At 41.2% G+C, this 144,179-nt stretch overlaps 1 protein-coding gene, 1 non-coding gene and 1 pseudogene across 3 annotated transcripts; 1 reads left to right on the top strand and 2 right to left on the bottom strand.

Moving 5' to 3' along the window:
- Positions 1-35,418: 35,418 nt before the first annotated feature.
- GPCPD1 (glycerophosphocholine phosphodiesterase 1) lies at positions 35,419-90,471 on the bottom strand. Of its 2 annotated transcripts, XR_008427044.2 has the most exons (21): positions 90,250-90,471; positions 84,692-84,765; positions 81,635-81,731; positions 78,727-78,811; positions 72,793-72,868; positions 70,414-70,455; positions 68,244-68,367; positions 62,246-62,477; positions 60,271-60,433; positions 59,828-59,960; positions 58,727-58,781; positions 56,001-56,093; positions 52,945-53,022; positions 52,198-52,237; positions 50,628-50,689; positions 47,059-47,124; positions 45,588-45,724; positions 44,967-45,102; positions 44,378-44,538; positions 41,952-42,008; positions 38,572-38,708 (listed from the first exon to the last, which is right to left on the bottom strand). XR_008427044.2 is itself a non-coding variant. In XM_053925935.2 (20 exons), the coding sequence occupies exons 2-20, from the start codon at positions 84,735-84,737 to the stop codon at positions 38,519-38,521; spliced, it is 2,016 nt and encodes a 671-aa protein (XP_053781910.1). In that variant the 5' UTR covers positions 84,738-84,765; positions 90,250-90,468; the 3' UTR covers positions 35,419-38,518. The 2 variants fall into 2 exon arrangements, 1 of the variants encoding a protein (XP_053781910.1); XM_053925935.2 differs by lacking the exon at positions 41,952-42,008 and having other exon boundaries at positions 35,419-38,708; positions 90,250-90,468.
- Positions 90,472-104,182: 13,711 nt separating this feature from the next.
- On the top strand, positions 104,183-104,302 carry LOC112304257 (small nucleolar RNA SNORA26). Its single transcript, XR_002974709.2, has one exon. It is a non-coding gene; the product is annotated as a small nucleolar RNA SNORA26 (small nucleolar RNA).
- Positions 104,303-109,456: 5,154 nt separating this feature from the next.
- On the bottom strand, positions 109,457-110,164 carry LOC112303588 (ADP-sugar pyrophosphatase-like; annotated as a pseudogene).
- Between the last annotated feature and the right edge of the window lie 34,015 nt (positions 110,165-144,179).

A 144,179-nucleotide genomic window follows, 5' to 3' on the forward strand; every position in this document is an offset into this window, starting at 1 on the left:
AAACCGTAAGCGGTCTTCCAGTATTAACCTAAAAACGCTGCAGCTTAGAGCAGCGGTGTGGCCGCAGGACAGCACTCACGGGGCGTGAGAAATGACAGATCTTGCAGAGTGTGGAAAAGCGAGAACCACAAACAACCTGACTCCCCTCGTTTTTCTTTCACCTAAAGGAGAGTTCCATAAATTTTAATAAAGTAAATCCAGTCAGCCACTCCAACTTAAAAAAGGTTGAGATGTATTTTATCAGGGGTTTTAACATAAAGAATATCTATTCCTAAGGAAACTGGCAATATATGTCAAAATTGTTATTTAATCTGCTATGAAATGTTATACATAGAAAACTGGGTCGTGTCAAAATGTAATCGCCAAATTGTTGCCAAAAAATATATATATATTGCCCGTGCGGTCCTCGCGCTTAGATCTAAGGGCTCGCAGAACGCAAGCCGGGCGGCCTGCGGCGAGAGGGTAGGAGACCCTTGTCACGGGGCTCGGAGAGAAGGCAGTGGTTTCTGAAGAGGCAGGCAGCAAGGAAAGGGGGACAGGCGGAGCTGTCGCTTTCTGAAATAGAGCTTTTTAGGGTTATTGGATGGTTGATTCATTGCTTCCACGTGAATGGAAATTTTTTTAATTGAGAAAAGACTCCTTCCTATTACTCAGTGACTGGGTCCGAGGAGGCTCAGACCCCAGCTGCCTATTCCACTCCAGAACAATCCCTCCAGAAAGTATTCTCATGCTGCCCAGAGCTCGAACTTCCCAGGACACTAGTAGGCGTTCCCCAGGCTGGCCCTGGCTTTGGACACTGGAGACGTAGGAACCGGTGGGCTCTCTCAGCCTGGCTTCCTTCTGCAGTCCCATCTCTGCACCTGAGTTCCCACGCCCGCCTCCTCCTGGGAGAGCGCGGATGTCTGCGGCCGGTGCCGCGTCCACACCGGCCTTCGTGCCAAGCCAGCAGGTCCCGTCCAGGGACTGAGTGTGGTGACTGCTTGCTGGCCTTGTTTCAAGGACTCCCTGCAGGTTCTGTGGAACTCTCCTTAGACTGAATCAGTTTAGGGGGCTCCCCCATCTCCCCGTCTTCACCACACCTTGGGGGTGAGACTCACCTGGCGGTGTGACAGCTCTCCCAGCCTTTCATAGCTCCCTCATGTTCTCTTCAAACAGACATGTTCTCTAATAAAATCCTTGCAACTGTAGTCTGTTCTTGGCATTTGCTCCTCAGAGGAGCTGGATCGCAGAGACCCCCCAGCCCCCTCTCCTCCCAGTCGCCGCAGCCCCAAGCCCTGGGGGTCCTGGACCAGAGAGCCGCCCCTCTCCGCTCCCTGGGGCCGCGCTCCCGCCTTCGACTCTACGTCTCCGGGTCCCTGATCATCACACCTGAGTGTCTGGACCCTGACTCTTGGTGACAAAGTTAAGTTGGGGGCAGAGGTGCACCAGCAGTAGAGCCCGGTTTTCCATCACCATGGCAACGCCAAGCACCCAGCACTGGGCAGTGTTGTAAAATGGCAGGTCAGCTGCTCCAGGGGCGAGACGGAGAGCGGACCGGGTAACCCCGGCCCCGACCCAGTACTTCTGCGCAGGCCTCCCGCAGGGCTGGTCTCCTCCGGCTGCCGCACTGCAGCAGGTCCAGGGGGCGGCCTGATTCTCTGACAGCTCAGGGCTCAAGGACTTGGGGGCTTCGACCGGACAGTGAGAAGTGAAAGAGAATATCACCCTTTCTGAGCCCCAGTTTTTTTCCTCCTGCGCATTTGGGACACATCCCGAGTGACGCCGCACAGATGGGGGTTGGACGGAGTGAGGGGGAGGTAAGAGAAGGGGCTCGGCTGGATGGGTCCCTCTGGGACAGGGAGTGGGGCAGGGACAGCTCTAGGGATAGTTCACAGGAAGGAATGGTAGAGGCTGGGCTGCAGGGACGTCACGGGGCCGCACTGTGACCCCTTCCCCTAGCGAAGCGGCCGACTGGTGGAGGGTTTGGTTGCCAGGAGACGGTGGGCGGGGGAGAGGGTGCTGCGAATCCTGCTGGTCCTCCCAGCCCCCTTCGTCCCGACCCTTCCCATCCTTCCCTAACAGGAACTTCGACTTCTTCCCCTCTCGGTCCCCTGGGTCTGGCTCCAGGCGGGCGCCCGAGGTTCCCTGCAGGCCCAGCAGACAAGTCGGTGTGTGTGTGTGGGGGGGGGGGCTGGCTTCCCCGTGCCAATGAGAGCTGCCAGAGGGGGGGACCCCGACGCAGGGACAGAGCGGAGATGGGGCTTCTCTACCCCGGCTCCGCCGAGGACGCGCAGCCGTCCCGCACCTCCGTGCTCTCTCACGCACTATGTCTGCAGGTGTTGCCCGCCGGCCTTCAGCTTCTCTCCTCGTTCTGGTCCTGCTGTTGGGTTTCTTTAAAACGCCCCCTGCCCCCAGGCTCCCCCTTCCACGTCCTGCTCATCAGCCCCTGAATGTCCGCATCTGCCTGAGGTTATCACGGCTGCTTCAAAGCCCAGATGAACACGTGGGGGGGTGGCACCTTGAGTTTCCTGGACCACAGTGCAGGTGAGAAATGCGTCCTTTCGGGACAAAAGGAATAAGCTCATCGCAATGTCATTTTGAAGATGGGCTCAGAGGACACCTGTCCCTTAAATCCACTTGATGAGGGACCCACAAAGACCATACTCTGAAAATTCTAGCAGGGAGGTTGCAGTGGTTTGGGGGAGAGGCCTGGAAAGTAGGGCCCCATCTCCTGGCACCAGCGATGCTGGGTTATGTACAAACAGCCTGCAAGGATTGCACCACCACTCAGACGGCTGAAGGGCAGGTTCATGGCCTCCTTCACAGGTGCCCACCTGGGGGGGGGGGAATCCCCAAGAACTGCTTTGCAAAGGTGCAATTTTTGTTTTAGTCTTCATTCGAGGATATGCTTGTTGATTTGAGAGAGAGAGAGGAAGGGAGGGAGGGAGAGAGAAACATCTGTTGCCTCCTGTACGTGCCTCGACCCAGAATCGAATCTGCAACCTAGGTATGTACCCTGACCAGAAATCGAACCCGCAACTCTTTGGTGTACAGGGCGATACTCCAACCAACTGAACCACCTGGCTGGGGCTGAAAAGGTGCAGTTTGATGACCACTCAGCGAGGACATTTTGTCCCCAACTGTACCTCTGAAATCATTCACTATTCAGACATATGTAAATCTTTCTTTGTGTGACTTCTCATGTGCCAGTTACTGGTGATGAAAAACAAAGGTAAGACTATTATTACTCCTTTTCTTCAGAAGGTCACTGTTCCTTGGATGAATCAGAAAAGAAAGCAATGGTCTCTAATCACAGACAGTGAGCACACAGGCTGGATTTCAGAGAAGAGGTACATCAAGACCATTGAAATCAGTGTAGTGATCCTGGGGAGGGATATCTGAGCTGAGCTTTGGGAGGCAAATGGGATTTTTAAAGGGGGCGTGGAGAAGAGTGAGCCAGGGATACTATGTGGCAATGGCCCTCTTCCTTGTTCCTTTTCCTCCCTGCTCACCTTTCTGCTCAGCACCACTACAGCGATTCCCCAAATAACGACTCGAAATGCTCAAATCATGTTCAGTGCCTCTGCTCCTTCTGACTCCCTTGTTTCTCATGTGTTATCCACATGCCCAACCCCCACACTCCCAAGACTGCACAGGAAAAATTGCATTTCTAAATCTCTTATTGATTTGAATAATTTGTGAGTCAATGTGGTGAACATACTTCTCAAAATTTGTTATGAGAGATTAAGAAAGGTTTAAAACAGACTCCGCCCCTTAAATTCACCCTCAAAGAGAAAGCAAGGGGACAGTCATCCAGGCTTTTGACTCCTGAGTTTGCATATGCACCCTTCAGCACACATTAGAACTTACATAAAACAGTGTAACGACTCTGTATTTCCCCCAAACAAAACATAGCTGCCTTCCTATATCTGAAGATGTTTTCGCGCTGTCTCCAAAACGAGACTCACAGTTCCAATGATCGTTGTATTCATTGCTGACTATATCATTATTCCTCAAAATTCATCCTGGTTTCACTGAATATTCTCTTACCTGAAGACTAAATTATAAAATTGAACTTCAAGGATTTATATATAAAATAATGGAAGGAGAGAAAAAGGTCAAAATGGTATGTATCAAAACACATATTACAAGCAAAGAGAAAGTATTCACAGCTACTATCGTACCTATTTCTGGAATTCGTTGTAAGGTCAAAATTGAAATCTGTGACACACTTCTGTTAGTCTCCGCTGCATATCTGAGCTGATACTGAAGTGACCCAAATCCCTACGTCCAAAAGAACTGAGTCCTCAAACATCCTGTCACGTTTTGGTTGCAGTGATTTTCTGTTTACCTCTACAATTCAGCCTGGAAGCACAAAGAGGCACCCATCAAACCTCCTGGGCTCCTAACACAGCCCCCCTTACCCACACTGGGCAGCAGCAACCCCAGGACCCTTTGGAAATCAGGATCATGCTAGACAGTAAAGCAATCCCTTTTTACCTGCTGGTTTAATGGAATAAGGAGTCTAAAATATTAAGGTAAAGTCTCATTTTCAGTTCAGTGGAATCATCGCTATTTCCCCTGATATTATCCCTTTGGAGACTAACCGTATAAATTAACAAAACTAAGTTGCTGGGGCAAGATGCAAAAATTCTGCAAGTGGTTTGTTAGCTGTAATTGTCAAAGGAGCCACACACAGTTCTATCCCTGATTCACAATATATTCTGGCTGTTGGAGAGACCACATTACCTGATGGTCTATGATTCAAAGCATATACTATATCAGATAGAACAGAACCCATTCTTATTGGGTATTCTCTTCCAACTGATGCCCCAACTGAAGCTGAGCCTTTCCACCTTTCAGTTAGGCCAGCCACTTCCAGGTGGTAAGAACAGTTAACACCATGGGCATGAGCCCATCACCGAACATCCTTTTCTGTGAAGTGAGCTCCTTGATTAGACACAATGATGAGTGGGTCGCTGACATTGGATAAGGCATCCTGCGAGGTCACAGAGGGTATTGCTGATGGAAGCATCACAGGCAAGGAAGGCAAATTTTTTCTGCTTCAGGACCACCCCTATAGTGCTGCAGCTGGTCGCTGTTGTGTGTTAGCAGTGTACAGACCCAGGTTCAAGTGTTTTCTTCAGTCTGGTGGTTATGAGGAGCACTTCCTGAGGCCATGGGTGTGGATTGAAGGAGAGGAGACAAAGCAACAGGAGTTCATATCAAAGGAGTCTGAACACCTGCTTGTGCAATCTACTTCCATCTTCTCGACTCATTCACACTTGAACTCTTAGATACCATCTCCATTTGATGATAATAAATACTTCTGCAGATGCCCAGCTTTGTGGCTAGTTCTGTTCACGATGGGGAGCTCAAGACACAAGACCACCTGATGTCCAAATGTTAGATTTTCAGTATCTTCAAAGGCCCCGTAGCAAGCCAGAAGCTACTCTCGAAAGAATAAGTTATCTTCAGAAGAGGATATGGATTTTTCTCAAAAATCCTAGAAGTCAAGTTGTCGTTCTGCCATTTGTGCTTGTGAGAAGCTCCATACACCAACTCTATTTGCCATGAACACTTTCAATATCACTGAACCAAGTTACAGAGCAGCTTGTACTACAGCCTGAGCTGACTACAGAGCCGCCTCTTTCTCTGGTCCCACCTGAAACTGGCATCCTCATGAGTGTCTCTGTAGATGGGTCAGCTGTGATGATATATGTTGCCTGCCAAATCCAAAAAGGCCTACCAAGAGTTATGTCCCTTTGTTCATAGTAGGTGGTACAAGACACAGAAACTGGTCTTTTGCCTTGGAGGATCTCTACATGCTACAGACTACTGAGCCCCCAGAAACTACACTCGGGGACAAACCCCTGGATTTTCATGGGCCATATCTCCCACAAGGGGTTCACATATGTCTTAGTAAAGGTAACTAAAGTACTTGCCACTTTCTGCTCCTCAAAATCAATCATGCTGTTGTCACCAATACAGTGGGCCAGTGGTATGTTTTGTGGACTGTCAAGAAATCCGCATTTGTATAGACTATATTACAGCAGAGAACAGAGTAGATCTAGCCCTGCGGCAATGCTGGTAGTAAAAGCCAACTTTTTATAGTTTGTGCAAGTTAATATGAAGAAAAGGGCATTAGCCTGATCAGAAGCTGTATACCAGGTTCCAGGGGTCATGTTAGTTTGCTCCAGTATTTAATGTGAGCCTACAATTGCGATTAGAGCCCTTATCTGATTAAATTAATGACAGCCCACTGTCGCTCTCCAAAATTCACCTGAGTCCTGTACAGGCCAGCCTGGTGAGTTAACACAGGGGGTGTCACCATGCCCGCTGCTTTCAAGACTCAGACTGCAGCATTCATCAGTATAATTTCCCGATTGATGCCGTTTGCATCTGGTTTGCTCATGGTAGGGAGGGAAAATTGCAGGGTCTTCCATCTGTCTGTCAAGCATACGCAAAAAAAAGAAAAGGCAAAGCATAGCTGATTTGTAAAGATACAAAAGCCACTTTGAGATTCAGCGGCTTTACTACGCAGACAGTGAAAGGAAGAATGAATAGTCAATGGTGCTAGCTCCCTGTATCCTTGTCACACACAAGCGAGACACTGAACTGAAAGGGGCCCGGTGCCTGTAATAGGCTAGGGGATTCCCACTGCTGACAGGCCAGTGCTAGGGAGCAGCTAAGCAGTTTTACAGTTGGCAACTCTGTTCTGAGGGGGAAAAGCCTCACACCTCATCAGAACCCAGGAAGCAATGATAGCCTCTCCAGAACATGGGGAGGTGAGTGGGAAACAGCCCTCAGAGCAGCTCCCATCCTCTTGTGTTCCAGGGGGACTGCAAGGTGTTCTGCCAAGAGTCAGATTGCCTGTAATTGAAGCCTTTGGCGGTGAGGCTGTGTGTATAAGTGCAAGGGTGCCAGGATGCCAAGATCAGGCCATTCTCCAGCATTCCCACCCACCCCTTTACCTTTCACATACCCAGTTAAAAGTTCTTGGTAACCTGGGCCATTCCATCACTTGCACTAAGGAATTGCACCGATGGGGACTTAGACCAAATCCATTGTTTATCTTGTGTGACACTGGGCAACAGAGCCCACACCCTGATTCTGATTACTGTGGTCAGCTTCCTACCTGATAGTGCACAGCCAGACTCCCCATCAGGGCCAAGTCAGTTAAATATGCCCTTAAGCCCAGTTCAGCGTGAGGAGGTGGCAACTGCGCACACCCCACAGCAGGAAGTCCAGGGTAACGTGATTGTCATTATCACTTGTGCTATATGATTTATAGAACAATGAGTAATTGGTGAAAAACATACAAAAAAGTCTAACAATAGCAGTGTCCACAAAATTAATCTTGTTCTGTCTTTCAAGTGGAGGCTATTCCCTTCTGGAGTCAGTCTGATGAAGATTCTGTGTTGAGCAGCAGTTGAGGGTGGCAGAGGCAGCCTGGGTCAGATTGGCCAGATGCTCTATTGACAAGAGCTTCAAGTGAGGTTAAGGTCCCTGTGTCCACCTCTGACATTTCAGGGTCTAAGGCAGGGGTGACAACACATTTTCACCAGGGGCCACATCAGCCTCATGGTGGCCTTCAAAGGGCTGGATGTAATTTTAGGGCTGTATAAATGTAACTACCCCTTAACTAGGGGCAAGGAGCTCTACATTTGGCCCTTTGAAGGCAACTGTGAGGCTGATGTGGCCCCTGGTGAAAATGAGTTTGACACCCCTGGTCTAAGGTGTTCTCTCCTCATCTGCTGGGCTTGTCGGTCTCCTTCCACAGCCAGGTCATCGGTATGAGTGATCCTTGCAGCAATCACTCCACCATATTTGTGATCCTTCTTGGATCCCACCTATACCGTGCACCCAGACTCTAACCCCCTCATATGTGGGTCACACCAGGACCACCTTAGGGGTTGTCATCCTCTGCTCCCAATGGTTATCATGTCCACAATTGCCTAAATTCAGCAAGCATAGCCAGACAGCAAAAGAAGCATCAGATTCGTCAGGTGCCACCACGCTCTCTTGCTTCCCTGAAATTCTAGGAGCCCAGTTTCCCAGAAGCAGGCATGGGAGGTACAGGAAGAAGGGTTAGTTACATGGTTTGGGAATTTTAAAACCAGTCTGGGGGTCCTCTGTCCCCCACCATGTTCCATTTCAGGGGATTGCTTCATTTAGAACCCAAAGTGCCTTAATGAAGAAGATGCTCCATGGGGAGCTGAGCCTCCATTGTCCGTTATCTTGGTCAGATTCTCCTTTCAAAGGGTCCCGTTCCATCCTTCAGTGGCGCCTATTCCCTAGCAGTGCAGGTCTGATCAGCTTGTGGACACCAGTGATGTTCAGCCTTGAAGGCCTTCCTCTTGGCATCCCCGTGCAGCACAAACGGGGTTTGTGTGTCCTGTGCAACATGCTGCCGCAGTGTGTGTCCCATAGAAGATGAGTTTTTTCATCCAGTTGTCCCACAGGGTGGAGATCGCCCAGGAGTCGGTGAAAGTATAACAAGGTTTCTGCGCCAAGCATCACAATCTTCACACTGAGCAGAGTTCCCTTTTCTGTGAATAGTTTTAAGCCCTTTTCTTTGTTTGTTTGTTCAGTAGACCCCATTGACCTTTAATGTAGCCGATCTACCTGTGATCCATGCCCAGGGATCTTCAGGAAAGTCGGTGGACTGAAGCCCCTAAGAAGCCAAGGGCTGGCAGAGATGCTGCATCTGAGACAGTCACGTTTGAAGGACGAGTGGGCACTTTTTCACGAAGCTGTGACATGTCACCGGTGCCCTGGTTTACTTTCCTGCGTAGATCACTCCCATCAGTAATGGGCGCTCGATGGGCAGCACACACTTTGTTGAGGTTCTTATTTCTGACCCAGCCCAGGATAGGGGTGTCAGGGCCTAACAACACCCACTGTTACTCCTGTAACTCCTCAGTATCCATCAGAACCCAATAACAAGCGGTGATTGTCTCTCAGGTGGAATATACTTGGTGACAAGTGTCAGGTACAAGGACAGCAACATGGCATTCTCAAATTGTTAAAAAAATAGTTCTCATACAAATAGATAGTAAGCATATGTTGAACTTTTATTAAATTCCTTCATGAAGGAAGCAAATAAATGATAATTTTTAATTTAATTATACAAGACACTGGATTTATATAACCAGAGGAAAAACTGCTAAATCTAATACATTGTTGTACCACAGAGCAATAAGACTGAAACTTTTGGGCTTATTATCTTTACCAAAATCAAAAGTCATCACAACTTAACAGTTTTCTACAAGTTCACTTCAACCTGTACTGAGTTATAAAACTTTATAAATTGTTAATAAGTCAATAAAGTTACATCCCTGACAGAGCTGGATGATCTCCAAGGGGCTTTAATGAAAAGGCCTTAGAATACCATTTAAAGGTCATGTGGTCATCTTTTTTGCTTTATTTCAGAGTTTTGGTCATTTTTCTATATAGTAATTTAATTGTAAGCAATTCTCACACACCTGCCCTAGGAGACACATCGAAGCATGTTCAAAACAGCATTGTTTGCATCAGCAAAACTAAGATGTCCATAAAGAGAGTCACGGAAAAGCAAACCACACATTCATTACAACGGAATACTACCTACCAGTTCAAATGAATAGGGCTCAGCTGCATGCTCTGAAATGGAATCATGTAACAAACGTGATCGCGTAATTGTGGTGGGCGGAGTTACAGCCTCCGACTGCGGTATTACTGACCTGCACCCTCCCCGAGGCCTCTCGAGGCAAGAGGGAAATTCCCCACCTCTGGATTTCAAGCAAAGCCATCTGACATGCTTTAGCCCTTAGGATGTTGATGATTGTGACATAAGCTAATGCCAAAAATATGCCTGCAGGGTGGGCTTGCTCTCTTGTGCTCCTGCATTTCGCCATGGGAAGAGAATGCCTCAGACAGACACGGGTCTTAGGAGATTGGAAGACACATGGGGCAGGTGTGGACCAAACCACGAACCAGCCGAACCTCGCTCAGTCAAACCCACCCGACTCGTAGATGCATGAATGAGGAGTAACTGCTACTGTTGTACGCTGCTAAATTTGGATTGTTAACTGTCATCATTGGGCAATCATTAGAACAGACACATTGTATAAATATTTAGAAATACTTTCAAGAACATGTAAAACTACTAATTTTTTAGGCGTAAAAACAATTGTTCGCTTTCTCGGTTCTCTTCCATTCTTCTTTTGGGCGCCTTTGCTGGTTGATCCCAGTGTCTCACAGAATAGCCGGGTTCCAGGGGCTCAGCTCCCCTGCCAGCTGACACTTGCCTCCTGCCACTCTTGTTTTCCTGAAATCTGCATCTTTGGAGGTGCCTGTGTTCCCTACTGGTTGGTCCTTTTTTCACAATGGATAATATCTCCCTTTTTTGTCTTTGGTGGCATTTTTGAGCTTCTTCTAAATCTGTTGTTGATCTTGCCGTGCATCACCACGGCAAAGGCACGGAGAGGTGAATGGCCTTGGCAACAGCATGCAACTGGCAGGTGGCCCAGCTGGCCTTTGAACCTGGCATCTGAAGGGCATTTTCTGATAAACTGTGGTTCTTTGCACTTCTTGGCCCCTGCTCTCTGCCCACTCTCTCCCTCTGCCTGGGCCTCACTGCTCAGGAGGAGGAAGAGCAGGCCAAGGCCTAGGAGCTCAGAATGGACCCAGCCCGACCAGCAGGGGCTGCGTGCAGGTTCCAGGTTTCTCTCTTGAGTCCAGGCCACTCCTGGAAGGAATGAGGACCAGGATGGCAGCCCAGAGAACCTTGCAGGTCAGAAGTTTCCAGTGGAATCCAGAAGGTACAGAATCTTCCTGAAGACTCCAAGTCCTGTCCTGTTCCAGGTGGGAGGTGGTGTGGGCACCCCATGGCCCCCCTCAGCATTGGAGCCTGAACCTGAGGCTACAGAAGGGTATAGGTCCCAGCTCTGGGAGGAGGGAGCCAGCCATGAGTCCCCCTCCTTTAGCTCCATCAGCATCCAAATCAAGCAACACCTGTGAATGGTAAAAAGAAGAGAGTAAAAGCCTGAGGGCTTCCATGATCCCTACTGACTCTGCTGGTGCTCTGGGTCTTGCTCTGCATTGCTCATTTCTGTTCCAAATGAGAGGCTAAGATGGACAGGGAGATGGTCATGAGAAAGCAGACATCAGGGCCAGCCCTGTTTCCTCCCCTCCCTGGGCAGAGTGGCCAATGCCACTGGCTTGGGCAGAGTTTCGTGGGTCCAGGAGCTCCTTGATGGTCCCTCTGGGAGTCTGAGCCCCTGATGGTGGCAGCACAGCTGGCACCAGCTGCAGCGGGATCTGCAAGGAGAACATGCTCAGCTCTGAGGCCTACCTGCTGGCGACTATATTTGCAATTCCTTCATTCTAGTCTCATAATTGGGTTTTTCAAACATATGGAGTTTATATAAAATACCACACCCAAAGGGTTATTAGAAGTTTCATTTTGTTTCCATGACTGGTGCCCTAAGGGGCAGTAAAGTAAGTGACCCTATTCCTGTTATCTAAACTGCAGGGTCCAGGCCAGGTGGGCTGGGGATGGCTGTGCCTCCTCAGGCAGCCTGGGATGGAAGAAACTGGGTATTGTACATGGGAAAACTGGTCCCTGGAGCTGAAGTGGCTAACTGTCTACAACATGGGGAGCCCACATGAGTGCTTCAGGCCTTAGGATCCGCTGCACAGCCCACTCCTCTGAGGGTCTTTAGTGCAAAGGTAATTTTTCATTCCTGTTATCTCTGAGCTGTGTGGTCCCAGGTCACATGTGTCAGGCTTTTCTTGTAATCATGGCCCCTGCAGCTGTTGTGGGGTTGGGCCTCTGTCCCTGTCTGTGCTGCGCTGGGACTTGTTGGGGGAGGAGGCTGGTCAACCACTCCAGTGGAACTTAATGCCACATTGGGCTGCAGGGAGGAGAGTAAGGTTTGTCTGACCGTGGGCGTGTCTCAGTGTCTCCCTTCTCCAGTGTCCCCCTGTGTTTGTGGGTCCTTGCTCTGCAAAACCTTCCCTTCGCCTGAGGGCCCAGGTGATTCTTCTGACCAGCTCAGGAGACTATTTTCACGGCCCCGTAAGGTTGTGGCCCTGGGCACTTCACCACTCTGCCCAGTGACTAAGGGGCCCCATGCCACCTGGTTGTGGCTGTGGTCCCTTCTTTCCCCACTCTGTCCAAAGTCACTTCAGTGCAGTCTTTGTGCACAGAGGACAGAGCCCAACAGCTTCACGTCCCGGGATGGCTCCCAGGTCAGCACTGCTCAGCATTTGTCTGCCCTGCTAATGGGACTCTCTGTGCTGCTTAGTTCATATCACCCTCTGACGTGTGTGTGGTGTCCCTAGAGGCCAGGCAGTGCTATTAGGTTAATCCACTCCAGATCCTGACTCATTCCCATTGGGAGATGCTATCCCCACGCCCACTTACAGGTGAGGAAGGGGAAACCCAGAGAGGTGTCATAGGCGCCCAAGGCCACAGATTCATAATGAGGCAGCTGGTGTTGGAACCCAGTCATCTGGCCCAGAGCTCACTTTCCAGCACCAGGGTCCTGTCCCATCTGTGTGGACCATTGGGGTCATTTCAACAGCAGGGTGAGCACCTTTACCACGATCAGTCCAAGGCTGGTGCGAGGGTTGGACAGAGGGGCATCTAGAACCAGAGCCAGGCCCGAGCCCTCATCTTATCTCCTTCCTGCACCTGCAGAGCCTCATCCCCTCCCAGACCCAGTTCTTAATTACCCCAGAGATTCTCAAACTCGGCCTCTCTGGCCACCTGGGCTCCTGGAGCTGCAGGGAGGCTTTTCCCCACCAAACACTCCCAGCCGGTAGGTTTCTTTCAAGTGAAAGGAATGATACAAGTGGTGACATTTTCTCTGGTAACTTAAAAAACAAAACACAACAGGGCATCTGGCTGACCCCCAGGAAAGGAACAGGAGGAAGCAGTGAGAACCTGTCTGAGTTTAGTCCCTCTCCAGTCACCCGGGGGGTGACAGTGCCTCAGGTTGTAAGAGAAGAGGTAGCATCTTCCTGGGGCCACTCCAGCCCTGGATGGGTCATCAGGAAGGGGCTGTTCTCCAGGGGCAGCTTCTAGAGCAGGAGGAGTGCCCATGATCACCCCATGGAGGGGCTGTCCCTGGCACTAAAATACAGGGAAACAGAGGCACAAGGGGGTGACATCACCCACAGAGGGTGGCTTTGTTGTCATGTCAGAACTGGGGTGTGGCCCAGTGTATCAAGGCCCCTGGAGCACAGCCTCCAAGGACAGGACCTGGAGGTCAGCAGGTGGGTGCACTGAAGTCCTGAAGAGCTGGGCACCGGGTCCCTCCCCTCTAGACTGCTGCTCCCAAGGCACCTTTGTCTGAGCCCCAGCGGGGACTGAGTAAAACCAGAATCCAGGTTCAGACCTTGGTCTCCAGCGTTGACTATGGCAGGTGCCCTTCTCCCTCCCCAGGGGACAGGGAGCCCCTCTCCACTTGACAGCTCAGATCCCGGGACCCTCTCCTAGTGTCTGTGCCCAGAGCTGCTCCTCCCTGCTCCCAGGTCCCCAGGCTGTCCCCAGTTTGCTCTGACAGAGGCCTGCCCTCAGGCCACGAGAGGCAGTGCAGCCCCTGGGGGACCACCTGAGCCAGGAGGGGTGCCCTGCTGTGTACTGTCACCTCTTACCAGGCAAATGGTGACCTTCTGCATCCTCCCAAGCTCCCCTCCCTGCCTGCCCATGAGCCACCAGGTGTTGGTCCTTCTCAGGGACCCTTGTGCAGGCTCACACTTTGTCCCTGTATGGCCTGACTTGCTGATGATGTGCCGCTTACCTGACTGGGAACTGTCCAGCAGCTTAATGCTGACTGACTGGACCTGGGTCAGCAGACAGCCCTGACTCACTGAGACCCCAAACTGTCTGGTGGAGACTTTGTCAGTTTAACTGAATCTGTCGCCAAGGAACCGCTGCCAATGATCCTGATTGGCTGAGAAGCAGGCCCCACCTGACCAACTGATGACCAACCAGATGGTCACCAGGCACCTGGGTGACAGACAGGACCTCAGAGCCAGGAGGTGGGGAGGTTGGGTGGGGACACCTAAGGGGCTTTCCTCACCCAGCCTGGGGACAATGCAGGGGGGCTCAACCATAGGCTCTTAGGGTCATTTCTAGCTTCTCACTTTTTTAAAAAAGATTTTATCAAGATATAAAACACATACAGCACCATTCACCCATTTACCATGCACACGGGTTTCCAGTATTCACAGAGTTGGGCATCCTTCATGACAACCTAATTCAAGAACCTTTTCAGACCCCCAGAGGAAAATGCTGTACCCACCAATGGTCATCCATTCCCCAGAGTCCCCAGTACTAATTAACTTTGTCTTTATAAATTTGTGAATTTGGACATTTCATATAAATGAAATTCATACAGCATGTGGTCTTTTGTGACTATATCCTTTCATATAGTATGTTTGCAAAGTTTGTAGCTGTTGAATCATGTATCAGAACAGTGTTTCTTTGTTGTTGAAAGATATCCCACTGTGTGCATAAACGTCATTCTGTTTACCCATCATCAGGGGACGGACATTTGGACCGTTTCCAGTACATACATGTCCCTAGGAACAAATTTGTTATGAACATGCATGTCAAATTTGGGGGTCAATATATGTTCTCATTTCTCTTGAGTATATACCTAAAGTTGGCATTTCTGAGTCAAGTGGAAATCTATGGTCAACATTTTAAGGAACTGTCAACCTGTTTTTCTTTTTAATTTTTTAAAATAGATTTTATTTATTTATTTAGAAGGAGGGGAAGGGAGGGAGAAACAGAGGGGGAAAACATCAGCGTGTGAGAGAAACATCGATCTGTTGCCTCTCACATGCCTACAACTGGGGACCTGGCCTGTAACTCCTACATGTGACCTGACCGAGAATCGAACCAGCCCCCTTTCAGTTTGCAGTTCAGGACTCAACACACTGAGCCACACCAGCCAGGGCCCAACCGGCTTTCCAAAGTGCCTGCATCATTTTGCATTCTCACCAGCAATATATGACCATTCCACCTCCCAGTGGGTGTGAATTTGTATCCCATTGCCGCTGTCATTCGCATTGCCCTAGTGATTAATGGTGTTGAGCATCTTTTTCCTCTGCTCATATGAAGTTGGGTTTTTGTCTTTTTGTTGAGTTGTAAGAGTCATTTATGGAATATTGATGAAAGTCTCTTATCAGATGTATAACTTGCAAATATTTACATTCATTCTGTGAGCTGTCCTTTCACTTTCTTAGTGGTGTTCTCGAAGCACAATACTTTAAATGTAGATGACATTCATTTTTTTCTTTAGTCACATGTGTTTTGGTATTTTAATAAAATATTGACTAATAATCCAAAGTCACAAAGATTTACTGTGTGTCTTCTAAAAGTTTTATAGTTTAGCTCTTACATTGAAGTCTTTGATCCATTTTGAATCGATTCTTGTAGAAGGTGTGAGATGGGGGTCCACCTTTGTTTTTCACCTGTGGCTGTGCAGCCGTTCCAGCTCCATTTGTTGAAGAGGCTGTCCTTTGCCTATGGAATTGGTTGGCTTCTTTCTTGAAAAGCAACTCACCATAAACATAAGGGCTTATCTCCGTACTTTCAATTCTACTCCACTGATCTATACGTCTTACTGCCAGTCCCAGAGCATGTCGATTACTGAAGGTTTGGGGTACATTTCGAGATCGGGAACTCTGTTCTTCTTTCCCAAGACTGTTTGGCCCATTCCGGGTCTCCTGCATTTCTGCATGAATTTTAGGATCCGCTTGTCAATTCTGTAAAGAAGCCAGCAGGAGTTTTGAAAGGTATGGTGTAGACCCTGTAGCTTGAAGGGGGTATTGTACTAGTCAGGATTCACCAGAAAAACAGAATAGGAATGTACATATATAGAAAGAGATTTAGTATAAAAGAAAATTGGCCCCCATGAGTCTTCAGTCTGGGCCAGCAGGCTCGAGGACAGGCGTGCATCTTGCAGCTGTAGCTTGAAGGCAGGCACACTGGAGACAGAGGGAGCTGATGGCCAGTTCCTGTCCCAAGTCCCTGGCTGGAGAGCGGGGGCAGGGGGTGGGGTGGTGGGTGGCGATGCTGCAGGTAAAGTCTGAAGGCTGCCTTTGCTCGGTGCTCCCTCCGGAGAAGTCCCTGAGCCTAAGGGGCAGTGCTGAGAAAGGAAAGCCTCACTTTACTCTGTGTCTGAAGCACCCAGGATGGTGGCAAATTCCCACCTCAGTTCCAGCCTGAGGCCCTTCATTCTGGACTGAGACGCTCCCTGCACCACTCCTCCGGGCAGCAGGGGCTGTGCACCTGTGTGCAGGCAGGTGGGAGCCTCGGTGCACCTGTGCCCGTGAGTGTCTCTGGACGTCCGCATGCACAGCACAGCTGATGCCAGCACATGCTCATGTCCCTGCGACCCCAGTTTACCTCTACAAACCTGCATGTCTGCACACGGAGGGGGAGCCTTAGACCCCAACACCTTCCTTCTCAAAGGTTCCATAGGACTTTGTCTGGCATACTGCCTGTGATCATTAATGTGCCAGGAGGGGTCAGGCGACAGGAGTTCTGCTATCAAGCAGGCCTTTGAAATCACAGATGCCCCACCCCAAGACTCCTGCCAGTTTCCAGGGTGGGGGCCCCACATAAGGGTCCCCCTAATGCTGGTACTGATGGGAGGGTCATTTCCTTGGGCCTCTGGGCTGGAATTTAAGGTCAGAGCCCACTGTAGCCATGCGGTTATTACCCTGGCTGCACCTGAGGCCCCCCTGGGAGCATTCCATAGTTACTGCCGAAAGGACCTTGCTTCCCCCACCCCTGAGACAATTGTTTTGTGGTGCTGAAAGAATATCAGGAGGTTTAAACCCCTCACCCCCGATTAAGGCTGGCCTGGGGTGAGGCAGACAAAAGCTGGGCCCCTTGTCTGGAGACAGGACGGACTCCAGAGTGCACCTCAAGATCAGGCGGAGGCTAGATTTCACCACACCCCCAAGTGGGCAAAACTCAGGCCCACTAACCTAGTTCCTCCTGGGAGCAGCCTCAGAGCCAGCGGTGTGCTCCTCAGCCTCGTACCCAGCTCTGCTTCTAGGATCCTAAACATAGACATTGGGGGGATCCTGTGTGTGTGTGCGTGTGTAGAGGAACTAAGGTGCTAAGACGGAGCTGTGGGGGCATGGTGCCAGGGAGGCCCAGGGCACAGAGGGGCCAGGAAGAACAGGGTAGTGGAGCTGGGGACTGTGTCCAGAAGTGCAGGGTCAAATGACAACAGGAGAGCTGGTCACCACTGCACGAAAGGCTGGGAATGACTGGGAGGTTCTGAGAGCAGATAGGATTGAGTTGTAGCTGTTTACAATCTGCTGTTGTCTCAAGAAATGTGCCTGTGAACGGAACAGGAGTAGAAATTGGGTAAAGAGGGATAAAGCAGGAGTGACCAAAAGTCGGTCCATGGATAGAAAAGAGTGTGCAAACAGAGAACTTCACCCATGCAGGAGAGAGGGAAACAGAACATCCTCCAGGCAACCCTGCAGGTTCCAGTTTTCCTTAATCCTCACACAGGGACAGGCTTATTGATTTTAGAGGGGGGGAGGGGGAAGGGAGGGACAGAGATATCCATGTGAGAGAGAGACACTGATCAGTTGCCTCTCGTGTGCACCCCGATCAGGGACTGAACCCACAACCCAGGTATGTGACCCGACCTGGAATTGAACTGGTGACCTTTCAGTTTTCCGGATGACACTCCAACCAAGCCGCACCAGCCAGGGCCTGCAGGTTCCTGTTTGATGCTGGCTCTCTTCACAAGCATTTGTGTCATTTTAAGGTTGGATGTATTTTAGTGTTTTTACCTTAGTTCTGATTTATTTCATGTTTTTTATTCATTCAAGGCTTTAACAAGTATGTATTGAGTACCTATGTGTCTTATGTGGTTCTAGACAACAAGGAACCGTTTTGAAAAGAGAGATGAAATCCCTGCCTCCTAGAACACACATTGCAAGAGAGAGAGAAAACCAGCAATAAAGAAATAGAGGGACAGTGGATCATGAAAATTGCTGTAACTAAAAACATTTTGAAGGAGGGAGGGGAGACTTATTCTTGTGAACAGCCTTATATTACCTGTCACTGTCGGCTGGGTGAAAAGCAAAGGATTAATGTTCATGCAAAATTTAATGTGTTTGCAAAGAAGCAGGACAGAACGGACTCACTTAAACTGAGATTGGCACAGCCACTTTTGAAAAGAGTTTGGCCTTATCCAGTGAAGGGGATTGTGCAACTTCGGCCCCGCCATTCCTCTGCTAGATAAAAGTTCGCACGCGTCCTGGAAGACCAGTAAATCTTGGTCAAGAAAGCAGAACTAAAACAATCAGCTGTACCTCTTCAGAAGAGTGAATAAAGGAACTGTGGTAGAGCCATCACAGTGGAGTACTTCACAGCAGTAAAAATGTGCAAACCACCCCCTATGCTCCAATATGCAAAGAAAGTACGAGCAAGGTTACAGAGCAATGGAGGGGGCCCTGAAACACAGTGTTATACAAACAGCTGTAATTAAACTACGAAGAAAGGCAGCTGAGGGAGAACATAAAATTCCAGATGGTGGTTTTCCAGGCTGTTACTGGGGGCATCATCACAGGGGTGTCTGTGGAGTGAGGAACAGCTGCAGGGGGAGGGGGTCTGAGATTGGTTCTCTTTCTGCTTCACATCGCAATTTATGTGGTCTTTTGTGTTGGTGACCGTGCTTCGTTTTTAAGATGGAGGAAAACACCCAAACACAAGAACCCTGGCTCCAACGAGATTTTCGAGAACCGGGGCCACAGCACTCCACCTGCTCCAGAGAAACTTCCTGCTAAAAACCTGTTTGGGAAAAATTTACCACATCCAAAAATAAGTAATAAAAAACTAGAGAGAGGCACAAAAACTCTACAAAAAGGAGAATGGAAAAGAAAAGGAAAGGAAAGTAAGACTTTGCTGAGAACACTCACCAGAAAGTCACGGCCTTAGAGCAAAGACCCAAATTGTTGCAACAAATTGCAACGCAGCAAGGGTGAGATATAACCGCTCACAGAACAGAAGGGAGACAGCAGGACACCTTGACCTGGAGCTGGCAGGTGGGGACATGGGGAGAGGGAGGGATTGTGAGAGAAGATATTTGCAGCTCAGCTCAAAGGGGAGAAAATGGTATTTTGAGGGGCAGACAAAGGGGACAGGCTAGGGTAGGAAGCTGCATTTCCTGAAATAAAACCTCTTAGAGGTTATTTGTTCAAACCATGTGGATAAATAAATTTAATTTAAAAAAATAGATACTAAAAGAAGGGAGCCTATTTCCTGGCCACCACCCAGTGTTGACCTACTAATGGTGCTCCTGCAAGTCTCAGGCCTCTGCTCACCCAGCTCCTGACCGGGAGAGCCACCTCCCCACCAGCCCAGGCCCTTCCAACATCTTCCATAGAGCCCTTCCTACCTGCCCCAGTGTGTCTTCCTCAGGCTGGTCCTAGTGCGGTCCACCAAGACCGACCCAGGAACAGCCCTCAGCTACACATCCTCCCATGGCCCCCAGGTTAACTGGCTGAGCCCCTGGTTTCCTGTCATCCAGGTCGCTGCCTCCCTGACTCCCCAGGTCCAGACACCCAGGCTGCAGTGCCTGCCTTTCATTCCCTGACTTCCCACAACTGGGCCACTCAGCTGGGGGCTCTGTCTCTGCATTTACTGCTTCTGCACACCTGGGCTCTCAACCTTTGGCAGGGTTACTGTCTGAACATCATTTATTTCTTTCAGGTGCAAACTGGGGATGTGTAATTGACTTCACTCTGGACATATAGGGCAGGGGCAGGGATAGAGGAACAGGAGCTGGAAGGAGGGAAGGATAGTCACTGGGTGAGCCTGGGAACTGGGCTGGGGCAGGTTGACAAGCAATTCTCAGAATCAAGTAACCAAGGGAGGGGCAGTGATGTCATAAGGGGCCCTTTGTGACACCCACTCACCCACCAATAGGGGAGCTAAGATTGTCCAGGAGGGCTCAGAAGGGAATAACACAAGGCCAGTTGCCCAGCAACTCTGTTCAGAAAGGGTAAAACTCACTAGGTTGGCAAACAGCCCCAGAATACATTAGACATGTTCCCCAAATTACCACTAGATGGCATCGCATGCACAGTATTTAAAGGTTCTTTTCCAGGAAAAAAACATTGCACTTAAATTGTCTTCCAGTAATTCTTCTACCAGCATTGAAAATCCTACACTTAAAGGTTCATGATGAAGTGTGTCTTTATGATAATGTGTAACAAACACATAAGGAATTTCTTGAAGTAGATTCAAAGCATGACTACCGATCGTGTAATTAGAATTCTTCACTTTTTAGTGTAGAATATGTATCTTGCACCTGAAGCCAAAAATCAATGATACTTAATTTAAAAGGATTTGTTCAGCACAGGTTTCCTGTTTGGGCTCATAGCTTTGGAGTGGCCATGCTGGACACTGCCTTCTCATTGCTGCTGTTCATTTTTATTGAGAATTTAACTCGATCTCTGCACATTAGCAATGCCTTACATGTATGACGCATTGAACTTTATTGCAACTGCTGGAGTAGCAATTATTATTCTTACCATAAAGGCAGGAAAAGTAAGATTGGTAATGGCACGGAACTAGTAAACTCAAGAACACACTCGCCTGCTTGCCACCCAACACTCCCCTAGTACATGATGGTTCCTCTAGGTGGCGCTCATGTGTAGGCTTTGTGATGGCGAAAGAATAGGACTAATACTGTAGGGACTCAGCGATTTTCAACCGGTGTGCTGCAAGAATTTTTAAAGGATGCAATACCTGACTAGTTAGTCAGGGGCAGTGACCTCTTTTCCCTTAGCTTGTCAGAGAAAATAATGACAACAGCCATCACAATAGCCAGAGGGTTTGAGTGCCCCCTGCCTTGAACCATAAACATATAGGTCATAGAATAGAGTTGCATCTTATTGGTCACAGACGCATAATAAGATTGCGTCTGATTGGTTAATCCTGGGTACCCGAATTCCCTATATACAAGTATAGGCACCTAATTATTTCCTTAATTTTTTTATTTATTGGTTTTAGAGAGAGAGAGAAGGAAGGGAGGAGAGAAAGGAAAACCTCATCAATTTGTTTTTCCACTTATTTATGCATTAATTGGTTGATTCCTGTATGTGTCCTGGAGGAGGGGGGTGGGGGGGTGGACCCTGCAACCTTGGTGTATTCCCAGGATGCTCTAACTGGCTGATCTACCCTGCCAGGGCTAGGCACCTGATTTTTTAAAAAGTCACTTTGGAACAAAAAGAGTAGGTAATTAATATTACTATATTTTTTGTGAATCAATCGAAACTATATCTATTTTTTGTCAGATCGGCAAAAAATGTATTTTTTGGTATGGCACAGAATTGCAGTAATTACTTTTCGTGCGCCATGAGATGGAGAAGGTTGTAAGCTGCTGCTCTACCTGAAGGCGGTCTTCTTTCTCTTCGATCCGGAATATTTTGTAATGTTGTCTCGTTAACAAGAGGTACCACAGGGAGTGAGAGGACACTGGGATGCATGAGAGAGTGTTGATACTGGACAGGACAGGTCGGGGAAGGCCATGGGAATGACGGGCTGAGGAGATAAGACCGTTGGTGAAGAACTGAGAGGCCAGTGTGTCGAAAACATTATTTACAATGATACTGATGTTACCAAGGATCGTGAAGGGTGGAGAGGGCGTATTGTGGATTTCCTATGGCCGTCCCCCTGGGGGCATATCACAGCTCCTGGATACTTCCCGTGGTGCTCACCTGATCCCTCCCTTATAAAGCTCCCATCAACTTTCACTTGTGATTCTAGCATCTCGTGATGGCCATTGCCTGAGTTTATTGTTTCATGAATGCTTGCAAGATGGTAATGTTTTTTAATCCTCACCCAAGAACATGCTCATTGATTTAAAGAGAATAAAGGGAGGGAGACAGAGAGAGGGAAAGAAACATCCACGTGAGAGAAGCATTGATTGGTTGCCTCTCGTTTGCGCCTCAACCACACGGAACCGCAACCCAGGCGCCGAATTTTGCTGTGTATGATGCACACACTTTTGCCCAGATTTTAGAGAGAAAATTAAGGATGTGCATTATACATGGGTAATACTAATTTTGTATCTATATAAATGTTTTTAATTATTTTATTTATGCTTATACATTAAAAGTGTAACTCTGGAAAGCAATAATGATATCTGTATGCAAAATGATACCCTGGAATATGATCGTTGGTTTTATTTCTAAATATAAATAAATAAAAATTGAATTAAAAATTAAAACGAAAGATTTTCTTTTCTGAAAGTTTGGGCCAAAAACATGGGTGCACAATATACATGACAAAATATGCCAAGTGCCCTGCCCTGGAACCAAACCTACCAGCTTTCGGGTTACGGGACAACACTACAACCAACTGAGCCACACCAGCCGCAGGGCAAGATGGTAAATTTCTAAGTTCTATCATTCCTTTTGCTTCTACTAGCTGGAATTCTACAAAGAAAAACGTTTCCTTATAAAGAAAAGGGTATGATAAATGCTTGATTCTGTCCCTTTATTTACCAATTGCCAAGAGAACATGTTGTGCCCTGTCAACATCTAGTGGTGACAGACACAAGGGGTCATTGTTTCTCTTCGATCCTGTGTCATTGTGATTGTTTCAGTCCACTACCTGGTTCGGTGCTAACGCTGTTCGACCTCAGGTGGATGAAAGTCCCTGCAGATCGGCTCGTGTGTTCTTTTTGGTCATTCCACTAGTGTTTGACACCTGCCCGGCTTTTGGCATAGTAAGATGGCCCATGCACATCTCTGCACAAAGACTGTTGTTGAAATCTATTTTCTGCCGGTCCAGGGGCACTTGGATGACATTCTGGGCTTCTCCCAATACTGCCCGTTCCGTAGGAGTTGTCTGGCTTTTCCTGTAGCTTACAGTTGTGGTCATTAGAAACTGATCTTAGTCAGCTCTTTGCTCAACAAGACACCTGGAAACTTTCATTGTGAGTTCACATAGCCCCTTTCTTTTAAGGCTTCGGAAGCACTCTGTGTGCTCAGATCTCATGCTTCATTTTTTGTTTTGTTCTTCCTCTTAACGTGGCTACTTTGTAACCACATAGGAAAGGGGAAGAATGCAGAACATTCTGGAGGACAGGAGACAGATCTGAAAGGTTATACACTTAGGTCTCTTCTATTGATTCATCTGAGTATCGACTGGGGCCTAGTGAGTGCCCAGCTCTGAACTAAGGGCTGGGGTTAAGCTCTGTCCTGGAGAGGAGAAGGGTGGTAAGGACTGAATTGTGTCCACCCACCCAGTCCACATGTTGAAATCCTAACCCCCGATGCGATAATATTAGGAGATGGGCTCTTTGGGGTGATCAGGTTTAGATGAGGTCATGAAGGTGGGCCCTCACAATGGGATTAATGTCCATGGAAGAAGAGGAAGAGAGAAAGATGGCTCTCCTCCCATGTGTACACACCGAGGAAGGGCCATGGGAGGACACAGTGAGAAGGAGACCATCTGCAAGCCAGGAGGAGGGCCTTCCCCAGGAACCGATCATGCAGCTCCCTGATCTCAGACTTCCCAGCCTCCAGAAATGGGAGAAGTCAATTTCTATTGTTTAAGCCATCAGGTTGCTGGTGTCTTGTTATAGCAGCCTAAGACAAAGACAGACTAAGACAAAGGGCACATAAAGCAAAATCACAAAGCAATGTGCTAAGTGCTATAGGCAGAGTGATGATACCAGAAAGTTCTAGATAAATCCCTACTCTTGTTCAGGCTGCCTGGTGCCTTGGGGCAGGGACAAAAGCGGCCTGGAAGGGCAGGCCACAGGGTTCAGGAAGGCTGCCCAGGACCTGGGCAGGGATTCAGGGGGAGAGGGAGGGAGCTCTGTGTGTGGGGCTCTGACCGCTCTGGGCACCAGATACTCTCATCAGCCCAGATGCGGTCTGGCCTGACAAAGACGGTGCTTTGGCTTAAGGAGACTTGTCTGGGTGATTTAAGGGTGAGACTAACCTGAAGCTGTTACTCAGGGAGCCCCCTGCTCTTTCCCAGGGCATGCTGGCCCCAGGTACAACCCGGTACCAGCAGATACAGCGGCTGGAGCCTGAGCAGCACCATGGCCTTGTGTTCCCCTTGGGGTTCGCTCTGGCAGGGCATTGGGAGGGGTCCATGGGAGCCTCCTGGGTCTCAGCCCTGAACACATCCCACCAGCAGGTAACACAATAATGTCTTATGACCAGACACCCAGCTAGCGCTAGACTACATGCTACCCACATATCTGTAACCCACACCATACTCTGCCAGTTTGGGACTATTACCCATTTTCCAGATGAGGAGACTGAGGCTCAGACAGGCACATTCACACAGGTGGAGCCAGGATGCCAACGCATTTGATGCTGTTGATGTGAAGCCTCATGAGGGGCAACTGCGTCCTCACTGCTGAGACTCTGGAGCCCAGCACAGCACCATCAGTGCCTTGGTCAAACTCAGGGTATCCCGTGGGTGTCTCTGGACTATGTAAAATCACAAGCAGTCCTTGCACCCCAAATAGTGCCCCACAGGGAAGATGAGGACTCAGCAACAGAAACCACAGTCTTGAGTCTTGCCCATACTGACCGGTCCCATCCCAGGACACACGACAAGGAACACAGCAGAGGGGTCACTGCTTCTACATTTTTAACATCACCAGCCACCAACTTCCTTGTTTCCTAATGTCTCCCAAATTAAAAAATAATTGCAAGAGGTGCAAACATTTTGGAGACTTCTCCTGAGCCAAAGGCGTCACCACATGAACTTTATCAAGGTGCCAATAAAATGGCTGGATCCAGCTCCGGACACTTTTGTGACCCATGAAATGCCTTTGGAGAGGAAGATGGTGCCTGTGGACCCTGGAGTTCACCCCTCCCAACAGGCTCATCCTTGCAATTGGTAAGTGGGTCCTTGAAGATTTCCCCAGGGCGGGAGAGGGATGCTCCATTCCTGCACTTCTGGTAGAGCCCTTAAAACATACCTGGAGCCTGGGCTCTTCCCCCTCCACCATCCCCATGGCCTCCATTCCTCCCAACACCAAGCCTGGAATACCTTCATCACACTCACGCCCCAAACCTTGGCCCTTCTGTCTCAGAACAGCCTTCCTGAGAGTCAGTGGAGTCAGACACTTATCTCAGATGGTGATACTCGTTGACACAAGAAACTGTATAAGCTGAAGGTCACTTATAAATTGATTCCTGAACTTGAATACCACTTACCCATTGGGCATGTTCTACAAGGCATGGAGAGTTCCAGACTAGCCCCCCACATTTGTACACTGCTGAACTTCAGGGCACATACTATCAGTCTGGGCCAGAGGGGAGAGGAAGACCAGAGACTGGCCTCTCTCCTGGTTCAGGGCCACGCTAGGCTAAGGGCTGTTTAGTTTCTCTCTTTGGCACCGTCTTCCATCTTCCTTTACATCCTCGATCTGTCCCCATCCCCACCCCCACCCCCGGCTCTTGTCCCCCAGGCTGACTTGTGCTCCCATATTCTGGAGGTCAGTACAAGGCCCTAATATCCTGTGCTCCAAAATGATCTGCTGCCTTCCTTGCCGTTCAGAACCTCCACGCCAACACCTGCATGTGGAAATTAATCCACACTGACATGTAAATGACTGATGGGATTGAAATCTTCCTACAGCTGCATTTCCCAGAAAAAGAGGACGTAGACACATGATTTTTAACGTTAAACATGTTTCTTTACTGCTGATTTCCCAGAGTTTCTGACATGCTGTCAGTCAAAATTTCTGCAGGTGGGGGGTGGGAACGTATCCCTAGCCTTTCACCTATAGACTTTACATCATCCAGTTGGCTCCAGAATTCCACGTCACCCACAACGAAAACCTTGTCATGGAGTTTTACCCTTTTAAAAAGAGGCCAATGACTCTACTAAATGGCCAACTGTTGGAATTTCCGTGCAGCAAAGTCTCCTGGCTCGTGTGTGTGAACGTGTGTGCAGCAGGGAAAGTGACAGGCAGATCGACATGCTGATGACCCTGAATTCTCTACCCGGACACCCTGCTCCTTTCCAGACAAATATATCCAGCTGCCAATGGGACTTCCCCCTGGGCGTCCCCAGACACCTAAAGGCAGACAGCCCCCAGGGGGGAAACCACTATATTCTCCGGGTCAGCTCAAGGCAATGCCATCCTCCCAATGCCTAAGCCAGGAACCTAGGAGTCCCTTCCCTCACCTCGTGTGCCCACCTCGGCCCTGCAGATTCTCCTGCTCAGTATCTCAGATCTGAGCCTCCCCCTGTCCCCATCACTCCTGCCATGCTGGTGTTGAGGACATCATTCCTTCTCTCCTGAGGACCAGCAGTCTCTTCTCAGGCCAGTGGGAGTGATAGGGCCTGCCTCGCTGGGTGGCTGAGAGGAATAAAATGCTTACTAAACACAAAGCAACAATTTCCTCTCTCCTCTATTAAATATACACCCATTCGATAAATATTCCATGTGTGCATTACTTCCAGATCAGTGCTAATGTCACAGAGTAGCTATTTTGTGTGCACTCGGAGGGTTTATGGGCTTGCCCTGGCTGGTGTGGCTCAGCAAACTGAGTGCTGGCCTGCAGACCAAAGGGTTGCCAGTTTGATTCCCAGTCAGGGAACATGCCTGGGTTGTAGGCCCGGCCCCCAGTTGGCGTCATGTGAGAGGCAGCAGGTCAATGTATCTCTTGCACATCGATGATTCTCTCCCTCTCTTTTTCCCTCCTTTCCCCTCTCTCTAAAAATGAATAAAATCTAAAAAAAAAAAAACCCAAAAAAACAAAAACAAAGAAACGAGGGCTTGTGGTCTAACAGAGGGAACACATGAAAATTGAGATAAAGGCCCCAGCTGCTGAGGTATATAAATCTATACGGGAACCTTGGGCAGGAGACACAGAGGAGGAAGCAAATGGCCCTTTCAGTCCAAGGGAATTGGAAAGACATTGTGGAAGAGAGATGGGGACCCAATGGATCATAGTCGTGAAGCGGTCACCAGATCGGTCCTGCACATGGAAGTCCATTCAATGCAGCCCACACCTCCTCCAGCGAAGGAGTCGGAAGCTGAGTGTCAGCCACAGGTCAGTTTGCTGCTTCTGCCATCGCTGCCTCCCGGGTTTCACCTCCTCCAGGTCCGACTAGGAGAGTAAGCCTACTGCCTGGAGTCCTTGGGGTTCCAGACGTGCTGTTTGACATTTCTGCTGACTCATGGTGGCTCGCTTGTTTGTTTGGCAACTTTTTACTGTGTACCAATATTTGGCTTACGTTCCAAGGACTTTTCAGGGGCCTGGGGGGAGAATGACTCCTCCAAGTGGAATCTGCATTTGCTTCTGCTAGGCACCCCAGGCTGCGACCGTCCAGGAGGCACTAGAAAGTTAGTTCTCAATCTGGGGTTTTTCTGATCACGTGGTAGTGCAAATTCAAACCTGGAACCTGTGTGAGGTTAGACCTATGATTTGAAATTTTAGGGAGACTTTCCTACCCCTTAACCCTGTGCCAAGACAGATGGTGACTTGTTGGTAGCTACAATTTTTTTTTTTTCCTAGATCACCTTTTCACTGAAACTGCAACCTTTTGGTTGTTTGTAGGGTCTCCGTTCCATTCTCCCACCTGGTATGAGCCGAAGACATTATCTCCAGTCCCTCCACATGGCTTTGGAAATCTGGTCTCTAGTTTTCTGGAAGAGCAGACTCTTCAGGGCAGCTGTGGCCTCAATTGTGGCTCTGCCTTTTGTGGATTTTTCTTGTTTTCTTTGAGTTTTAAGTAAGTGTTTTGTGGTGGGAAGCTGTTTTGAGTATATCTTATCTGCTATATTGCTGAAAGTGGGCTTCCCTTTCAGAAGTAAACAAAAGAAAACCTTGATTTTGGGCTTCTAGTCTCCGGAACTGTGAGTAAATAAATTTGTTTACACCATGCAGTATTGTTATGATAGTCCTAACAAAAAAAATACAGTGCCCATCAGCCAGCATCAACAATTACTAACTTCCTGCCATTCTTGTTTCATATTGCCCCCTCCCTAACATTCACTTCTTAATTTTTGGCTGACTTATTTTAAAGCAAATCCATAATATCACTTTCGTGGTAATTACATCACTATCTATTTCTAGCAGGCAAGAACTTTTTAAACACAACCACAGTATCCACGAGGCCTCTGACTGAGAATTCCATTTCCCTGGGGTGATTGTGGGTACACCTGCTCATGAGCTCCCCTTTGCCCTTGGGGAGGGAATGGCATCCTTGGCGGGGCTTGTTGATGAGGTCCCTGCCATTACTGGTCGCTTTTAATAGGCCAGGCTTCTGCTGCTCCCAGGACCTTGCTATCCCGACAAGTCAGCAGCTATCGATTGAAGCCTCTGCCTTCACCAAATCCCCTGGACTGGAAACGTGTGGTCTGCTCACCGCCATTTCCCTGTGACCGATTTATTCTGTAACTGGAAGTCTGTCCCTGTCAATCCCCTTCACCTTTGTCACCTGCTAAAAGTCAGTTAATGGATTTGAAGACTCAACCCAAGTACTCTATGTATGCTACGTATGCTATAAACGAGGGATTCCGAGGGGAATTGGGAAAAGGGTCAGATTGGTGACCCCAGATCCAGGCTCTATTGACTGAGGATGTACAGGTCCTTGGTCTCTTTAATATGAAACTCCCAAGAAATTTCTGACAGTTTAAGAACTAGAACTGTAGTGGGGTGTTGAGCTAGAGGTCCCCATAAATGGAGAACCCCCCCACAGGTGTAGTTTGGGGATGGGGGAAGCAGAGCAGGGCCATTGCAAGTTACTTTGCACGTCTGAAGAACCTGGCCAGTGTTTTAGTAATGTTGAAGAGCTGAGCCTGCTCGGAGCCAGGGAGATGGGGGTGACTGTAACCTGTGACGCACCCTAGCTGGTGGGGCTTGCTGCACCAGTGCCAGAGCAGGAAGGTGGCGAGGGTTAGCTCTGCATCATGGGGCTGGGGCTACGCGCTTGCCTGGACTAACAATGCCAAGTGAGGAAGGCAGAACAAACCAGAGCACTGGCAGGTGTAACACAGTGTGGAGGGAGTTGGAAATGGGGTTACAAAGGAAAATCCATACCGGGTTTTAAACTCAGGTGTGGGACAGCCAGTCTCTCTCTCAGCCACGCAGGAGCTCTGGACCACATGGGAAGGAGTAGGAGAACCATGGGAGGCACACACTTGCATTCTCTCTCTCTCTCTCTCTGAACCATGAGGCTTGGGAGCAGAGAAGGGATCTTGGCCATGTGGTTTGAAAGGATGCAGGAGGCTGCCCCACCAGCCCACCATGAGGATGCAGTTTTGAATTAAGAGCAGAAGCCTAGCTAGCCGAACATGGACGACTGAAGAAGCCGGAATACAGACGGGAGTCTGCCCAGCTGAGCTACAGACTTCTCTTTCTTTTCCTGAAAGACAGCACCTCTGACTGGCCTGCTTTGGCAAGGGGAGGCAGGACTGTGTTTTTGTTTCTAAAAAGCATGGGATTTAATGGCAGAATTCTGCAATTTTTCTAAAGCTCTGTAACTTTTGAATAAATAGTTCCTCTCCTTTTCACAAGACACTGACACTGAAGTCACGGTTCTTATTGGCGGGCAATAGAATTGAGTAACAGAACCCAGTGGTTCTGCTACAAGACCAGCTATGGAAAAAAGTGGCCACTGGCTGTCACCCATTGGCTAATCCAGGGTAGATGATGCAGTCCCCTCCAAATTATAGCCAGTGGCAGGGCAGCAAAGATTCCCAGTGCCAGGGAGAGGTGGGAAGACAAGAAAGAGTGGCACAGACCATGGGAGGGGTTCCATGCCCTGAGGGAAGAAGTGAGAGAGATGCTGGGAAGAAAGGTACCCACTGCAAGTTTCCAGAAGCAGGAGGAAGCAGAGTCAAATTCCTTTTGAGGCAGCGGGTTTCTGCATTGTCTGGTGCAGGGTGCTAGGTTACGACATAAATTTCCTGTGGGACGGTGGGACCTGCTGACTTACTGTGTCAAACAGCATAAAGACATCATCAGCACTCAAAGGGCAGAAGGCAAGTGTCTGTGTGTCAAGCACTGAAACAAGCCTGACATGCCATCAATGTCTCCTTGTCCTTTATATCCTGGACTCAAGACACGTAAGTAACTAGGCAAGCAACTGTCAGGTCAGTGACATTCAGCTAATCTGGGAATTCGGGGAGGGGGCCGGAAGGAAGGGCACACCACCCTGTAGGCTGGGGTATTCACAAAAGTCTTCAGGTCACTGAGCTGCTCTTGCAGAAAGGAGAGGTAAAATAATAGAAATAAAATGATGCAAACAAAGATACTGAGACTGGGCTTCTACCAACTTGAATTACTTAATAAATGCTTCTTGATGCTAAATACACGTGTGAGGAAAATGCAAGCTGTTGGAATGTAAGCGTGGCATATAAAAATTCTACTTCCAAGTTTACATGCTTATCGATGCACATACATCTGTAAGGGTACGTGTTCTATCAGTCAAGTTTTCCTGGGTGTAAGCAACAGAACTGCCTCTAATAGTAGAACATAGGGGATCTAACAGAATTGGACGGAAGGCCAAAGAGGCAGGGAAGAAAGAACAGGGGTCAGGAAGATCCTGTGGGCTTCGCTGCAGAACCCACTGAAGTTGCCCTGTATTGTAAACAGTCTACACCTGCTCTGTCCTCTGGTTGCTCTGATTAATGTGTAACAATCCAGGAGAGTCCAGTTGGTTTGGCTTTGTTCACGTGCCCAACTCGTGGCTGGGGGAAGAGTATACTTTATCTTACATTCTCCAAAGACTACCCAAAGGGGAGACAGAATTCTCAACAAATGCTCCGCCCAATAGTAGGCGGTGGGGTGCTGGGCAGCTGAAGAAGCACAAACCACCACCACGCACACCACATTAACTCTGGGCCCCTTTGGGGAGGAGGAACCTACAACACTCTTCTGGGATGGTGGGATTTTTAACACTGCATCATGATTTGGTGAGCCTGCTAAAAACAACAAAAATAAACACACATCTTTGCTCCTCAGGAAAAATGAGCAGAACACAGAAAGAGAAAACCACATATATTCAATGTGTGTTGAGATATATATATATGTATGCATAGATACAACTACATATACATGTAGATGTATGTGTATATATACAACTATATACGCACATATATACATCTATATGTGTATGTACACACATAAACATAATCTCTTTAAACCAGAAACCAAAATCGAAACCATCTGGTGACTCTGGGGTAGGGTGCAATATCCCCAGTGTCCTGATGGGCATTAATTACCAGGTCAATCAGGTAAAACCATATACCTGAATTTAGCTTGAGGTCCTGAAGCTCTAAGGGAAGCAACCACAAGACCATCAGAGAGGCTGAAAGAGGGAAGAAACAAAAACATAACCTTGCATAGCAAAGCTCCAACATACACGAGGAAACTCAATGTCAAGACTGCCAATTAAACCAACAAAATCAGAACGGGAATGCATTCCGCAAGATCCTAAACAGGGTACAGTAAATTAGAATGGGAATGTTTGAAGACATAATGAAAGTTACACTTCCATTAAAAAAGAACTGTAAATTATGTAATAAAAAGAAATAAAATCAGTTGGACACAATCAATTAGAAATCATGGAAATGAAAAGATAGTTTAATATTTAAAGTGCAATAAACAGAGTAAGGTAGATATAGTAGAACGAGTAAGTGAATTAGAAGACAATACTGAGAAAAATCACCCAAAATGCTACACAAACCCCTCCACTTACATGTCTAATAGGCATTTCAAATACTTTTAGCTAAGGAACCCTATCTTCAAATCACATCTGTTAGAATAAACAAAACAGGTCAAAGCACAGCCATTTCAGTTCAGGTGGAGACGGCTGGACTGATCTGTGTTGCTAAGTGAGCACTGAGGTCTAACTTGGTAATTCTTCTACTGCTCTCTTAAGACAACTGCTACAATCTTGCATTTTTAAAAACAAATATTACGCCAACTAAATAATAAACATGCTGAAGACAGAAGCTGCTTTATTCTATCCAAGCCCTCAACATGTATTTGATTTTGGTTATGCTTTAATGAATTACAATATAAAGAAATTCAGTGCAATCAGACTAGCTAGAAACTAATGTTTCAACAGTACACTCCAAGGTCAATTCGATTTCACTGCTACAGAACCAGAATTGTATTTAACAATGAGGTAGGTTCAACTCAAGCAGCAAGAAAAGGCACAGAATAATCCAAATTAGGTAGAATTCTAAAAAACTGTAAGAGTAGAAATTAATTGAATAGTAAACACGTTGCTCAATACTCCCAGAGCCTGGTTTTTAAACATTAAGTATCTTTGGCAATCTAATCAAGAATGCAGTTCCTCTCCCAAAGGAAATATTAAGAACAATAAAGGGGTCATACCTAGGGAAGATTTTATGCACTCTCACTCAATACAACACGTAGTTTTATATACCTACTTTTTTAAATCCAGAAAAACTGGAATGATTTTCCCAAGGAAATGTAAATTTAATGAAAAAGTAGGAACATAAACAGACTAAAACTAAAGAAGAAACTGTAAGGACAGTAAAAAATACTTGAAAATATACAAATAGTTTTCTAGGAGTTTATCGAACCTTCAATGCACAGATGATCCTCACATTATATAAACTGGACCACTAGGCAGAAAAAAAACTGAAAAGCTTATTTTTGTATAAGACTACTCTAAAGGTCTCTAAAACTAGATATAATTGCATAAAAACTATGCTGTCTCATTCATGGGTATAGATAACAAATTCTAAACAAATCAGCAAATAAATGTTACAAGATATTCATAAATAGGTTTTATACCAGTTATTGAAGGCTAATTCAACATTACAAAATATATTAGCCTCATTCACTGCATTAATATTAATAAATGAGAAACTATGATTATTTTCCAAATCTTCAAAAACTCGTTGGATAAATTCAAAACCTACCCCTTGGGGGTAGGGGGAGAGGAAGAGATCCTTTAGCTAAGAAAAGGAAATTTCCATAATTTAATAAAGGCTATCTACTAGGAAATCCAGCAGTCATCACACTTATTTCCCACGGCACTCAGGAAAGAAACAAGGATGCCTACATGAAGTAAGACAAGATCCATTATTAAAAATGAGAAAAATGCATTTTCGGATAAAATAATCACCTAGAAAATCCCAAAAATAAATTAAAAAACTATTTTAATTGAATTCAACAAAGTCGTTAGAGAGAAAATAAACGAAAATTAACTGCTCATTATTGATGAAGAATGTATAAGGAAATGTAATAGGAATTTTATAAAAAACAATTCATAAGAGAAGTAGTTTTTTAAAACTAAAGGAATAAACTCTTTTTTTTTATCCTCACCTGAGGACATGCTTATTGATTTTAAAGAGAGGGGAAGAGGAGGGAGGAGAGAAACATCCATCTGCTGCCTCTTGCATGTGCCTCAACCAGGACTGCACCTGCGAGCCAGACAGGTCCCCTGACTGGGCATCCAACCAGCTCCAACAGGGCCACACCAAACAGGGCTAAAGGAATAAACCTTAAAAAGCACACAACACCTAAACGGAAAAATCTCATTTTACCAAAGGACATAAAAATTCTGTCCTTCAACAGAATAAATGGAGACACTGTGTTCTGGATAGAAAAACTTCGTATTTTAAAAATATTAATCCTTCCCACATGTTAACCCTGAAAATCAATGTAACGCCGATCAAAATCCCAAGGGAACTTTCTGGTACTTGGTAAGGTGAATCTTACATTATTAAACAAAAAAAAAAAATGTGGAAAAAAATGTTTTCAATTGAAAGAACAAATGCACAATTGACCTATCACATATCATGATATAAAGTTCCACTAAATACAAGTTTTCGGTAAGAGAAAATCATGGACAACTCCTAGATACTGTTACTGAGCCATAGGACACTGGAGGAGGTGGGGTGGGAACAGTGGATGGAGGATGAGCTTAGTCGAGGTCCATTAAATGTGAGACACCCATTACACCTGTAAGTGGAGATGGACCGACAGCTGGATGTGTGCATCTGGAGCTTGAGGAGTGGTCTGGGCTACAGAGATACATTTAAAACCATGCGATTCCACAGAACTTTTACTAGGCTTTCAGTTTTCTTCCTGTGAAATTATGTAGTTTGTATTTCCAAGTACATTTCAGAAGTTTACCCATTCCACCCACATTTGTTTTCTAAGGAAAAAGGCAGAGGTATGTTTGGATCAATTTGGTAGAGGATTAGATAATTTAACTTCTGTACTTTTATTCCTGTACTAATACTTGCTTCACTATTTTTAAAATTTTTTTCTTTATTTTATTTATTTTTAGAGGGGAAGGAAAGGAGACAGAGAGGGATAGAAGCATCAATGTGTGGTTGCCTCTCATGTGCCTCTCCAGTGGGGACCTGGCCAGCAACCGAGGCATGTGCCCTAGACTGGGAATCGAACCAGCAACCCTCTGACTCACAGGCCTGTGCTCAATCCACTGAACTATGCCAGCCAGGGCTTAAAATACATCTTTATTTTAATGTCATTTTCCTTTAAAATCATTAATGTACTTTTACCTCTTAAAAGAATGCAAAGCCTCTGACATTCAAATATCCTCATTGTTGGGATGGCTTCACTTTCCCTCAAATGCCACCCTGGCCTCTAAGGTGACAAAGGCCAGATCCCAAAATAGCTTCACAACATCTCTGACCTCTACCCGACTCTGTGAGAACTTGAGAGGTTCATGAAGTTCCAGCCCAGGATCTCTCCTCACCTCCAACACATTCCCATGGTCTTCATCATATGCTCTTGCATTTTAAACACTTAAATCTACTTCTCAAACTGTATAAACCCACCTGCGAGTTTATACTTGAATCAATTTCCACTCATGAACCCCCAAATAATGTGGTATTTCTAATATACTTTGTTTTCTACACCAAAAGTACATGATCAAACCTCAACTGCAAGGGTAAATCAGTTCTATTCAAATTAGCAGGACTCACTCCACTGTCAACCTTGAGTACCAAACCCGGAAAAATGGGAAAGTCAGAATGCAATCTGGCTGTGAAGAGAAAGCACCAAGGCACACAGGGCATCCATCAGAACTAATGCGGCAGGTGCCCCACAGGTCACACAAGTCCTACCCAAGGCAGCACTTTCTCCACTGCCAGGCCACCAGCTGTAGGGTTGAGGTGTACTGTCTCCTTGAGGGTCAGCCAGGCCTGGGGGGGAAGCTGTGCCTTATTTCCATAGTTGCCCTCACTCAACATGAAGTAGAAAATTGGTGTATAGTAACCCATCAAATATGGGACCTCAACCAACCACAGCAGAGTGAAAACTCCACATGTAAACGTGCAAAAACACATAAACACACACAAGCACACATTAGCACATACACACTCCAGACAATATGGCCTGGCATGCCACCCAAAATTGTATGTACACTATCAAACAATCTGAATTAAGAAACTAGGATCGTTACCACCACCATTTATTTATCTAGTGCATAACTAAGTATAGAACACTGCAGCAGTGCCAGAAATGCAGAGAAGTCCCTGCCCTTACAGGGCTTACAATCTTACTAGGGAAATGGAACAGGCACATAGTAAGTTGCTCTATAAGGAAGCATATGCTAACAAATGCCACAAGAATTCAGAAGGCAGCGCAGTTTAAGAACACAGCGTCGTCACAAAACCCAGTCCCAACACGGCCAGTTAACATCTCTGGGTTTATTACCTCAGCTGCAAAATGAAGTAGTGAGATTTCGAGGTTGTCTGCATTTGTTTGCATCATGATTCTGATTAGAAGCTGAGGAAGGTTTGGTGGTGTAGGTGGCACCTGAGCTGGACACCGAAAGAAGAGAGAGAAGGCATTGCAGACAAGGACAGCGGGGCTGAGGTAGGTGTAAGCGTGGGGTTTGGAGGGGAGAAGACGAGCATCATGGGAATAACGGGAGTGAGGTAAAGGGGCAGCGGTGGCAGCCCTCAGGCACTACCGACACAGACATGAGCTGTATTCCTCACACTTACACCCAGTCGGTTACAGTACATAATTCCAGAGAGGAGGAAATACAAAGAATGGCGGCATTTTATCAAACATTTCACTCAATTTCCAGAAAATCACATTATACCTCTGACATCAATAAATTGTTCCAATTGTCCAAATGTAAACGAATTCAAAGTTTACATTCTTAGTAAACATAACTAACTCTCTTAATTCAAAAGGACATTTGATATAAAGTATATCATCACGATAATTCCAACATACATTTTCTACTAAGTTTCATTTACTGTGAAAGTGAAAGAGTAGGACGAGGTCTCTGCCCTTGAAGGGTCCACATCCTGGCAGGTGAGGCAAAGTCAGCTATGCCCACCTAGACACACTGTGATGCACAGCATGATCAAGGTATGGCCCTCTGTGGAGTCAAAAGATGGATTTGTCCCTTCTGAAGGAGTTTTGCAAAGGCTTGAGGGAGAGAGGCCAATGGCTCAAGGAGAAATGAATTTGGCAAGAAGGAAGTGCAGAGGGCATGTGGCTACAGACAGGGAGCACGACATGGTCAGGGTCTAGCACGGGTACAGTGTGGCTGGAGCAGAGTGTGAAGGCAAAAACAAGTGCTCTGGAAGCCTGGACTTAGTCCTATACAATGGGGAGATACTGCTTGCTTTAATCCTCTACTAAACCTGGTTTATAAGGTCAGGAAGAGACAGGAAAGTGAGCAGGGAGGCTGTAGGCTCTTCTCAGCATATGACACTGTTCAGGAAACCCACACCCACCACCTCCTTTCCTCCTCTTTCACCCTTCTTTCCCTTTATCATCTGCAAGTTTTCAAAATGGAGCTGGAACTTCACAGGCATAGAGAGGGGCCAACAAACAGAACTAGAAGTGCATACATTTGGCTAATCAAGTTACCATAAGGTAATGTAATTGTATTGCACAGATCAGCAGATGAAGAAAACTAATTCTTTTTCAGGAGTTTTCTACAAATACCTAATGTACAAAAGTGTTGGAAAATCTCATTCAATGAAGAAAAAAAAAAATAACCCTGGCAGAATAGTCCATTTCCAAATCTATTTTTGACTAAATATCAGTGTTACAAACACAATACCATAGATCTTCAAAGCCTATCTTCCCACAATCAAGATCTGAACAAAATTGCATTGCTTGGCTTAAAAAAATAAAGATACAATGTGTTACTTCCAAGTCTTAGGTTCTCAGCTACTACCAAAATGTCAATACATGAATAAACTGTCTAATGAAGAACATACAGTGAAAGGTAGATGGAAATAAGCCATCCCTTTAGGATAGACGGTAAATTCCAATTTCTCATAATATTATAGAACCAATTCTACAAAAGTAACACCTTCCTGCAATTTCATTTTATCATGAAGACACTAAATCTGTGCATTTTATTTAACATTCATTCTTAAATTACAGTTATGCCAAACAACCTGCTTCTAATGAAAGAAATCTTAGCATAACCCTCAGAACGTGTATACAGTCAGATCTTCTACATTTGTAAATAAATTACGTGCATGATATACATTAACCAATAAAGAATACCAATATGAGAATTCAGGACATTTATTTTTCTGCATGGAGATCAAACTACTATACAACACACACACACACACACACACACAACAAAACCATAAAGCAATGGTGTGTAATAGGTAGTGGGAGACTTAAAATGCCTACAAACAGGCTTTTTTTTTCTTGTTAGGCAACAAAATATTTTCAGTCCTTGACACCTTCTCACACTCACCTAGCACCACAGATGCAAGGACCTCGAGTAAACGCATACAATCTCATGCTTAAAACCTGAAGCATGCATTCAATAGAATTTATACATAATGATCTATTCTACTAAGTATGCAATACATACTTCTAATATTTTATACATTAAATTACCCTGCAGCATTTTGAAATTTTAACATTTATGCAAAACAACTTTGAAACAAGTTTTCAAGGATCACCTCCAGGCTTTTTACACAGGCATTGGGTTGGTTAAATGGGAAAACGGCAGCAGCCTCGGGTTCATACTAAATGAAAATGGTCTATGTGCATGTCAATCCATGTAAAAAATACATATATACACAGATGGCACAAAGATTTGTGCAGTTGGAATCACCAGTGCAAATGCATGCATTTGAGGTACTCATCTTTTCTATGGTCAGGTATAATTATGCATAGTCATGTTCCTCCAGTGCTAAATATTTCAGACCTGATTGAATGAAAACTCTAAGAAGAGTAAATATGAGATATTTATACAGTTAATTTCAAAGTGCTATGCTTTTAATGGACGTTTAATGTTATCCATATACATATTTAGTTTAAAATATTTATCAACCAATAAATTTTCTCATTGTAAAGAGGCTGACTGGTAATTATACCTGGCCAAAAGATTTAAATAGCATACTTGAAATTCTAGCAAGAACTGTAGTGAAACAGTAGAATACTTCATTATTGCTTCATTGGACTGAGAAACCTAAAAGGCATAGAAAGACAATGCTCGATGAAAAGTGAATACCCAGAACAGCGGTGCATGCCCCGTATGGCCTCTGTCCAATAAAAACTAAGCACTGTCCACATTATCAATGCTGTTGGCACCCACGTGGATACCAGGCTCCCCACACAAAGATGCGGGAACAAAGCGGCTAGCAGTGGGACACAAACAGCTCTTAAGCTCTGGCAATTCTTGCTTCAGGCGTTCCAACTGCTCCACTTGGAATATATTTGGCTGTTCAGGCATCCAATCATATATCCTATGATGAAACAAACACAAAACATATAAAATAGGGTAATTTTATGGCTTATTCAGACCAGTCTGACTTAACCTCTTAGAAGAATTTGTTTACTGAATGCCTAGAACATCCACCTATTTTTTTAAGATGTAAGTATTGGTGCTATATAAAAATATTTTTCTCCCAGTCTTGTTCCCTGATGCAAAGAGCTGATTAGAAAGCAACTAAAACAGAAAATGACACCTGTAGTTTACTCACAATGTTTCAAATACCTTCTCTCCAAGTCAATCAATTAGCAATGTCCTATTTTACAAACAGGAAGCCATTTAGAGGCAGAGTTGGAATTAATACCCAGTTCTGTCTTCAAAGCACAAAGGCCAAGATGAGAACTTCTCACCCGTGTGAGAACTATGCTGACGCTGTGCAGTGGTGGCAGATGTGCCCAGAGTCAAAAGCACAGAAAAAGCCCCATGTAACAATGGCAGCACTGTCACTGCACATCATCAGAGAGAAGATGACCTTTTATGCCGAAACGTGAAAGCCAGGCAACTTGTATGAGGCGCTACAAGAGCAGCTTTATGACGTCACAGTGGGGAAACATTTCATTAACAAGATTAAAATATGTACTGACTGTATTAAATATTTGACTATTATAAAACAAAGACATCTGTTAATTAGAGACATATATACAAGAATGAAAAATGACCTTTGGGTCATGGTATCAGACTGAACAGAAGTATCTAACTTCACTTTCCCCCATATCCTGTTAAAAATAAAGCAAAGGGATACACACACACACACACACACATTTGCCCTGATTGGTGTGGCTTTGTGGGTTGGGCATCTTCCCACAACCCAAAAGGTCACCAGGGTCACCAGTTGATTCCCGGTCAGGGCACATGCCTGGGTTGCAGGCCAGGTCCCCAGGAGGAGGCGTGTGATAGGCAACCAATCATCATTTCTCTCGCACACCAATATTTCTCTCCCTCTCTTCCTCCCTCCCTTCCCCTCTCTCTAAAAAAAAAAAAAAAAAAAGGTAAATAAAATCTTTAACAAAAAAAAACCCATGCGTACGGGAAAAACCAGACACAGAAACAAACTTTTGGAAGCTGGAAAATAGACAGATAAGTACAATGTTTCAGTTAGCAGAATAGAAAAGGCCAAATCACAAGCCAGAAGTGGAAAAAATGAAAAGTTAAAAAATAAAAATAAGTTTGGTGCTGAGTTAACAGCAGCACCAGATTCCTCCAGAACTGGGAGCGAAAGGGAAAGGGGCTGAAACAGGGCTGGCAGGTGAAGGCTTTGAGCAGCAGTAAGTTAACTCCCTTCCTCCTAACTCCCTGTCCTGGAGGCTGCCCACCACCCCATTAAGGTTATCTCAAGAATTAAACAGGAAATCTCTTCAAATGGAGGACAAGACCAGGTGAGGGTTTGGACATTTTACAGAACCTCCACCAGCACCAGGGTAATTGGAGACGGTACAAACATGTAACAAATGCTACACACAGATACAAGCTCTCCCTTCCCCAGCTCTCTCCCCTCACTTGGCTCCAAGAACCCTGGCAGCCAGACCTGGATCGGGGTATCCAACCATGGCCTGCGGGCCGCATGCAGCCCAGGACGGCTGTGAATGTGGCCCAACACAAAATCATAAATTTACTTAAAACATCATGAGATTTGTCATTACGTGTCACAATGTATTTAATGTGTAGCCCAAGACAACTCTTCTTCCAGTGTTGTGCAGAGACACCAAAAGGTTGGACACCCCTGCAAGCAGTTTATGTAGATTCTTCTATGAGCAATCTGATCAGCCAAAAAGTAAAGTTCGAAATCTAGTGACGTCAGGGGTATGACCCAACAGGCCACCCAGATCACACAGTGAAATCCAAGTTAATAAACTCCAAACTTCCAACAAGTGTTTTAGATTTCAAAACATATGAGGAAAACAGGGAAGGTAGGGATCAAAAGAGAAGAAAATTCCCAAAGAACAAACAAGAAGTCCTTCATACGTTCAGAGAGAAAGTGTCAAATGAAAACATGTTACAGACACAGAAAGAAGAGAGTTAAGGGGGGGAAAAGACAGTTCTTGGAAATTAAAAACTCAATAGGTGTGAAAACTTCAACAGAATGGGTAGAAATTTGAAGAAATCTTTCAAAATGGAGCAAAAAGATAGAAAATTAAAAAAAAAAGATAAGAATTAGAAGTCTGGGCCACAAGTGTATAATATGCAAACAAAAGGATTTCTAAGGGAAAAAAATAAAACTTAGAAAAATGGAAGGGACAAAAATCAAAGAAATAATTCATGTAATTTTTCACATTTTCAAGGACATGTATCAATAGGCTAAAAGGCTACCAAATGCCCAGCACAATGGGTGAAGAAACCAGACCTGTAAGACTCATCTCTGGAATTTTTGAAAACTGGTGACAAAAAGACGACTCTACAAGCTTCCCGACAGGAAACAAAAAAGCACATGTGAGGGAACAGGAATCAATGTGGTTTATGCTCCTTAACAGCAACACTGGAATTCTTACCGTAGCAGAGAAATACTTTGAAAATTCTACAGGAAATGATTCTAACGTGGAATTTTATGCCTGGCCCCAATGCTTGTAGATGCATTTGTCTGTGTGTGTACTGGGTTGCAATGTAAATTCATTTCTAACTGGGTTGGGGTCAAAAAGGTTTGAAAGCCCAAGAGAAACTTTACACGTACATTCTAGGAATCCTGGTCAACACTATCTACAGCAAATGTTGTTATAGCAAAAACTGTGCAACCACCAAAATGTTCTCCAACAGTAGGATGAATTATAGTAGACACATACAACCATGAATATTATACAGCCACGAAGATGAACAGATTATAGCTACATGCAACAAAAGTACAAATAAAGATTAAAGCCATGCAAAACTCAATGGTATATTTAGTAACAGAAATAGAATTAGGAGAAATTTTAAAGAGAATAGTAATTTGATAGGCACGTACATCTAAGGCAGGAGATAAGGGAATAGAGTTAGAAAGAGGAACATAGGGGACTTCAAAATGCAATAATGTCCTTTAGATGTGGGTGTCTGTACAGTATTTTTCAAAATTATCTGAGCAGGCATATTAATTTCTTATAAAAAGAGGAGACACTGGCCAATTTACTCTATGAAGCAAGTATTATTTCCACACCAAAATCAAACCACTTGGAGAAAGGCAAATTAAAGACCATCTCAGTCATTATCATAAATGCAAAAATTCCAACTATCAGCAAATGAAACGTACCGGTTTATAAAATATGTCACAAAACCAGGATGAAATGGAAATCTACTGTGTTAAAGCCTTTGTAAAAGAAGAGAACAAATTAGTTTCTGATAAACTAAAACACCCATCCTCATCACAATTCTCCTTGATGTAAAATGAATGAAAGGCTCTGTATCACTAATCATTCAAAACCTTCTACAGAATGTCTAAATGTGATCATAAAAAATTATAGCATAAACATATTAAGTACTAGAAGGAATAGCTAAAATTAGGGCACAAAACCTCAGCTAGAGACAAAAAAAGGGATATGTGTAGAGAATGCCATTTTTTATTCTTAAGCTTTAAGTCTTACAGAACTACTTAAGTTTTTTAACTACATATGTAATTTTAAAGCCATATATGTATACATAAATACACACATATGCACATATACAGTTACATATACATATATATGCAACTTACTTGATTAAAATTAAAAAAACACTTTCAAGGGTAAGAAGCAACTCTAACACAATCCACCTCCCTGTCAGCAGACCCTAGCAGGGGCCAGTGCTGGGTGTCTCCTCAAAATCCTCCACACCTTCAACACAGACACGCCCCGATTCGTGCTCTAGCCTCCGCCTAAAATGCAAATCCTGTCAAAGCACACTTCACCACACCCCAAAATCCACTTCAATACTTCGTATTTAACATTATTCTCATTGGCCCCAGGTCAGGAAGGACTCATTTTCTTTAGGGCCCTTTGTATCACAGAGCATCTTCCTGTTCTCCATTACACGTCAACCAGTATTTGGCTCCAACTGAGACCCTTGAGACAAAGAGGCTGTCTAAAATGTGTATACCCTACCAAGTCACGGTATAACCTCACATTTTCTTGCCTGAAAATATTTGCAATCATTTCTTTTTCTTCAACGAAATAAAGAAATATTCTTCAAAATTTTGCTAAAGCCAAGACTTCCTTAAAATGGTTGTTTTAAAATTTTAATTTTCCTTTAATTAGTTGGAAATGTCTATTAAAAGGAGCTAGGAAACACGTTGCTTAAAGCAAAATTATAGCTAAGAAGAAAGGCAGGTATTATCTGGGCTGCAATTTTAAAACCAGACTCATTCAAACAAAATAGTAGAAAAAAAGTTTTATTAAGAAAGTGACATAACTTTATAAGACAAGTAGTAATATGAACTAAATCCAAGGGGAGTATTTTTTTAAAGGAAGCCTGGTAAGATTCCATCACTTACTCTTTGCATAATGCTGCTCAAGTATTAGCAAGCAGAGTAAATGACACGCTTCCTACCCCACATTCTTTATACTAAACAACCCTTCCCAGTTCTCAGATTAGTGACTCTTAGACTTACAGCATGGACACCCAGGGAGCTTATTAAAAAGGAAATACTTGTTCCACAACTATTTTAACTCCTACTCTGTATCACACATTGTTCCAACCTCTGGATATACATACAGCAATGAACAAAACAGGCAAAGACTCTTGCCCTTATGGAGCTTATGTTTGTATGGGAGTATGGGGGGGCTGGGGAGGAAAGTAAAATATTATATGGCAGATGGTAGTAAATGCTATGGAGAAAAGTTAGAAGTGCACTGTGAGTAGAGGTTGTTATCGGAATTAGGATATTCAGTAAAGGCTTTACTGAGATGTTGACAGGGGTTGGGGGGGGGGGGGGTTGGTAAGGACCTGGAATTTTACTCTAGTTGACAGAAAATGGTGGGAGAATTTTAAGCAGTAACATGGCCTGATTTGGACTTTAACAGGCTCCCTCTGGCCGCAGTGCTGAGAACAGAGCAGGTGAGGTATGGGCAGAGGCAGTGGTCAGTGAGCAGGCTCCTTTTAATTACTCACATGAGAAATGAGGTAGCTTAAGGGAGAGTGACAAATGTAAACGTGGTGAGTAGACAGATTCAGGATATATTTAAAGACAGAATCAACTAGATTTTGTTGGAGTGGATTTGGGATATTAGATAAAGACCAGAGTCATGCAGTACTCCAAGGATTTGGCCAGAGAAACTGGAAAGGCAGAGTTGTCATTTATACTGAAATCAGGAAGTCTACAGGAAGAACATGTATTGAGAGCTGGATATAAAAATTTAGCAGTCAGGGGAAAGGTCTGAGTAGGAGATAAAAAATTTACGAATATATAAAGGTATGAAAAGCTACAGCATTGGATAAGATCAGCAAAAAACTTGGTGTAGACAGAGAAGACGTCTGGGGCAGCCAGCCACCCCCATGCCTAAGGGGACTTCGGGCCCAGTCACCTGAACAAACTTCCCAAGTGACTGTGGTGTATTCCAAAGTTTGAAAAATTCCACTGACAAATGTTAAGAAAACCACAGGTTGAACTGCACAATTTTTACTAAGTTGAACTTTATAATTTTATAAGATGAAAGCTACTTTTTCCTTAACAGTTCATGAAAATTTTTCATGAAAAACAAGTACCTATCATAAATTAGACCATTAACTCCCAACTCCTTCAGTTTCCTCCTGTTTTCGGGATCGTTGGTATCATCACCCCAGCAGAATATGACTAGTCCCTTAGCTTTTGCCTCTTGAATGTAGGATGGGTTTCTGAGCAGGTCTTCAGTATGTGCATTTATCCCCTAATGGAAGAAAAATAAGTTACTCATTAAAGTAACTTTGTAACTGCAAATGCTAAATGGTCATACTCTAGATCAGTTCTCTCCATAGTAGAGTGGACAGGGAAAGAAAATGTTACAATTTTTTCTTAACTTATTTTATCAAGCAAGCTTACATTCTAGCCATTTTAGACAATTCATAAAATCCACTCAACTACAAAACCAAACTATAAAATTACTTAACCTAGGTCTGGAAGAAAGTATGGTATTTTTGTTCCTATTAGTGTTTTTGATTCTGAGATCCAACACCCTCATTTTTAAGTAGGTCTGTTTGTTATACATAGGTCAAAACTAACCAATCAGATGTGTAGTGTAACTTAAAACTTTATTTACTACTGCTCTAAAACACATTTTTCTAAAAACAAAAATTAAGAAATTCAAACATAACTTACCAGTAGATTTTCAAACTGTGCAAAGCTCATTGCAATAGCAGTTGTTCGAGATCTGAGGTCCATGAGTTCAGGGTAAATATCAGACTTTCCTTGAGTCAAAAATAATATGGGGTATTTGTTCTGCTTGTGCCGAACCCTAAAAAGGGACAATTTAAAAAATACTTTTCATCAGGGACTATAATTATAATATATTGTGTTAATACTTCAGAAAATACTAAATATATAAAGAAAACAAACCCCCCAAAGCATAATCTCATTACTGAGATATAACCACCATTAACATGTATATATACTGCCTTTCAGCCAAAAAATTTAAACTACACGAGAGCTAAAATATTCTCAGAAGTGGGCAACAAGAAAGCCCTTAAGGGCTACAATTTAAAGGAAGATGTCATATGCAACACAGGATGTGAGGCATTGGGACCCAGTGGGTGTGGAGTTCACAGGAGCAGAGGGCATCCCAGCAGGCAGCCCTCAAGGGAAGTGAGAGTATACACAGCTTGACTTAAGAGGACGGATCAAGGGTGAGGTCTGGGCACTTCCCCACCTCCAACCATAATCTTTGTAGCCTAAGTCCTAGCTATAGTATGGGGGGGGGGGAGAAACATGATTATTACTCACATTGTGCAAATATCTGCATCAAATGAAGAAAACACTATTCTCCTCTTCCCAGAATTTTCTAACACAGTTTTTAAAATTATATCCAAAAACAGATTCATGTCAAAATATGCTGATAAGTTACCATCCCACATTCCATCCTATGTAGGAAAAAAATAAACAAACACAATCCATTAAATATCCCGGAATCACAGTGCTAGAGAAAATCCTGAGAACATCTAGTCTGACTCTTATTTTAAGGATGAGAAAAGCAAAGGCCTGAAAAGATGAAGTGACTTGCCGATGACCACATGGCTACTTAGCAACAGTGAAACTACTGTAATTCGGTTATAGGGACCCTTATACACAAAGGAATTATACCATCAATAGACTTTAGTTTTAATAAGTTAACAAAAGAAAAACTAAAACCCTGGAAATCTGCTACTTACTAAGACTTTAAAAATATTTGTATATATTTTTCATAAACTTTGGGACAAAAAGACTCCATTTCATTTGCTAACTCATTACCAAAAACCCCCTGGTAATTCTGAATTACTAGCACATTCTTTGGCTCTTAGGCATATCAAGTACCCTGAAATACAGCCGAGATGCCAAGAGTCCTGTTGACATTCAAATACTAAATATTTTAATTAGAATATTCATTAAAATAAAATGAATTTATTCAGTAAAACAAATCTAGAAGCTCAGAAAACTAAAATTACCTTATCCTAAATGGTTTACTTAGAAGGCATGATTGGAGAGCAGTTGTGATTATTCTGACCAAAACAAATTCCAGGTTCTGCTTGCCCAATCATGATACCTCAATTAACTACCTCTAATGCCCCCATCCCAACTAGTCCTCTTACCATGCAGCCCATCCTTTTACACATCTCCCCATCTGATACAGTCAACAGTTGTTCTCCTCGACTAGAATATAAGTTCCAGGAAGGCAAGACTTTATTCTGTTTTGTCCAATACCCAGAAAATGTGTGATACATAGTAGCTTTTCAATATAACTACTGAACAAAAGAATGACTGAATCTGGGAGTGATTTAAAACACATGAGCAGAAATTTCTTTTCCTGGTTAATTGTTACTAGCTACTTAACAAAAAACTGCTTAGGAGATTACTTAAAGTATGTTTTTAGATGGGAGGATACACCAAACACTAATCAGAGCTATAGAACTCCGTCCAGGGCACTCTCATCGCTCACCCTGTAAGTGTGCCTAGAAACCACCCCTAAAATGTGCACATGAGACACGTGTAAGTGGAAATTTCTACTTTAATGCATTCACCACTACTTTTAAGTACCCACTTAAGTATCTTAGTGTAAAACATACTTTATTAAAAAGGTCTAAAAGCACTGTGCTTACTGGAAGAAGCCACAATACGTTTTCAGTTTCACTTACTCCATTAAAACAAAGTGACAGGAATAAATGCATTTAAAGAAACGGGGGGACAGGGAAAGAACATGTTACACAGAGAATATACTCACCCTTTGTTGGCAGATCCACTTTATTTCTATGTTAAACCCCACATCTTCTGGCAAAGACTCTAAAACCTAGAGTTTTGTTTGTTGGTGGTGAATTTTGTTTTATTTTTGGTGAGATGAATGGTAGAATAAAAGGGGGGGGAAGGAAACAGTATTAGTACAAAAAGCAATCTGTAAGAACACATATCACTAGTGAGGGTAAAATGTTTTGTGCCATCAGCATAAACCAGTATCTTTCCTCATACTCAAACTGACACCCCGTTGATTAAGAGTCAAATGAAATTAAACAGCAAAAGTAATAGTCTAAAGCAGTATCTGTGATAAGTGATCACTACTACCACAAAGACGGATCCCTAACCTAAAATCCTTTTCACCATTACTACTGGATATTGAAAGTGAGCTGTAATGATTTAGGTGACCTCAAGGATTTAAGAAGACATTTATCACATTTTCTGAATTTCATTCAAGTATGTCGATCTACTATACTGAGATATGGTTGAAAACCCATAGTTCTGTTAGGTAGAACATATAGTAAACCAATGCAGGGAGGAGGAGGGAGACATACCTCACCCACTACCTCAGCAGTCTTGAGCCTGGTCCAGTAATACTGCCAGGTGTTCCGAACATCACAAGGAACACCATGCTAACACAGGATGAGGAGAGAGCCCTTGAAATTCTGTATGTATCTCCACTATCTGGGAAACAAGCCTTTGAAACTGTGTATTCACCCAAAGGCCTAGAAGGGGAAGTGGAGGGGGACCACAGTGCCCAAAGCAGCCCATAAACAGCTGTGGTTAATTGCCTATGGGTGGCCACTGTTTTATGAGGGAGTCCCTAATGCTTACAGAAAGAGCCCATACATAACTTTAGGTAACTGCCTCAACTTCAAGTAACTGCCTCCTGTCACAGCAAGGTGAACAAATGTAGTCTGGACCAAGATAAGAATTCGGGCTAGCAGACCCCCTCCCCCATACCTACTTTTGGGTAGTCACACACCCCCTGGAAAAGCTGGCACCACTTTTACCCACTAATCAATATGTAATTCCCTCACCCCCATCCCACCACCTATATAAGTCCTCAGAATAAAAGACCTGATGCTCTTGCTACCCTTGCCTTGCTTTGCCCTGAACCTATGCCTTTCTCACCCACCTCAGCAAGGCCCTTTCTCTTCCACAAGAACGTATCCCTCATAAACCCCGCTTGCCCACTAATAGACTTGCTGGCCTGTAATTCTTTACTGCATCAGCAAGAACTGAGTTTCTCCTGTAACAGTTCCTAGGTTGTTTTGAGGGTGACGATGCATAACAATACCATACTGGTAACTCCCAGAAAAGATGTTACGGCTAAATGAAAGATTGTGCCAAGGCTCATAAATAAGGCTATGAGTATATAAATGGACAAATAATAATAATAATAAGGTGTCAACTTATTTAAACTAAGTTATCTAAACACTTTGCAATAAAACCCTTTTGGCAGCGTAACTAGCAAATCAAATTGAAAATATGAAGCCTAGTTACTAACCTACAAAGAGCTGACTTGGTTAGTCTTCAAACATGAAGGCTAAACAAATACATAAGCATGCTCAGGGCAAAGTGAATTTGAAACAGCTTGTTTTTAACTTCAATTTACTTCAAAAGTTTAGAAATCATTTAACATTTACGGTTTTTATGATATCTGATTTTATAACAGCAAATACACACACTAACAGAACAATGCAACAGTAAGAACATTCCGTGGGACTCTGGGGACCTGGGTCTGTAACTAACAAGCTGCATGAAAAGGACGGACCTAAAAGGGTTTGTACTCAGTTTCGTGTAGGGCTTTTTTACCTTCTTCTCTGATCTCTTCAACCATATTTATTTAACATACCTGCCACATTTTTACTGGACTCACACAAAATTAGAAAAATAAGGACAATGTTATATATTAGTGTTGAGATTGCTAAACATCAAATTTGTAGAAAGATGCTCCTTTATACTGATTATATTTGGCCTTTTTTTAGTTTTAAAGTTGCTCTGTGATGCAATTATAGAGATGGCACAGTGAGTGAATAAATGAGTGTGTGTGTTTAACTTATTTGGTTAAAAAAGTGTTGTCAAATCTTTCACAACCAATTTTTTAAAAAACTGTCCATTCTTTAAAATCACAAGTCTAGAAATCATGAAATTTATAAAAACCAAAAATGATTTTAGAATTTTGGACTAGAAAAAAATGACTTTACTTTGCTGGCCTTCATAAATATCTGACAAATTATTCAAATCACTTTTTAAATGCACTAGGACAAGGCCTATTTTATTTTTTTCATAGTTCTGTTTATTTCTTACAAAACTCAACTCATTGCTGTAGTTCCTTACTCCTCTCACTTAACACAACAGTCTACAGACTCTCCTTTAGCATGACTTTATGATAAACATGCACTGTGTTTTGCTGTGTGTAATGCACAGTTTTTTGCCCAAATTTTTGAGAGAAAATAAGGATGCACATTATACATGTGTAGTACTAACTCCATATCTATATAAATGTTCTTAATTCTTTTACTTAACGCTTATGCGTTAAAAGTGTAACTCCTTTAAAATTCTCTTATAATACAAAAAAATTCTAAAATTCCTTTATAATACAAAACAAGTATCTAAATATAAATAAATAAAAGATTAAATTTAAAAATTAAAACACAAGGTTTTTTTCTTAAAGTCTGGGCCAAAAACGTAGATGTGAATTATATAAGGGAGCACATGACACACGGCAAACTACAGTATTTTATTTATTTTTATTAATTTTTTATCTTTTAACTTTATTTTTATTGTTGACACTAGACAATGCCCATATTATGAGGTCTCTTGTAATATCCTTTTTGTAGGGTAAATAATTGTGATAAATTGAATTGACCTGTTTTTTGCCAAAGAAACGTATTACAGGTGGCACCACCAAGAAAAAGACTATGGAGAAGAGCAGAAGTTAGGAAATGAAGCCGGCACAGGAAGAAGCAGACCCAGCCATGGCTAAGGAGAGTGTCTGGTGTCCATGCAGGCTTGCCTGATGCTGTCAAATGGATTCCTGCGTGAATTGTGTTTAGTTTTTAAATCTTCATGCTTGTTTCTGTTATACTTTTCAGAGTAAAGGCTTTCAATCTTTGCCTCATTTTCAGTAACCAGGGCACTATTTTCTTTGGAGAATCTCAATTCTCTCCAACAGCTAAGGAACAGTTAAAAATATTTTAAAAACGCATCCCTTACCATTAAATCTCCCTCCCACCCTTTACTTGTCCCATGCCCTCCTCTCCTCCTTCCTGCTTATAATACAGAAATTTAGGAATTTCCTATTCTTATCAAATTGACCAATTGAGGTGAGATTTTTTATTCATTTGGGCAGATGAGTTACTCTTTTTAAAAAAAGGTAGCATAAGTACACCACGTAAGACTGTATCTTCTGTAAAAAGTATAAGTGATGACAAGTTTCTATTAATATTGCCTTTGACACAACCTTTTTGGTGCTCATTTAAGAGACAAAATTAATTATTCAGACATAACAAAATTAATGAAATAGGCTTGCTTCAGTTTTCCTAAGGAACTTACCATCTTAAGAGAAGGAAAAGGCTGATTTTCAGAAAAAGAATTTTCTTCTGCAACCACAGATTCTGAAATTTTAAATTACAAAAGCTCAGTAGATAAAATATTACTTTATCACTAAGATCTTTCCCTAAATTCTTAAGGCAAAAAAAGACATGCTAAAATTATGAAATCCTTTCATATATAGGTTTGAAGGCTTTTGTATTTATTTATTATTTGTAACCATTAAACCCCTAATTTTTGACATAAGCATCTGTTTTAAAGACTAGTTCGCAACATTTAATAGAAATACCATAGTTTGTAGCCCGAACAGTGATTCTTTTCTTATAAAAATTATAACATTACTTTTTAAAAATTCATCACAAGCAGTGATTTATTACTTCTCATTGTAATTAAGAACTATGTTATCTTGCTAAGACTATTTTAAATATCAAAATCAGCTCAAAAATTAGAAATTAAGGGAATCTATAGCTACTAATGTGATTTGGTTACCATTACATTTAATCCAAAACAGATTTGATCTTGAGACACACAAGATTTTTTTCCCAAAAGAGAAAAAAAAAATTAATACCAAGCTTTGCTCTTTAAAAAAAAAAAAGCCCACATAATACAAATTAGAAGAAAATCACGTAAAATTTCCCAGTTGAATAAATTAAAGGTAAAATTCATTTTACTATGGACAGTTCTGAAATATCTATAAGCCTGTAAGTCATTTTTGTGCTCTGGGGATATAATCTTTGGAGTCTTTAGGCCCTTTACAATTTTTTTCATAAAGTCATCCTAAGTATTCTGCTATCACAGCTGCAGATAAACACCTAATGAGTACCTTACTATACGCAGAATACTATAAATGGCTCGGAGAATGTATAAAAACATCTTCCCTTGGGACTGTAATAGAACAACAATAAAAAATAAAAACACTTTCCAGTGCTTTGAGAGGTTTACATTCTAGCTGAAAAGACAGGACATATACAAAAATAAAGGATACACTAAGCCCCAAATGAATGGCACAGGCTATTAAGTTCCATTGAAGTAGAAAGTAAAGTAGAATTACAAAGGGATTTTGTAAGAAGGACAAGCTTTGAGGAACCTGAGGCACCGAGTAGTTGAGTAAACTGCCCAAGGTCACAATTGGTAAATATTGTGACCTTGGGCAGATAAAGCTGGATTCAAACTCTGGGCTATGGAGCAAGATTCTATGATTGATATATTTTCTACTTTGTAATGTGAAGAATGTTGGAAAGACTGAAGGGTTCAAAATTATAGACAAGCTAAGAAAAATCCTAAAAGTAAAAAACCACGGTTATTATATATGACATATATATAGTATTTCTCTGATGACACATATATATGTAATATATATAGTATTTGTCTTATGACATATATATGTCACATATATATGACATATATATATGCATTTAAAGATTAATATATGAAAAGCTTTCATGTTTATAAAATTACATTTGGATAGCCCAGTATTATATTCATTAAAATGACTAAGAGTGCTAAAATGGGTAAGGAAACAGCATGTGTATGCTAATTATGAAATGAAAAGTGTTTCCATATATGTACGTACCTTTTAGATCCTTAGATTTTAGTGCAGTCACATGAGCAAGCTAAAAAAAAAAAACACACACAAAAATGCAATCATTAAAAAAGCCTTAGCTTATGAAGACATGTAATTTATGAAGAACTGTAACTTGAAGAGCTAGCATTTTAAACTATCAAACGGAGAATAATAAGTTAACAAAAATAAGGACTAATCACTGAATATATTTTATGTTTATACATACACATAAGATCATAGTCAAATACACAAGTAAGGAAGAAGAATATAAAAATTCTTAAGTTAGGAAACTGTTTATACTCAACCATTTATTTAGGTATCTACTAATGAGAACAGAAAGAGGGATCATATAAAATTACACGGTAAAACAAAATATACAAAGACCTTAGATAGTAACATTAAGTATAAAACCAACAACAGCACAAAAGGCCAATTGTAAAATAGTGAGTTACATAAAGAATGGCTAAAGCAGTCCAGAGGCAACCTATGATTATGGATGAGAAGGGCTAGCCCCTGTGGCCTCCAAAGGCAATAGCCTAGCCCCTTCAGGCATGCAAAAACCAATGAGGTCCACGAAAACACAGAAGACGGGTGAATTAACAGAAACCCATTCTTCTTAATAGAACAGAAAACCAAAGCATAAGTTCTCTGCATGTTGAATATATCATCTCCATGTGCAAAGAAAGTATTATCATATACAGACAGGTACAGTCTTAAAATTAAAAGATAATTCACATTTTATGCTATTATTACTACCTTTAACAACTGGAGTTGGTCAAATGTTAACTCCTTTACTGGGATTTCAAATAATTCCACTGGATCAGCATCAAATTTCTAAATAAAGAGAAAAGTGGGCCTCAAATTATTAACAAGTTTACCCTAGACAAGCCTAGTATCTTAGTTTACTGACTGATGCGAACAGTTTGGTGACTACAGTGAGCCCATGTAGAAGACCCCTTCCTTACTTAACACCAACCCCCCAGCTCTCAATTCTAGCTTTTGTTTTTAATATAAGTGGTAGTGCCGGGAAGAAAAAAGGAGTTGGGAGCAAGCTATGGCACTGAATACAAACTGAAACCAAAGCCAGAATACAGTGATTTCCTCTATTTCACGTCATCCTGTGTGTATTTTACCTGCCATCTACCATGCCACATGACTAGGAAATCAGCAGGCAACTACTACATGAGAACTAATTTCTGTCAGTAAGTTTCTAACCTTTTCCAAACCTTTTAAACTTAAGTTTGGTTAAAAATAGCCACAAAAGTCAATTATTACTAAAAATATGTTTAGCTATAAGCAGTAATACTTAACAGGCATTCTATCATAAATATTTTCCCTATGAGCAAATATGTTTTATTAGACTTTAAACAGTATCAAATGTTACACTGTTTAGGCACCTCTATCTTAATGAAATAAGTTGATATTCCACCAACAATCATCAATCCAACAAATACAGGGGTGGGCAAAAGTAGGTTTATAGTGGTAATACAAATAAATACAATGATAAACAATAATACAAGAATAAACTGTTTTGTGTACTCACAACTGAAAACCTACTTTTGCACACCCCCGTATACTAAAATCCATTACTTAAAAAAATAAAATCCTCACCCCAAAGATGCTTTTATTGATTTGAGAGAGAGAATGGGGGATGGGGGGAGAGAGAAAGAGAAGGAAACATTGATCGGTTGTTTCCTGTATGCACCCCAATGGGGGACTGAACTTGCAACCTGGGTTATGTGCCCCGATCAAAAATCAAACCTAGCCCTGGCTGGTGTGGCTCAGTGGATTGAGTGCAGTCTGCAAAGCAAGGGGTCGCTGGTTCAATTCCCAGTCAGAGCACATGCCTGGGTTTCGGGCCTGGTCCCCAGTAGGGGGAGTGTGAGAGGCAACCACACATTGATTGATATTTCTCTCCCTCCCTTCCCCCTCTAAAAATAAATAAGTAAAATCTTAAAAAAAAAAAAGAAATCAAACCTACAACCTTTTGGTGTACAGGACAATGCTTCAACCAACTGAGCCACCTAGCTAGGGCTAAAATCTATTACTTTTATACTCATTCATGTACATATGATATGGACATAAAAGTTTTTCTGGGAGAATACATAAGAAACTATTAAGAGTAAGGGAGTACAGCCAAGGGGAGAGGAAACTTTGTATTTATTTGATAATCTTATTAACTATTGAAAAATATCAGCTTAAAAATTAAAACTAAAAATACATACAATTCATTACTTTCATTCCACAAATAACTCACCCAATTTCAACTTAAGAGCAAGACAAAGAAGAAAACACATTTTTAAAAAAGGAAAAAAAGAGCAGGATAGAGTCTGGTGAAAAGGGAGTATCAATAATACTCTTCATTTAACTCTAATAGATTTTTAGAAAATAAAACTAGATTCATCAACCTCCACCTTGGTCAGTAAGATCCTTTCCACTTCTCTCCATCCTTCTTGTTTCACTGTGCACTAATGTTTCCCCACAGCAAGAACAACCTGCTCCATTTTCATTCAGCTACTCTTCTTCTTCTACTTCTGTCATCTAAAGGTGCATCTCCTTGCCTCCCTCTCCTAATACCATTTCACAGAAACAGAAGAGTCCATCTCTATACATCATAGTAACTCAAACCCATATGCCTGATAAGAATCCACTAGCAGGCAGAGCCAGATGCCTTGTCACCTACTAATACAACATGCAGTATCTGGTACCATGTTATACATGTTAGCAATTTAGCCTTAATTTAAATGAACTCCATGGAAAATAACACCTAGTACCTCATAACACTTGGTTAATTTATATACTAAGTTTAGGCACTATATAACTATCACAATTATGTTTGTACAACAATTACAATTTTTAAAAATAATCCTCACCCAAAGACACATTTTCATCACTGCTTTGAGAGAGGGAAGAAGGGAGAGATAGAAACATCGATTTGAGAGAGAAGCACCAATCAGTTGCCTCCCATAAGTACCCAGACCAGGGATTCCACGTACCCAAACTGGGGATCATATGCACCTGGAGAGGGGAATCAAACCCACAACCCAGGTGTGTGCCCTGACTGGGAATCAAGCCCACAACCTTCAGCTACGGGAACACTCCAACCAACTGAGCCACACTAGCCAGGGCACGATAATTACAACTTTTAAGAAATTATATGCATTTTCAAATCTCCTCTGGACTTGCTCTTCTATCATGCCCTCCTCTCCACTTTCACTGTCTCCATTCCAGTTCAGGCTTACCTTACACATTACTGTTCCCTTGCTTCTACTCTCTGTCCTCTTAAATTCCTCTTATTATCAGGTATCAAATTATTAACCTGGAAGTTTAGTTCTGAACATTTCTCTTCTTGGTTCTAAAGTCCTTCATATCTCCCTAGCTCCTACGTCTAAACCCCTTCACGGAGGCCCTGTTCCAACAGATATCTGCTCCAAAGCACTTTTCCAATTATTTTTCACTGTGGCTCTTCCCACTTTAGCCAAATCATACTAGTCTATTGTGAGGAAAAGCTTGAAGCAGAAATAGAAGGCAGCCTAGAAAACAAACACTCTGATAGCTTCTTCTCCTGACTCAATATAGAGACAGTTGCACACTGTAAAGAAGCCACCTAGAATGTCCTTGTTAGGTCCTATCAAAAAGCCAATTCAGCAATACAGCGACCCTCCTACTCTAGGACATTAACCTTCCTGTCTCAATGTTATAGGAACTTGAGAGAAACAAGGATTGACAGTAACTCACCAAAAAAATGAATTGGTCAGCTTTATTTAATAACCATCTATATATCTATTTTAAATGAAAGAATTTCAACATACCTTTTTCATAGTCAAACAACAGGTGAGGTCATGATATACCACAGGCACAAAGTCTTTTGAAAGATGTACATCAAATTCTACAAAGGCTGCACCCTGACAGAAATAAAGGAAACAAGTATTTGGAAACTGTCATCTGGCTCACAATACATTTGAAACTACAAGGACGTGAGAAATGTATTGTTCACTATAAAATCACAGACTTGTATACAAAAACATAAAACTTCTTTGTGATTCAATGCTACACTTCAAGCTTTATCCTAAAAAGTAATTTCTTCTCTTATATAAGTATATTCCTTTTTGCAAGAGCAGAGCAATTTTTCCTGACAAAAATGGGCACTGATCACTTGAACATGCCCTGGGGCCCCTCTGCAGTGGCTGACAGCCTTCACAGGCGTGTCACCTCTGCTACTGCTCTTGGCAGAAATGGAGCTGAGCAGGAGCCTGGAGCACAGGGCTACCTCATACCTCGTTGCCACTGCAGACCTTAGCTGGACAGCGTATCTTAAAGAGGAGGTGGGAAAAAGAATAAGCTGTGGTCTCTTAGTTCTGCTCCTTGATACATTTGAACAGAACACCACAGCCTTTTATAGAAAAACCTCTGTAACCAGATTACAGAGGAAACTACCACTGCTGCTGAAAAGACAGAGAAAGCAGAAATGGGCAACAAAATGATGCACATGGCAAATTTCCTGATAGAAGCCTAAACAGAAGGAAGGAGGGCAAAAATTAGAGTTAATGGGGTGGGGTGGAGGGATGGGGAGAAAATGCAGACAACTGTAATTGAATAACAATAAAATTTTTTTTAAAAAGACAAAAAAAATTAGAGTTAGGGATATATATTTTTTAAAGTCAGACCCATCTGATATATGAATTAGTTCAAATAAAGGCTGAGAATATGACCTGACACACAAATTTGTGTTCATTGCAAGAAAGCCAGCTGGGATCTAAGGAAACAAGGTCTGAGCTTTCTGTGACGTTTTATGGCCCAGAGAAGTACTGAGTAAGAATGGGTGGATACATTTCCAAACCTTGCCCAGCTAATGAGTAACATGGATAAGAGACTCAAAATGCAGAAGCCAAGTTCTCTGATGACTTCTAAAGCAGGAAATAAGCTTAGCTCCTTCTAGTATACAAACAAGACGGTAACACAAACCATTTCTACCAAAAAAACCAAACTACATCACCTCCAAATAGATGTAATGACTAAACGTATTGAATTATAGCTTTCTAGTTTAAATGTTTAATTTGACATGATCATCATCCTTTATGAAGATAATTTTACTAAGAGATAAAATCTGATCCCCAAATTCATGTGTGAATTTAGGAAACAAGGCAATAACAGACCCGAACCTCTTCAAAGATGTTTTTAACATTAAAACAAACCAATCATTAATAACATAAGATATTCTACATGAGTTACAAAGGAATTTATTAGAATACAAAATGAAAAGGCCACTGAAAACCTCTCTAAAAAGCAGAGACTCTGCAAGTTCTTTAACAGGAATCTTCATATGTTTACAGCTAATAAAACAATGTTTAGATTAGTTAGCTGCAATGATTAAAACTGGTTCCAAATAATAAACTAGAGGCCAACACATATTTAATATCATCTTTTCAACAAAAGTCAGAACTATCCATTATTAGTATTTATAAATATTGAAATAAATAATTATGATAAAATGTATCATTATTGTATGTACCACTAAGAGGGAAAAAGTACCACTGCCAGTCAAACCATGATAAAAAGCTAAGAAAGCTGTAAAACCCATCCCGATTTTAGAGATGTTACAATGTGAAAAAAGGCCCTGGCTGGGATGGCTCAGTGGATTGAGTGCCAGCCAGCCTTGGAACCAAGGGGGTCACTGGTTTGATTCCGGGTTGGTGCATGTGCCTGGGTTGTGGGCCGGATCCCTGATGGGGGGACACGTTGGCAGCAGCCACACACTGGATGTTTCTTTACCTCTCTTTCTCCCTCCCTTCCCCCCTCTCTAAAAATAATAAAATCTAAAAAAATATATGAAAAAAGTGTGTCTTACAATAGATGTTTGCTCATTTAAAGTGATAAAGTTAAACATCTGATGATTGAAGTTTACTTACTAAACTATTTTTAAAAAGGCAAAGTTTAGAAAGGCATGTAGAGGACATTGTGGTAAAAGTGGAAATAAAAGAATGAAATGTTCCCTCACTTGTCCCCTGGTTTAACTCTGGAACATGAGACTTTTTAACCAGGTACAGAGAGGAATGGGAGGTAGGAGGGGAATCTCAAGTTCTTAATTTAAAAAGTCAACTTGCAGCTGCTGATAAAAACTAAAAGCTAAAAAGACTCTAACCCTTTAGAACTGGATGAAAGGAGTTAAAATTTTAACATTAGCATTATTCCCAAAGCAAGTATCTGAATGAGCACATTATTTGGTTGATGAAAACACGTGCTTAATGGGGAACATTTTTCTTGCCCAACCACTCAAAAATATAAATTTTTTATTTCAAAAAAATAAAGGATGCCTCTAATTCCATTGTTTTTATCTCAACTGCACCATGAATCTAAACACAAATGTCTAGATACTTCAACTTCCCTTAGAAACATGTTCAGACAAAGCATAAATACTCATTCCCCTTTTTAACCTATTAATGCAGACTGGAGAAGACTCCCCAGACTGACCCATATTTCTCTACTTTTCTACCTTTGGACCAACAGTCCAAAGTTATAAAAAGAGAGATTCACTTACATGACTAGCAGCATTTCTTAAAGAAGCAATAGTATTTTCCTGAACTTTAGCAAGTCTGAAAGAGAAATGTATAGAAATGTAGTTATCATATACTATAGAGAAGATAAAGAAAATGTAATAAAGAAGCCAGCTACATTTCCAACCATGGAAACAGCATGTATTCTCTATTTTGAGACTAATTTTGCCATTCCCAAAGTAAGACTCACCGTCACTTGGTTGGTGTGTGCATTTATTCCCAAATTATAAGTATTTACAAGCTAAATATACACATATCCTATGCTAACACAGCCTCCCCAGGTGAGGTGACCAATAAAGAAGAGAACCTTTGCAATGCCTGGAAGTAGTAGAAATACTGAAACTTGCTCCTTGCGATGAAGCCTCGGATGACTTAATACTGGCAGACTGGAGGAATGGGAAAAGGCTGACACTCCAATAGGGTGGAAGTATGGAAACTATACTGAGAACAGGTGAGGAAGCTGAGACCCAGAGAAGGCAACATGCTAAACGTCAGGACCACAATGCAGGCACACTTATGTCATCAGGCTGACTCTTTTGGCATTAAGCTTTTTGTCCTGGCTTTCTAGTTTGTTTTTTTCAAAAAAGATGTATTTAATGAAGTATAGTTGGCATACATTAGATTAGTTTCAGGTGTACAACACAGTGATTCAACATTCACATACCTTGTGATACGATCACCACAATTAGTCTAGCAACCGTCTGTCAAAGTTATTACAGTATTATTGGCTATGTTCTCTGTGCTGTAAACTACATCTCCATGGCTTATTTATTTTACAGCTGGAAGCTTGTACCTCTTACTCCCCCTTCACCTCTTTCACCCATTCCTCCACTCTCCTCCTCTCTGGGGCCTGGCTTTCTAGTTTTAATGTCTCTCTTACCAATTCATTAGAATATTAGAAACACTAATGAGAATCTTAGAGAGTCAGTTTCTAATTAATTTGAATTGGGAAACCCAATCACCAAATTAAATTTAAATTGCAGGGTAATAATAAAAGAATCATTTGACCTTTTTTCAGTCAAACCAATTTAACATTATCAAGTTTGAGCTACCAAATGCTAACACTGCTCAAACATTCAACCTACTGAGCAGTTGTTGTAGAATTCCCTGCACCTCGATGTCCAACATCCAGTGGTGTTCTTGGCTTCCAGTACTTGGAAAATGAAGATTTCATGTCACAACTGTATCCTGGTAATGGCTTAATAATTATATAGTCAACTTTTGTAGGGAAAAAAAGGGAGGGGAGACAAAAATAAAGACAATTAAAAAGGCCATGATGAGCTCAATTACATTTAAATACCACTCAAACTAGCTTTATCAATCTCTACCAAATAGGAAAAAAAATCAACAAGTCAAAACTGATTGAAAGCTTCCAGAAAGTTCAACAGATATGTCCTTGTTATTATAGTTAGTATTCTAAAACAAATCACTAATTTGATCTTTAAAATTCTCAAGAGCCCAATTTGAATCTAATAAAAATTTTAACTCTGCTTATTTGTAAAGGACCACCCTGCTTCTCCAAGCTTACCTCTCACTCTGCCTATTGTTTTTCTGGAATTTCTGCTCATGATAGGAAGAGTAAGGATGCCAGCACTCTTCCCACTCTCAGCAATGGTGGATGATAAGAGGCAGGCCGTACCCACATGTCCAGGAAGAGCATCACCCTGAACTACATGTTCACTGAGATCTTCCTGAAAAAATGAGGTTTAGAATAATCCAAATTCTTATACTTCAATATTTTCCATTTAAAGATCAAAACACTCTATGGAGGAAGATCAATAAGAAATATAATCAAATTTATATCCACGTGATTTAGAGAGCATTTTTTGGTAATAACTAATACTTTTTTGTACATATTAAGACTTAAGACTTTCTGTGTTACTTCATTAATCATAACTCTGCTGACTGGCACTTCTGATCCTCTAATATGTATCAGGTGAATTTAAAGCCCTGACTGAAAGTTACTAAGTACTGTATATTCAAAGACTAAGATACACTTGTAGCAAGCTTTTTAATGTATATTATATTCTCTAAAAATGCACCCACACAGGTGATATAGGGGGGATGGCAACTCTCCAAGAAATCGGATACTTTGACAAAAAGGGTATTTTATCAGTCTAGTTTATAAATAAAATAGTATTTCCAAAACTACTAACCAAATGAAAGGGAAGTAAGCTGTTCAAGAGATTATAAGTAGGTCCTTAAAGAACAAGGAAACATTACAACCAGAACTTCCTATTTTTATAATAAAATCCCACAGATCTTATTACTTAGGTAAGATCTAATTATATTTTCTTAAAGTGTTTTTAGTTTTTTGAAGGGAAAAAAAACAACTTTGAATTTCATCTAATGCAAAGTAGCTAAAAAGCCACTCACAAAGGTTATGCCTAGCCCTGGCTGGTGTGGCTCAGTAGATTAAGTGCCACCCTGCAAACTGAAGGGTCACTGTGACCCTTCGCTGTCAGGGCACATTCCTGGATTGTGGCAGGTCCCCAGTTGGGGTTTTGGGGACATGTGTGAGAGGCAACCAAATGTTCTCTCTAACACACTGATGTTTCTCTCCCTCTTGTTCTCCCTCCCTTCCTCTCTCTCTAAAAGTAAATAAAATCTTAAAAAAAAAAAAGGTTATGGCTAAAGGAATGATCAAATTAAACAATTCAAAGATTATCATTTTAACTATGTGCAACAAATATTACTCAGTGGGTTTAAAACCATTCTGAATTCTGCCATTTTCAAGAAAACTGTGGCTAGCTGCTACTGCTAGCCAAGGTGTATTCCCCATACCCTCAAAGATTTAAACTTTAATCTCCTGGAAATGGGAATGGAAGTGCCAAAACAGTCTAAGGAAGTGGTGCATATAACTACTGAGCACAACAGAGCAAGAACCTCAGGGGAGGGCTGAGGATTATCTGAGGGAAGCATCTGAGCAGCCAATAAGCTAGAAAGCTTTAGTGTAAGTGTAACAAGTAGCTATAAAGTTGGCAGCACAGATTCTGAACATTCTGGCACAATTTTTATAGCATCTCTTTTTAATTACATATTTACAATGTCAAGTAAAGTTGTAAAAATGAGCCTACTGGTACAATGAATCCTTATAATAAAATGCCTCAATAAACCAGACTTCAGTCATGAAGAGGACTCAATCATGTTAGTTACACCACGTTGCCTACCAAGAGTTACACAGCCTGCCCATCCCTCTATTTATCCTTGGGGGTTCCTTTAGACGTAATTCATCTATATTTAGAACAAACACAGACATCAGGATATCTAGTCTTAATTTGAAACTAATTCTGCTGAAGTTCTCTTCATTATATTCTTAATAGTACCTGAGTCTGTCAACTCTAAGTTTTTTGAACCTGCTAAAATGTATAGAGGATTAAACATCTAAAATGTACAAGTCATGGGTTTACACAAATTAGAGTACAATAAAAATCAAAACATATGTAAAAATAATCTCATGCCTGCATTCTTTCTCAACCCCCTCAAGTCAAAGAACTACTCACCTCAAAAAAATCAAATATTAATTCCAGGTTATCTGGTTCCATTGTCTGTATGCTATACTCTGTCCAACGATCAGGCTGTAAGCCATACCCACATTCTGGCTGCGAATGCCTGCACTTGAACTCATTGTCACTTATTAAGGATATCTCCAGGCTATTGGACATTTTGTGAAGGACAGTGGGAGACACCCTATCATCATCATCTTCCTCCAGACCCTCTATTGTCAGCTTTACCCTAAACGAGAGGAAAAAAATAATGAAATGCAAAAAAGTAAAATAGAAGGAAAACTCATACAAATGTTACCTAAGTACTAAAATTCAGAAGTTTTCCCTGAATATTCAAAATCTTCAAGAAATAAAAGTAATACAGGGTAGGGCAAAAGTGGGCTTACCATTGTCAGTATGCAAAAGTTTATTCTTATATTATTAAATTATTGTATTACTATCCATAAAAATAACTAAGTCTACTTTTGCCCCACCCTGTGTATTAAACAAAGATTACACTTGCTACAGGTTAAGGCATTAGGTATATTTCATAAAATACTGATGTTTTAATCTACATATATTTCTTTTTTTAAATATCTTTATTGATTATACTATTACAGTTGTCCCATTTCCCCCCCCCCCACTCTCCCCCTATAGTTCATGTCCATGGGTCATACATATAAGTTCTTTGGCTTCTACATTTCCTATACTATTCTTACCCTCCCCCTGTCTATTTTCTACCTACCATTTATGCTACTTATTCTCTGTACCTTTCCCCCTTCTCCCCCTCCCACTCTCCTGTTGATAACCCTCCATGGGATCTCCATTTCTGTGGTTCTCTTCCTGTTCTACTTGTTGGCTTAGTTTGCTTTTGATTTTGTTTTAGGTGTGGTTGTTAATAACTGAGTTTGCTGTCATTTTTACTGTTCATCTTTTTTATCTTCTTTTTCTTAGATAAATCCCTTTAACGTTTCATAGAATAAGGGCTTGGTGATGATAAACTCCTTTAACTTGACCTTATCTGGGAAGCACTTTATCTGCCCTTCCATTCTAAATGATAGCTTTGCTGGATAGAGTAATCTTGGATGTAGGTCCTTGCCTTTCATGACTTCAAGTACTTCTTTCCAGCCCCTTCTTGCCTGTAAGGTCTCTTTGGAGAAATCAGCCAACAGTCTTATGGGAACACCTTTGTAGGTAACTGTGTCCTTTTCTCTTGCTGCTTCTAAGATTCTCTCCTTCTGTTTCATCTTGGGGAATGTAATTATGATGTGCCTTGGTGTGTTCCTCCTTGGGTCCAGCTTCTTTGGGACTCTCTGGGCTTCCTGGAAGTCTATTTCTTTTGCCAGATTAGGGAAGTTCTCCTTCATTATTTGTTCATGTAAGTTTTCAATTTTTTGTTCTTCCTCTTCTCCTTCTGGTACCCCTATAATTTGGATGTTGGAATGTTTAAAGAAGTCCTGGAGGTTCCTAAGCCTCTCCTCATTTTTTTTTGAATTCTTGTTTCTTCATTCTTTTCTGGTTGGATGTTTCTTCCTTCTGGTCCACACCGTTGACTTAAGTCCCAGTTTCCTTCGCATCACTATTGGTTCCCTGTACATTTTCCTTTGTTTCTCTTAGCATAGCCTTCATTTTTTCATCTAGTTTTCGACCAAATTCAACCAATTCTGTGAGCTTCCTGATTACCAGTGTTTTGAACTGTGCATCTGATAGGTTGGCTATCTCTTCATTGCTTAGTTGTATTTTTTCTGGAGCTTTGATCTGTTCTTTCATTTGGACCATTTTTTTTTTTTTTGTCTTGGCGCACCTGTTATGTAAAGGGGCAGAGCCTTAGGTGTTCCCGGGGGCGGGGTGGGGTAACGCTGGTTGCTGCGCTGTGACACTGTACATGGGGGAGGGGCTGAGAGGGAGTAATGGCGCTTGCTCCACTCTCCAGCAGACTTCAGTCACTCCCTCCAACACCCACAATCAATGGGGCCCCTCTAGTGCTGATTCCCGAGTGGGTGGGTTTGTACATGCTCTAGGCCCCTGTGGGTCTCTCTGACGACCTCTCCTGTGAGGCCGGGAGTTTCTCCTGCTGCTGCCCCAACCCCCACGGATATTTTCAATCAGAGGTTTGAGGCTTTATGTCCCCACGTGGGAGCCCTGGGTTGCGCAGTCTGTTTTGCTCCTGCCCTGTTCCTCCCGGTTTATCTATGTGCCAACGTGGGGCTGCAGGGTCTGCCAGCCACCACCTCTTGGGGTCTGCTAGCTGCAGCCTGGCCTGTCCCGTTCCACAATCCACCACCTAGCTGGGTCTGCCAGCCGCCACCTTGCCGGGCATCCTGTCTGCCCCGGCTGCCCGTCTCCACCCCTCCTACCCCTCTGGATGAATGTTTCTTATCTCCTTGGTTGTCGGATTTCCACGCGGTTCGATTTTCTGTCAGTTCTGGTTGTATTTTGTTTTTAAATTGTTGTCCTTCTTTTGGTTGTGCGAGGAGGCACAGTGTGTCTACCTACGCCTCCATCTTGCTGGAAGCCGTACATATATTTCTTTAAAGTATCAAAATAGACAAATGCTCATTATGCCTAAGGTTGTTTTCATTAATTTTTAAAAATGAATCTAAAAGGTATTCACTGTTCTCCAATTTATAACTGGCTATCTCCATTTCTTTTGAGAAGTTTAACAAATGCATATACATAAAACAAATGCAAAATTGAACCAGATTCTGTTAATGTGCACTAAAATTATTAGACTGGGAGGTTGTAAACTAAAAATGTCCCCCTTTCTTCTACCTTACCACAGTGAATTGAGGTACTTTGTGAAAAGTATATGTATATTTTTTCATGCTGTATTATGTTTTATTTCTTTTAATCATCTTTTATTAATATTCAAATACAGTTGTCTCTGTTTTCCCACCACCACTTCACCCCCCACCCTCAATCCTACCCCCCTTTGGCTTTGTCCATGGGTCCTTTATACACATTCTTTGACAACCCTTTCCCTTCTTTCCCCAATTATTTCCCTCCCCCCTCCCCTCTGGTTACTGTCAGTTTGTTCTTTATTTCTATGTCTCTGGCTATATTTTGCTTGTTTGTTTGTTTGTTTTGTTAATTAGGTTCCACTTATAGGTGAGATCATATGGTATTTGTCTTTTTAAAAGTATATTATTAAATAAAAACACTGAATTAAGTATATTTGAATGTATGCCATCTTTTTATGTGTTTGTATATATTTACATACATGTGCTTTTTAAAAATGAAACAAATGAACCAAAACATAAACCAAGAGTCTAAAACTCTTACAGGCCTCACAGCAATGAAAACAAAGACCAATTACCCATGTCACAGGGCCACAGACTAGTCTCCTCCTTATGAAAGGCAATTACTTGCACAGAGCGCTTGTAATGCCAAAAAGTACTCAACTCTAGATATTACTTGCACCAATTGAAATGTACTTAAACACTTCTAATACTATTTATGTAGGAAGCAATGTTAGTGCATAGAGCATCAGTTTTCGACCTTTTTCATCTCATGGCACACATAAACTACTTACTAAAATTCTGTAGCACCAAAAAATGTATTTACTGCCAATCTGACCCCAAAAATAGATGTAATTTTGATTCCCTTCACATAGGATGGCTATTGTGTCGGCTGCTGTCATTTTTTTATTTGACAATTTAAGGGAAAAGAGGTCAGTGCTCCTAAATAAATAGGTAAAACATACAGGTTCTGTATGTTTTAAAAATTCTTGCAGCACACCAGATGAAAATTGCTGGTATAGAATAACAACTGAGCTACAAAAACTTTTCATTTTAGATTTAAATGGGATCTGACTGATAATACAAATAATGGAATTGTATTAGTGGAGCCTGCTCTCTCTGCATGGCCTCCTGCCTCCAACCACTGCTGAGCCTTGTCTCTCAGCCACATAATTCTGAGGTCTCCCAGAGTGGACATCTATATAGATTATTTAATTAGTAATACTGTTCTGTAATCATACTATAAAATCAAAAGTAGCACTTCAACAATCCAAACAAAAATCATCATCTCTTCTCATAAACTGAGCTCTCAGGAATAGTTCTAGACAACCGATTCTATTGGTGAACCTGAAGGAAGAAACATTCTCTACCAGGATACATAAAGAGAACACAAATGAACAGTATTTAACAGGCAAGAAAGACATGGAAGATAAAAAGGCTATTCTGTCAAAAGCAATGTGCATCTACAAAAAAAAAAAGGAAAAAATCACATTTAAAAGGATCTATGAAAGAATTTGTTAAAGGTTTTCTTCAAGTAGCTACATAAATATTATAGCCTACCATTGCTTTTCACTTACTGAAGTCAACTGAAAGAGAAACTTGTGTTTAAAATTTGATGGTAGTAAGATAAAACAGCATGTCTAGTTTATTTAACGTGCATAAGCTGCCCTGGCTGGGTGGCTCAGCTGGTTAGAGTGTTGTCCCAATACACCAAGGTTGCAGGTTTGATCCCTGGTCAGGGCACATACAAGAAACAACCAATGAATGCATATGTAAGTGCAATAACAACCTGATGTCTGTCTGTCTATTTCTCTTTCCCTCTCCCTCTAAAATCAATCAATAAAAATAAAATAAAATGTGTAAGCTGTTGCTTAATTTTTAAAGTCCTTATATCCTTTCAGGTAAGTTTATTTCCTACCCCGTGAAATTTTGGTCTATCACTAATGCAAATTTGGGCGTGGGGGGAGATGGTCAGAACAAACACTGGTTTTTAATTATGCATGATTACTTCAATAACAACCTATTACTAATCTGTAGAGTCCAATGAAGTATGGTTGTACAAAAATATTCTAATTTAAGCCAAGGCGACAATGTAATATTACATACACTAACACTCCAAATAATTTCTTTAAACAAGAACAGGATAGGACTCAGCATACATTTACAAACCAATCAGAACCCCAACCACTAACATCTATTAATTTCTTAATTACGGTCAAGGAAAATAATCCTAATAAGCCCAACCAACCAAGGCTTTATCTTCTACTGCTAGTTTAGTTCAAGGTCTTATGCTAATTAGACAGTTTATAGCTATTATACAATTTATTTGCTTCTTTTAACATGTAGGTAGAATATTCAATTATATGACTAACTGGTTAGAGAATCTTTGCAGTCAAATGGATCCTGCAGATCAACCATTTGGTCCAACAGCCTCGGTTTTTCTGAAGCAAAGCAGAGGCCTAGAAATGCACAGAGACAAGGTACACCCAAAAGCCTTTACAAACTCTCAGAGCAGCCAAGGCAAATAACTATGAAGGGTTACGCACCCTTTCCCTTATGTATTTTATGATTGGGATAAGTATTATAATATTTAAGCAGTTATGGTAAAACATTTAAGGATTTTCAAACTGCAGTATTATGAATTATATCCCAATGACAGAGCGGCCTGGGTTACTAAGAAGCCAGTTCACTCAAAGGTGTATATAATGACATTATAGTAAAATAAAGTTACTATTTATTTAGCTATTCACACAAAGCTTGACATCTACTTCTTAAAATTAATATAGGATTAAAAAGAAACTAATATGGAACTGCTATGATAATGGCTATCTTTCTTCATGGAAAGATTTTCATTTTTAAGCCATAGGAAAGTTGAGGACACTGAAGGATATTTCCAACAATCATTTTTCTGTTTATGCCATTCTGCCCTCATTTAGCACAAAATCATTTCCTTATATCAATCTTAAACTAGCGATTTATTGCTACACTAAGAAATTATAAATGGAATAAACTACACAGATGCATAAGCTTGGGAATCATTTACATAAAAAACAGATTACACTAGCTTCAAATTTAGAGATTAAGACTAACGTAAGTACATGTAACTGCAGCAATCTGAGGCAGGGCAGCAGGTCACTATTACCAGACCCTACGGTTATTAGAAAATGAGACATTATAACTCTGCTCTTTTCTCAGTTTATACACTTTAAGGCTAACACCAGAAACCTATAGCATTAGCGATAATAAATGGCCTAAGTAACAAACACACATGGTCCTACCTAAATCTAGACTTTTTAAATTTCTTCTTGGTTATTGAGACAGGAGGCTTTTCAGAATAATGCAAACGTAATCTTATTTCAGTCTGACATGTCAGCCATCCCGAATCCAAAGTCTCAACACCATCTGGTAAGTAATAGAAAGAACAATAATTACTATACATATTTTTTAAAATAATCCAGGAAGTACAATACATGCTGACGATTCTAGTTCACATTCAGATTTTAATACACTAAAGTTATATGTCACTGGTATATATATGTCACTATAATTGTCCAAGGAGGAGCCAATCTATATGTAGTCTTAAATTTGTCATTGAAAAAGAACTTTTATATGATAAAAGGGGGAAAATGTGAAATGAATGTTAACAGTAGTCATAACTGAACAACTTAAGTAAATAAAAATATTGTTACAATCCATTCTAAATCCATTAGCGAAGTAATACAAATCTATTTCAGAAAGAATACATGTTCCAAGATGGTTTGTAACCTACAATTGTTCCATTAGAGATTACTACCAAGCTTCCAAAGTTTCCCAGACATGAGATATATATCCATGAGATATTTATTCAGCTGAAACTAGTTATACCAATAGTGCTGGGGACTGAGATATGAGAGGGTAAGAATAAAACTGAGTCAATCCTGTAGGCTCACATTTATATATTGTACCACAAACTGCACAACTATGATAACACTGTGTTAGCCCGGTTTAATCAGAATTTCCTACTAAAACAGGTAATACATTTTTTATAATACTATAGAGTTGCCAACTGTTTTGGACCTAAGTTTTTCAAGAGGACTTTAAAAAAAAAAGTCAAGAAACATTTTTTCTTAAATATAACTTTAAAATGTTTAATAATAATTAGCAAATTTTAAAAATAAAGAGAAGTCACTATCATCTCTTAAACTGTTTTCAGAAATATAAGAAGTTGGAGATATGGCTTTCCATCCAAAAAGCTAACTAAAGCAGAATTTAGAAAAACAAAATTTCCATGCATTTTAAAAGAGGTAGCTAGATGGAGGTGGGCAAAGGGGGGGAAAATGGGGATGGGAGGAGACTTTGCCTGGGGCTACGGGAGAACTGTGCAGTATGCAGATGATGTTTTATTCAGTTGTACACTTGAAACCTGCATAGTTTTGTGAACCAATGTCATACCAATAAATTCAATTAATTAAAAAAATAACAGATATATAATGTCATGCGTTACAGTTGAAGAAATGAGAAAACTATTCCTCCATAAAGCTCTCCGAAACATGTATTACAAATATCATCTTTTGTAAATAAAAAGGACAAGACTACAAAATACTAAACATTGACGCTATTTAAGTATTTTAGATTACCTTATGATGTAATACAAATAACCCCAAATAAAATCCAAATTCCTATCCAAACACTGCCAAAGCATGTACATTTCTAAAAATATGTGTCCCTAGTAAAACCACAACCAAAACATTCAGATCTGTTCCTTCCTGTTCTGGACAGGAAAGCAAACTGGTTATCAGCAATCTATCTCTGGTTCAGTCAGCACAAGCAGACATTCTGCCCACCCCTTTACAGTTACAGGGTTTGATTCCTATAGTAAAGTATTTAAAATGAAAATGCAGTTTGGCATAATGCTGATACATTGTGAGAATTCAAGTCATTGAAAACCTGAATTCTCAAGATAAAGTGTTTACTGAAGCAGAAGTATGCAAATGCGTAACATTTTCAGTGTATTCAGAGGTAAAAGGATTTTCTAATATACTGTAAATTAAAAGTTAAAAGACTATGCCAGAATTACTAGAAGATTCTGCTTAATCTGGATTTTACTGTAAATGAACACGAACATACAAAACACATAAATTTAGCTTAAGAATAACATTTCACACCTTAAATGTTTAGAACTGTTCATATCATTTTCAAACATAATAGTGTTAAAAAGTGATGGTATTAACATTAACTCAAATACCTGAAATCACCAATCAAATAAAAACCAAAATGATAAAATTTTAAAGCATAAGAATTATACATCCTGGAAACTATTATTTAAGAGAATGTTATTTGTTTCTTGGATTCAGCCTCTATTTTCAATATCCAACTCTGTCACATTCCCCTATGCTATTTGCTTCTAATGAATGTTGCATAGCATCTCAACCATATCAGTAAAAAATTTGAAAACTCAGTCTCACTTACTGTGGATTCCAAATTGTCCATCGTCAATAATAATTTCATTTTCTAGAATTGAAGGAAAATAGAAAAGCTAGTTAAAATTCACGATGTATATAGAATAAACAATTGAGAAATTACCTACCTTAAGCATTTTTTTAAAATATAAAATTTTAAATTTTAAAGCAGCCCAAAGTGAATAAGCATATTTATTGTAGCCCTCAATATAGAATTCCCTTTGAAGAAGGCTATTAAACAATAACAGTTCTTACATACTTGGTGATCATTCACGATGTTACAAGGAAGAGAAAGCAAACTCCTCAGACAGGTGCTCTAGAGGCACCGGAACAAACCTCCACACCCACCAATGTGTGACTGACAGATTGCTGGACAACAATATCTCCTGGTTTATTTTTTAAACCAAAGGTCTTGGCACAATTAAAATGCTTATTCTTATGTAATGCATATTCTGAACTTATCTAAAATGTAATTCTCCTCATCTGTCTTGTACAGCCAGCTAAAAGCTTTACAAACAGCGTAAACTTACCTGTATACTCAGAGCTGTGAGGAACTACCAAAACAGTAAGTTCTAGCACATACAGCCCTCCTAAACAGAAAGTTCAACTGAACGAGACAGGCCATCAAGCCCCACCCGCTGAGTAACATAGTAATTCCCTGCTCTTTCCTCTCCTAGTTTACTTTAAATATGTCTAAAATATTTGTCAAAATAAGTGTTATAGTTCCCAATGAAGATTCTCTGATAGTTTTCACACAGCTCTTAAGTTTAGAAATTCTATTTTAACAAAAGTATAAATATCTTTTTAAAACACCAGGAAGAAAATCATCCCACTTCTCACAATAATACATATATTTAGCTGCAAGATGATTCAAAATGCAAATTATTTTTAAATATTCAGTATCTAATAATTTTCAACCTCAATATAGAACTATAATAATTCTAAAGCACGCTATCAGAAAAATTCTAAATATACTATAAAAAAGGATTATAACATAGAAAAAGAAAATCCAATAAAGAGGATGGAATGAGATATCTGTTTAAACAAGATGTTTCTACTACAGGGTAAAGCAGCATCTCCCACTGCTTTCTAAGCTCGTAATTAGAAAGCCACTTTATCTTCTTTACATTCTAATATTCTCTAGAAACTGAAGGATACATTTCTCAGCATTGAGTCAATTTACAGATGAATCCAAGTGAATAATTTAATGCATGTGAAATAAACTTCAGATTTTAATCTTAGTATGACAAAGGAAATTTAAAAACATTTATATGAAGAGAAATGCCATTTTTAGGCATAAGGAAACTTGAATAATTTCAGTTTAAAAAAAAAGAAGAAACTGCCCTGGCTGGTGTAGCTCAGTGGATTGCGCATCAGCCAGCGAACCGAAAGGCTGCAGGTTTGATTCCCATCCAGGGCACATGCCTACGTCATGGGCCAGGTCCCCACTTGGGGACATGTGAGAGGCAACCGATCAATGTATCTCTCACACATTGATGTTCCTCTCCCACTCCTTCTCCCTCTCTTCCCCTCTCTCTAAAAGTAAATAAATAGAATCTATGTATTTTAAAAAAGGCTGCAGGAAATTCAGCCATTAAAAAATAAACTATCTGAATATCAATTTTAACACAGCCAGCAAGGTATTTAAGTAAGTTATGAGGAAAATATGTCTGCTACAACCAAGAAATTTGAGTTTATTTATACAAGTTTATACAAGTATTTACTGGTCTTAAAAAACACACAGGATGAGTAGAATAACTTGTTCTATTCTTACTATTTAAACTTAAAAATTTAAGAATCTTCGTTTTTGCCCTGGCTAAGTAGCTCAGTGGTTTAAAGCATTATCCCAACACACCAAGATTGTGTGTTTGATCCCCAGTCAGGGCACATACAAAAATCAACCAATGAATACATAAATAAGTGGAACAACAAATCCATGTTTCTCTCTCACTCTCGTTACCCTCTTTCCTCTGTCCATCTAAAATCCATAAATAAAAAAATTTTTAAATAATTTTTCTTTAAAGTGAATCTTCGTTTTGAATTCTTTCCTCAAAAGTTCTCTAAGTTCTCTGAGCAAGTAATCAAATAAAGCCATGGATGCTCAGCAAAGACAGTTGCTTTATAAGCTTTGTAACCATCCAAATGAAAATAAATATTCTACAATAAATTAACCTAACCCAAGAAAATAAAAATAACTAGGCAAGCATTTCCAATAAAGTTTATAAAAAAAGCAATTAAGAACTACTCAGTTTTGAAAGATTCATGATATGCTAAGTGAAAACTGTCCTTAAATTTTAGAATAAAAACTTATTAAATCCCACTAAGCCATTGTGCAGCATATTAGTAACTTTATGCATATGCCTCAAACAGATGCAGTTAATGCCCATACCTAAAGGGGTTATTGATCGTGGTTGTAGATGAGTCTCCCACTTGTGAACTATGACTTGACATGGACCACCGATAGTCTGCAATTTAAAAGTTAAATGTCTGCAATAATTTCTTATATCTTATTTTCTACCCATGACTCCATGAGATGCTGTGGTCTAAGTTTATACTAAATATGAAACCAAGTGATTAATCTTTTTAATTATCAATATAATACGCCCCCAATCAGGAAAGTACCAGGTCACAAAACTTGATGAGTGCTGGAAAAAAATGAGGATGAGACAGTAAACAAAGAAAAATGAGATGAACTGGCACATAAAACCATTTCAAATCCATTCTTAAATCTACCTATGATACTCAATCTTCTCTCAATGAAATTTTAGTCTTTAACTGATTATTCTGTCCTTAATTAAAGTTAACTGAAAATATACTTTATGTTTGGTAAGTCAGCAGTCAATGGGGTGTATAACTGGATAAAGTATCTCATCGTCAGTAACTCTCAAAGTGTTTGGAAAAACCCTGAACTCTATGATCATAGGAATAGTAGGAACAAGTACTCCAATTATCATAAGGTCCTCAAGAAACTTGAGGGCATAATAAAGTTTGTTACTATATACATTTAAGAATAGTAAGTAGATAACAGGAAGAACATCAGATTTCTCTTATCACAGTAACCAGTGTTTCTAAAGGGCACAGGAAACCCTAAAAAAAAAAGACACACGCATGGGTAAATTTGAAGAACAAATCTGATAAAAGGGGGACTAACATCCAGTTTTACTCTTTATGACTTTGAGTTTATAAATTCATATAGTGTGATAACTCCTAATATTGTCCCATTATCAAGTTCTCTTACTGAAAGAGAAAATAAAGCTTTATATGGTGTCGATAACATCTACACCAATTTAAAAACAACAATAAACCTACCAACAGATTCACTGCATATACCTAAGAGACTGATGTATTAAATGCTTCCTAATTTTAATTATTTTAAAAAAATGACTAAACTTATATGCCAAAATAAAACATTTCAATACATATTTTAAAAGCAAATTTTCAACTGTAACCTTTTAAGTTACTTTAATTTTTTGATCTTTATATGTCTTCTGAATAATGTAGTAAAATACAGGGAAGCAAAAAGAAAAAACAAAGTCACCCATTATCACACCACTTAGGGTTAATCACTATCAATATTTTCCTCATAATACATACATAATCCTCAAGTCCTTTTCTACACGTATACTAAATATACTCTGAAAAAGCCTGAAACATATAAGCTTCTAAGAATATTGTATATCTTTAGATGACACTAAATATTCGCCTATAACATGTTGTAGGATTTCAATATTGATTATATTTAATAGTTGTGTTACATGATAACAAAAAAGTAGGGAACAAATTAGGCACACTATTAGGTTATTAAACATGAGATAATTCTACCACTTAAAATAACCAAAGGTTAAAATCTTTTTAAAAATTGTTAAGTTTCAAAATTTGAAAACTACATTCTCATTCAAATCACTTATCCTGGGATAATACAGGAAATGCTCCTTTTCTCTAGACAAAAATGTCCTTGTTGAAAAGGTTTACTTATGAATTGGTAGAGTAGGCAGACATTTTAAAAAATGTAAATGTGAAACTGTTCCTATTAAAATATGGTAAATTTAATTTTCACTACAACTAAAAGAAAAAGATGCATATAATCCTACATTGCCTGGATGTTTTTTTACTACAACTTTTTCCTGTCAGTTTTCTGAGTTTGTTTTTTTTAAACACCAAGCGTTCCAATCCTCAAGAGATGCAAATGTATACATTAAAAATAGAATGATGTTCCTTAGCAATAATAAACAGCCAGAAAAAACTAAACTACTCCCTTCCTCCATTCCTCCCATGCTTCCCACATCCCTTACCAAAAAACTAAATAAGTAAAATCCTCTTATTCTTATGGAAGTTACTAATCAAAGGTGATTCAAAAGGGTGCCATGAATATAATGTTAACTATCAGCAAGGATAAAAAGTGGATAGAGGAAAAAAAGAGAATTTGCTTTGTTTTTGTTTTAATTCAGATGTCAGGGGAACTTTACAATGTGTTCACTATAGTATCTACAGTTAATCATGTTAAGAATAGCCCTGTGGATTAAATATTTGATAGGGAATATATTTTAGTAGTAATTTCAATTAACTCTGCCCTCATATGTTTTAGTTGCAAAGCCACGAGTCACAGCATAAAACAATTTGGGCCTGAACAGAATGGGTACGTGAGGAGCAGTCCAAAGGACTGATCGAAGAGATGACTTACAATTATGTCTACGAGCGTGCACACTACAAATCCATGTTGTTTGGTAGGCAAAGCGTTATAATACTGGGAGGGCGGGGGATGTACCAAGTTTTAACATACGGTGAGATTTCCTAAATTGTTTTGATTACTTTTATTAAGCTTTAAAAGGTAATCTTAAATTTGAGCTTACTCAAGTTCTTTAAAAAAATTGTTAAGGCCAGAGCAGTGATATATTAAAAATCTCAGTAATGACTCCAAAACATTAAATCTTTTTTAAAGCTCTATCCCATGAAAAACATCTTCAAGATCTTAGACAAAAAGAACAGTTCCATTCTGTAAAAGGCTGTCACGATTTTAAGCATTTTGGAGTCAGGTGGAAAGTGACCGTGGGGGTGGGGAGCGGTACAGCACGACAGTATCAGTCCAAGACAACATTCTATTTGCAGTACTAGTAGAATCATAGTATTTCACAGATTAGCATATTTTAATTCAGAGGACTGCTGGGATGTTCTCAAACATGTATGCTAACAAAAATGAAAACACATCTATGTTTCCACACACAACAAGAAATCTTAATGGTTGCTTTTTTCAACAGTATGGACAATCACTCGGCTACATCAAACACTGAGAGAAATAAACAAGATTATTTTCCAACATTTAAATTGGAGTTCTTGTTTCATTTTAACAAACCACCAAGCAAATACTCATGTAATATCACTGCTTTTAAATATCATAAAAAAAAATACATGTGAACTTGTAGAATTTTACTGTTTTCCACAAGTTTGGAAAAAACATGCATGGAGAAGGTTCTCTGAAGAAACCTTATTTATGCTGTCACAGGCCAGACCATAGTTATTTATAAAAAAAAAATCACTGTTTTTAATAAGACCATTAAGAAAAAATGGTTGCCTAGGAATAAGCCAAGTAAAGAAAGCTAGGTGGACCGATATCTACGAGGCAGTTCAGATTGGAAGTTAACAGCTGAGGGTATTTAGCATTTAGAAGATTTTTATATTAAGAAACCATTCTATAAAATAACACTCTAGGCTATTCTAAAAATAAACCATCATCTATCTGTCTATCACAGATGAGTGATGCTTTTGTTAAAAGATTTAAATAAAAATCAACGGAGATTAAGAATAAAGTAGAAGAGTTTTTAATGAATCTAATTATGAGTGAATGTTAACACCTGTAAAAATTAGAAACAGATATGTTACTGAAAAATAAAGAGCTATTTATACTGAGATGAAGGAAATATTTCAAAGACAATATAATTAAAAATTGACCAACATTTCTCTAAAGGCAACTACCCTAATTCTAGCCATATGAGGGGTAGACATGGATTTTAAAAATGTTTAAATTGCATGTTAAATCAAAAATTACTTTAGCGAAGATGTGAAATTAATGGACTAGCTGCAGGCTCACTGCAGTGCTTTCATTCCAGGAACATCTACTACCTTTGTTTCCCATGTTGATGTAAGTTAATACTTTGATATGTCACCTATAAATTTATCTTAAATTCAACAAATTAATACCTTATTCTAACTCTAAAAAGTATAAGAGAACATGTAGCTATGAAGAATTAAGAGAAAAAGGACTGCAAGGTTCAACTTCTAGACTAAAAGGAAGATGCCAGAAGGAGCAAAATATAAAAGAGAATATGAATAATAAAATTTTACATTATTTATAATAAAATATTAGTAATGGAAGGGACCTAAGAAATTTATAGTTCAACCCTTCATTTGAAAGACGAGGAAGCTGAAGTCTGAAAGTCAAGTGACGAGATCACAAGATTTTTAGCTTAGGTACTACAACTGCTTGGGTAGACTACCTCTGAAAACTTGACCCAGTAGAATTAGTTTTATTACCCATTTCAGCTTTTCAATGCTTTCACAATTACTTTGCTTTCCTATTATTCTTTATATTAATATTCCAATAATTTACAACATTTCATGATTTAAGATTCCTTGTACATTTGTTCTATCATTTGACAATAGAAAATTGAGACAAAGTTTCATAAGTATTTCTATTAAAAATTAAGTTTCATTTAAAAAGCGCCACCAACTTTAAAAAAAAGTGTCACTTTAAGCTGGCATATGGGGGGAAAAGGCCTCTAGCCATATGCATGGGATTTTATGTAGCTATTTACTCTATTCCATGAAAAACATACTTACCATGGCAGCCCCTGCATCACACGGTACATGTGTACACGATACAGAGCACCTACTTAAAGAAACACACTCACCAACACATACTGTAAACTTTTGCAAGTATTACAAGGGGAAAAACTTGATTCTTACTGTAAGTAGACTTCTTGCCAATCTTTTTAAAAAGGCATTTTAGACTGATTTGCTGCGTTTGGTTACATTTTCAATGAAGTGGGGACATAATGTATAGGTTGGCTTAATTTAACCTGTGTTGACAATAGTCTTACTTTAAAAATATATGCCCAAAGGACTCATTATGATTTTTCTTGATCAAATGCCCCTTTAAGTAAAATTTAGTTGATTTCACATGTTACAAATTTCACATACCAGGACCCACAAATAAGCTTTCAATGTATCTGTGCACAATCGCTCAATTTATACTGAAGAACAATGCCATGATGCATAACCCCTACACTAAATAGATGATCTTTTCCTAAGTCATAAAGTGAGACTATTGTCAAGATAAGCCAACACAATGATCAACCATAATGTAATTTAAGTTTAATTACTGAGTATTTACAATATATTCTTGGAATAAGAAACGTAATAGGTGCAAAAGACAGCTGAAGTGGGTTTGTCAGTTTTTTCTTTTTTTATAATGGTGGCTAAAAGAATGAGCTAACAGTGGCTGCTTGCATTTTTCACATTTAACAAGTATTCAATGACCACAAAGGGAAATAAAATCTTTTAAGAGTGCTAATCTATGTTTTGTTCCTAGACTCCTGCCTAAACCCTTGTTCACATGCAGCCCAAGTGTGCTCAAAGGCAAAACTCTGAAGGAAAAGAATCCTTTCAGCAAATAAGTATCTTCCAAATAAGAGGAAAAGAATCAACTTTTTTTTCTAAATATGAAAACAATCCCAAAATAATAAATCATTGTGAGCAAGCAGATTTAGATTTAATAGCTACTCCAAAGGCCTTCAGGAGAGATCCTGGTCTATCAACACCATTGTTGAAAAAAATCCAAGAGAAATGACATCAGTTTTGATAGAAGTTACAATGCAGCCATTAAGAGACAGCTGCCGTGAAATAATTTTTAAAAGTAATTACTCACTTAAAGGTGGCTATATACGCCTCTAAATGTATTCATACCACACAAGGATCAAAAAACAGAAAGAAAAACCCTTGCAACTGGTTACTAATTAGTTTACAAAAGTTAAGAGAAAATGTATACCTACCCATCAAGAACATTTACATATCATTAAAACCTATTTCATGATGACAATATTGCAACATACTTACTATTAGTCTTTTAAAAATTCCATTACACACATCGTCTGCATCTGAAGTGGTTACTTCCTTGCTTTTTTGGTACTAAAATGTTATTAATCTAAAGTTCTGTTTTCCTTATTTGATCAAAACAAGTTCATTTTACTTTTAATGTTTCAAAATATAAATCAGTTGCTTTTGAAAGAAGTCTGCTAAAGAAACTGGAAACTAGATGAAGAAAACATACCTTTGGTTCTAAAAAGCACCCTTTGAAGTAGCGATACTGAACTGATACTCCTCTACTGAGAACAATGGTTGCTTTCCATAACATGCTGTGTGGGAAAAAAAATTAAAGCAGCAGCATCAATATCAAAGTAAAATGCATAAAGACTATATATAATTCACAAAACCATTCAAGAAAGGTCTATGACCCATACCACTTATCTATTCCTACACAAAATTTTATTTTAGGTTTAATCTGTACCAGGTGCTGGGAACACATTGATGAATGAGGCACAGCGAGCCCCATCTTCAAGGAGATTGCTTTCTTGTGTGGGTAGACAAACAAATAACCGAGCAACATACATAACAAGGGCTATTTGACCTTTCTGATGTGACAGGAAATTTTGGAGGAGGCTTTTGAATAGGAGGCCTCAGTGAGGAAGAATTGCCTGAGCTGAGACCTAAATGATGAGAAGGAACAAGACATACAACAGCTAGAAGTATTCCAAACAGAAAAAGAAAGTAGAGCAGAAGTGGAAGCCAGAGTCAGACATCACTATTGGCCAGACAGTGTCTGCATCACTATTCCAAAACTTTAACTCAACAGTGAGAAAATTCACTACAATTCATGATTAGAACTGATTTTTAGCTTCAAATCATAGACCAGTAGAACCATCGGTATAACCTGGGAGCGTGATAGAAATGCAAAGTCTCAGGCCACACCTAGGCCTATTTAATTAGAAACTTGGGTGGGGCCCAACAACCTGTAATTTAACAAGTGACTCCATGACAAAGACTTAAGTTTGAGAATCTCCGTCACAGACCATTACTCAAACATTAATTCTGCATGAACAGTTCAGTGAATACATGACAGCTCCAAATGTTCTTCCGTGACACCAGATGGCTAGCACTGCTCCCCACCTGGATCTGCCAAGACAGGCTTTAGAGCATTATCCTCACGCTGCCTCAACTGTGGTTCCTAAGAAATATCCACAACCAGCTGTCATCCATGGTCCTACCTTTAGTAATCAGATTAATCTGGTGGTAACAAAATACACATACCTTGCCTCCACCCCGGGGCGGGGGGACTCTTAATTTCATAGGTCTGGGGTGGAGACTGGTCATATGGAGTTTTATAAAACTTCCTACGCATTGGATGTATATGATTGGTTTTGAATCACTGATGTAACACAGGGATAGCAAATGCTTGGCCTATGTGCCCCTACTAGTTCTCCTTCAGAGGCCTCAGAATCATTTTCAACACAGGAGTTCAGGCAAACTCTACCAAGTATAAGGTGAAATGTATTTCCCATCTCTGCTACAGTACACTGAAATGCCAAAGAAACTCATTTCTAAAACACAAAGCTGGTGTCCAAAGGCAAATGATGCTTGCCTTTTATATCATCTACTTCCTTTCTGCTTGTGCATTATCTGCCATATATTAATCAATGTACATCAGCAATGTGAAAGTGGCTGGTCCCATTAAGTTGTTAAGTGTTACCTCGTTCTGCCCACATCACTTTGACGAAGCTGGATGAAACGGACTCAACAGAGGTGACAGGGCAGCTCAAAAGTTCAGAGCAGAGGGGTTTTAGGAACAAGTTCAGAAAGATAAGAGATTTCACTTCATAGGAGTGGCTGATCCAAAAATCAAGGAAAAAATAGCCACTTAAAAGGAATAAACATCTCATTCCTCTGTGATTCTAGTATCATTATCAACAGACCTTTACTGTGGCTGAAAAAATGTGCCACATTAATGACAAACAGCGAAAAGGGTGTTCTATATATATTTTTGTTTTCTTTTTCTTAGTTTATTTCCTTGTTATTTTCCTTTGCTTTGCCATTACTGCTTCTCAAACTATCTGCTGCAAGGGTCCACCCGTTTTTCGTTTGTTTTACCCAACCAGTATTGGTTTCCTGCAACCAAGATGTCTGGTCTCCATCCTCAGTTCAACGGGATGAGTCCATGGTGACATGCAAGGATGCCCTAGCATGTCAAACTGCTATAAGTATTTCTAAATTCCTTCTCTCAATGTCTGTGTTTCTCATATTATGCACTAATTAAAGAAAAAAAAAAAGCTTTGTCCAGCATGGTCCACAGTCCACATTTTTAGTATCACTGCTCCATAGGAAAACAGAATTAGAGCTTCATAATCACCAAATTTAGTATATCTCCCAAGGGGTATTGCATGCATCTATATTACTATTTAAGACCTCCTCATCTCTCCTCACCCTGCCCCCATACCTAGATCCTGACAACCCACAACACTCTCAAGTATCCCCAAGCGGAGAAGCACCCTCTTTGTTGACATTCACTGATTCTACCTTAACCTCATTACTGTGTAGACCAGGTAGCCGAGGCCTAGAGATATTAGATCTGCCTAAGATCACAGGTAAATGCAGAACTGAAACCAGCACCCAGATCCACCTTCCCCCAGCCCAATGCGCCAATACACCCATGCTAAGTTTAATGTTGTATTTAATCTCCATACTGAGTTCATTTCATTACATTAGCTATCTAAATAAGTATGTGTTCCACTCTCGGCTTTTAGTTAATACTATACACACCTGAAAAAAAATTTTATAGGCTAAAGCAAAAATTAAATCTTTTATCAAGAAGATGTATTGAGAAAAAGATACTGCCTTAAAAAGGTTTTTTTAAAAAAAGGAATAGCAATATAAGCCTATTATTCAGAAATACCAGAAGAACCAACTAAGGGTTGAAAATGGTTGTCTGAGAGAGAGAAACTGAGGAACAGGTTAACTCTTTCCTCACCACAAATTTTGTGAAAGTATCACTCTTCATTTATGCACATGTGATAACTTTGATAAAATTAAAATTAAAAGAAAAATATACCAAGCTATCTCAGAAGTCCCCAAGTTTATAATCTGAATGTCACAATTACTCTGTAACCTACCATCTCCATGCTTACCTTTCACCTGTCTCATTCTCTGGAAGAAGAGCCACAGCATTTTGAGGATTCCAGTTTCCCAAAGCATCACAGTTTCCACAAATTGCAAAAACTTCTCCTAAAGGAACAGAACACCAGTTACAGTGGCATAAATAGGAGAGTTTCAAGTTTTAGTTTCAGACAGCAAGAAACGAGCAGTCAGTGCATTCGTTCTACTGGATGCAGAGTCCCCTCACTGGAAACATAGGGTTGGACCCAGGTACCATACTAGCACCTACCTTATTAACTTGACCCACCTCTACAGAATCAAAGCCAGAGACAAAGAGGGAGGTGGAAGGATGAACTTTTCTTCATTTGATCAACTACATATTGAACCAATAAACAAGGACCAAGAAGACAAAGTGATCAGACCACAGTCCCCACCTTCAAGGCAGCTTCCAATTTAAAGGGGCAATTGCTAAATGCATGCAAGTATTCTAAAGAAACAGTAATTGATCATTTCCAGGACAGGAGCAATGTAACAACAAAATCCTCAAAAATTACACTGAAAAATCTAGTACAACTTATAAAAATAATGACTATTGTTTCATCAGAACACTTCTCATCTAAATGCAGACAACTGTAATTGAACAATAAATAATTAAAAATCTATAAAAAATAGAACAATGCTATAAGAGAAAAAAAAAGACTACTTCTTATCAACAAACTAACACAGAGTTATCTAAATTTTCTAAACTTATATATATTTAGCAGAAGTCCACACCTTCATGGATATAAACATGCAGAAGTCTTTAACTTCTATCAACACATACTGAATTAAAATAATTAAAATTCATAATGAGAAAGATAATGAACTGGGCCCGAATGATAAACCTTAAGACAAATTCCTCCACTTTCTGAGACTAGCGTGGTTTCCAGCCTTAGGAACTGCTTTGGTAAGACATGAATTACAGGTGGTTTAGCTGCCTGCACAAGCATTTTGTAAGCTTGGACTGTAAAACTTAAGAAATATTCTAGGTATGAGAGTCATTCAGGAGTTTTCAGAGTTCTAAATACATGTGCATAAAGCACAAGGTGATTGTCTATGAAGATTTTATATCAAAATATTTCAAATACATAAGTCCTTTAAAGTAATCAGTTACCATTAACTTAGGTTATCATACCTTCTGGGTTGTTGTTTTTTTTTTTAAAGGATAAACACTATTGCTAAATACAAGGCACAAATATTCATTCCCAAGAACGTATATGTTGCTATGCATACAATAGCATACACTGTGGCTCCTAGCTCAAAATACAGATTACCATAAAATCACTGATTCAGGCCCATTATACCTCCTTTGGAAAGGAGAGTCCATTCAAACTTTTTCATGGAGCCAGTTATTCCTTAGCCCCACACAAAACAGCAGCTACTCTTTGCTCTGGAAAGAACATACACCCCAAATGGAGAAGTAAAACGTAGGCGATCAGTTGGTGGTTCACTCTTCCCTCCTATAAGTGCTCCAGCATTTTACCAGCTCCTCCGCATTGTTACTGTACTTTGTCTTTCTGCTGACTGCCTTTCATATGGCTTCTATGAGGGAAAAGGGGGAAACTTTACTAGAACAGAGAGATCTCTTTCTTTAATTAGCTTTCATTTATAAAGGATTATAAAGACTTTAATTTGCAAATAGCACCCCCGCATATTCTTTTTACTTGTTCCCTCTAACCTCACCCCTCCCTACTTGCTCAACACTCAGCAGAGAACACTTCCTCCTCCTTTGGAGAAGAAATCAAGGTGATGGGAGAGACCTGGGGATTGTGAGGGTCTCCCCAACATCCCCTCCCTGTCCTTCTATGTCCTCTCCTTCCCACCCACATATTCATCTGCATCCATATCCACCATTATCTTCCCTCTAGTCCTTGAGGATGAGAGTTCCCTCTTGCCAAAATGATCCTTTTATGGCTAATTGTGTGGTCAGTCTATTTGCCTGACATAGCCAGCTCCTTCTAGCTAAACTGCCTTTGTACAGCTCCCTAAATGGGAATGATACAGTTTTGTAGTCTTCTCCCACAGAGGCGGCTGCAGAGAGGGCTGGAGGTGAGCACTCAACCCAAGGGAGCCAACCCATCAGCTAACTAGTAATCTTCAATCTGTGGAATCTTGCCCAGAGATGAGCTGCATCAGATCATCTTGGCTAAGAATTTACACTTAGACACACGACTATGTCAACTGCTGTCATAGCTCCTAAAACAAAGATGCTAAATATACAGAGTGAATCAATCATTCATTCATTCTTTGAACACACACTTACCCCCGCGGTGAGCCAGGCATTGTGAGAGGTGCAGGAATTCAGCATGAACAAGACAAAGTCACATTTTTTCATAGAGCTTATAACCTATCCACCAAAAAAATTACTCAGATAATTCCATAAAATCTGTAAAAGGTGTTCAAGTCCTGGAACCCTGATTTCACAGGGACCTTAGTTGAAAGTGGGAGATTGCAGGAAAGAGAATTAAGGAGGGCGCATAGATCTGGGCAGAAGAAATAATTTGAGAAAGTCCCAATGATTCTAGAGAAGGAATGCAACAGCTTTAAGGACCGGCAAGTATAGCCAGAGTATGTTAAACAAGGAGGCATATAACCCAGGTGTGATACTGTTTTGACACGTTATTTCACATTAAAATAATTTCACACTAAAAACAATAAAAGTTTTAAAAACTTAAAATTAAAATTATTTCACCCTGCTTAAGTAGACAACAGCAAATGCAATAAAGCTAAATATAAAAATTTGTAAGTAGGGGACAATGTTAGCCAAATATTTTGCCAACTTCTCGCTCTCACAAAATTTCCCTTATTTTCATGCTACTTAAAAATCATAGCTTAATTATCTTTGTCATGTGCAAAGTTAAATAAAATCACAGCTGTCTTGGAAAATGGGGGTGTTTTGTTTTGTTTTCTTCCTTGAGTTTACTATGTTCCAAGCACTTTTCTGGTATCAGGCAAGTCATAAAGATATTTTCACCTAAAAATCAGGCCCACTCTAATAACAACTCCATATTTAAGATAAGCCAGACAAGAAAAATGCTCATTTACAATACCTGGTAACAGAGTTCCTCTTATTTCAAAGGTAACCTGAGGTGTCATTCTGACGGATTTATTTTAGGATGTTGTGCTAGAAAGAAAAAGAGAAGATGCCATTTGTAATATATGAAAATACCAGTTCTAGATAGCTATACAAAAACAAAAATGAATTTTTTTTTTTAATTTTAGAGAGAGGAAGGGGAAAGGGGAGAGAGAGGGAGAAACACTGACTTGTTGTTCCACTTATTTACGCATTCATTGGTCGATGCTTGTATGAGCCCTGACTGTGGACCAAACCAGCAACCTTGGCGTATCGGGACAATGCTCTCTAACCAACTGAGCTACCTGGCCAGGGCCCCAAAATGAATCTTAACTGTGAGCAAAAGATTTCTGAGATCCTACATAGACAGACTTAGTTACTTAGGTAGTACCTAGCCAAGTTTTAGGGCCTGTAATGCTACAAAACTGTTCCATAAGAGTATATGGACCATAAACACTGCAAAACAAGTGTGCCCCCCCCCAATTATTTTAAGGATGCAAGATTCTTTTGTCATATACTTTCTCTTCTGATAAGCAGCTGTTCTGAACTTGACCTATATTTCCTGACCAGGCGGATGTTATGGTGGAAGTAAAAAAGCTATAGATAGAAAAGGCTTGGGTCAAAAGAGGATTTCTACTTTAGGTTTCAACTTTAATAAGAAAGAAAGCGCCAAAGAACAAAGTATCATCCATTGAGACAAACCGGTCATGGTGTGCAACAAGTTTGAGAATGTGCTTCTTAGTAACTAATGACAAACAAACAAAAACCTTCCCCCACAAATCACTCTTTTCATACTTTCTCTTTAGTACCCTTAAAACCATCAAGTCCAGTTCTGCAAACTTGAATTTAGAGTCTCAACTTTCCAATCTATTAGCAAACCCTGTTGATTCTACTTGACCTCACATAGATGCTTGTCTTTCTGAAGTTTGGACTTCATTCAAAATCCTAATTCTCCTCCCTGTGTTATGGCTTCTAAACCTCTTCCCAGTAATACATTTTATGTCATTTAGAATATTCTTCCTCCATATTCTTGAAATCACTTCAATTACTTATAGAAATCTAAATTCCTAAGCCTTTGATATCTTTTATCCACCTTTTTGTGTCTGAATTTTCACTTGTTTCCCCAGCCAAACCAGTCTGTTTACCATCCCCTAATTTAAGTACCTAAGGGAAGATAAAAATAGATTATCCTTTTAAAATATATAATGTCGATTCTCAAGATGGTTATATAATTTAAATATAGAAAGAACATATATGCCACACAAGGATACATCATAGCTACATTAACTTCTTCAGTACTCCCTCAAAATTTCTGCACCCCAATCTACCAATGTTCCTTAAAAAATTCCAATAATGTTGTTATTCGGTATCACTTCTACTAACTTACTAAAGTGTTCATTTGCATTTATTTTATACATTATTTTGTATTTAAAAGCCCTACAGAAGCTTCCACAGTTTATTCTTCTATTTCCCCTTTGTTCTCCCTTGGCTCCCTGTGAACACACACACTACTATGCAATGGTCACTTAATGAAGACCGGAACCCACAGTTAACCACACCTTTAAGTCAAGGTAGAAGACCTACAGTAGTGGTTCCCAATGGAGGCACTTTTTAAAAAAAGTTTTATGAAGTGAACATACAGTTTACTATTTTCTAATTTTTAAAAAATTTTTTATTAGCACTAACGTTCAATATTATATTCACTTCAGGTGTATAGCCTAATCGACAGACATTGTCATACTTTATGAGTAAGTCTAGTACCTGCCTGGTACCATATACAGTTATTACAATATCATTGACTATATTCCCTATGCTGTGCTTTCCACCCCTGTATTTTGTGACTACCCATTTGTACTTCTTAATCCCTTCACCTTTTTCACCCAACTCCCCAATCCCCCTCCCTTCTGGCAACCACCAGTCTCTTCTCCCTGGAGGGAATGTTGCCTTCCAAGAGTATCTGGTAGTATCAGGAGACAGTTTTTTGGTTACCACAATCGGGGGTGATGCCCCTGCCATCTAGTGGGTGGAGGCCATGCTGCTAAACACCGCAGAATGCAGAGAACAGTTCTCCACACCTAATGGTCCAGCTCCAAATTTCAATAGGGCTGAGATTGAGAAACCTGATCTCTAATATCTATTCATATGGGGCTGCTATGCGGATCAACAGTCCAGGCTCAGTGTTAGTTATAAACTATGTATCATTCCACTTGTATCAATTATAAATGTGAAGGTTGAATATATATAAACAAGACCATCAGTCAATGTGGTTTCTTGTCACTCGGATAAAGACTTCCCTATTTGGCAACTCTACCATTTCAGCTAGAAAATCCAAGATTCTGCATTGGAAAAAAATCTGTCCTTGATCAAAATCATTTCTAAGATACCTTAATCTGCTTTCTAAGAGTAAACATGACCTATGTAAAGCACATACATCCAGTTCAAGCACCACCAAAGAATGTCCTAAATCTAAAACTACCTAGATTGTTAACCTCCCCCGAAAATAACCCATTATTATCCAAATGTCTTAACAGTTCTCTTTTAACATGACATCGGATATAACTGAGTACAAGTATTTCCTTTTCAAATAAATAAAATGGCTCACTGAAGCACTGCAATCTTCCATTTAAATTTATATCATATCAAGAAGAAACCTTAAGACTAGCAAAAAAGCTCAACTTAAGTTATTGAAGTAATTTTGAGACACACTAAAAAGCCCCATCACCCAGGAAAACTGCTGAATAACCAACCTCAATCTCCACCTGCCTGTACTTTCACCCAGTGTTTACTACCACAGTTGACAACTAAGGGCAATCTTGTCTACATAATCCCACAGTACTCAACTCTTAGATGACTGATTTTAAATATTTTAACCAGTTTTAGGGATATCAGATGTAATTACTCTTATGCATTAAATTCAACAAATGATACAAAATTTTCTCCACATTTCCACTGCATTAAATGAGAAAATTACCTAAATTCAATTTAATAAAAGGGAAATCAATTGATTATTAAAACTGAGCCTTTTATTCTTAAGTTGCTTGTAAGAGTGGCTACAGTAACTTGGCTGGACACAGCTGTAGTAAATGTACTATACAGAGCTATAAAAGGACAAGGATATCCCCACAAACACTCCCCAAATGTCAACAAAGCGCCACCTTCCACTTGGACTGCCAAAAGTCATATAATTTTGATTAATTTCCACCCTACTCCCTTAATTTACTGCCATACCAAATAAAAGCCAGGAGGAGCTGCTGCTTCAGCGGTTTACTTGATCGTGGACAGAGGCCAAAATTCTGGTGCAGGACTGAAGCACCCAGCTATCACCAAAACAGTGGTGACTAAGTAAAATACTGTACTGTGGAGGAACGCAGAATTTACAGACCCAATAACACTCCCTCTTCATCCAAACAAGCAAAACATCAAAGCAAAAAACACTTGCTGGGGAGGTCTTCCAAATATACATAAAACAAGATGAAAAATGCAGCGTACGTGAGCGGACTGTATACGTAATTTAACCAACTCACCTATTACCTCACGTACAGACTATGCTTCCTAAGACAGGATTTTGGTTTGCTTTTGTTTTTAAATACAACCTCCACTTTGTGCTTCTTGAAGATAAATATTAAACAGCATTGCCATCTGAGATCTTCAGTAGCATTTAACACTATTTTAATGTTTTCTGAATACTCAAGCAATTAGCAAAATGACATTGTTATTTACATTTTTAAATACCTCTGATTTTATACTACCTGGCACAATAAATTTTACTCTCTTCTGTTTGTCAAAGAAACTATTCCCATACATGACCTTACTAGTTTACCAGCAGCGTAGGGGACAAAAGGGAGATTTAAGCCAAATATGGTACAGGGACATTTAGTTTAGAGCTAAATCTAAGTCATAGATATTTTTAGCTAAAACGTGTTTCTCTGGCTAAAAAGAACATCTCTCACTGTTTCCCCTCATTTTTTTTTCAAAGAAAAAGCTGTTTCCAATCCTCCTTGCTCTTTCCTAGACTCTAATAGCTGTGAGTCTCCTAACTGGCTGTAAGAAAGGAATGTATGTACATTTTCCTGAGTTAATTTCTGTTCATTCCGGTGGAGGATCGTTACCACCTTACCAGACTGATCCCAGTGTACTTTGAGCCAATATTTTAATCAAATATATGCAGACATGAATGGATTTTTATTAAGAAAGCATTTCTGGATTTCATTAAGCCAAGTTAATTCCTTAATCACTTTCCAAACATTGCGGTAAAGTTTTTCCAAGTATTTTCCATGTTATAGTATTGTGATATTATTTGCATATAGATTTCATGTAATTTTCCTGGTTAAGTAACACACACAGATTTGGCTCACCGATCTAGTTTTTGCACATACAAACTGTATTCACTCTGCCACTGCAGGACTTCTTTTGTGGTCATTATTTCTCTGAGTCCAACTTTCCTAAGCCTTATTTTGTCTAGAAGATTGGGTCTCCCTAGTTCTTAAACCAAGAACAGATAGGGCCATGTGCAGTTTTACTTAATGTTTATTTTGTGTTATTTGTAGCCAAAACAGTAGGAGTTGGAAAAGGTACTGATAGCCTGTATTGACTTTTTAGCCAAAGCACAACGATCAGAAATGCAGCAAGACGGAGAGGCACGAAGGGGAAGAGCAGTGGGTAGGAGCTGCGGAGACCCGGGGAAGGTGACGGGAGTCCCGACAACATCGGTTCCCCTGCGCTGGTTCCTCCACATCAGCCGCAACAGCTGCCTCAAGGTGACAGAATCCTCTGCGGCTCGGCCCTGAAAACAGGGCGGCCCTCCTCGATCACGGGGCAGGGGCTGCGGGCGCACCCGCCCGACCGAGGCCGTCTCCCAGGGCTCAGCGAGGCAGGCGGCAGAGCTTCAGGAAAAGCAGAGCTTGGAAGAGCAGAGAGCTGCTGTGCGGGAACTGCATCGAGGGCACAGAGGTCTATTCCTGGAACCTTCCCCTAGGAGAGTAAGGCCCCTCGGTTTCCTGGAGGGACCGAATCATCCACGCAAGCCCCGGACGACGCGGGCAGGCAATTTCGGAACCTCAGCAGTTGTCAAAGCGCTCCCGTTCGGGGGCCGACCGCGAGGGCAGCGGCGGGCCAGGGGCGCGCGGGGGGCTCAGGCGCGCGGACGACGTCGGCTTCACTGCTGTTTCTCCGTTCCTGAACTTGGCCCTCCGGGTACTCGCGGGGGTCCTACGCCCTGTGCGTTACTTCGCCAAATTTTCAGAGAGGAACTGAGCCACAGACCGGCGGAAACGTGGCAGCAAACAATAAAAGCTGAATAAATAGATGCTACCCACCACCCACTTGCCCGACGGAACGTCCAGGGCGCCGATCCCCCGTCAGGCAGTGCCCGGCCTGGGGCGGGGGCCCCTGTCCACCCCTCGGCCCTGCCGCGGGTCCCGACGCCCCCAGCCCCGCCGCGTCCCCTGGCCGGGCTGCCCTGACAGCTCGGCTGCCACGTGAGCGGCCGCCCAGGTCCATGCACCGAGCCCCAGTCCGCCCGGCTACCCGTCTCACCTGCCGGGCCCGCGGGTCCGCGGATCCCCGCTGCCGACGCCGCTGCGCCCGAGTGAGTGCCTCCGGCCGAGCTGCGGGGTTCCGGCCGCCGCGCCTCGCCAGCGCTCCCCAAGGCGGCCCGCGGCAGCACCCAGCGGCAGGAAGCGGCCGCGCTCAAACCGGTTTCAGCTGCTCCAGACCAAACCGCCAGGCCACCCCACGGGGCGGAGCCTGCGGCGCGGCGGGGCGGGGCTTTACGTCAAGCCCAGCGCCCACCCTGCCAATCGGCGGCCGCGCGCGGAGGGGGCGGGCCCTGCGTTCCTGGAAAAGGGCCGAGTCTGCGGCGGAGGGTTGCCGGGTATCCCCGGGGCTCCTGGCATCTGCTTTTTCCGCTGACCTGGAGCCGCTGCGGACGGCGACACAGAGGAGACGCGGCGCCCCAGAGGAGACCAAGCTCATAATCATAGACGCGTACCTTGGTCTCCAAAGGCTATTTATAATAACCAAGTATCTGGGGGCTGGAGGTGCAATTCTGAATTGCATTTTTTCCCGTTCGAAAGTGAGGAAAAGTAGCAGACCAGATGTTTTCTGGAAACTTTCGTTACTAAACAACAAGCACACTTGGATCACAGCTTTAAAGTTGAAAGCGAGAATTAATGACTTAAGATCGTTAAGCTTTTGTAACTGTGGCCACGCAAAGTACGGTGTACAAGCCAGCTGCACCACTTGGGAGATGTCTGACCTGCAGTCTCGGGATCCTCCCTGACCTGCCAAATCAAATCTGCAAAACAAGAGCCCCAGGTTATTTGTATGTAAATTAAAGTTGGAAGGAACTTTTCCGAAAGCTAAAAAAGATCCGCTGCCAAAGTTGTTGTTTATTTTCTGGAAAATAAATTGGCCCCACAAAAAAAAAAGTTTTTTTCTCCGTTTTGGTGGTCCCAGAAAAATTAATCAGCATTTGCTAGGTACCTAACTTAAACTGTGGTCTTTCCAGCATCAAGATTAACCCCCAACTAACCACTAACATAAAAATTATGTTATCAGCTTCATTAAAATCAGTAAGATACTGAACATTAAAAAGAACCTGTCAGGAGCATCTGTTCCTGATACAGTTTTTCGTGTAAGTCACGCAGGCAACTGTTCAGCTAGCTGCCTGCTGAGCAGCTAGGAACCAAGGAATAGACAACAGTCGCACACAGTAACTACACTATTCAATCAGCTTTTATTGAATGCAGGTTCACTCAAAGTGGAACATCAACACACATGAATATCCTACTCAAACTCTAACGAGCTAGGAGGAATATAACACACACAGTAATCAATTGGAGGATAACAAACATGAGTCACAGAGTCTCAGTCTGCAGGTCCAGGAGACAGTATGGTGGGCAAGGGAGTTGTCAGTGTCCTGTAAGAAAGGACCTCCAGAGCCAGGTGGGCAGCAGGGCAGACCAAGTCCTCAGTCCAGCAGAGCAGATCCTCTGGTGGCTGATGCCAAGGGAAATCAGCGTGGCATGGAGCAACATGCTGATGTGTGGAGCTCAGTGTCTCAGCAGTGGTCTGGAGACTGACTCAGTTATACCTTGAGAGTGGTGTACTCCACCCTTCTGGGTCTTTTTGATAAATGCCTTGGTACCCCTGATGCCAAGTGTGGAATTTGCCCAGGATCCTATATATGGGTGATCCTCCCCTGTAGACACAGCTACTTTGACCACACGTGCTGATATCTTAAGTGTGTCTCCTTGCCAGATACATCTGCTCTGACTTAGGTAATTTTCCTCTTGGACCAAAGTTTTATGGTTGACTGAGAGCCATTATAGTTAGCGTAAGTGATTCCACTTTGCCATCTTAATCAGACCATTGCCTTTGTATTGGTCCTGCTCTCTGAACAACACTTCTGTAGGAAATGTTGAAGGACATGTAATAGAGATAGCTTGAGTTGTAAATTGGTTGGAATGAGCCTACTGTGGAGGTGTTTGGATTAGATGAGCTCTAGCTTTAGAATTTCCAGTTTTGTAAATCAGATTGCTCATGACATTTGCCATCTGAACTTAGATTAGATCCCAGGGCATTTCAGACAATGTCACCCATTCAGATAATAAATAATTATTAGGTGTCTACTTTGCGATTGGCACAGGATAAAATTAGTTTTTTGATGGCCTTCATATTAATTCCACCTCTTGAAGAATTAAAATTTCCTCCTAATTATGTACCACTATCTGCTAAAGTCTGCTGTTCTGCATTTCCTAATAACTTGGAGTTTATTTCATTCTTCTGCTGTTAGTCATACTACAGTGATGAATTTCTCTCGTACAAGTTTGCTTCCTTTAAATGTTTATTATAGAACTTTATTTTCCTGTAATGGCCATTTAGTCAGGCAATTACTTGTCTAATGTTCATAGGTCAAGCTGATGGACCTAATCCGGGCTCCTTCCCTAAATCCTGTCAAAGGATGCCACCAGCTTTGTTTTACAGCGATTCTTCTCCCAGAAATATTCATTAGGACTTGGGTAAAACACTGACCATTTGCCCTTATCTCATGATCATTCTATTAAAATATTGTAAATATTCTCCCGAGATATTCCACAATTGCTCCACTGTCAGACTCAAAACACTATTGATTTTCTGTAATTTATTTACCTCACTAGTGGCCCTGCTCCTCAAACATACTATCCATACTTTTCATTTCCTCTGCATTAGTCCATGAAAAATTTCCCAAATTACAGTATGCACCACTTATTCTTCATGTAGAAAAACAATTGTTATAGTTCAGTTTTTGCAATTGATTTTCCTTTCATATAAAGGTCAATTTCATACGGAGGAAACCGAGAAAATTGTTGATTTCCAGATGATTTGAAACCCTGCTTCCTGGCATATGTCATCAGTTTGCCTCAAGTAAACTCTTATAAAAATTCACACACACACACACACACACACACACACAATAAGTAAATTGCTGATTTCCGAAACTATTTAGGTGCCTCAAATGTGAACCTTTAAACTAATTTCAAACTGGCTGCAGGTTTTCTGGTGCATTACTTTCCAAGCTTTCAAATGCATCGTAGGATCAAAACGTTTGGAGCAGAAAAGATTCAAATGGCAGGATCAAAATGTCTTCCTTGACCTTTTTCTTCATCAGCACAATGGGAATTCAAACAACAAAGGTTATTTGAGACAAAGTTTGAGAAGACACCCAGCGTCTAACCCAGTACCCGCTGCTCCCAATGCTCATGTCCCTCCCAGGCCTTCGTTGATCCTCAGTTCTATAAAGGAACTATGAGCTTCATCAAATCTAAGAAGTCTGTTGTAAGACAATACTAAAATAAAAAAAAGAACTGTCCTTTAAACCATGCCATCATACTTTCTTATAACTTAGAATGTTTCACTTTACTTACTGAAAGTATTCTTACACCTATTTAGACATAAATTGTATTATGTATCATTTTTAAAATTTTTTTAATGATTTGAGAGAGAGAGAGGAGAGACAGGCATCGATTTCTTGTTCCACTTACGCATTCATTGGTTGACTCTTGTATGTGCTCTGACCAGGGATCAAATCCACAACCTTGTTGTATCAGGACACTGCTCTAACCAACTGAGCTACCTGGCCAGGGCTTATATATCGTTCTTGTGCATGCATACAAAAGAAAATTCCACTTGTTATTATTTTTTTGTCTTTCCAAATGTGTCTCAGCCTTATATATTCTGCATTAATATGAATTCTCCGAGGGAATTCCCTTTACTGCTCAAGTGAAATAAATTAAGTATTCCTCAGACTTCACATGTATCATTCAATTCTGGGTAACATTCATTGTTCTTGTTTTTCTAAACACATTATCCAATAACATTAGTGAGGCAGCATTTTTTTTTAAGTGCTCAAATAATATCCCTGGGATTTTCCCCAATCCACTGATCTCAAGAGAAGGTATGAGTGAAGGTCTACAGTTGGGACTCCTCCATCTTCAAATACTCCTTAGAGCCATTAGTCAGGCCACCTGGAAAAACAACCACATTAAAGAAAGCCCAGTGGATGACAACTATGTCAGGATGGCTGAAACCACTGGCCAGCAGTGATTTCAGAAATTAAAATGATAAAAGGGAGACCTTAAAATGGGTGAAATAAGGTAATGCCCACCTTAACACACTGAAGTGTGGCAAGTTAATTGCGTAGATAGATAGGTAATCAATCTACAGTTAGTTACCCATTAGATTTCCTTACGCATGGTTTTTTTTTAAGATTTTACTTATTTATTTTAGAGAGCAGGGAAAGGAAGGGAGAAAGAGAGGGAGAAAAACATCAATGTGAGAGAGAAATATCAATCTGTTGCCTCTCATACACACCTCTGACTGGGAACCAAACCCGCAACCCAGGCATGTGCCCTGAATGGGAAGGGAACCCGCGACATTTTGCTTTGTGGGACAATGCCCAACTAACTGAGACACACTGATAAGAGCTCCTTACCCACATTTTAGATCTGTAAAATTAAAAAAGAAGAGTTTCAAAAACTGCTTTATTTAATGAAGAAATAATTTAGAAAGATTTGTCCATTACTACACAGAGTCTCCTCCACAAAAAAGAACAGTAGAATAACCATTTTTCATAACTGATTGGGAAAATTAAAAGTAACTTTTCATCTCTAAAGAAGTCATCTCTGGACCACCAATCCTCTACAAGTGTTAGTTCAAATTTTCACATCCAGTTAATGTAACATTCTACAGAAACATCTTGACTAGTGAGATACTGTTTGTAAAGTACTAGTTATATTGGTGAAACTGGATATTATGAAGCAGTCTCTAAAGAAAAATCACCACTGCCCTGGCTGGTGCGCTCAGTGGATTGAGCACTGGCCTGCAAACCAAAAGGTTTCCAGTTTGATTCCCAGTCAGAGCACATGCCTGGGATGCCAGCCAGGCCCCCAGTTGGGGGCATGTGAGAGGCAAGGGATCTCTCACACACTGAAGTTTCTCTCCCTCTCTTTCTCCCTCCCTTCCCCCTTCTCTAAAAGTAAATACATACAATCTTTAAAACAAATAAAGAAAAATCACCACCCATAACATAATTTAACATAATTGCAACTCTGAAAAGTATCTCTCCTATAGACTCTTTAGGAGTCAAGAGCTTGTAAAACTAAGAAACTAAGAAACAAAAGTTATATCAGAAAACACTGAGCTGAGCCATTTTTTTTAGCCTGTTCTGTTACTATTTTTTGTCTCAGTCTTGTGCATTCTGCATTAATGTGAATTCCCCAAGGGAATTTCCTTTGGTACTTAAATTGTTCAAAAATTGACTGTCTACCATTCTATCATTTTAGTGAAAATATTGGTGACTGTCTGCAGAATGAGCTGCTGTTTTCAGGGCATATCCTTACTCTGAACAAAATATTTCTGACAGCACTGCTATTATGCACCAGGCTCAAAAACCCAGCTGCTCACACCAGGCTGGCAGTGGGCCAGAGAGAGCTGGGACTGGAGTCAGGACGGCAGAGGGTCTTGGCAATGGTGGTGTATTTATTATGTGCCTATTTAGTGATTTAGATGAGGAGATAAGAAGCAATGAGTCTGCTCTCTCTTCTACTGTTCCCATTCCTTTATTATTTTACCTATGAAATGAAAATGAGACTGAGAAATAACACTTTATTGCCTTTATCTGTTATATCTCTTTTTTTCCTCCTATAATCAGACCCTAAGGGAACCACAGAAAGTTGTCAATGATAAAAGCAAGGATTTCTAACACCCAGTTTTGGAAGGCTGGGAGGAAATGAATTATTTGGTACATTAATGCTAAGGGTATTCATTGATAGCACTGTTATGGAGAATATTGAGGTCATAACTATGAAAAATGTAAGTGTGCATAGCTTTTAAACCCAGAAATTGTATGTCTAGAAATGTATATTTACAGAAATACTAATATAGTCACATGGATATACCAAGAATATTCATGTAACATAGCTTAAAATCACCAAAAAAATTTTTTTAAGTAAAGACAATGTAAACATCCCTCAATGTGATATTTGACAATAGTTACATAAATCATGCTCATTTATTTACACAGAAATACACATCCACTAAAAGAATGTGATTACTCCTTGTATAGCCACTTGAAAGATGTCTACATTCTATTGTTAAATTAAAAAAAGTAAATGGTAGAATGTATAGTATGATCCCACTTGTCTTTTAAAATCTAAATTGATTATGTATATAGTTATAGAGGTATATGTTGGTATAGCATGTTTTAAAAGGCTAAATGAATGCATAAAAACTAGTGGGGATATATGAAGTTTTTGCTGTTTTGCATCTTTCTAAATTGTTCAAATATCCTATGTGAATATATGTTAACTTAAAAAAGATTTTTTAAATCCTCACTTGAAGGTACGTTTTACTGATTCTAGAGAGAGGAAGGGAAAGAGAAAGAGAGAAAGAGACATCGATATAAGGGAGAAACATCGATCAGTTGCCGCCAGTACGTTCCCCTGACTGGGGATTGAACCCACAACTTTTTGGTGCGCGGGATGGTGGTCCAACCAAATGAGACACCCAGCCAGGGCAATATAGGTTAATTTTTAAATCGTCCCTGAGAATGATAGAAAAGCTTTTTTGTGTGTACAAGCAAACTAAACTACAAGCCCATCTTAGAAATACTAAATTATGGTAACAAAGGAAACACACATAAAACAAGAGTATCTGAAAGTTTCAAGACACAATTATCCTTTTTTGTTTCCACTGAATTTTTTTTTAAGTCAAATCAGGTACAGATCAATCACCTACCAAAAATAGCATATACATGGCATTCAAACTACCGCTCCCCCTCCTCTGCCCAGTGTGGGCACAGTGCACGCACAGTCCTGCGAGCCCTTCCACCCCATGCCTCTCCATTTCCTCCCTCCCCCCCTCCACCACTCGCCCTACGGGACAGGCTCCATCGCCCTTCTCAACACAGGGCTCCAGGGAGCACTTCCAACAGACTGGGCTCGCAAGAAACACATCAGCTCTCCCTAACTGCGAATTTGCCCAACTCAGTTCTCCCTTCATCTCTCTTGCAGCATTCATGCGAGGTGTGATTTATAGATACCACGTGTTCCCGTGGGTGTCCCATTACGGTTATTAAATGCCCTGGGCCTTGATTGCAATTCCTTTCTTTAGACTCCCACTCCGGGAAGAATACCACAGAACATGACATATTATTACTGCTGTAATTTATTTTAAAAAGTAATTTAAATACATTGATATGCAACCTAAGCTTCCATCATGATTCAAACAGAATTGCATTCAACAATTGCTCAAATGCTTCAGTACTGGAAAAAGGTATTTCACATGCTTGCACTGCCTGCTATTCATAAATCATATTAAGCCAGAACCAGAATTCTATGCCAACATTGTTAGTAGTCATAAGTATTTTAAATTTTCTCCTTTTTTTTTTTTTGCTTATCAGTGCTTTCTAATGTTCTACAGTGAATATTTCTTGCACTTGGAGAAAGCTACATGTGCTTGGCAATGTGCTAAGAATTTTACACGCATTATCTAATTAAATCCTCCCAATCTTTGAGATACCATTATAACCCACTTTGCAGAAAAGGAAACCAAGACTATTCAGGTTAAATAACTTGCCTAGTTCGGCTTGACTGCCTGGTTTTATACAACCACTTATTTTCCTAGGCTCTCAATTTTATGGCCTATAAAATGGAGATAGTGTTTACCTCATCAAGCGTGAGGCTTAAAAAGAATGTTAACTATCAAGAAGATCTTATGTGAAACACCTGGTATAAAGAAAACAATTTTTTTAAAGTTTCCTACAGACGTCAAGCGTGACCACCAGGACAGACTCCTAAGCAATAGTGTGTAGAAGCTAGCTTGAGTGACAGCTTTGCCCATCTCCTTCTAACTTCAAGTTCACTGTCCTAGGTTGGTGACTTGAAATTATCCATGGAGTCAAAATCCCGCAAACTCTGCAAATCAGGGCTTTTCCCCTTGGAGGGATGATTGTTGGCTATTTAACAGCACACCACAGCTCCCAGACTGAAAGTTAATGAATTTACTCGTCTGGCTCAAATACAGGGTTTATTATTTATTTTTGGGGAATGATTCATAACTTGGCTCTGCAAGTCCCGAGGCCTATTTCCCCAGCTGGAATGTGAAGGAATTACAAGAATGGCAAAAAACAAAACAAAAACAAAAACCAACAAAAAGCCTCCAGAAAAAGATTTTTCCCATTTCAGCTCTTTCAGTCTGATCAGGGAAACACAATATACCCCAGAAAACATCTCCAGATGCTGATGTGCGCTGTAAAAGAAATGTCTATCCTGCCCTTGGGTACCACAAAGAGCCCAGATTAACATTTTTTTTAATATAAGAGAAAGTTTATTTAGAAAGTTACAGAGGTAGTAGAAATGAGCCAACTGGGCTGTGTAGGTTTAAGAAACAAGTTAGGGAACCAAAAGTATGGCTCTTGGAGCTTAGGAAAGAGAAAAGCAAAGGTAATGTGCCTGGCAGATGGGGGGAAAAGGGGAAGGGAAAGGCAAGAGACGTGCTCCCAAGAGGAGAGCATGCCCAGACTGATTATTTTCTGAATAGCCATTTTGTTTGGCATACTCGTGTCTTGAAGTAGCTGGTTTATTAACTGGACAGTGTTTCTTTGTCATCCAAGAACATTTTTGTCCCCATCACTTTGAGAGAGAGAGGAAGGGAGGTAGAGACAGAGAGAGAAAGAGAAACAGATGAGAGACAGAAACATAGATGTGAGAAAGAAACATCAATTGGTTGCTTTCTCGTACATGCCCCAACCTGATATTCAACCTTTAACCTGGGCATGTGCCATGATTGGGCATCAAATCCACAAGCTTTTGGTCCACAAGATGATGCTCCAACCAACTGAGCCACACCAGCCAGGGCAGAAATGGGAAACTTTCTGTTGGAGTTCATTGTGGAAGTCCAACCAAATGGGAGAGTACAGGCGAGTCTTCATTTTCCTCAATGTCTTCAATCCACTGGCCACACCCACTGGCCTTTCTAGAGTGGGTCTTTGCCTGCCAGCTTTCCTGTGTTAGACATGTAGGTCAAACTGTCCCACACCTAGTTGCCCAGGCTGGGAAGAAAAGCTAGGCTGGCTTCTGACTGGACAAGGGTTCAGCCCATGATCAGAAGAAGCTAATCAGCCTCTCCTGGCAACTTCAGCCACGATACTGTATTAGCTTTCTAGGAATCCTGCAACAAAGCGCCACAAACTTAGTGGCTGAAAACAACAGAAACTTATTCATTCAGTCATAGTTCTGGAGACAAAAATTGCAAAATCAAGGTGTTGACAGAGCCATACTCTTTCTGAAGGCAGAAGGAGAGAATGTGCCCCATGCTTTTCTCTTCGCTTCTGGTGTTGCCAACGTCTCTGGCATTCCTTGATGTGTAAATGCAACATTCCAATCTCTGTCTCCATCCTCACATCGTCCGTCTTCACATTGCCTTCCCTCTGTGCATGCCTGTCTCTGTGTCTTCTCCTCTTAGGACACCAGTCCTATTGGATTGATGACCACCCTAATGGCCTCATCCTCGTTACGACTGCAAAGACTTTATTTCCAAATAAGGTCACATTCACAGATAGGGGGGTAGAATTTGAGCATAACATTTTGAGGGACGCAGTTCATCCCATAACAGACACTGAGAAGGAAGTCCTCAATACATGTTATGTATTCAGGCCTGGAGGTTGTAAATTATCAGGCCACATCCAAGGTGAGTCAACAGATGAAGGCAATGGGAAAAGGGAGAGAGAGGCAGAACAGATGTATAGAGGGAAGCAGAGAAAATAATCCTGAAAAATGGAGAGTGTGGTTTCCACGTACCCCGTCCATTAGTTCACGCATTTTCTTCTTTTGGTTCACCACTGAGAGTTTCTTTTTCTATACGTAAAACTATGAGGAGGAGCTCTGAGAAAAAGACTGATGTTGCCCAAAGTCCATGTGGAACAGGTGATGATTCCTCAGGACATGTTTACCAGCCACAAGAAGAATGAGAAATAGAAAGAAAATGTCATAAGTTTTCCATGAAGCCAAATTGATTCCTTTAGAAAGATATCCTATGATAATTGCCCTTCACATTTATGTTTTAAAGGCCAAAATATTCATTAAAACTGAAATAACAGGAATTTGTTTTATTTTACAATATTCTATTTGGCAAAATTAAAGCCTGGCAATCCTATGTCTAGGCCCAGATTTTGAAAAACTTACTTTGTTGGATCAAAATTTCTCAGCCTGCTAACCACTGACCTAAGCACACTGAAGCCCCTGAGTTTCAGACACAACACACCCACAAGCTCTGCTGAGGAGGAGATTCAGTTCCTTTCGATTCCACATCAACTTCTTTCCTCTCAAACGCCCCCTTTTACATACATTTTCATAGGCTGAGCGTTCCTTCAGGCATCTCTTGCAGTGCTTATGGGGCTCACAACAATTCTCCATGGTCCGGAAACTGTGCTTATCTCTGAGGGTGGGTAAGAGCTGGCCAGCTCTGTGCTAAGAGACCCAGCCTGCATGGCTGTAGCTATTTGATCCAAAAGTGAGAAACAGTGCCAGTGTGGAACAATTGGATTTCTCCCTCTTATTATTTTAGTTTGTAGTTCTCTAAGGCAAACTCCGAGACAAAGATCTGTGTTCCCCACCCTCTGCCTGCTCCCAGCACTCTGACCAGGCTCTCAGTATCACAATTACTATATTTCAATACATTCCCTCTCTTAGAAGGTAAGGAGAGACACCCTTTTGTTACCTGTAACCTAAAGAACATTAACTAATACTAGGCCTATCCTTTCTGACAAATGCTCATGTTCCCTTCTCCAAGACTCCAACGAGTCCCCTGCCCAGCACGGCCTTGCTGGGTCCTGTCTGTTGAGAGTCTGGCCCCCTGTTTTCTGCATTCCCCAAGTCCACTCTGATACCTGAAGGACAGACTATTTTTACTGCTGCAGAGAGCTTCTTGGCTCTTCCAACCTGGCTGTAAACATAGTTTACTGCATAGGTTATTGGAGTTGAGAATTTGAAATTTGGTCATGGAGTCCTTAGTATCAATCCAATCAAAACATTTCTTGCATGAGCCTTCTAAAATCCAGAAAATGTGGTTTAGAAAAAACAAAGGCAGAAGGGCACAATAACACATGGAATAAGCAAAAAATATATAATTTAACTGGCACTTTCTCTCTCTCTCTCTCTCTCCCTCTCTCTCTCTCTCTCTCACACACACACACACACACTCCCATGCCTTTGGGAATGCTCTCTCTCTTGAGCATACCTATGCCTTTCCTCCCCCTTTCTTCCCTCAAGGCACATAACTTTGCTTACTTTCTCCTAATCTCTAAGGGCCCTGCTTTTGCCTTTGTAATGTGTTTCCTGATCTCAAACAGCCCAGCAGGCTCACTTCTTCTACCTCTGCAACTTTCTAAATGAGTTTTTGCTAGTGTTTGAGTCTTGACTCTGAATTCTTTAGCCAAAACTCAAGGATCAAGGTCTAACATCTGGAGCCGTTTCAACGTTAACACACAGGTTTGTTGAGAATCAGTTTTTGAGCCTAGTCTAGAGCCTATCTCCAATCTTCTCAAGACTTTTTTTTCAATGCACATAATTCACTATATTACATCTCTTTCTTTTTAAGGAATATAGTATGTCATTGGCAAAGAAATTCTGATTTACACAATTTTGTAAATGTGGCATATGTCGTTGGATTCCTCCTTCATCATACCCTAAATAAATTCCACAGAGACAAAGAACTTAAATGTGAAAGGAAAATTTTATAAGCATTAGGAGAAAATATAGGGTAGAATCCTTATGGCCTCAGGATGCAGTTTTGTTTAATGAACAAAATAAACTTTTAAACAAAACAGAAACAGAAACAGAAGCATGGGTACATGGAACAGACTGACAGCTGTCAGCGGGGAGGAGGCTGGGCAGCGGGATGAAAGAAAGTGAAGGGACTAGGCAAAAGCCCATGTATACATAAAGTGTAGACGTGGACAGCAGTGTGGTGATAGCCAGAGGGGAAGGAGGGTGGGGGATGGGTGGAGGTGGGCAAAGAGGGGAAAAATGGGGGTGGAAAGAGAATTTGCTTGGGGCGATGGGTGCACAATTCAGCGTGTAGATGACTTTTTATGTAGTTGTACACTTGAGATCTATATGGTTTTACAAACCAATTTCACCCCAATAAATTCAGTTAAAAAATAAATAAAATGTACCCTAGCCACTGAGTGGTTCAGCTGGTTGAGGCATCATCTTGTACATCAAAACTTTGTGGATTTGATCTCTGGTCAGGGCACACACCTAGGTTAGAGGTTCGATCCCTGGTCAGGGCCTGTACCACAGGCAACTGGTATGTGTTTCTTTCTCACATTGATGTTCCTCTCTCTCTGTCTCTGTCTGTCTGTCTGTCTCTCAAATCAACAAACATATCTGAGGGTGATGATTAAATAAATAAATAAATAAAATGCATATCGCTATGTAAATAAGAAAACAAAATTACCCAACATGCAAGAAACTATTAATGAATTTGACTATGTTAAAATGGAGACCTTAAGCCCATTTGAAAGCACAGTACAGTAAAACATATGATAAAAACTAGGAACATATACATAAATACATATAATCTAAATCTAAGAATGAAAAAATAATGATTGGCCTATACTCTTCAAAAATGTCACTCCATTTTGTTGTTGCTGTAAGACAAAGAAAGGCTGAGAAAATTTTCCAGTGAAAGGAGACGGAAGAGGCGCCGCAGTTCAACGCAGCGCGCTCCTGGACTGGATCCCGTATCAGAGAAAGATTTCTAGGAAGGACATGTGGAGACAAATGCTGAAAGTTGAATATGGGCTGCAGATTGGATAGCGTCGCATACAATGTTAGGGTTCTGAATTTGATAACTGTACTGTGACTACATAAGAGAAGATCTTTGTGCTTAGGGAATATACACTGAATTCTTAATGGGTGGGAGGTGCTTGAACTCAGAGAAACAGAGATCGGAGTGGTGCTTACGGGCCGGGAGGGTGTGGGAAATGGAGAGATACGGTCCAAGGGTGCAGTTATAAGATCTTATGTCTGTGGGGATCTAATGTACAGCATGGTGATCATAGCTAGTAGTGTTACATAGAGCGTACCTCGGTACTCACCGTTAATTCGTTCTGGAACTCATGACAAGTGCTGAAACCGAGTACTGAACAAATTTTTCCCATAAAAAATAATGCAACTAGAAATAATTTTACTGGGATAATATTAAGTAATGAGGTTGTTTTGTAATACAAAACCTTAAAACTAAACAGACATGGATTAAAAAGTAATTAATTATATAAAATAAAACAAAATTTAACTTCACTTTACTTGTACTGACAGGGGTTCCTGGCATAGTGGGATGGTTGTTGAGATAGAGGAGGAGGAGGAGGAGGAGGAGGAGGAGGAGGAGGAGAAGGGTTAACTGTTGGAAGAGGAGTCCTCTTCCAAGACAATTTCAGGCGATTTCTCAGGGATTTCATCTGTTTTCTGTCTCTTGGCTTCACTGAACACTTTTGGAGACTCAGATTTAGGGAGTTTCACTAAAAACCTGTCAAGAGAAACCTGTTTCTGTCTATGTTTCAAAATGTTTCTAAAGCATGACATTGTTCCTTAAACAGGTCCGTGTTTCGGCTTGCTAGAACTTTGTCTGGGTGATGCTTTCCCACAAAGTTCTGAACTCCAACCCCTCTACCTCACATTTCTTCGATCAGGGCAGTAGACTTTCTCCCTTCCCTCCTCCTCACCTAAAGCTGAAGCACTTTCTCTTGCTGGGCGGCATCATGACTCACACAAGTTCCAGCAAGCACAGTGGCCAGTCCCGAGCAAGCGCCCAGTGCTGAAACATATTTTTCTCATCAAAATGCGACGAGTACAGGGTTTGATGAGTTCTGAAGCCGACGAGTACCGGGGTATTACTGTGCTTGAAAGTTGCGAAGACGCCCTTTCCTGGGCCCTTGTGAGGCTGACACAGTGCCTTAAGAGGCTAACACAGAAGGGTAAAGTCTCCATAACACCCAGAAAAGAGATTGTGTAAAACTCCTCTTTAAATTATTTCTGAAGTCACTGCTGAACCAGAAAAACATTTCCTTTGTTTGAGTACTTTGTGATATTTTTACACAGTATATAGTACGTAGATAAATTTAAATTTAACCTTAGCTTTGATGATACCTTCAGGCATGCTTTTAAAACTCCTCTGGAGATACCATCTAGTATTTTCAAATAGATAAGAGAATGTAGATACTTTGGTTATCTCTGAGGGTGGAAAAAATCCAGAAGGCGGAACACATTTACCCAAGGCCTTTCCTGGACATCCTTTGAAATAAACTGAAAAGAATGTACCTCAAGGTTTTTCTCCTATCTGTTTAAAAGGTCGTTTAAAATCTTTTCTTAAAAAAAAGAAAGTTGCTAAGAGAGCAAATCTTTAACGTTCTCACCATAAGAAAGAAATGGTAATTATATGGTGGAGTGGAAGTGTTAGCTAATGCTTTGGTGGTAATCATTTTGCAATACATAAATGTATCAACACATCAAACACCTTAAACTTACACAATGTTATATGTTAATTATATCCCAATAAATCTGGGAGAAAAAAATGCCATACTCAAATCCAAACAGTGGTTAGTCCTCATCAGTTTTCCCTTCAGATATATCAAAAAATTACACGTAAATGATGAGAATGTTTGTTAAAATGTGGCCATTCGTTCCCAAAGATTATGGAGTATTTAAGCAGGCATAAAAGAAAAAACAAAGCGCTAATTAACTATGAGTGACATTTATGAACAAGGCAAGCTCTTTAATATGGTGAACTTTGAGTTTCTTATTAAATAAACAGTGTAAATAATATTCAAAATCATAAAACTGAAATCACAAGTTTGAGAAAATATTGTGTGATCCTCTGCTCTCCACATAAAAAGGTTGTGTGTGCGTATGCAAGGGGCATGATGGATACAGCTTTTCATAAACGATTCAGATAAATAGTCATCTGTGTGTGTATGTGTGCGGGGAGAGATGGAGAGAGAAAGAGAGAAAGAGGAGGAAGAGGAAGAAGAGAGGGAGGAGGAGAGATGGAGGAGGGGATGAAGAGAACAAAAGAGAAGTGGGTAGAAGAGAGAGGAAAAGAGGTGTCATGGATCATTGGATAATTTACGGAAACCAAATAAAATTATGGGATACCCTAGAATCCGGGGCTAGATCAGTGCCTCACAAACTAAATTATCCTTGAATCACTTGGGGGTGTAGTGGGGGGCTCTTGTTAAAGTACACATTCTGATTCAGCAGGTCTGGGGCCTGAGATTCTGTATTGCTTTGTTTTTCAATTGGAGAAGTGTTTTATTATAAGAAACAATGCCATCAGATAAAAATGCAAAAAAAAAAGCGAAATGATGGCAAAATATTTTAAAATATCTACACATCTGCCCCTCCAAAAAAACTACAGTACTTACTACATACCTGAGTACTGAACAATGAATGACATTTTAAACTGCTTCACACAGGGAATCCGATTCCTTGCAGATCACTGCTACAGATTCTGTATTTCTAACAAGCTCCCAGGGGATGCTGATGCTACCAGCCTCTTAAGTAGCAAGGTGCACCACAGTGCAACCACAGGGGAGAATGTTCAAGGAATACGTCCTTTTGTAGGCCTTTAGCATCTATGTCTCACCTGGTGGTTTGGGGTTAGATCATGTATTTTTTAGAGCTCCAGATGGTGAATCACTAAGCAAACTTCAAGGCACCTAAAATCATAGCCTTAGTCACTGCGCATGACCTGGTGCCGCAATCTTGGGTTTAAATCGCCTCCCTCCCGAGCAGACGCCAGTGGATCACCCACACCCTGCAGTTGCACAGTGGCTTCTCCATAATTCATGAGAGCAAACCAATAGCTGGGAAATATTTGCATACCAGGTAAATATCAAACATCAAGATTGTACTCAACATCTCTTGTTCCGATTTCATTTATCTTTTCTCACATCACACTTGTGGCGACTTTAGATAAATCATGTAACCACAGGGTATTTCTACAGCTAGTAAGCAGAGAAAATCCTACTTACAACCCACCAAAGCTATTGTGAAAGAGTGGGTTGGGTGATTTGCTTCCAAAAAAATTATCTTTCTGCAAAAGCTGGATGCGGCAGTCACAAATACAGAGATAAAGCCTACAAACTTCCCAAGGCAAGTAGAAGTGAGGCTACAGTAAGGTATACCATGTCATTTTCGCCTACACAAATGTTTCTTTTGAGCTTGCAGATCCCACACAACTTGATTATTTGTGAAAAATGTCCTCTCATTTCCAGTCTCAGTTGCTAAAAGGATAGCTATTTATATTAAATATAAATAACTTGGAATGTATAGCTTAGAATTTAAACTGTTGCAATGTGATGAATGTCTTTCAAATGGTGTTGATCAAACAAGTGAAAAGACAATTAGGTGAAAGTTTATTTTAACAGTTTATAACTTTAAAAAAATCATTTTACTTATTAAGGATTTTTACCTTTCAAAGATATTTATCTGTATTGTCTCATTGCCACAGGTATCTACCATTCAATTTCGAGATGCCACTCTTTTAATAACAAAAGGATTAAAAGCTACTAACAAAATTCATGTAGAAGAGACATAGAGACATAGAGACCTATTGGTCCCTCTTTAAAGTGTTCTTTAAATGACAACAAGAAAAGTTTTCCAAGTTGAATGATAGACTCACAAAATATCCTACCCATTTATTTGATACAATGAGCTTAGATAATTACAGCTGCTTTAATTTTGAAAATATTAACTCATCTAAAAATCTTTTTTTCAAGCTATGTAGAAAATAAAGCCAGTGTTTTCTATCCTTAAATTTTAAGGCTCTGGTGGATGTAATCATATATTTGGATTTGATTGTTTCTGCTCTAAATCTTTTGAAAGTTTGTGTATATTTAGTGGGATTAAAAACCCAGTTGTATAAACTCTGCATATTCTCCATTCCACACCCAGTCAATCATGGGATGAAATCTTGGTCTCTACCGATTCTCACTTTTGTTTTGTGAAATTGCAGGTACTGACCCGTCAAGAATGGGTTCAGGCCTGTTATATTGGTTTAGGAGTGGTTGTTGTGGAGTTTGTAACTTACCAAGAAACACTGAGCTGATTCTATAGATACACCAGGCAATAAGTCACACTTTGTTCCCCACATTGAACAGCCTCAAAATAGTGGGTGGTACAAGTCAAGAAAATAAACGTGGGTTCTATTGACTGCCCTTTTGGGGTTTTTTTCAAATTATAAGAGAAAGTTTATTGAGAAAGTTACCAAGGTCGTATTGCAGAAGTGATTCAGGCGGGCTACGTAGGCTCAGGAAACAACTCACAGAGGTAGAAGGGTCCTTGGAGTTTAGGAGAAACGCGTCTGGGGGGACCAAGAAGGGGAAGGGAAAGGCACAGGCACCCTCCTGAGAGGGAGAGCATGCCATCTGTTGACTCTTAATGGCATGTCCCTACTTTCTGAAAATAAATCCCCTTATTCTTGACTATTAGTAGAAACCATTCACTTGATATGCCTAGGGATACTCAATTCCAAAGTCTTTTCTCTAATCTCTCAAATGACATCTTCTTGTCAGCCAGAGGCCCTGCCAGAGTCTTATATTAAGCAAAAAATCATCCTGTTTTTTTCCCACCTCACTGAAGAATAAGCATTTTTTTACTTTTAAATGGTATACTTACCTTCCGAGCCTGAAGTATTTGCCATTGGAAGCCTTCACCAAAGTCAAGAGCTACCTCAAGAAGGAAGAGGTTGACCTGACCAACAGGAATCATCAAAGTGACCAAAGACAGTGATGGGAAGCATCATTTTAGGTGGTTTTGAAAGCTTCCAGCTCTCCGTTTCATGGCCAGGAAACATTAACAAGCTCTGATTCGTGTAGCTCAGTTGGCTGGGCATCATCCCACAAACGGAAAGGTTACCAGTTCGATTCCTGGTCAGGGCACATGCCTGGGTTTCTGGCCAAGGGCCAGGTCCCCAGTTGGGGGCATGCAAGAAGCAACCGATCAATGTTTTTTACCCTCTCTTTCTCCATCCCTTCCCTTCTCTCCAAAAATAAATAAATAATTTTTTAAAGAAATGTTAACAATAAGAGGATGCTGAGGTTTCTTTCATGGAGATTCTATGGAACGTAATCTCTAAGGTGATCTGAAAATAAATTCCTGGGCAGGTCTTGGTGGGTAGTCGTGCCCCAGGCATGTAACTTCTTTAAGGCTTATCTGCCTCCAGCAAGCCCTATCCATTGTTTCTGTGGTCTAGGCTAACACACCTTTGGTATTCCTCTTTCTAAAGGTGACCACCCTCAAGAGAGTACAGAATTTTAATTATCCTGCAAGTAATCTTCCTTACAATTCTCTCCTTAATCTCAAATGCATAAAAGAAACTGCAAACTGCTCTCCAAAGCATTTTTTCTCAGTGTGTGATCTTGCTTCCAAGTTTAAGTTATTATAAAAATTCTCTATAGGTTTGGACATTCTTCCAGTGATACTTCTTAAAAACTGAATACCTAGCAGCACTACACATGCTTCTGGAAGCCCTATTTGAAGCATAGGACCGGGGACTGTAGGGCTCGTCAAAAGAATAAGATGGCCCTTGCCTTGTTGGGTGCCATCATCTCAGAGCAGGGATCAACCGGTCTGCCTATGTAATTACAATCAGAGGTACAAAACTGGGTGAAACAAGGTGACTGAGATTTCAGAAGAGAAAACTGCTAATGGTCAACCATAGTTTTAAAAACACTTTTAATAGTTTATTTTTGGGGGTAACACTGGCCTAGGCAACAAGCCTTTGGGAACCATACCTTCATTTTCTGGATTCCTTTTCTCTTTTTAAGATCAAACACAGTCTCATTAAATGCCCATTTATCACTCCTTGGGTGTTTGAAGTTTCTTTATGCCATGTGGCAAAATAATGATCTTGCGTAAGTCCTGCTGTTCATTCCCTCTGATCCTGAACCTGAGAAACGGAGCTGGAGAAAGTCACACAGCTAGACAAATGGCTGTTACAAATCAGTGATCACCAGCCTTGACAAGAAGCCTAGTGTTCTCTGATAAATTCCCTTTTCATGCTTCTTCTTTTGCAGTCTTTGTTGTTTATATTTTATGAAAAAGGTAATTTCAAATCTCCATTAAACTTAGCTGAATGCAAAGCCTTAGCGAAGGAGGCCTGGCGACCTCATTTACAGAAACATGGCTACTCCCCTCTGGCCTTAAAATGTCAGGAAGGGCACTTCAGATGGTTTTGTGTTTGCATGTTTTGGTGCCACGGCATAGGAGTCGACCCTAGTATCCACTTTCCGGTGTTCTTCAGCTACCAGAGCTTCGAGTCTCTTCATCAGGTAAGGAAATTACTTCCACAAATTCTCCATCTCCTAGCTTTGGCTCAGGCCCAGCATTTTCAGTCTCACCTCCATTAATAGTATACTTACTATTAATGTAATGTAATGTAATGTAATGTAATGTAATGTACAATAGTTACTGTCATGATGTGTGTGGTACAGTCCGACAAGCCTGGATCCATACAGACAGCTGGAGAACATTCAGCAATACCCCCTTTATAGCCGGTTTTCTCCTCCAGCTCTCGCAGAGCAGCTGTTTCTGGGCTTTCGTCACCATCTATGAGACCTGCGGGGAATTCTAGGCAGCAGCCTCCCATGGGTGGACAGAACTGTTTCATCAGAAAGATACAATCATAATGAAGGGTTCTGTGCAGCCCTGGGATAATCGTCACACCATCAGTCAACTGTCCTTTCCTGGTTGTATGTTTCACAGGTTCCCAAGTTCTTGTTTTACCAGTAGGATCCATCCATGTAAGTTGTTTTTTCAAACCTGACCCATTTTTCTTCTGCAATTAACTCCTCTGAAATAATGAACTGTTTGGTTTTCTGAGAAGAATCTGCTGCTTCTTGGTTTTCCATTTTCAAACTTGTCTTTCTAGTCCTTAGGCAAGAAGTTCATATCCAAGGTGTGGGGTGAAGGGAAGGGTACTCCTGTGGGAAGGGGGATGAAAGAAGAAAGCTAGAGTCCGAGGCTGTTGTCTCCAGAGATGCCAGTGCTACTCCCTTTTTCATTATTCTGATTATTTTTGCTTCAGGACAAACCACTCCAACAAAACTTAGTGGCTTTAAACAACTATTTTATTATTTCAGTTCTCTGGGCTCAGCTGGGTGGTTCTTGCTCAAAGTTTCTTGTATAGTGACAGTTAGACCGCAGGTGGGGCTGGAGTTGGCTGAAAGGCAGACTGGACCAGATGTCCAAGATGGCTTATCCTCTTGCCTGTCTAGCCCTTTACTTGGGATGGCTGGAGTGGCTGGAGGCTGGCCAGGCATCTCTCTTTTCAAGTACTTCTCCAGATGGTTATCTCCGGCTTTCTCCCAGCATGGTGGTCTAAAGATAGTCAGACATCTCACATGGTGGCTGGCTTCCCCCAGAGTGGCTATTTCAAATCTACCACCATCTACTTCAATGAAATATTTTTTTAAAGGGAAGGAAGGAAAGAAGCTCTGACAAGATGCACAGGTTTAGGAGGGGTTGAAATTGAAGACAGGCTGTCAGGACCTACTTAACCGTATATTAGCATCTTCTGCCCCCACCTGCTTTCAGATCACACACACAAGCACAGAAAAATTACATCCTCATCTTATCCTCTGCCTTGAATCTTTTACGCCACTTTTTCTGTTTTCTAAAATTTATCAGTTACAGATTTGAGTTTAAAACATTTCTCTTTAGAAGGTTGTGGAGCTGCTCCCAGTAATTTAATCTCAGTGACGTATTAGTTATCCATTGCTATATAACCCCGAAGCTTAGTGTCGTAAAACAATAATCATTTTATATTATAGTTCCTATGGGTCAGGAATTTAGAAGCAGCTTAGCTGAGTGGTTCTGTTGATGAAAGACACCTGGTTCTTCTTCCCGATGCATGCAAAGAATTACAGATCAGCAAATCTATTACTGTGCAATCGGGGTTTATTAGTGATTCATTTTTATGGAAGAGAACTGGCCCAGCTAATGTTGGGGGTGGGTATGAAAGGCATAGGTTCTGGGCAAAGCAGAGTGGCAAAAGTAAAGGCAGCTGAACACCAGGGTAGCTGGCCCCCAGGTGACTAGAAGCCTGGTGACCAGGGAGCCAAGAGAGTGAATCTTTTTTCTGAGGACTTATATAGTTGTCAGGATAGGAGTAAAAAAGTTACATATTGATTGACGGGTAAATGTGGTGCCAGCTTTCCCTGGGGGGACACTACGCAAACTTAAGTATGTGTGGGGGTCTGTTAGCCCAAACACTTATCTTGCTCAAGACTCCATTTGTTTATCTTGTTGTAAAATAGATACGTGGCAGGGGGCAGTTAATTAAAGTTTGGGCAGTTACCCAAAGTTATTTATGGACTTCTTCTTTGGGCACTGGGGACCCTCTCCCACGTTTCAGGCCTTGGAATGAAAGCACAGTTTCAAGGCTTCCTTTCCCAGATAGTGGAGATACTACATAGAATTTCAAGGACCTCCCTCCTTCTGTGCTCACATAGTGTTTCTTGTGATTTTGGAACACCTGGCAGTATGATTGGACCAGGCTCAGGACTGCTGAATTAGTGGGTGAAACATGTCTCCCTCCTCTTCCTTGCCTTGGTTTGCTCTTCATTCTATCTAAGTGCTAAAAGGCATTTCCTGGCAACCAGGGTGCTAGAAGCTGGCCAGGAACAGCAGTGCAGTCTCAGAGTTCTTCCTATGCTGTCTCCTGCCTCAGTTCTGGCTCTGGGGCTCACGGGAAGCTGTCAGCTGGGGCTGTGGTCATCTGAAAGCTTGACTGGGACTGGAAGATCCATTTCCAAGATGGTGCACTCACATAGTTCTGGTTATAGGCAGGAACTTTCCGATCCTTCCCATGAGGACCTCTCCATGCATTACTTTTACCTTTCCCGTGACAAAGTGGCTGACTTTTCCCAGAGTAAGCAATCCAAGGAAGAGCAAGGTAGAGGCTACAATGCTTTTTGTGACCTAGCCTTGGAAGTCATTCTCTGTCATCTCCGCAATACCCAATTGGTCAGAGACCAACCCTATTTAGTGAAAAAGGGAATGACACAAGGGTATAAATACTAGGAACGAGGCATCATTGGGGAGCATCTCAGCAACTGAATTTAGTTAAGCCAAGGAAAAGATGATGTTGAGGAGAGAAGAGACAAAGAACATATGCAATATTGGAGCCAGAGGGATTTTAAGGAAAAGTAAAGCACTGGTTTAGGTTCCGGAGCTGGGAATGGGGTAGAAAGTCTTGAGAGCGGATAGTCCCTCACACATCTTGTCAAAGATAAGAGATGCAACAGAAGTGAGAGGAATACATACCAATTCCTTTTCTCTCAAAGTTATTCTTATACTAACGATAGGAAACAAGCTGCTCCTGCCCTTAAAAGGTCATTTTCAATTTCTTGGCTGAACTATAAAGGCAATATTTCTCCTGAATAATTAATTGGTTTTATGAACATGGAAAGATATTTTCAGCTTCTAACAAGAAATCAGGGTCGCCTAAATGAAATCTTTATTCAGCAAGGACACAGACCTTCAGGAAGTTTACTTTTGCCAACATAATTAGTAGTTACTTTACAGGACAATAACGTCCAGGTTTCATGCTGGGATGAAAGGAGGTGATTTTCCGGTTAGTGCTAATTGAAAATTGAAGAAGAGAATTTTGCAATCAAAACAGGAAGGGAAACCAGACTGCAATATGACAAGAACCTTAGAGCTTTGTTCTTTTACAATGTGTAGGAAAACAAAGTTTTTTAGATGGCTTTCGTCAGAGCCAAATTTCTTGGAAGAATGCCCTCTACATGCTGTCTCTACTTCCTCATCTCCCCTTTCCCTCTGGTCTGGCCGTGCCCCCGCCACTTCATCAGACCTGCTTTCATCATGGTTAACAACGGCCTCAGTGTTGCCCAACTGGATGGACATTGTGTTGTTGTTGTTTTTGTATTTACTGATTTCTAAGCAGCACTGACCCTGTTGTTTCTGGAAATATTCCTTCTGATTTCTGGGATACCATTTTCTCCTTGTTTGCCACCTCCTTGTCATTTATGTAAGTTCTTTCACCACTATTCAACTTCTAAATGTTGGGAATCCTGAGCGTTTTGTCTCTTGTCTTTCTATGCTTTTTCCATGTGATCTTATCCAATCCCATGGCTCTGATACCATTTAAAAGCCAGCAATGTCAATGTTAACATCTCTGTCCTTGATCTCTTTCTAGAACTCAAGATTTCAACTACCTTCCTGATATTCTCACTGGGGAATTTCACAGATATCACAATGTGTCTCCTGGTACTCTGGGTTCCTCACCCTCTAAACCTATTGCCCCACCCTAAGCCTTACCTGTCTTATAAATGGCACCACTTTTCATGTAGGGAGAAACTTCATTATATCTTGATTCATCCTGCCTCTCACTTTCTGTATTTAATTCATCAGAAGTGCTGGTGACTTTATCTTGAAAGCCCATTTGAAACCTGTCCTCCTCCACTACCACCCCATCTCCTTGCCCTCTCCAACCCATTATCTACACAGAAAATAAGTGGATCTTAGAATAAAAACCAGATTATGCCACAGTGTACTTAATATCCTTTCATAGATTTCTACTACACTTAGGAATAAATATAAACTTGAATTAAATATAAACGTGCAGTGCTTTTAAGCTACTATAGAACCTACATACCTTCCTAAGCTCATTTTATACCACTCTCTTTGGCTCACTACCCCAGCTTTGTCCAGCCTCAGAGCCTTTGCATGTGCTGTTTCTTTTTCATAGGAGCTCTCTCTATTCTCTTCTTATGTTGGTTCTGTCTGGTTTTTGTTGTTGTGGTTTTGTTTTTTGATTTTAGCTTAATTATTGCTTACTGGGACAAGTCTCTTTTGACCATTCTGTCTAAAGTAATCCTCTTTGTTCTCTTCTCTTCTTACCTCCTTTGTGCTTTCCATCATCCCAGTTATTCCCGTAGTAATAATGCCAGCCCATTTTTTTCCACAAATGAGGATAACAGGAGATTTTAAGGAACTTGTTAAATTGGAAACAAATCAAAGACAACACAAACAATGAACTACTTCTCTCCTAACTGGGGATCTTTCTGGATGTGACCAATCACAGAACAATAGCACCCATATCTAAAAATTGTTGAGGTAAATCAGCATCTTAAACCAAAAATAAAGACATTCTTGAGACCCCTGCAGTGGAAAACATTTAGCTAAACAGTTCCTGTTTTCTTGAGGTCTTGGCCCTCAATGACATAGCTTCACTCAAGCTAACATGCAAAGACTGGAAGAATTTTCTCACGACAAGTCTCATTTCCTGTGCTTCTCATTGGAATTTATTGTTGCTCTCTTTTTTTTTTCCTCTCTAAGACCAAACTCCTGTGAGATGGACATTGTCTTGATGGAATACGAGAAAAAGGTTTGAACTAAACTTAAATACTTTTGTATATGAGCGCATGAATGAAACTCCAGATTAGATTCTGGCACCTTAATATTCTTCGCGTGATAGAAAATAACATTGAAAAAATATATCCTTTAGTGTCATATACACTGAGCTGACCACTTGATAATTCTGCACTTGAAGTTATTATTTACTTGGATAAAACATACTCAGGAGTTTGAATTCTGTACTAATACCTTAAACAGCTTCTATGTTTTGTCAATAAATCACTAAATGGCCCTGACTGGTGTGGCTCAGTTGGTTGGGCATAATCCCACAAAATGAAAGGTCTCTGGTTCGATTCTGCTCAGGGCACAAACCTGAGTTGTGGATTTGGTGCCCAGTTGGGGTGTGTGTGAGAGGCAGCCAATCAATGTTTCTCTTTCTCCCTCCCTTCCACTCTCTCTAAAAACAAATAAATAAAATCTTTTTTAAAAATCACTAAATGTTTGGTACAAATCACTAACAAGTTTTCAGTGGAATTTAACCCATTGAAGCTCCTACTTTCCAACATTCACAAAGCCATAAATCTCCTTTGTTGAGTTACAGATCCTGAGGTTCTAACACCCAAGCAGCCTAGATTTTGTCAGGTGAATTCAAATCACACGCCCCGCTCCACCAAGGAATGTTTCAAGTACCTCAAAAAAAGCCAAGTTCTTCAAAATAAATCATAAATTAGTGAATGGATAGATAGAATTCTCTGGGAAAAGTGTATTTTGCAGGGAATAGACCTGTGTTAATAAATCTTCAGACAACTAAAATGATTTTTGCACATAGAAAGTGAGGCACCAGATACCACAAGGTCAAAGATCACAGGCTCATCTGTCCCTGAGGAAATTTGAAAGAGGAAATATGCCCAGTTGTTCATATTTGTTTCTGTGAGGGAAAAAAAGCTTACTTCAGAGCTAAAATGCCTTAATTTTCTCCTGCCACTTTAAGACAATCCTTAATGAGGACCCAATTAAAAATTTAAAGTGACATGGAGAGAAGCATTTTGCTTTGTTTTTTGGACTCTGAGTCAGATGATCGGGCGAAGGGATGGTTCTAAACCACCTATACATGTTATTTCTGTTAAACCATTTTCTTGGCTGCTTCTAAAGGAAGTTGTCTATACTGACCGCTGTGCTGAGTTGCCCGGCTTAACTTCTATGCAGAAATTTATATCAGTTTGATCTCTAATTCACCATGACTGCCAAACTTCTGGACGAAATAGTAAGATCCCATGAGCTACAAAACAAGGTTCTCCTTTTATTTCTCAACAACTGCAGACAGGATATATTTCTGATTTCAATGAATCAGCAAAATTGGCCAATCCCGAGCATGGTGCCTTTTCTTTTAATTGGTCCCCATGGGGCCAGGCCTCCTTCAGACACCTCCACTTTCAGGAATTAAGGCATGACACACGGCCAAGATATTTTAAATCTAGAAGGGGGACATCAGGATTATTTTCTCCAAAGCTCTAATTTTTTTTTAATCATTGACAAATCTTTGATTTGATTTTTTAAAAAGATTTTATTTATTTACTTTTAGAGAGAGGAGAAGGAAGGGAGAAAGAGAAGGGGAGAAATATCAATGTGTGAGAAATACATTGATCGGTTGCTTCTCAAACACCCCCACCTGGGGACCTGGCCCACAACTCAGGCCATGTGCCCTGACTAGGAATCAAATAGAAAACCTTTCAGTTCTCAGATTGGCACTCAATCTACTGAGCCACACCAGTCAGGGCAACAAATCTTTGATGTAGAGTTGATAAAACAAATGAGAACTTTCCTACATTCTCAATATATAAATGACTTAATTAGAAAATGATGACAAGACATAACATTTTAGAGGGAAGATCTGAAAGAAAGGAATTAATTTTCCCACTCAGAGTATACCTGGCAATCATACCACCAGCCTGGAAGAAGCTCAGGATGATGCTTTGGTCCTCTGGGAAGCAGCACTGCTAGCAGTTGTTGACCCATGGAACAAATATAGTAAAACTCAACTTTTACCGTGGTGACATGTATACATATTCTACCTCCCTCTTCCCTTGACAAAGTGACACTGTCAAAACTCTTCATTTTTCTTATTTTATTAGCTCCAATCATAAATATACTGCCCGGCTTCCCCTTTCTGTGCCCTTTATCCACTTCAGTGGCCCCTTCCAGTTCTCCCATCAAAGCCTGTTCTTGAATAAATTCACTTTAGCATAAATGCCTGATTATAGTTCCTGACAACACTCTTAGATGAGTATGTATTTTACCAGGAAGAAACACTGTAGGCCAACAGAATGAATCTCTAATTGTGGAATTTGCAAACCTTTCATTTTAAAAAAGAGAAATCTGAGGCTCCAAGAAACCAAGGAGAAATGCCTGAGGTTACCCTGCTGGCTGGTGTTGTGTTGAAACTGGAGCTCTTGGCTTCTCGTTCCATACCACTCTCCTTTCTTGCTACCCAGATATCTTGCCATCAGACTTGGACTTGGGTCCTCATCAGGTCCCTCCCTGAGTGGTACATGGCCCTGAAACTCATTTATTTGGTCTGGATCCACACCTTGGGGGTGTGGGTGTTGGGACAAGTCTCAAAGGTTTAGCATTCCATTCCCTTTCAAAGAGTCCAGTGTGGACATGTCCCAGGTGGGCACAGGTAACCAGGTTCTTGGTGATCACGGACAAAGAATTGAATTGAACACATAGAGAGTTTATAGCAAGAGAGCAGATTTATTAATCGATAGTACACTCTGCAGAACGTGGGAGCAGGCCAACTCTGAGCAGGGATTGACCTCAGGGGCTGAAGGGATTCTATTCTTATATGGTGGATATATCCTCGCTAGTTTTGGCGGGCTTTTATTGTGTGTGCACAAGTAGTTATATTACTTTAAAGCTACTGCACATGTGGTCTCCCATGATTTTCCTTGATTGGCCACCAGAGAAGGGGGGCGCACAACGTTAATTTATTATAATGCTATTATAATGAAGCAGAGCTCATGTAGCATCTTCTGCGCAGGTGCATTCATGATTCACCATGATTCATCACTTTTCCAGAGAGCGGGAACAACTGTTCTTAGAACAGCATCTCTGTTCTATATCACTGTCCTTTATCTTAGCCCTGGGACACCTTTGGAGTTTCCTCCTTCCTGATTATCTCCTGCTTCAGACGTGGATCCCTAAATCCTAACTCTGAACTCCAAATCTCCCTACCAGTGTAATCACCACACTGTTGTCTATGTCCATGAGTCCTTTTTCTTTTCTTTTTTTCCTTCCTTCCTTCAGTCTTTTCTTTTCTTTTCTTTCTCTTTCTTTCTTTCTTTCTTTCTTTCTTTCTTTCTTTCTTTCTTTCTTTCTTTCTTTCTTTCTTTCTCTTTCTTTCTCTCTTTCTCTCTCTCTCTCTCTCTCTCTCTCTCTCTCTCTCTCTCTCTCTCTCTCTCTCTTCCCCCCTCTTTCTTTCTTTCTTTCTCTCTTTCTTTCCTTTTTTGGCTCAATCCCTATCAGTGTAGTTGCAGATATAACTCTTCATTTCCTAGTTGCCCATCAGGGAATTGAAGGCTTCTCCACACACACACACACACACACACACATGCAGCTTCCCAAAGACAGACACTAATTCTCAGACTGTGCAGGGTAAACCCAAAAGGAGGAAGTAAAACATTTTCCTAACACACCCTATAATTTGCACAGTTATTTCTCCCCAATGAATAGAACATTTTACATTGCTATATAAGGTAGTGTTATTCATTTCTTTCTTTAATCGACCTTGCCCTTTCCTTGCCCCTTTTAAATGGTTTTCTCAGGCCTGTCTGGAATATGAAAAAGGTCTGTGACTGGGCTGCAGCATTTCTCAACAACTGCTCTCAGCCACACACAGACCAGCTGAAGCTCCAAAATAAATATATGTGTGTGTGTGTGATTACTTTAGGCTATTTGCACTAACTATATTCTATCTCTTACTTAAAAAAAAAAGTCTTGCCCTGGTTGGTGTGGTGTGCTCAGTGGATTGAGCAGTGGCCTGAGAACCAAAAGGTCGCTGGTTTGATTCCCAGTCAAGGCACATGCCTGGGTTGCAGACCAGGTCCCCCGTTAGGGGTGTGCGAGAGGCAACCGATCAATGTACCTCTCTCATATTGCTGTTTCTCTCTCTCTTTCTCCCTCCTTTCTCCTCTTTCTAAAAATAAATAAATAAAATCTAAAAAAAAAAAAAAAAGTCTTGTGACCCAAAGCTGCATTCAAAGTATCTGTTATCCAGAATAAAAAAAGTCAATGCCCTGGTTGGTGTGGCTCAGTTGGTTACAGTATCATTCTGTAACCAAAAGGTTGCAGGTTCAATTCCTGGTCAGGGCACATACCTAGGTTATGGGCTTGATCCCTGGTTCAGGCACATGCTGGGCAACCAATCGATGCTTCTCTTTCACATCAATCTTGCTCTTTCTCTCTCTAAAAGCAATGAAAAAAAAAATGCCCTCAGCTGAGGATATAAATAAATAAAAGAATCAAAGTTACAAATTCCACATGAGATTCTCTGTACTCTTGTGAATGAATTGGAGAGTGAATGAATTGGAGAATGAATTCCCGAAAACTGCAATAGAGATGACACTAGAGCTTACCTCATGTGGTTGTGGGGAGGTTTCAGTGAATTCATATATAACACAAACACGCACATAAAACCTATAAGCAAAGTGCTAAGCACAGTACGTGGCACATAGAAAGTGCCCTGAGCATTTTTGTGATTACTATGAATACACATATCTGTGGTTTTCACATGAGATTTCAGTTTTAAAAAATGCCACTGCTTAAAAATGAAAAATCTCAGCTCTGGATGAAGCTTCATACTATAGGTAGAATGAAAGTCTGAAATGTTGTCCAATAAAGACCTTTGTACCTCTGAGGAGCCCATGCTTAAAAGAAATGCATTTCCTCCTATTATACAAATCAGCCATGGGTTTTGAAGCCACATGGATTGCTGACATATCTGTAAGGCACTTCCGATGTGCTGGAAGAATTGATAATTTATTCTCCAAAACATCCCGATGAAGTAGGTTCTAGTACCATCGATGCCATTTTACAGTGAGAACTTGAAGTTGACTTAGAAAGTAAAGTGAACTTATTAGTTCACAGGTTGAGAAATCCTGAGGTAGGCTGGCTTCAGGTGCAAGTAGTACAGGTGTAGCTTGAGCCAGTGGCTCAAATCTTGTGATTATTTCTCACTTCTACTTTCCCATGTTGGCTATAATCTCAGGAAGCTTCTCTCATCACCTTAAGGTGTCTGCCAGTAACTCAAAGGCCACATGATTCTTTGTTCACATTGAATGACAGAGAACATCTCTCTCGTAAGTCTTTTGGAAAACTAGGAAAGCTTCTTTTTCAGAGCCTTCAGACCCCCTCTCATTGTTTTGTTGCCCCAATTCAGAAATCAGTGTGGCCTAGGGATAAGGAAAGGATGGATTTTTCCAAATGCCAGAAGTCTGAGGCTGAGTATGGAATAAATCACCCCCAAATTGTGTTGCAATAATAGGGGAGGGAACTTCGCAGAGCAAGTTCAGGGTTACTGCAGATTTTTATCCCGGGAAGCAGGTTCTGAGATGAACATTAATGTACAGATGTATTAGGGAGTTCCCTTGTGAGTAGCACCCATGGAAAGGAAAGGAAGGCGGCAGGGCTGAGCAGAGGGAGAAGCTGGACCGCAAAGGATTTCAACAAGCATTCAGCAACTCTACAGGGACCTCTGGAGCTGGGATGACCCTTCGGAGGTATCTTAGTCTGAGTAAGATGGGTGGGAATGAGGGGGCTGAGCTGTATACCCCCTAATCCCACGAACTAGATATTGTTTGTGGGGTGCCCAGGAGGAGGCGTGGCCCTAAGGAAGCTGCCTCCTTTCAGGAGAAGGCAATTCCTGGAAAGGCACTCGGGCGTTAGCTGACAAAACATTCAGCAACTGGGAGAATAAGACCTTCTGGCTGAAAGAGGAATCTGGGCAGCATGTTCCAGGAATCATAAAACAGTTGTGGGAAAGGAAACAAGTCACTCAGCTTCTAAGAAACAGAGTCCAGGTCTGCATGCAGGCCTCCTAGACAGCACTACCCCAACTTGTTGCTCTCCGCTGAGTGTGTGCCAATTTCTACACACTGACCTCTGCAGAGTGTTTCTGGAAAGAGTCCCAGATACACAGTACTTCAGTTTCAGCTGCCCATCCACGTGTGTCGGGTGAGTATGGGTAACTAGAGGGCTGAATGTGAGGAGGAAACCAGTGATACTACACTTCATCGCGTGGTTAGGGAGACACACTGTCTGGCCGGGCTCTCACCAGAGAATTATCCAGTTTGAACGAATGGGGAGTAATGAAGAACTTGGAAAGATTACACAGAAGGCACTACCATGGTGAATGTTTTTCTGAATCAGCACAGTCAGGAAGGAGACAAGACAGCGAATCAGGCCTCGGTGATCTCACAAGGTGAGATGATCCCTTCTACATTGTGATGCAAAATTCAGTGTGTGCTCATAGAAAAATTATGGTTATAGCCTCCTTCTGGCAAATATGTCAAATTATTTCATTCCTAACAAGATAATCAAATCCTACAACTATTAGGTTCATGACAGCAACCATTTCATCATAGATGATTTGGGATTTCATAGACAGTGAAATTAAAAACACACCTATCAGAAGAAAACATCCCGGCAGCATTAGAACACCTGGAGTAAGAGCGAAACCCTGACCCAGCTTTAGAATGTCAGCCCATGAAAGCTGCATTCAGTAAACCACTTACTCAAGTCTGGTTCCTATGGCAACAGCCACTGAAGGAGCTTTGCTGAATAAGACTGAATGTGATCAACTGCCAACATGGAAATATAAATCCTCCCCTATTCTGTTTTTCAGCATTTCTCTCTCTGACATGCTCTGTGTCACAAAGCAGGACTTAAAATGCTGCCCGTATTTCCCTCTTCCTACACTCACTAGATTTCAATGGTGCAGCCTCTCTCCACTGTGTTCAGCACACAGCAATGGGGAGAGGGAGATTGCCTACCTTCTAAAAGACAAGGAAAGTAATTTCAGGTAGTTCCTTACCCATCCAGGTCCCTCATAAGGGCTCTGTTTTGTTTTTGTTTTGTTTGTTTTTAATTTTTATTTATTGATTTGAGGCAGGGAGAGAGAGAGAAGGAGAGAGAAACATCAGTTTGTTGTTCCACTAAGTTATACATTCACTAGTTGATTATTTTTTTAAGTATTTCTTTATTTTTATTTTATTTATGTTTTATCCTCACCCGAGGACATTTTTCTTCATTGCTTTTAGAGAGAGGGGAGAGAAGAGAAGAGAAGAGAGAGAGAAACACCGATGAGAGAGAGAAGCACTGACCAGCTGCCTCCCACTTGTGGCCAGACCAGGGATCCACATTCAGATGGGGGGATTACACATGCCCCGCTCAGACCAGAGATAGAGCTTGAGACCAGGCATGTGCCCCTACCAGGAACTGAACCTGCAACCCTTCAGTTACTTGACAACACTCTAACTAACTGCGCCACACTGGCCAGGGCCATTGGTTGTTTCTTGTATATTCCCTGACTTGGGCTCAAACCTACAATCTTGGTGTACCAGGATGATGCTTTAACAAACTGAGGTACCAAGCCAGGGTGCTCTATTTTTTCTTTCAGATGGTAGTACTTTTTTTTCTATTGGAGTCAAGTCAAAGTATGTTTCTGTTCAGGAGCAAGACAGATTTCCTAAGTAACACAGAAGCTATTTTTAGAGGATCTGGCAGGAGAAGATCTTGGAATTCACCTAAACTTAGACCTAGGTTTTGTACAGTATGTCTCACAGGGTACATGTACACAAACAGTTATGCAACAGATTACAAACTTCCTGAGATACCCTCAAAGGCTGTGCTGGATGGAGTCTGGATCTGCCATCCAGAGCATCACATATCCTTCCCTCTTCTTCCTTTAAAGCACATTGTCAATTTCCTAGCTCTTGGAGAACCTTGCAGTGAAGTGAGACTGTGCTGAAAAGACCATATTGGTGGTATATCTGGGCTGTATGTCAATAAATTTGTGTGAGTTCTTTTTGAGGGGACGATGTCAGTAGCAGTTTGTGGTTACAGATTAGATTTGTAAATACGAGTGTGGACTTCAAGTTTGCATACCATGTTTGTGGTCTGGGGCATAAGGGGTAGACAAATGCTTTGTGGTCCAAACAATGTGATAAAGGATGTGCAGTGGGTAAATATTACATATAATAATTCAGAGGAAAATTTAAAGTGCTATTTTGTAGAGTGTGAACTCTGGATCTTGATTCAAACAAATAAGCTATTGGAATTACTTACAAGATGACTAGGGAAATTTAAATACTGGTAGAATGTTTGATTATATTTCATCATCAACAAAGTTGAGAGGTGAGTGCACGGGGCTTCATGATATAGTTCTCTCTACCATGGCCTGTAGTGAACATGAAAAGCATACAACCAGTGTTGGGACCCACCCGGCCTGGTTTCAGAAGCTGTAAGCCCCCATGGCTAAGGTTGAGTAAAAAGACCTCAGGACCATAAGCCACTAAGGAGACAAAGCTTATCCGCCAGGCAGGGGGGCAGCCTCTGCCCCATTTACTTCACCATGCTTGACCCTGGGCAGATGACTGGTTAACCAATGACAGGTAAGATTCCTCAAGGGAGGGACGACCTAAGACAGGCACGGTCACAAAGAGGCCATGAGGAAAGGACTTGGGGGGCTATAGAAAAAGGGGGTGATAGACCCTCACCCCTCGGCTTTGACATAGCCTGAGTCCTCATTCTGTCTGCAAGAAGTCTCCTAATCTCTTGGCTGCCTTACTTCCCCCACCTAACTTAAGCCTGAAACAATGCCGGAGGGTGGTGCAGCCCTGGGCAGGAACAGGCAGTTCCCCGGGTTGATCAGGCCTAAGAAAGAATGCATAAAATCCTGTGAAACCTGCTTTGCTAAGAATGCCCTCAATTTTCTGATAAGGGTCCAAGCATGAAACAAGTTTGTTTCCCACAGTTTTATGTCCCTTTAGCTAACTGACCCTGACTCAGAATAAGCCTTCATAGTTCTTTGTATGTTATCTATTGTTTGATCCTTACTGCCTGACAATAATTGATCAGCTTTACCTGTATTCCTGTGCAAATTGAACCCAATAAAAGCCCACTGAGGGACAGGCTCAAGGCCCTTCTCCTCTGAAAGATTGGCCATCTTTGCTCCCCATGCAGATCATGTCTTGGTAGACTTATTCTCATCCACGGCAGCCGGGGGTACTCTGCAGGTGGAGTTTCCCCACAAAGCAGCCCTGGTGAGGTAGTCTAAGGTTTTCTGGAAGAAGTGTCCTTTCAACTGAGACCTCAGGGATGACAGGAGCTAACAGGCACAAAACAAGGGGGAGAGAATGAAATGTGAGGTATTGGGCATATAAGTGTTTTGGTAGAGGGAACCACATGGGCACAGGCCTGAAGGTGAAGGAGAGTCCCTTGGGACTGAAGAAAAGCTCAGTAAGATTGCATCAAAATATGGCAAGAAAAGAGGCTGGGAGGTGGAATGGGGTGTTCAGAAGGCAGTGATAAAGAGTCTGTGTGTTACTCTGGCTTATGTGGTTCAGTGGTTGGAGCATTGTCTGGTGCACTGAAAGGTCACGGGTTCAATTCCCAGCCAGGGTATAGGCCTAGGTTGCAGTGTTTGGTCCCCAGTCAGGGCATGTACAGGAGGCAACAAACTGATGTTTCTCTCTCATATTGCTATTTCTCTCTCTCTCTCTCTCTCCTCCCTCTTCTCTCACTTAAATCAATGAATATATCCTCCAGTGAGGACTAATTTTTTTTAAAAAAAGAGTCAGTATGTTTTCTTAAGATCAATAGGAAGCCATTGAGCATGGGAACATCTGGCTGGATTCAGGGTGTAGAAAATCTGCACTTAGGCTTGATGGTTCCACGGGAACCTCAACTTTGGAAAGTCTTCTTTATACTCTTACCAGTTATTATTGCAAGTTCTGTGGTGCCTAAATTGACATTTCCATGCTGAGACAAGGGAGGGGCTGCTTACTCTTTACTATGGTCTGGATTGTGGGCCCCCCATGAGTTCACATGTTGAAGCCCTAACTCCCAATGTGACTGTATTTGGAAATGGGGCTTTTAGGAGATAATCAAATTAAAATGAGGTCATAAGGGCGGAGTCCTGGACTTGGTGACTTTATAAGAAGAGAAAGAGAGAGAGATTTCTCTCTCCACACACGAGTACAAAGGAAAGGCCATGTGAGCACACAGTGAGAAGGCAGCCATCTCCAAGCCAGGAAGAGGGTTCTCACCAGATCCCAAACATGCTGGTACCTTGGTCAGTCTGAATATTTTGGCTTCTGATAAGTTGGAAGAAGTGGAGTTTCACAATCCTCCTCCATTGTCTCCTCCCCTCGGGTTCAGGTGCGGGCTCTTTGCCAAGGCCTCTGAGTGGCACCTGGGGTCCCAAACCTTATTCATACTTGTAGCCAGCCTATTTGGAGGTCTTATCTCTGCAGTTCTCTAAACATTCCCAGTTTTCAGGAAGACTAACACCCTCCAACCACACTATATCCCTCATCCTTGTACAATGGAGCTCTACCCTTCAAAAAAGATTTTCACTGCCACCACAATCAAGATATGGAACATTTTTACCACCCCAAAATCTCCTGACACGTCCTCTCCCCCACCCCAAGCCTTAGTCAATCACTGATTGGTTTTATGTCTATACAGTTTTGCCTTTTCTAGAATTTCTTTCTTTTTAAGATTTTATTTATTTTTAGAGAGAGGGAAAGGGAGAGAGAAAGAAGGAGAGAAGCATCAATGTGTCATTGCCTCTTGTGCACCCCCAACAGGAGACCTGGCCAGCAACCCAGACATGTGCCCTGACTAGGAATTGAACCAACGACCTTTCTATTCACAGGCCGGCACTCAATCCACTGAGCCACATCAGCCAGGGCTAGAATTTCTAATAAATGGATTCGCACTGTTTATACTATTTATGTCTGGATTTATTATGAGACAAAATACATTTCCCTGCCACTAGATTTAGTTTCAGCCATGTAAGTTGGTAAGGATGCCCCTCACCAAGGCTTGACCCTATGACTTGCTTTAGCTGAATAAAGGAGGTGAAAGTGATGGCAGGACCCTTCTTAGCCCAGGCTTCAGGAGCCTTGCAGGTTTCCACTTGCTGTCTTGCATCTCTGCCACCATCTTGAGAACTTGCCAGGTGAGCTCACTGGCTGCTGAGAAACACATGGAGCATAGCTGACTGACCTCCGTCAACCAACCAGCTGATCCCCAGGCATGGATATGATGAGCCACTTAGCTGATCCCCAGTTCAAACCCAGATGCATCACTGATTAATGCCACTGAGGTTTTGTGGTTGTTTCTTTGGCATTCTCATAATGATGGACAACTGATAGAGGGAGCAAGCTGGAAGGAGGAGATGTGGTAAGAGGATATTTCAGTCATTCAGGCAAGACATGGGGGTAGCATGGCAGGTGGTGAGAAGTGGTGGGATTCTGGATATATCTTTCAGGTAGAACTAACTGGATTTGCTCTCAGATTGGATATAAAGCGGGGAAAAGAGAGGAGTGAAGAAGGGTTTTGGCCCAAGCAACTGGAAGGATAGAATTGCCTGCCATTAGCTGAGATGGGAAGAGCCTGTAGAGCAGTGGTCCCCAGCATTTTTGCACCAGGGATTGGTTTTGGGGAAGGCAGTTTTTCCACAGAAGGGGTGCGGGGAGGAGACAGGAGGCAGAGCTCCGGCGGTACTGTTGTGCTGCCTGGTTCCTTACAGGCTTTGGACTGGTACCAGTCCATGGCCCTGGGATTGGGCATGCCTGCCATAGAGGAACAGGTCTGGGGATGATATCAGAAGATTGGTCTGGGGCACTTGGCGATACTTGGGAGAATTGATATATGTCCCCTGGAATTTGGGGGTGCTGGTGAGCTTCGAGATCAGGAGTGGTTTTTGAATAAAAAATTCTGAAACAGGGGGCTCAATGAAGCAGCCTGGACCAGATGAGCAGTGACCACACTGCAGCATGCCCCAAAAGGAGAAGGTGGGGAGAGCTTGTCCCTCACCCTGTGTCCCTTAGGCAGAGGACGTGAAGAGAACCTCAAAAGACCCCCAGACTCCTTATAAAGGGGCACAGAGCAAGGGGCTGACAGCAAGGGGAGGCACCAGTTATTGTCCAGCAAGGGGATACTTCACGCAGAGAGAGCCTGAGGCTTGGAGGCTGGCATAGGCTGAGTGAGGGCACATGTGACCGCCCCTGCCTGAGGGGGTCTTCAGCACAAACAAACCATTTCAGCAGAGCCCACCAACTCCCTGGGGGCCCTCATTGGTAGGCCCAGCCTGAGGGAGCCCTCCTAGGAGGCCAGTCACAGGAGGAGGTCAGACACCAGAGCTTCCTCTCCTCCTGAGTCCCAGCAGAGAACCAGGCTTGGAAGAGAATGGGGATGGGGGGAAGGGGACAGTCCTGGAACATAAATCTCCAGGATGAGTTTAATATTGTGATGATCTTCTGTGTTCACCCATTGTTTGGTAGTATGTAACAAGTTATTTAAGTTAGTTTGAGAAAAAAAGGGGAAATTTATTTCACCTATATTGTCGTAACTCACAGACCAGGAAGCAGATGTTGGAAGGTTTCAGGAAGGGAGGGGACCTACAACAGGAAGCCATCTCTCATCTCTGATTCTCTTGCCCATTCTCTCCACTCTCCCTCCCCCTTCAAACTGGCTGTCCCTGCTTCTCACAAATGTGATACATTATGACCTTGCAAAACTCCCAAGGTCACGTGTCAGAGCCCCATTCTCCTGCAGAAACTGACCAACATCCTGTCCCAATTTGAGAATCCTGGAGAGAGAATCCAGTTGGCACAGGCAGGTGCCCACTCAGCTTGGGTGGTTCTGGGGTGCTGAGATTGCCTTGTAGGCGCATTGCTGCAGGCTTCCCAAGGAATAGACCCAAAGACAAGGATGTGCACATAAGTGGTTTATTTGGGAGGTGATCCCAGGAAGCACCTTCAGGGCAGTAGAAAAGCAACATAGGAAAAGGAAGGAAGCCATGGATGTGTTATTAAAGAATGAGCAACTGGGCCTCAATCCCTGAGAACTCTGGGAGAGTATGAAGAGCACATTTCAGATTAGTCCTACCTAAGGATTCAGGGAGCTCAGGTATTTGTCACCAATTCCCATCAGTCACTGGTTGAGGGCTGCTCCCAGAGCTGTTATTTCCCCACCCACCCTAGAGTTAGCTCAGGTGGAAATTCTTTACACTTGCATTAAGAAGCATTTGGTGTGAATGGTGAGGACCAAGTGGTCCAGACACCATCCACTCTATGGAGAACCATACAGCACCTAAAAAGATCTAGGAAGACCTGTATGGAGTGAGTGACATGACAAGGTCTTAAAGATGAGGATAATACAGCACAGGGGTAACCAATGAGGGCTGTAACACCAGCCTGTCTGGAGTCCAGTCCTGGCACTGGCACTCCCTGGCTGTCTGTGCTCAGATAAGCTTTCTATGCTTCTGCTATCCCATTTGAAAAATGGGGAAAATAATAGTTTCTTTTTAAATGAGAATTAACTGTACTCGTGTCATAGAAATGTATCAAACATTAGCAGAGCACATATTATTAGATGAGGACAGTAAGTTGTAGAACACCAAGGAGAAGTATTAAAGCTTTAATAGAAAAGATAATATTTCTATACACACATGCCCACACATGCATAGAAAATGGTCCAGGAGAACACACCTCATTAATAACAGCATTTATTTCTGGGGAAGGGAGGGCCTTAGGAGGGGCTCAAAGAGCCCAGGGGAATTGTCCTGTCAATTCTACACTTCGTTTTGTTTACTTTGCTGCCAAAATAAATGTAACTGGTGTAAATACCACAGAAAGCAACAAAATATTTAAGAACCTTAAAATCACAAACCTGTGCGCACATGCGTGCACACACAGGCAAGGCTATACAGGCTTTGACTCTAAGCCCCAAGACTTAGAGTAACAAATGTTTCTCTCAAGGAAGTTGAATGACTGTGCAATTTTCAGCCCTGTTTTGTATCTATTTTTGGTGATGCAAGCAACTTCCTCAGCAACATGGAAACAAGTGAGTTGAAGCTTAGGTGACAATAATTTGCAGAGATAAAAAGATGCAAATGATCTGTTTAGTTCAGGGGTGTCCAACCTTTTGGCATCTCTGGGCCCACTGGAAGAGGAAGAGTTGTCTTGGGCCACACATTAAATACACAAATACTAACAAAATCTGATGAGCCAAAAAACAGGTTTAAGTAAATTTACAATTTTGTGTTGGGCCACATTCATAGCCATCCTGGGCCCCATGTGGCCCATCATGGGTTGGACACCCCTGCCTGGCTGTCACCTACCACAGTGCCTTCCAGAGTTGACTGGGGGCCAATGTTACCTTGCTTTCCGCACGTGTCATCGTTCTAATGGCACTTCTGCACTTCCCCACAACTTCCAAGCACAGAGAGTGGAATGCCTCACCCAACTGTGCAGAACTTTCTTGGATCTTTGGAGGAAGTGCTGGTGAAGAAACAATCAGGGCAAGGGAGAAGCACTTTCCACCGGGTGCAATGTGTCTAGAGCCTCATGCAACACTCTTGTGTTGTCCTGAGTGAGGAAGAATTTCACTTTCTCAAGCTTGTTATTATAACAAAATACTTTTAGAAATATTTCAATCAAAACGTTACCCAACACCTATGTGTTAACCACCCAGATTTAACTGATTGAAACATTTTTACATCATATCTCCTGTGATTTAAAAATTTTTATTTAAAAAATACTTTGGAAATACAGCTAAAGCCTTCTCTTCCTCCTCCCCTCCTTCTTCCCTTCATCCTCAGTTCTACTTCTTTTCATACAGGTAACCAGCCTCCTTAACTGAGTGTATAACATCAGCAGGCATAGTTTTAAATCTCCCCACATAAATATGTGCATCATTCAGGATCTTGGCAGGTAATAGAGAACGTCTATTTAAGGTTCTACTTGCAAATGTGTGGGCTGTGATAATGGAGCTCTTCAAGGGACAGTGAAGCATTTGGGAGGTGGCAACTGAATGGAGTCATTATTATGCCTAAGCTTGGAGGGACACAGAGAAATACCCACTACAGACCAACAACTGCAACCAGATCCAGAAAGACCTGCCACTGTGGGTGCAGGCTACCTGAGAGCAGCTGTGGCCTTCAGTGAAAAAAGGCAAAGGGTAGAGGGTGTGATGCTCAGACCCTCTCTCCTCCCCTCAGACTCCTACTAGTGCCTACTGTTACGTGAGCCCGACTGAATGCAGGGGAAGAGAGCTGGAAGACGAAGTCCATAAAGCGTCTCAGGGCCAGAGCGTGATGGAGAAGGCTGGCAGGTGGATCTGCCAACTGGAGAATATGTGTCCACAACAAAGCAAAGCATTGTTTGTATATTTTACTAATTTACTTAAATGATGTCATATTTTTACATGTGTTTTTGCAGCTTGCATTTGTTCATTTACCATTTTTTAAAATATTTACCCATGCTGAAGAAAAATGTAGTTCTAATTCATACATTTATTTCAACTGCCCCTATGGTATTCCATCATTTTGCTATCACAAGCAATGGCTGCATTGAACAGGCTTATTATGTACACATGGCAGACCTGTTTGCACAAGAACGTTGCTTTGGTCTATACATGGAAGTATGTTTGCTGAGTTGAGATTATGTACATAATTTTTAAAGTGCATTTTATTGATTATGCTGTTACAGTTGTCCCATTCTTTTCTCCCCTTTATTCTCCTCCACCCCGCATCCCTCCTCCCACCAGTATCACCGCCCCCTAGTTCATGTCCATGGGTCGTACATATATGTTCTTTGGATTCTCCATTTCCCATACTGTTCTTAACCTCCCCCTGTCTATTTTGTACCTACCATTTATGTTTCTTATTCCCTATACCTTTTCCCCCATTCTCCTCCTTTCCCCTCCCCGCTGATAACCCTCCATGTGATCTCCATTTCTGTGGTTCTTTTCCTGTTCTAGTTGTTTGTTTAGTTCATTTTGTTTTTGTTTTAGGTGTGGTTGTTGATAGTTGTGAGTTTGTTGTCATTTTACTGTTCATATTTTCGATCATCTTTTTCTTAGATAAATCCCTTTAACATTTCATATAATAACGGCTTGGTGATGATGAACTCCTTTAACTTGATCTTATCTGGGAAGCACTTTATCTGCCCTCCCATTCTAAATGATAGCTTTGCTGGATAGAGTAACCTTGGATGTAGGTCCTTGCCTTTCATGACTTTGAACACTTCTTTCCAGCCCCTTCTTGCCTGCAAGGTTTCTTTTGAGAAATCAGCTGACAGTCTTATGGGAACTCCTTTGTAGGTAACTGTCTCCTTTTCTCTTGCTGCTTTTAAGATTCTCTCCTTGTCTTTACTCTTGGGTAATGTCATGATGTGTCTTGGTGTGTGCTTCTTTGGATCCGACTTCTTTGGGACTCTCTGGGCTTCCCGGACTTCCTAGAAGTCTATTTCTTTTGCCATATTAGGGAAGTTCTCCATTATGTTTTCAAATAAGTTTTCAGTTTCTTGCTCTTCCTCTGCTCCTTCTGGCACTCCTATGATTTGGATGTTGGAACATTTAAAGTTGTTCCAGAGGTTCCTAAATCTCTCCTCATGTTTTGAATTCTTGTTTCTTCATTCTGTTCTAGTTGAATGTTTATTTCTTCCTTCTGCTCCAAATCGTTGATTTGAGTCCCAGTTTCCTTCCCTTCACTGTTGGTTCCCTGTATATTTTTCTTTATTTCACTTTGAATAGTCTTCACTTTCCCTCTATTTTGCGACCATATTCAACCATTTCTGTGAACATCCTGATTACCAGTGTTTTGAACTCTGCATCTGATAGGTTGCCTATTTCATCATTGCTTGGTTCTATTTTGGGAGTTTTGATCTGTTCTTTTACATATTTCTTTGTCTCAACACACCTGTTACATTTTAAGGGGCAGAGCCTTAGGTATTCACCAGGGTGGAGCAAGCCACGTTGCTGTGTTGTGGTACTGTATGTGGGGGAGGGGTCTGAGAGGGAACAACGCCTCTTGCTCAGTTCTCTGCCATCTTTCAGTCACTTCCCCTGCTACCCACTAGCTAATTGGGCCCTTCTGGTGCTGATTCCCAGGAGTGGGTTTGTGTACACTCTAGGACCCTGTGGGTCTCTCCAAAGAACTCTCTTATGAAGCTGGGAGTTTCTGCCACCACTGCAACTCCCACAGGTTTTTACAGCCAGATATTTTTAAGGCTTTCTTTTCTAGCACTGGAACTCTGGGTTGCTTGGTCTGTCTTGCTCCCTCGTTGTTCCTCCTGGTTTATCTGCATGCAAATGTGGGACCTCCGGTCCTCCAGCTGCCACCTTGCCGTACATCCTCTCTGCCCCAGCTGCCCATCTCTGCCCCTCCTACCATTCTGAATGAATGTTTCTTCTTTAACTCCTTGGTTGTTGGACTTCTATATAGTGCAAATTTCTGGCAGTTCTGGTTATTTTTTGTTTTTAAATTTGTTGTTGGTTGTGTGAGGAAGCAAATTGTATCTACCTATGCCTCCATCTTGGCGGGAAGTGAGGTTATATACATATTAACTTTAGTAAGTATTACAAAATTACTCCCTGTTGTAATTATTCCAAGTTTACTCCCACAAATGAAGTATGAAAGCCATTTTTTGATTCTCCATTCTCACTGCAGGTGATATTACAAAGACTTGAAAACTTTGCTAACTAATGGCTCCAAAATCATAGCTTATTGTTATTTGAATTTGCATTTCCCCACTAAAGAGCACTCTTTCCTATGCCTCATGATCCCCAAAAGTGACATGAAAGTCATGAAACTGATCATTATCATGAGGCACATGTTAATGCTGCTGATGTTCCAGTCAATGGCCATTACAACACAGATCTTCAGTTTGGTTTCTCAGTCTCGTATTGAGTTTTCCGTACACGTAGCTCACAAATGCTAGAGAATGTGCTGTGTGCTTTCATGAAGGACTGCTTGCTAACTTATTTCACTAGCAAACAACTCAAAACAGTCTTGGTTTCCCATGTTTTCTTGTCACTTTGGAGGGATTACATTGAAATGGAAATCACTTATAAAATGAGATCCAAGATTTTTTCCACATGAAAAAGACAAGATGTAAAACAACAGGTGTTAGAAATTTGGCATTTGTTTAAACATTTCAAAGATATGAGATGCTTACTTACACATGGGATATTTTAAGGATAATATCCTAGAAACAGTAAATGGTTGCCTCTGGGAAGGAGAATGAGAATTTCAGTCTTGGGGTGAGAAATGGATCCAGTTTCCATTACAGCATTCTTGATATTCTTCACTTTTCTTTGTTTTACCACCTCCAAACAAAGCAACCAGAGAATCTGATTTGATTGAAATACTAGTTTATGACTTTTTTCCATCGCAAATAATTTTGTTTTCTCTTGCCAATAAGCGAATTATTAGATACAGAGCTATATGAAAGGGAAATTAACTCTCTAAAATTGTGAAACGGAAAGTCAATACTTTGATATATTTCTTCTTCTCCATCACAGATTTCCTTGTACTACAAACATTCCACAATATTTTTTTCAGTTTAAAAGTTAGTAATGGATGGAGGCCAGTTCAACAGCCTGGAAAAGAAGGGCAAACAGCTGTCAAAGTGTTGCAAATCTGCTTAAAAAAACGTTAGGCCAGTGTCATGTTTTCATTTCAGGAAACTTGTGCAATTTACTTATCCATCTACAAAGCAGATAACAGTGTGTCTATATTATGTTGAAATTTATTTTGTATTTAAGAAAAGACTTCATTGTACAGTCCGTCCACATCTCTGACCTGTTTACCTAGGTAGACAGAGATTGTTTTGTCACCCTGGGTGTTTTCACTCCTGACTGCTTTATCCTCTCTGATGCCCCAGCAGGACCCTTTGGGGTGCTGTTGGTGTTCTGCTCTGGCGGAGCCCTGGTGTCTGGAAAAAGGACATACGCTCTCTGGATGAGTGACATTTTCCTTGGATCAAAGCAATTATCCAGATCAATCAAATCTCTTTCCTTATGCGCTCAAATAAAGAATTCTTATGTACCGAATGTTTTTTTTAAATATTTTTTTGATTAATCAATACCTGAAGAAACTGTTCTGTTTTAAGAGTAAGTTGTATGTTAACTGGTTGGTTTTATTTTGGAGGTGATGTAAAAGGTTTACAACAGTAGATATGCTAGCTATGATGATTATTTTATATACTGTTTCAATATACTGATAGGCATAAATGTATAACATTTTTACACAGTGTTTAAAATTCAAAAGCAGTTTCATAGATTGCATAACAAGATCTTTTGGCCCTTCAAGGATAATTTTCAAAGCAAAATCCATGCAGAAAATGCTATTCATTTGCTCATTCTTTCATTAGTCATTAGTTCAACCACATATATTGTGTGTACCTTGTGTGTTAGGTACTGTGTGTTAGGCACAGGTTAGGTACTGAGTACAGAAAAAGAAAAAAGAAAAATCCCACTACCTGCCCAGTGGAACTTCACAGTGTAATAGAAGAGATGTGGCATATGGATAACTTAGCGCAATAAGCACTACAGGAGCTGTGGGAGTCAGCTGTACCCAACAGTGTCAGTTAGCTATTACTGTATACCAAACAGCCCCAAACTCTCTACAGCATCCAGCACTAATTATTTATTTTGCTGAGGAGTCTGAGAGTTGTCTCATTGTCAGCTGGTCTAGGCTGGCCTGGATGGGGTGACTTGCCTGAGCTCCATATATCTCTCATCCTCCTCTGGAATGAATAAGCTAGCTTGCATATGTATATATATTTTTTATTCTGTTGGCAGAGGAGCAAGCAGAAATACAAAATGGCTTAAGGCTTGGATACAAGCCAGCTCACTGTCACTTCTTCCTAAACTCCATTGGCCAAAGTTAGCCAGGTGACTGAACCCAAAGTTAAAGAGTTAAGATTTAAACTCCATCCATTTGTAGGAAGGATTACAAATTTACTCAGAAAATGACATGAATAATGGAGTCATAAAATATTTGGGCCAATAATATAATCTATTGAAGAGGGATACAGAGTAAGAAATAATTGGCTGTGATTCAAGCAAGAGACACCAAGGAACGAGATGAGCATCTATTGTTTGTTTTATCATCACGCGTGGTTCACTATTACTTCATCCTCTGTACTTCCGATCTCTTAACATAGACTGTTATATGTAAACAGGGCTATGTTCCACATGACTCCTGTGTCCCCTGCCATGCTTTAGTTCATATTGGTTAATCAAGAAATTAAGTGGTTGTTAGTAATGGACTCCAGGAATAACAATTGTCAGTAAGGTATGATACCATTCCTTTCAGGAACATCTGCTGTCTTTTATGATCACAGCAGTCACAACCACCTAAAAGAAGATCTGCAATCATCCAAAGGAGAAATTGGGACACCATATTCCTTTTCATCACCTTTGCCTGGGTAGAAAATGTCACTCCTTACACAGAGAAAACCAGCCTTGGGAAACAGTCCAGCAAGGAAGGTGAGTGGCTGAGCATTCACCTCAGCTTCCAGTCCTCAGTGGCTCAGCATGTGTTCCCTTTTCATCCCTGGTTACCCAGTGTCCTCATGCTGACATACCCTTGTCCTGCCGGGGGCATGATCCTCCCTTCCTGCCAGATTTGTGTGCAGTCAATCACTGCATTAGTTTCCGAGGGCTGTTGCCCTAGTACTTGTGGGCTGCCATAACAAAATACCACAGACTGACTGGCTTGCACATGGCATTTATTTCTCATAGTCCTGGAGGCTGGGAAGTCTGAGATCAAGGTGCTGGCAGACCAAAAACTGCTGTCATAACAAATTACAACAAATTGTGTGCAACAAGCATTCATTCTCTCATAGCTCTAAGGCTAGAAGCCCAGAATCAAGATGTCAGCAGGGCCGAGCTCTCTTTGAAGCTCTATAGGAGAATTTGTTCCGCGACTTTCTTTTAGCTTCTGGAGTCGCCAGTAATCCTGGGCATTCCTGGGTTTGTAGACCCATTGCTCCAATGTCCATTTCCATCATTATAGGGAATTCACCCCATGTCTGTGACTCTTCTCCTCTTAAAAGGGTGCCAGCCATGTTGGATAAGGCTCATCCTAATGCAGCACGACTGCATCTTAAATTGATGACATCTGCGAAGACTCTACATCCCAATAAGTTCACAGTTTTACCCACAAGTGTCACCATTCCCTCACAGCCCTATTTTCTGCTGGGTGGCAGACACTTTTTTGTCACGGTGTTGAGAAGGACATTTGTTAATCTGCCCAGCATCCCTACCTTCTTCTGGAAATAGTTAGGTTGCTGCTAGCATATAAGGCATCGTGCAACATTTTAAAAAGGCATCTCTTCTGGGTGGACCAATTGTAAGATTTGTGCTCGCTTCATGGATGAATTGCAAAAAGTTTGCACTCTGTCCTATTTACATAAGGAAGTGACACCCCCCCACTTGCTTTTGTGTCTACACTAATTGGAGTTGGATTTTGTCACTTGCAGCCAAAGAATACTTACCGACAGAGATGTTACTGAGCGCCATGAAATAATGTGCTGCTTCTCAGAAATAATTTCCTGGAGGTGATCTGTTAACCTAAATGAAGTTTGCCAAGGTGGTAAATCTGGGGCCCTATGACCTCCAGAGCGGGCTTATGTTTTTGGTAGTTAGGCATCATGGTGCCCCTCCAAGTTCACCCTCCAAGTAGACACTGGTGATGCTCACCCACGTCCCCTCACTCTGACCCCTTCAGTGGGCACGACCCACTTCTAGCTGCCAGAGCCCACTTTGCCCATCCCTGTGACAGGCTAGAATACTCAGGAATTGTCACTACCCTGGGAGTGGTCCTTGATGTCTGACAGGGGGTGGCATATTCCACACCCCAGCTCCCTCTCCCTGAAATGGGATGTAGTGAGGTGTGATCTGCCCTGGCTCCCAGAGGTCCCCTGTGGACACAGCTCCCTTTCTCTGAGTGGTAGCTCGCTTGATAATTCACCTCAAACGGCTGATGATTCTCACCTCTCTTCTCACATCTCCACCTGCCACCCCTCCTTTCACTGGTGTTTTTTCCGGAACCACCTCCCACATTAGCTACTACTCTGAGTGAGCTTCTGGGGGGTTCCACATGAAGACAAGACCTATATGTAATGTCCTCCCAGGAACTGCTGGTCCTAGTCAGCCACTAAATGCCCTGATGGCCTCAGGTAAGCACTCTGGACCTTTGTTTCTATCTGGAAAGGGAGCGGCTGCTCAGTCTAAAGGAGGATTTTTTTTTTTTAAATAAAGTATTGGAAAGGCTGACTAGATAATTATTTTTTAAAAATAAACTCCTTATTTTTCTCTAATTATAAAAATAAAACATGACCATTATAAAAATTTGGAAACTATAGAAGAGTAGACAGAAAAAAATTTAAATTACCCACAATTCCACCACTTAAGAATATATATTTTTTGCATGTACAAAGTAAATCATGATCCCTCAAACCCTAACATTCTGTATTTATTTATTTTTATCCAGTTTGGTTGAGACATAGTAGACATACAACACTATGTAAGTTTAAGGTGTATGGCAAGGTGATTTGACTTAAGTATACTGTGAAATGATTACCACAATAAGTTTAGTACACATCCATCATTTTATATAGATACCAAGAGAAAAGAAAGAAGTTTTTTTTAAATCCTTGTAATGAGGACTCTTAGGACCTACTCTCTTAATAACTTTTATATGTACCATACAGCAGTGGCAATTATTATCACTATGTTGTACACCACATCCCTAGTGCTTATGTATCTTATAAATGGAAGTTTGTACCCTCGAACAAGCTTCATCCAATTCCCCCACACCCATCTCCGTCTCTGGTAACCACAAATCTAATCTCTTTTATTATAGGTTTGTTGTTTTTTATTTTGTTTTCGGATTCTATGTTCTCCTGAAAAGTGAGAACATTCTGTGTTCAGGCTCTGGTTATGCAGAAGGAACAGAACCTAGGATTTCTGCAGTTATTCTCTTGCTAGAGCAGCCTGATATAAACTGCTTGCACAGCACAAGGAGGAAATGTGGCTGTGGGACTCTTATGTAACAGAACAGGAAACTCTAAATGTAAACAGGACTTTCTAATTTTAAATTTAATCTTTATTGTATTTTTTTCCATTTCCATTTAGTCCCCTTACACCCCACTCCCCCTGCAATCACCACACTGTTCTCAATGTGCATGAGTCCTTCTTTCTTTTTGAAGAATCCCTCCACCCTCTAACCTACTCCCCCACTAGCTGTCATCTGTTCTCCATCTATGAGTCTGTCTCTGGTTTGCTTGTTAGTTCAGTTTGTTCATTAGATTCCACATGTGAGTGAAATTATATGGTGTTTGCCTTTCTCTCATTGGCTTATTTCACTTAGCATAATATTCTCCAGATCCATGCATACTGTTGCAAAAAGTAAAACTTTCTTCTCTTTTGTGGCTGAGTAGTATTCCATTGTGTAAATGTCCCATAGTTGTTTTATCCACTCCTCTACTGATGGACATGGGCTGCTTCCCATGTGGGAATTGTAAATAATGCTGCAATGAGCATAGAGGTGCTTATATTCTTTCAAATCAGTGTCTTGGGTTCCTTTGGATATTGTCCCAGAAGTGGGTCCTCTGGGTTGAAAGGCAGATCTGTTTTGAATTTATGGAGGTATCTCCATTCTGCTTTCCACAGTGGCTGCATGAGTCTGCATTCCTACCAACAGTGCAAAAGGGTTCCCCTTTCTCCACATCCTTACTAGTACTTGTTGTCTATTGATTTATTGATGATAGCTATTCTGATAGGTGTGAGATGGTATCTCATTGTGGTTTTAGTTTGCATTTCTCTGATGATTAGTGATGTTGAGTATCGTTTCATATGTCTATTGGCCATCTGTATGTCCTCTTTGGAGAAGTGTCTATTCAGGTCCTTTGCCCATGTTTTAATTGAGTTGGTTTTTTTAGTGCTGAGATTTATAAGTGCTTTATACATTTTGGATATTAACCCCTTATCAGATGTATTGGTGAATATGTTCTCCCATTCTGTGGGTGGTCTTTTTATTCTGTTAATGATTTCCATTGCTGTGTAAGTAAACAGGACTTTCTTTGTCAAGGAACGGAAATTAGTTACCAACCAGTGCTTTCAAGTTCAGACCAGGAGTTAAGGAAAAAGTAGGAAGTTACAGAATGTAATAGAGAAAATCAGGAAACTAAAATCTCTAGCCTCAGCATGCAGTTTATTTAGAAAATTGGACTATTTTTCTCAAACTGTGAGGAAACAAAAGGCTGAAGCAGGACAAATTTACTTAGAGAAATTGATCTCTGATCATAGGAAGACCTGGAGTGTGGACCAGCAAGTGAAGTAGAAGTGAGGTCTGGTTGTATTTTTAATAACAGCAGAAAACATTTTTCAAAGGTAACATACATTCAGATAGATTGGGACCAGGTAGAAACAGCATTAAGAAGATGACCCCAGGAGGTAAATAAGAATAATAAGGAAAATGTTAAATCTGTGATGGTAACAGCCCTATGATAAAGACTCGGGTTCAAGGCCTTTAGGAGGTAAATAAAGAAGCCCAAGTGAGAAAATGGGGAAGGTGAGACAGGGAAGAAAGCAAAGCTTTCAAGTCTGGCTTCCTGCTGCAGGCATCTGAGGCTTGGCTCCCCTGGTGACTCCAGCAGAAGAAATTCCAAGCTGAGCCCAGATCCAACTGTGGAATCCTGAGGACACAAAATGGTTGTTGGTTTAAGCCACTGAATTTTGGGGTGATTTCTTTATGAAGAAATAGGTAACTGATACAGTGGGGAAGTCTGATGGGGTAAGCAAAATGGACCCCAAAGATGTTCACTTTCTAATCCCTGGAACCTGTAAGTATGCTATAGTACAGGTAAAAAGGACTTTGCAAGTGGAATTAAGGTTAAGAATCTTAAAACGGGGAGATTATCCTGGATTATCTGGGCCTAATCTAATTACATAAACCTTTAAGCAACTTTCTCCAGCTGGACCTGCTTTTGCTAGTGAAGCCACATGCAAAGCAAGAGAAGTAATGCAGGAAGTTTTGAAGAAGCAAAGACCAGCCCTTGGCAGACAACCAGAAAATAAACTGGGACCTGAGTCCTACAGCCACAAGAAACTGAATTCAGCAAAAAACCTAGATGGGCTTGGAAGCTGATCCACTCTCAGGCTCTCCAGAAAGGAAAAAAGCCTTGCCATCCATCACCTTGTTATAGCTTCATGAGGCTTTAAGCAGAGGACTTAGCTCAGCCATGCTGTACCTGGACTTCTGACCTACAGAACTGTGAGATAATAAATGGGTGTTGTTTTAGCTACTGTGTGATAATTTGTTACAGCATCAATAGAAAACCTACACCCATTTTGTAAACTCACCACTGCAAGGCAATGTGAATGATGTGACCTTTAAGGGGTGTGCACCCTAGCAATGGGCAGAGGAGGAAATGGCCAACTGCTGATGAAAGTGGAAAAGACTTTCCAGAAAAGGAGGAGTGTGAGCTGGGTTTCGAAGGAGCAGTATCTTAGATCAGATTCCCCTAGAATCCAACTCCAAGACAAAAATTTGAGGGCAAGTAGTTGTTTTAGATGATAATTCCAGGAAAAACCAATAGAGGAGTAAGAAAGTGAAAAAGGGAAAGAAGTCAATAAAAATGAATTACCAAGCAAGTTAACAAGTGGAGGCAAATGGAACTTAATCTTCTTGAAGATGCTGGAAAACAGTGTAGATTATTCCTCAGAACTACCATATTCAAGGGACAAAAGCACAAAGGGATAACCAACACTCATCATCACTGGCTGAGAGCTTCTCCTGAGGGAATTAATTTTCTGGCAGTTCTTGCCTATAACGTGTGCATGAAGAGCAGACACCTGCACTTCAGAAAGCTCTCAGGCAAAAAGTTGCAGGTGCTGGCAGTTGGGAGTCCAGCTGGCATGAGCTGAACTGGTGGGGGTAACAGGATATGGGTGGAACACCTATAGCACCCGCTGCAAGTGGTGAGGGTTTACCAGGCAGTGGAAAACAAGTATGCACATAGAGGCCTCCAAAACATGCAAAGGAGTGTTGTGAAGGGGTTAGTGGAGTCAGATCTACAGTCAAACAAAGAGGGGTTTGCATCTTGATTCCACCTCCTCACTAGTTTTGTCTCCTTGGACAAGTAACCTTGCTGCTCTTTGTATTATCTGTACAATGGGAATTGTATGTACCTAGCTCACTGGGTTGTCACAGAATTAAATTAGATGTTTTAAAAGGGGATGGTGAACCCTTACCTAACATCATATACAAAAATTAACTCAAAATGGATTGAATCTAAACATAAAAGCTAAAACAATGAAACTCTTCAAACAAAACATAGGGCAAAATCTTCATGGCATTGAATTTGAGAATGATTTCTTAAAAATGACACCAAAGGCACAGAAAGCAAAAGCAAAAATAGACAAATTGAACTCCATAAAATTTAAAACTTTTGTGCATCAAACACAATATCAATAGAGTAAAAAGGCAACCTATGGAATGGAAGAAAACATTCACAAATCATATATCTGATAAGGGATTAGTATCCAGAATATACAAAGAGCTCTTAAACTTCAACAACAACAAAAAACTTGATTCAAAAATGGGCAAAGGATCTGAATAGACATTTCTCAAAGAAGAAATATGAATGGCCAATAAACACATTAAGAGATGCTCAACATCACTAATCATTAGAGAAATGTACATCAAAACCACAATGAGATGCCACTTTATGTCCATTTAGTATAGCTACTATATTTTTTTTTAAAAGAAAATTACAAGGGTTGGTGAAGATGTGGAGAAACTGGAATCCTTATGCACTATTGGTGGGGATGAAAAATGGTATAGTTGCTGTGGAAATAGTATGGTGTTTCTTTCAAAAAATTAAATGTGGAATTACCATATGACCCAGCAATTCCATTTCTGGGCATATATACCAAAGAATTGAAAGCAAGTTCTCAAAGAGATATTTGTATACTTATGTTCACAACATTATTATTCCCAATAGCCAAAAGGTGGAAGCAACCCAAAAGTCCATTGACAAATAAATGGATAAGCAAATTATGATATATACATACGATGGAGTGTTATTCAGCTTTAAAAAGGCAGGAAATTCTGACAGGCTACAACATGAACCTTGAGGACTTTATGCCAAGTAAAAAAAGCCAGTTACAAAAAGACAAGCATCATCTGAGTTCACGTATATGAGCACCTGGAGTAGTCAGTATCATAGATAGTGACAGAAAGCAGGATGGTGGTTGCCACGGGCTGGGAAAGTATGGTTGTTGGGGAAAGAAGAATTACTGTTTAATTGGTACAGAGTTCCGGTTTTACAAGATGGCAAGAGTTACAAAATGGAGGGTGGTGTTGGTTGCATAATAATGTGAATGTACTTAATACCACTTCATGAGCTTTTGTGAGCCAGAGCAGGCTTCCTTCAAACCTGATATTCCATTTGTGGGGGAGTGTGTGTGTGGGTAGAAAAAAATTCCTTTAGGTTTTCTGATAGTACTCTCGCCACCCTCAGTGGTGGCAGCTTCTTCTTCTTCTTCTTCTTCTTCTTCTTCTTCTTCTTCTTCTTCTTCTTTCTGATAAGTACTGTGAACCAAAAATACTGATATGCAATACTCTAGGTCTAGGAGCTCAAGAGAAGGTTGCCATCTTTTTTTACTCCAAGTTCGCATATACTTTTCTATAAGAGTGTGACTTGTAATAAAGGGTTAACAAAGAAAAAAAAGAGAAGGTTGTCTTTATGTCTCTTTCTGTAAAAGCAGAATTTGAGCAGACTTATTTAAATAAATGACTATGTTCATGGTGAATCTATTGGCATAAATATAAATTCCAGTTAGATTAAAAAAGGAAGAATTTCACAGCCAAGCTTATGAGGCTGAAATGCCCAGATGCCCTTGAAATCCTTTTCTTCTTTCTCCTGGGACCTATAGAACACATTTCCCAGCCTCCTTGCACTTGGGCAGAGCCAGGGGATTGTGTTCCGGTAAATGAAAAGTTAATGGATGCAAAGTGCGTCACTTCCAGGCAAAGCTATTGAAAACTTCCCACTCTCAAAGCCAGTAATATCCAGTTGATGCTGTCATCTTCCTGGCTGGAGTTCTGCTGCCTTCCTCTTGCATTTATGAGGACCCTTGTGATTGCACTGGGCCCTGGCAGATAATCCAGGATAATCTCCCATGCCAAGATCTGCTGACTGGTGATCTTAATTCCTTCTACAACCTTAAATCCCCTTTGCCACATAATCTAACATATTTACAGTTCCAGGGATTGTGATATCTTTGAAGGGCTATATTATTCTGCATACCACATAAAACAAACACAATTATACAATCTTATATTTTATTTATTTATTTTTAGAGAGAGTGGAAGGAAGGGAGAAAGAGAGGGAGAGAAACATAGATGTGCAAGAGATACATGATCGGTTGCCTCTCGCATACCCCCAACCAGGGACCCAGCCCACAACCCAGGCATGTACCCTGACTGAGAATTGAACTGGTTACCTTTTAGTTCGCAGGCCAGCACTCAGTCCACCGAGCCACAGCAGCCAGGGCGAAATAAGTAAAATCTTAAAAAAGACTTAAGGGAGTGTGCGTATCCATCTAGGTGCCCTTCATTTATATTTTCATTAAGCATTTGTAGCAGACATTTGTAATACGATATGACACATCCTCTCAATGCACCTGATTTCATGCGCCTTTGGTGAACGCTTCATACACTTTGCCAGCACCCTTCATAAAGCATACATGGAAACAGCGCTCTGCTGTCTCCAAGGTAGCAGAAGATGCCTTAGTCAAATTCAGGTAACTTGAAAGTGCAAGGGAGTTAACACTCCCTGGGGGGGATGTTCATCTAACAGGGGATGGATCACTGGTAAAGTGCCACAACCACCATCCGCTGGCGGAACACTTCTGGTGTGCTTTCTCCCTCGTGCCAGCAGGACTGCGCCTCAGTAGCCCACAGTGTTAACCAGCTCATTAGTGCACCTGTGTTGTCTTTTCTCCCTTCCTTGTCACATTCTTCCCAGTCCCTTCCTTCTGCTTCCTGGGATCACCTGCCAAATACACTACCTGCATCTATGTCCTTCTCTCTGGCTTTTGAAGGGAATCCAACTAAGACAGCACTTATCACTGATCATTCATGGACAGTTAATGAGTCAGATCTCTGCAGAGTAGACCTGTGCCAGTACAAACCAGTACAGCTTGTTTACAGGCATTTGTTCTGACTGGCTGGCATGCGTTTATTTGGTCGGTGCCCTCGTCACACAGGGCATCTGCCACTAATGAAGTCTGTCAACATCTAGCATAAATGACTATCCCTGATGTGTTCTTGGCTCGCTATGAGTTCTAGCTCAGGGTATGTTGGGAGGGAATAGAACTGTCTTAAGATGCACTCTCAGTGGGCCATGTGCTAAAAAGGTCTGTGTGCCTAAAGTGAGGAGAAAAGGTTATTTG

The sequence above is a fragment of the Desmodus rotundus genome, chromosome 6 (assembly GCF_022682495.2).
Source record: "Desmodus rotundus isolate HL8 chromosome 6, HLdesRot8A.1, whole genome shotgun sequence".
Taxonomy (NCBI): Eukaryota; Metazoa; Chordata; class Mammalia; order Chiroptera; family Phyllostomidae; genus Desmodus; species Desmodus rotundus.

Excerpts from the sequence above, each read along its gene's own strand:
- GPCPD1 (XM_053925935.2), bottom strand. The coding sequence starts at position 84,737 with ATGACACCTCAGGTTACCTTTGAAATAAGAGGAACTCTGTTACCAG. Across the intron at positions 78,812-81,634 it reads GAGAATGAGACAGGTGAAAG|CATGTTATGGAAAGCAACCA; the intron begins GTAAGCATGGAG and ends TTTCCCACACAG. Across the intron at positions 45,103-45,587 it reads GATGCAGATATTTGCACAAT|GGTTCGGCACAAGCAGAACA; the intron begins GTGAGTAATAAT and ends GTCCCTTTTTAG.